General features: G+C 42.9%; 38 protein-coding genes, 4 long non-coding RNA genes and 4 pseudogenes across 55 annotated transcripts in view; 39 read left to right on the top strand and 7 right to left on the bottom strand.

Moving 5' to 3' along the window:
• Positions 1–1,705, bottom strand: part of LOC6740287 — a 9,374-nt gene extending 7,669 nt beyond the window's left edge. The window contains exon 1 of one of the 4 annotated variants that reach the window (XR_005544855.2): positions 1,632–1,705. The gene's annotated coding sequence lies outside the window, so the exon portion shown is untranslated. Of the gene's footprint in view, positions 572–671; positions 966–1,563 lie in introns of those variants that run through there. The other 3 variants (XR_005544854.1, XR_005544853.2, XR_005544858.1) reach the window with 3 other exon arrangements.
• On the top strand, positions 1,598–5,453 carry LOC27207928 (protein suppressor of forked). Its single transcript, XM_016183556.3, has 9 exons — positions 1,598–1,974; positions 2,036–2,358; positions 2,545–2,820; positions 2,879–3,182; positions 3,483–3,674; positions 3,740–4,153; positions 4,210–4,317; positions 4,767–5,067; positions 5,125–5,453. Exons 1-9 carry the CDS (start codon positions 1,939–1,941, stop codon positions 5,370–5,372), a joined length of 2,202 nt encoding a protein of 733 aa, XP_016026096.1. The 5' UTR covers positions 1,598–1,938; the 3' UTR covers positions 5,373–5,453.
• A 3,165-nt stretch (positions 5,454–8,618) lies between these two features.
• On the top strand, positions 8,619–10,107 carry LOC120285630. Its single transcript, XR_005544864.2, has 3 exons — positions 8,619–8,848; positions 8,980–9,744; positions 9,799–10,107. It is a non-coding gene; the product is annotated as an uncharacterized LOC120285630 (long non-coding RNA).
• Positions 10,108–10,621: 514 nt separating this feature from the next.
• LOC27207625 (AT-rich binding protein) lies at positions 10,622–12,230 on the top strand. Its single transcript, XM_016183306.3, has 2 exons — positions 10,622–10,948; positions 11,008–12,230. The coding sequence occupies exons 1-2, from the start codon at positions 10,769–10,771 to the stop codon at positions 11,986–11,988; spliced, it is 1,161 nt and encodes a 386-aa protein (XP_016022735.1). The 5' UTR covers positions 10,622–10,768; the 3' UTR covers positions 11,989–12,230.
• A 159-nt stretch (positions 12,231–12,389) lies between these two features.
• Positions 12,390–17,960, top strand: LOC120285626. 4 transcript variants are annotated; one of them, XR_005544849.2, is made up of 5 exons: positions 12,390–15,814; positions 15,884–16,058; positions 16,389–16,467; positions 16,548–16,724; positions 16,833–17,960. It is a non-coding gene; the product is annotated as an uncharacterized LOC120285626 (long non-coding RNA). The 4 variants fall into 4 exon arrangements; XR_005544847.2 differs by having other exon boundaries at positions 12,391–16,058; positions 16,838–17,960; XR_005544848.2 differs by having other exon boundaries at positions 12,392–15,948; positions 16,833–17,959.
• Positions 17,961–19,117: 1,157 nt separating this feature from the next.
• On the top strand, positions 19,118–23,703 carry LOC120285619. Of its 4 annotated transcripts, XR_005544841.2 has the most exons (5): positions 19,118–21,531; positions 21,601–21,775; positions 22,132–22,210; positions 22,291–22,467; positions 22,576–23,703. It is a non-coding gene; the product is annotated as an uncharacterized LOC120285619 (long non-coding RNA). The 4 variants fall into 4 exon arrangements; XR_005544839.2 differs by having other exon boundaries at positions 19,118–21,775; positions 22,581–23,703; XR_005544840.2 differs by having other exon boundaries at positions 19,118–21,665; positions 22,576–23,702.
• A 1,157-nt stretch (positions 23,704–24,860) lies between these two features.
• On the top strand, positions 24,861–29,267 carry LOC120285620. 4 transcript variants are annotated; one of them, XR_005544845.2, is made up of 5 exons: positions 24,861–27,274; positions 27,344–27,518; positions 27,875–27,953; positions 28,034–28,210; positions 28,319–29,267. It is a non-coding gene; the product is annotated as an uncharacterized LOC120285620 (long non-coding RNA). The 4 variants fall into 4 exon arrangements; XR_005544844.2 differs by having other exon boundaries at positions 24,861–27,408; positions 28,319–29,266; XR_005544843.2 differs by having other exon boundaries at positions 24,861–27,518; positions 28,324–29,266.
• A 15,616-nt stretch (positions 29,268–44,883) lies between these two features.
• LOC123327424 lies at positions 44,884–46,640 on the bottom strand (annotated as a pseudogene).
• On the bottom strand, positions 46,623–47,846 carry LOC123327425. Its single transcript, XM_044923836.1, has one exon. The coding sequence runs from the start codon at positions 47,494–47,496 to the stop codon at positions 47,017–47,019; it is 480 nt and encodes a 159-aa protein (XP_044779771.1). The 5' UTR covers positions 47,497–47,846; the 3' UTR covers positions 46,623–47,016.
• Positions 47,847–55,639: 7,793 nt separating this feature from the next.
• LOC120285614 (FACT complex subunit SSRP1-like) lies at positions 55,640–56,552 on the bottom strand (the record flags this gene model as incomplete). The annotated part of the gene is made up of 1 exon (XM_039298245.2): positions 55,640–56,552. A coding segment is annotated over one exon (219 nt), but the record flags the coding sequence as incomplete, so codon positions are not given.
• A 9-nt stretch (positions 56,553–56,561) lies between these two features.
• On the top strand, positions 56,562–56,866 carry LOC120285600 (annotated as a pseudogene).
• On the top strand, positions 56,624–59,215 carry LOC120285588. 2 transcript variants are annotated; one of them, XM_039298221.2, is made up of 2 exons: positions 56,624–56,764; positions 56,825–57,241. In XM_039298221.2, the coding sequence occupies exon 2, from the start codon at positions 56,899–56,901 to the stop codon at positions 57,166–57,168; it is 270 nt and encodes an 89-aa protein (XP_039154155.1). In that variant the 5' UTR covers positions 56,624–56,764; positions 56,825–56,898; the 3' UTR covers positions 57,169–57,241. The 2 variants fall into 2 exon arrangements, with proteins under 2 accessions (XP_039154155.1, XP_044779768.1); XM_044923833.1 differs by lacking the exon at positions 56,624–56,764 and adding an exon at positions 58,485–59,215 and having other exon boundaries at positions 56,779–57,042.
• Positions 59,121–61,621, top strand: LOC120285613 (FACT complex subunit SSRP1-like). The gene is made up of 4 exons (XM_039298244.2): positions 59,121–59,168; positions 59,583–59,640; positions 61,304–61,470; positions 61,531–61,621. Exons 1-4 carry the CDS (start codon positions 59,121–59,123, stop codon positions 61,570–61,572), a joined length of 315 nt encoding a protein of 104 aa, XP_039154178.2. The 3' UTR covers positions 61,573–61,621.
• On the top strand, positions 61,605–61,956 carry LOC120285595. Its single transcript, XM_039298228.2, has one exon. The coding sequence runs from the start codon at positions 61,605–61,607 to the stop codon at positions 61,872–61,874; it is 270 nt and encodes an 89-aa protein (XP_039154162.1). The 3' UTR covers positions 61,875–61,956.
• Positions 61,957–62,506: 550 nt separating this feature from the next.
• LOC120285604 (high mobility group protein D-like) lies at positions 62,507–63,218 on the top strand (the record flags this gene model as incomplete). The annotated part of the gene is made up of 2 exons (XM_039298235.2): positions 62,507–62,549; positions 62,833–63,218. Coding segments are annotated over 2 exons (339 nt in total), but the record flags the coding sequence as incomplete, so codon positions are not given.
• Positions 63,187–64,000, top strand: LOC120285598. The gene has a single exon (XM_039298230.2). It carries the CDS (start codon positions 63,202–63,204, stop codon positions 63,469–63,471), a length of 270 nt encoding a protein of 89 aa, XP_039154164.1. The 5' UTR covers positions 63,187–63,201; the 3' UTR covers positions 63,472–64,000.
• A 105-nt stretch (positions 64,001–64,105) lies between these two features.
• Positions 64,106–64,818, top strand: LOC120285606 (high mobility group protein D-like; the record flags this gene model as incomplete). Its single annotated transcript, XM_039298237.2, has 3 exons — positions 64,106–64,148; positions 64,432–64,667; positions 64,728–64,818. Coding segments are annotated over 3 exons (321 nt in total), but the record flags the coding sequence as incomplete, so codon positions are not given.
• On the top strand, positions 64,802–65,150 carry LOC120285591. Its single transcript, XM_039298224.2, has one exon. It carries the CDS (start codon positions 64,802–64,804, stop codon positions 65,069–65,071), a length of 270 nt encoding a protein of 89 aa, XP_039154158.1. The 3' UTR covers positions 65,072–65,150.
• Positions 65,151–65,581: 431 nt separating this feature from the next.
• On the top strand, positions 65,582–66,584 carry LOC123327428 (FACT complex subunit SSRP1-like). Its single transcript, XM_044923843.1, has 3 exons — positions 65,582–65,629; positions 66,041–66,265; positions 66,326–66,584. The coding sequence occupies exons 1-3, from the start codon at positions 65,582–65,584 to the stop codon at positions 66,362–66,364; spliced, it is 312 nt and encodes a 103-aa protein (XP_044779778.1). The 3' UTR covers positions 66,365–66,584.
• Positions 66,585–67,649: 1,065 nt separating this feature from the next.
• LOC120285624 (FACT complex subunit SSRP1-like) lies at positions 67,650–69,294 on the top strand. Its single transcript, XM_044923842.1, has 3 exons — positions 67,650–67,706; positions 68,919–69,143; positions 69,204–69,294. Exons 1-3 carry the CDS (start codon positions 67,650–67,652, stop codon positions 69,243–69,245), a joined length of 324 nt encoding a protein of 107 aa, XP_044779777.1. The 3' UTR covers positions 69,246–69,294.
• Positions 69,278–69,874, top strand: LOC123327422. The gene has a single exon (XM_044923834.1). It carries the CDS (start codon positions 69,278–69,280, stop codon positions 69,545–69,547), a length of 270 nt encoding a protein of 89 aa, XP_044779769.1. The 3' UTR covers positions 69,548–69,874.
• A 304-nt stretch (positions 69,875–70,178) lies between these two features.
• LOC120285607 (high mobility group protein D-like) lies at positions 70,179–70,908 on the top strand (the record flags this gene model as incomplete). Its single annotated transcript, XM_039298238.2, has 3 exons — positions 70,179–70,221; positions 70,522–70,757; positions 70,818–70,908. Coding segments are annotated over 3 exons (321 nt in total), but the record flags the coding sequence as incomplete, so codon positions are not given.
• LOC120285586 lies at positions 70,892–71,248 on the top strand. The gene has a single exon (XM_039298219.2). The coding sequence runs from the start codon at positions 70,892–70,894 to the stop codon at positions 71,159–71,161; it is 270 nt and encodes an 89-aa protein (XP_039154153.1). The 3' UTR covers positions 71,162–71,248.
• Positions 71,249–71,790: 542 nt separating this feature from the next.
• Positions 71,791–74,335, top strand: LOC120285611 (high mobility group protein D-like; the record flags this gene model as incomplete). The annotated part of the gene is made up of 3 exons (XM_039298242.2): positions 71,791–71,833; positions 72,133–72,368; positions 74,245–74,335. Coding segments are annotated over 3 exons (321 nt in total), but the record flags the coding sequence as incomplete, so codon positions are not given.
• On the top strand, positions 74,319–74,678 carry LOC120285597 (annotated as a pseudogene).
• Positions 74,679–75,737: 1,059 nt separating this feature from the next.
• Positions 75,738–79,038, top strand: LOC120285623 (FACT complex subunit SSRP1-like). The gene is made up of 4 exons (XM_039298251.2): positions 75,738–75,794; positions 77,001–77,058; positions 78,721–78,887; positions 78,948–79,038. Exons 1-4 carry the CDS (start codon positions 75,738–75,740, stop codon positions 78,987–78,989), a joined length of 324 nt encoding a protein of 107 aa, XP_039154185.1. The 3' UTR covers positions 78,990–79,038.
• Positions 79,022–79,373, top strand: LOC120285594. Its single transcript, XM_039298227.2, has one exon. The coding sequence runs from the start codon at positions 79,022–79,024 to the stop codon at positions 79,289–79,291; it is 270 nt and encodes an 89-aa protein (XP_039154161.1). The 3' UTR covers positions 79,292–79,373.
• Positions 79,374–79,924: 551 nt separating this feature from the next.
• Positions 79,925–80,639, top strand: LOC120285608 (high mobility group protein D-like; the record flags this gene model as incomplete). Its single annotated transcript, XM_039298239.2, has 3 exons — positions 79,925–79,967; positions 80,253–80,488; positions 80,549–80,639. Coding segments are annotated over 3 exons (321 nt in total), but the record flags the coding sequence as incomplete, so codon positions are not given.
• Positions 80,623–80,982, top strand: LOC120285592. The gene has a single exon (XM_039298225.2). It carries the CDS (start codon positions 80,623–80,625, stop codon positions 80,890–80,892), a length of 270 nt encoding a protein of 89 aa, XP_039154159.1. The 3' UTR covers positions 80,893–80,982.
• A 542-nt stretch (positions 80,983–81,524) lies between these two features.
• Positions 81,525–82,239, top strand: LOC120285605 (high mobility group protein D-like; the record flags this gene model as incomplete). Its single annotated transcript, XM_039298236.2, has 3 exons — positions 81,525–81,567; positions 81,853–82,088; positions 82,149–82,239. Coding segments are annotated over 3 exons (321 nt in total), but the record flags the coding sequence as incomplete, so codon positions are not given.
• Positions 82,223–82,571, top strand: LOC120285590. Its single transcript, XM_039298223.2, has one exon. It carries the CDS (start codon positions 82,223–82,225, stop codon positions 82,490–82,492), a length of 270 nt encoding a protein of 89 aa, XP_039154157.1. The 3' UTR covers positions 82,493–82,571.
• Positions 82,572–83,125: 554 nt separating this feature from the next.
• On the top strand, positions 83,126–86,720 carry LOC120285610 (high mobility group protein D-like; the record flags this gene model as incomplete). Its single annotated transcript, XM_039298241.2, has 3 exons — positions 83,126–83,168; positions 83,453–83,688; positions 86,630–86,720. Coding segments are annotated over 3 exons (321 nt in total), but the record flags the coding sequence as incomplete, so codon positions are not given.
• Positions 86,704–87,065, top strand: LOC123327420. Its single transcript, XM_044923832.1, has one exon. It carries the CDS (start codon positions 86,704–86,706, stop codon positions 86,971–86,973), a length of 270 nt encoding a protein of 89 aa, XP_044779767.1. The 3' UTR covers positions 86,974–87,065.
• A 541-nt stretch (positions 87,066–87,606) lies between these two features.
• LOC120285609 (high mobility group protein D-like) lies at positions 87,607–88,340 on the top strand (the record flags this gene model as incomplete). The annotated part of the gene is made up of 3 exons (XM_039298240.2): positions 87,607–87,649; positions 87,954–88,189; positions 88,250–88,340. Coding segments are annotated over 3 exons (321 nt in total), but the record flags the coding sequence as incomplete, so codon positions are not given.
• Positions 88,324–88,683, top strand: LOC123327419. The gene has a single exon (XM_044923831.1). It carries the CDS (start codon positions 88,324–88,326, stop codon positions 88,591–88,593), a length of 270 nt encoding a protein of 89 aa, XP_044779766.1. The 3' UTR covers positions 88,594–88,683.
• A 1,993-nt stretch (positions 88,684–90,676) lies between these two features.
• On the top strand, positions 90,677–91,796 carry LOC120285622 (high mobility group protein D-like; the record flags this gene model as incomplete). Its single annotated transcript, XM_039298250.2, has 3 exons — positions 90,677–90,719; positions 91,410–91,645; positions 91,706–91,796. Coding segments are annotated over 3 exons (321 nt in total), but the record flags the coding sequence as incomplete, so codon positions are not given.
• On the bottom strand, positions 90,687–91,311 carry LOC120285603 (FACT complex subunit SSRP1-like). The gene is made up of 2 exons (XM_039298234.2): positions 91,209–91,311; positions 90,687–91,148 (listed from the first exon to the last, which is right to left on the bottom strand). The coding sequence occupies exon 2, from the start codon at positions 91,016–91,018 to the stop codon at positions 90,821–90,823; it is 198 nt and encodes a 65-aa protein (XP_039154168.1). The 5' UTR covers positions 91,019–91,148; positions 91,209–91,311; the 3' UTR covers positions 90,687–90,820.
• A 2,771-nt stretch (positions 91,797–94,567) lies between the features above and the next one.
• LOC120285621 lies at positions 94,568–94,873 on the bottom strand (annotated as a pseudogene).
• Positions 94,874–94,882: 9 nt separating this feature from the next.
• LOC120285612 (FACT complex subunit SSRP1-like) lies at positions 94,883–95,257 on the top strand (the record flags this gene model as incomplete). Its single annotated transcript, XM_039298243.2, has 2 exons — positions 94,883–95,107; positions 95,167–95,257. Coding segments are annotated over 2 exons (267 nt in total), but the record flags the coding sequence as incomplete, so codon positions are not given.
• On the top strand, positions 95,241–95,946 carry LOC120285587. The gene has a single exon (XM_039298220.2). The coding sequence runs from the start codon at positions 95,241–95,243 to the stop codon at positions 95,508–95,510; it is 270 nt and encodes an 89-aa protein (XP_039154154.1). The 3' UTR covers positions 95,511–95,946.
• A 74-nt stretch (positions 95,947–96,020) lies between these two features.
• Positions 96,021–97,263, top strand: LOC120285589 (FACT complex subunit SSRP1-like). Its single transcript, XM_039298222.2, has 4 exons — positions 96,021–96,068; positions 96,132–96,186; positions 96,877–97,112; positions 97,173–97,263. The coding sequence occupies exons 1-4, from the start codon at positions 96,021–96,023 to the stop codon at positions 97,212–97,214; spliced, it is 381 nt and encodes a 126-aa protein (XP_039154156.2). The 3' UTR covers positions 97,215–97,263.
• On the top strand, positions 97,247–97,516 carry LOC123327029. Its single transcript, XM_044923828.1, has one exon. The coding sequence runs from the start codon at positions 97,247–97,249 to the stop codon at positions 97,514–97,516; it is 270 nt and encodes an 89-aa protein (XP_044779763.1).
• A 633-nt stretch (positions 97,517–98,149) lies between these two features.
• Positions 98,150–99,269, top strand: LOC120285593 (high mobility group protein D-like; the record flags this gene model as incomplete). The annotated part of the gene is made up of 3 exons (XM_039298226.2): positions 98,150–98,192; positions 98,883–99,118; positions 99,179–99,269. Coding segments are annotated over 3 exons (321 nt in total), but the record flags the coding sequence as incomplete, so codon positions are not given.
• On the top strand, positions 99,253–99,522 carry LOC123327027. The gene has a single exon (XM_044923830.1). The coding sequence runs from the start codon at positions 99,253–99,255 to the stop codon at positions 99,520–99,522; it is 270 nt and encodes an 89-aa protein (XP_044779765.1).
• Positions 99,523–100,537: 1,015 nt separating this feature from the next.
• On the bottom strand, positions 100,538–100,892 carry LOC120285602 (FACT complex subunit SSRP1-like). Its single transcript, XM_039298233.2, has 2 exons — positions 100,689–100,892; positions 100,538–100,628 (listed from the first exon to the last, which is right to left on the bottom strand). The coding sequence occupies exons 1-2, from the start codon at positions 100,890–100,892 to the stop codon at positions 100,587–100,589; spliced, it is 246 nt and encodes an 81-aa protein (XP_039154167.1). The 3' UTR covers positions 100,538–100,586.
• A 2,982-nt stretch (positions 100,893–103,874) lies between these two features.
• Positions 103,875–105,548, top strand: LOC120285618. The gene has a single exon (XM_044923837.1). The coding sequence runs from the start codon at positions 105,216–105,218 to the stop codon at positions 105,474–105,476; it is 261 nt and encodes an 86-aa protein (XP_044779772.1). The 5' UTR covers positions 103,875–105,215; the 3' UTR covers positions 105,477–105,548.
• Positions 105,549–133,672: the final 28,124 nt, after the last annotated feature.

The following is a 133,672-nucleotide window of genomic DNA, read 5'->3' as shown; positions in this document are numbered from 1 at the left end:
AAACTCAAATGTCGGGCTTATATACAGAGTTCACGAGATCTCTCCGTTAATTCAGACAGACCGACGTGGCAAGATCGACTCTGCTATTCCTGATTAAGAAAATTCATACTTTATACGGTCGGAAAGATTTCCTTATATTTCTTGCATACGTTTTAACGAATCTAGTATATCCTTTTTCTCTACGAGTAACGGTCATACCAACAACAGTGTGCGCTGCTCAAAAATAGGCAATACCGCAATGTGGGACAGAAGAATTTGGTAACGGAGAAGACGAATTCCGCTAAATTGAGCCTTAAGTCATGCACAATTAGAACAGAGGAAAACCTAATGCATAGGTAAGGTGTTCGTGCGTATGTGAAAGGAATACACACACACAGTGTTTGTTCCACTTTGAAATACAAAACCGCGTCAGTGTGACACACTTATTGCGCCTTATTACACACACACACACAGTCAATGGTATTAGGAAAGGGAGAGTGGCGCACGTACGCTAATATTTTTCACTAGCTTATCGATAATAAACGTTCTGAGGATTAATAAGGAGAACAAAAAACTAAGCAGTAACCAGCCACACGACCTGCAGCTTTTCGTATTCGCGATGCAAAATGTATTCTCCGTAGTGTCAAAAAAGAAAACTAGCAAAAGCGAGGGTATTCATTACAAATTCTTACTCCAAATATACCGCTAAGACATCAACAACATCTGTTGGCCTCTGCGTCTGCAATGATTGTGTTGCTCTCCTGGAACACGCACATGTGTGTGTGTATCTTTTTTACCTTGGCAGTTTAATCAATCAGTTTCAATGAATGACACTAATACTATCTCTCGGCTAATAAATGCACTTTGTTTTGTTTGATTGCCACTCTTGATTGTTTAACGTTTGTTTTAAAACTTTTTTTGACACTTCGCCAATGTGACCGTATACTGGTACTGAAGAAATACCGATAAATATGCCAATCTATTCCTAGGATTAGATTCTGGGTATTCCTTAAACTGTTAAATTGTTGGAATGTTGAACACTCAACATTATACAGGCTAACAACAACAAAAAATTTTAGCGCAACTATATTTCAATAACACATTTCTGTGTTTCTGTTTCTATTATTTATATTCAGCAAAAAATAGGTACCGTTTACCTTGTTGAATTTTGTTATCACTCGGACTGGTAATTAAAACATTCGAGAACAATTTATTGGCTTAAATTAAAATATTTTCGTATGTTTTCATAGTTCCTTTTGTTCGAATACCACAATACCAAGAATACCTTACGTCATTTTATGTAATATTATTTTAATGTATAATTTATAAGGTAAACAGGAACATTTTTTAACTAGTTAAGCTACTAGGCATACAATTTTAGGCTTCCTAAAAAAGCCTTTTAATTAAATATTACCTTGGACTTCAACTGTACAACTTAGACGTAGAAACGGGTCAAAGTATAGCATATAAGATCTGTTAACAACCTTCATCTTAGCAATGTACGCGTCAAGAAAAATGTATTAGTGGAAACCGGCTATAATATATATTGCTACTGCTTGAATTCATAATTTACAGATTTAGTACCTTTAACGGATTTTAAAACCGTATATCTTATTTTTGTTTATAATTAGTGACCGCTGTACTACACATACCTCGTAAATCTTCCGTTTCAATGGTAAGGCCCGCGATGTGATTGGCGATGACACTATCGCAGTTTCATCCAATCAGTCGTCGATATCCAAGCCGCCGCATTGCAACACTTCTAAAAGAATTCGGAAAAGCGGCATCCAAGCGTTGCTCCAGGTGATTGCGTAGCGAATCCACCAACAGGAAGTCCAACGGAAGGAAGGAACTTTCCCGAGCCAAGGAGCAGCGCAAGTAAGACACAGGCAAAAGGGCCAAAAGAGCGGAGGCAAATTGTCCAGGAAATACAACGACAACTTGCAAAGACTGTAAGCAATGTCTTCGGCCAGAGACCTTATCAAAGTCGACATAGTAAGTAAAACATGGGCTTTATTTGGATGATAACAACATAGTTTTACTTATCGATGACAAGGAATGGGGCATGGAGCGCCTGGTGCGAGCTCAGCAAGTGGTGGAGCTGCGGCCCTATGACATCGAGTCCTGGAGTGTCATGATCCGCGAGGCCCAAACGCGGCCAATCCACGAAGTACGCAGTCTTTACGAGTCGCTAGTTAATGTGTTCCCGACAACCGCTCGGTACTGGAAGCTATACATTGAGATGGAGATGCGCTGCCGGTACTACGAACGCGTAGAGAAACTTTTCCAACGCTGCCTAGTCAAGATTTTAAACATCGACCTATGGAAGCTCTATCTTACCTACGTGAAGGAAACCAAGTCGGGTCTAAGCACTCACAAGTAACTACCTTAGTTCTACCTTATTTAACATAATTTGAAATCTTAGAAACTATTATAATTTTTGTCAAAACTTGCAATGCAGCGAAAGAATAATTTTTTTTTGTTTAAAGCATATTGGTTTTTTCGATGCACAACATGTTTTTAATTCTGACACGCTTATTCTATTGGACTTAACTCTGTTCTCAGAGAAAAAATGGCCCAGGCTTATGATTTTGCACTGGAGAAAATCGGCATGGATCTACACTCGTTCAGCATCTGGCAGGATTACATATACTTTCTGCGGGGCGTTGAAGCAGTGGGCAACTATGCTGAGAACCAGAAGATCACAGCAGTGCGCCGCGTATATCAAAAGGCGGTAGTCACACCTATCGTGGGCATCGAGCAGTTGTGGAAGGACTATATCGCATTCGAGCAAAACATAAACCCTATTATATCAGAGAAGATGAGTCTGGAGCGATCTAAGTGAGTGTTACGCGCAGCGTTTGCTAAATGTTCTTTCTAAATTCCCACTTTAAACCAGGGATTACATGAACGCCCGTCGTGTTGCCAAAGAGTTGGAATACCACACAAAGGGTCTCAATCGCAACCTGCCAGCCGTCCCGCCCACACTCACAAAGGAGGAGGTGAAGCAAGTGGAGCTGTGGAAGCGCTTTATCACGTATGAGAAGTCTAATCCGTTGCGCACTGAAGATACGGCCCTAGTCACCCGTCGCGTCATGTTCGCCACAGAGCAATGTTTGCTGGTGCTCACCCACCACCCGGCAGTGTGGCACCAGGCTTCCCAATTCCTGGACACCAGTGCTCGCGTGCTCACCGAGAAAGGCGTGCGTACTAGTGTTGAAAACATTTCACCTATTCTCTGCGTTACTGTAGTGAATCAAATAGAGCGGGTTATGCCCTTTGCTTGGTGGTGGGCAAAGGTCAAAACCAAAAACGAATCAAATATAGTCTCTTGTTTGCTGAGAAGTGTCGCCCCTCGGGTAAGGGAGCACGCAGTGGCACAACACAGATGCCTTTCCGTGGCTTGCCCCGTTGCCCCTGGCCAGGCCGCACGCGTTTTACTCTTTATAACTAAGTCGAACTTTGTGTATTTACATGTTTAATTCCTTATTAAAACGTTGCAGGACGTCCAGGCGGCCAAGATTTTTGCGGACGAGTGCGCTAATATACTGGAGCGGTCTATAAACGGCGTGCTAAACCGAAATGCGTTGCTATATTTTGCCTATGCGGACTTTGAAGAAGGACGGCTAAAGTACGAGAAGGTGCACTCCATGTACAACAAGCTGTTACAGTTGCCAGACATTGATCCCACATTGGTAGGAACACACATATTGAATATGTTTCATCAAATATTTGTTACCATTGAAATGGAATACTCCAGGTCTATGTTCAGTACATGAAGTTCGCCCGTCGTGCTGAGGGGATCAAGTCGGCCCGTAGCATTTTTAAGAAAGCTCGAGAGGACGTAAGGTCGCGCTATCACATTTTCGTGGCCGCTGCTTTGATGGAGTACTATTGCTCCAAGGACAAAGAAATTGCGTTCCGCATCTTCGAGCTGGGATTGAAGCGTTTTGGTGGCAGTCCAGAGTATGTGATGTGCTACATTGACTACCTGTCCCATCTAAACGAGGACAATAATACGCGCGTCCTGTTTGAACGGGTACTTAGTTCAGGTGGTTTGTCGCCGCACAAGAGTGTTGAGGTCTGGAATCGCTTCCTCGAGTTCGAGTCTAATATTGGGGATCTCTCCAGCATCGTTAAGGTCGAACGTCGCCGTAGTGCCGTTTTCGAGAACGTACGTCTTTTACTACTTTTTTTTTTTTGAATATCTTATAATATTTTTGTCTAAAGCTTAAAGAGTATGAGGGCAAGGAGACCGCCCAGCTGGTTGACCGCTACAAATTTCTGGACCTTTACCCCTGCACCAGCACCGAGCTCAAGTCAATAGGATATGCTGAGGTGCGTAACCGCCGAATTTACTTATTTATAAAAACATAAACAAACAAAACAAGCTAGCATCCATAACCGCGAAATAATTGGAATTTCTTGTTATACTACAACAAACGATAACATGTGATCGTGTAGTAATCGCCATAACAGTTGAATGTCTGAAGACATTTCTTGAAAATTGATACATTCATTAAAATTTGTCCAATTTGAGACAGTTTGTAGGAACTCATTTGAAATGAAAGAGCACGACTATTTTATTTTATTTTATATGTGCGAACAAGAAAGGGATAGCCGAACTTTTTTACAATACTTTTTATAGGATCTTGTTTGGTCTATGCAAGTACGATTTTACCTATAAATCGCTCTGTGCAGTATAGTGCTCTTTTTTGTTGGCACATGCTTCACAAAATGTGTGTCCTTACTTACTTTTCTCGGTTCGATCACCTCCGTTCTTGCAGAATGTGGGCATTATACTGAACAAGGTGGGTGGTGGAGGTCAAAGCCAGAACACCGGAGAGGTCGAGACAGATAGCGAGGCAACGCCACCGTTGCCACGTCCAGATTTCTCCCAGATGATTCCATTTAAGCCGCGTCCATGTGCTCATCCTGGTGCCCATCCACTTGCAGGTGGTGTATTTCCGCAACCGCCAGCTCTGGCCGCTTTGTGCGCCACCCTGCCTCCACCGAACTCCTTCCGTGGACCGTTCGTTAGCGTAGAGCTACTGTTCGATATCTTCATGCGTCTCAATCTTCCGGACTGTGAGTGTACCTGATTGAAACTCCCTTCAATTTACTTTGAACAATTATCTTACTTAGCCGCACCGCAACCGAATGGAGACAACGAATTGTCGCCTAAGATCTTCGATCTGGCTAAGTCGGTTCACTGGATCGTGGACACAAGCACGTATACGGGGGTGCAGCACAGTGTTACGGCCATTCCACCGCGCCGGCGACGACTGCTGCCTGGGGGCGATGATAGTGACGACGAGCTGCAGACCGCTGTGCCGCCCTCCCACGATATATATCGCCTGCGGCAGCTAAAGCGTTTCGCCAAGTCTAATTAAGGAACGTTAAAAAAACATATTTTCACTTTTTTCTTTCAATTTATGTATTTACAAGAAATCCAATAAAGCAAACCACATTAATTAGGTTTCGTTTTGTTGGAAGGTGCTTCGGAATTTGCGTTCATGCCTTTGGCATCATTGTCCATTGTGGTACTTTCAAATTTTCCTTTAAGAAATCAACTGCGTGTTCGGTTGCCAACTTCTTCTCTTCATTTAGCCCTTCTTTTATGCGTTTTCCCATCTCCTGGTTTTTAGCATTACCCAATTTTTTCACTTCACAGTTGCTCTGCACATGGATTTGGTGACCTACTAGATTCTCAAAAATCTTTCTACGAACAGCACACACATAAGGGTCGATGTGCTTGTGCAGGCACTTCATTTCCGTGTAGTGTTCGAACCCGGATATAAATTCGGCCTGCTTTCCCTCCACCACACTTTGCAGATAGCTTATCTTTTCCAGTCGATATCGCTTGCGCAGCGGTTGCAACCGTCGCTGGATAACCACGGGCGACAGGCTAATCCCCGAAAGTCGTGATGCCATCTGGAGACCCAGGAGAGCGTCACATCGAACCCGTTTGTGTGCATTGTGCCATAGGACCGGATATTGTTCGTAAAGCTGTAGTAGACGGCTGTTCTCTCGGGCATAGTGACGATGCCGTTTTTATAAAGATTGCTGCTTGCACAGGAAGCTCAATTGTTCAAAGTGCGTAAACTTGGTAATATCATCCAATTCACAGTCCGCCTCCTAGCGCTTCCTTTGCTTGAGAAATCTTTGACACAGCGTCGAGACGCGGATCCGAACTTCCGTCACGCCGAAGCTTCGGCAGCAATAAGTACTCCAGGCATTCGTTATCCTACGCCAGGAGTCGCGGCACAGCTCCATGTTGAGGAATGCGACTGGTTCCAGAGACGATGCTCCGAGCGGTACAAATCGATCAGGCGGTGTAAATGGTGAGTCGTTAGACGTTGGCCCTCTAAAACGGGTGATACCTCCTGGGGAAGAAGATTGAATTGCGAAAGAATAAGTTTAATTTCATTTTATAACTGTGATATTCAACGCAGTGACGAAGGCGACTACTTTATGCACAGGGAGAAATATTCAAAAGTGAGGAAGCCACTAGTCATATACCAAAGGTATCAAAAACTAATACGGTAAAATTATTTTTCGCCTCAAATCATCACATGTTTTTCCTATAAAGGTAATATTTTGGGAAGCACTTGAACATGCATTGTAGAATCTGGAACTGGTTGGGCTTTTTAGCTTCTGTTCTAAATTTTCTGGCGTGCTGCAATCATTTTTGACAGGTTCTTCTGGTCCACCGCAACGAATAAAAATTCTCCAGAATCACGCAAATACTCCGAGTCCTCAACAAATTTAATTGCTGCACAAGCTGATGGTTAAGTTCATTATCCTCGCCATTTGAGCGCTGCTCAGCTAGCACATCATGCATGAGGTTATCCTCAGGATTGGCTCCGTCATTGCTATCAGCTTCAGGCGCCTGCCAGTCGGAGTGCCACACGTCCATGTGATCCGATTCGTGATTCGGAGAAAGCGCATAAGGGACGCTCCCCGCACAATGATCATTCAATGCCATACAGCTCCCCGGCGCAATACCAAGTGTAAACCCTGCCATATGCCTCCGCATCTCATCGATTCCTATCCGCGGGAGAGTGCAACCTAAAACCAGAAGAGGAAAGGATAGTGTTATTGGTGTTTACCCTTTCAATTGTAAGTTCTAGGTTTGGAGACAAGATGAAAAGTTGATAGATGCATTTTTGTTGTAAAAGTTGGATTTTTTATTAATCAATTTCGTGATTGAAAAATGTATTAAACGAGAAACTAATCTTGTTGTGGATTTAACTGGTTTCAAGGAAGGGAAATCGGCCACAGACAGTCTACTTCTAATAGACCACCTATTAGCTATCTTGAGCTATATCCAGGAGAAACCATATATCCATAATATAACTAGATTTCAAATAAAGACACAAGAATAATAATATTCTAGTAGATACGAGAATAATAATATTCTAGTCTCTTTGGATGCACTCTATCCTAGAGCAACTAGTAGCTTGGAAAACTGGACGTAAAATAACAAACTACATCAAAAGTTACATGACTAACAGAAAAATACTTGTGCACATCAACTCCGACCTCTCCTCCTACCAACCAATGCAAAACGGCATTCCACAAGGCTCCTACTTTTAGTAATTTTCTTCACAATAGCCTATTAAATTACGCATCACTCGACGACTTTACCATCATAATAAAATCTAAAAACAAAAAATTAATTAACCTTAACTTTAAACCTATTCTCTCTACAATACTCGACTGGGCTGTATATTCTGGGGCACTGCTCCTCTCACCAACAAAATGCAAATGCTATTTACTATCTGAGAGAATGCCAATACAGAACGTTACATCGCTAAGAATACTACGAATACACTTTATTAACAGAAATAGATGGAAAACACCCAATTTCATTTTTCTGGGATATCGTAGATATTGAGGAATAAAAGGAGAAAATATTTAAAAATTGTTCAAAAGTATGGGCGTGACCGGTTTGGCGGCTTTAGGGCGTTAGAGTGAGCATGGTAAAAAGTTGTTGGCAAATCAATAGACATTTAAAAGACTAATTAAATTATGAAAACATATACAAGAATTTTTCAATAATGTGGGCATGGCAGTTTTTAGGGCGTTAGAGTGGGCGTGGGAAAAAGTTTTCATTTCCTTTTGCAAATCTATAAAAATTTACAAGACAAATAAAAATATGAAAAAATATCAACAAATTTTTCAAAAGTGTGGGCGGGGCAGTTCCTTGAGGTTTGTTGAGGCTTGAATGGGTGTGGCAAAAACTATTTTTTTTGGAAATCGAAATTTATAAGGCTAATCAAAAAACTTTTTTCAAAGCCCATTTTAACGCCTTTAAGCCTCCAAACCGGTCACACTCATACTTTGGAACACTTTTTAAATCTTTACTCATTGTATTCCCCAATATCTATAGATATTCCAGAAAAATGATGAAACTTCGCGTTCTCACTAGCTGAATAATGGGTATCTGATAGTCGGGAATTCGATTATAGCATTTTTTTTTGTTTTAACGTTAGTTCAGCATTTAATTTTTAACTTAACGTATAACTACAACTTCCTTCTTTCTTCTCACTGACACGACTAAATTAACTCTAAATTAATTAACGACTAAATGAATACAAAAAGTTTACATATGATGTATGATGTATGTACGTACGTATGTATACTTTCTTCTTTATGCCTGTTACATTGCAGCCTTTTTATCAATTAAATATGCACGTATGCTTTTCTTTGACGATCGGACGAAGCCTAATGCAAAACAAAACTAGAAAGAAGCGATTTGCATTAACTTTTTCTTTTCTGAAACTCTTTTTACTCTGCCTGCACACTGATTGACAAGACAAAAGGTGAAAATATATCGCCCATACCTAAATACATATGTAGATATGTAAGTACACACATATATACATATGTATGTATATTGTGTAGCTACTCGTTTTCCACGCAAGAGCGACAATAAGTTCTATTCACCAAGCCTTGTGAGTATTAATTAATTAATCCCTTAATCCCCGTCCGCAGAAGGCAGGCCTAAGAAGAAACCCATACGCGATTAGTGGCTGCTCACCTGTAGACACTTGACGTAGTCACCTCCCAGGGGTGGTTTCACTTTTTAAGCTGCCCGAAATTGGACAGAACGTCGGCAAGTGCAGCGCAAGATGTTATCCCCCCAGCGTACAAACCAGCGACTGCGGTTGCGCAGCGTGAATTGGACTCAGTCGACTGGAGTTATTCAGGTTGTAAAAATGGAAATGCGAAAATAAAGAAGCAACTGCAAGAGCAGTGGAAACAAGCTGGCTTGAAATGGCGCATAAAAATAACAGTCACACATATGAACATGTATGCATTGGCATCTCGTTCAAGCCCTTCTTCGGTAATCCACGACCATCTTAGTCTCGATTCCATAATCGTACATATGTACATATTCATGTATATATTTTACATTTTACATATGAATGCACAAATGTGTATTGTAGGGGGGTATAATTTAAAAAGTGCCTCTCTTGTTTTATTTAAATTTTTCAATAACAAGTACTCAATACTTTTGCTTTTAGATTGTATTTAAATATTTTTCGGTATCGTTATAAATTCATACATATATTAATTTATTTACATAACTGCAAATTCAAAAACATCGATTATATAGTAATCAAAGCACATTAAATCAATGCTTAACAATAATCAAAACACTACAAATTTAATTCAGTAGTATGCAGTAACTTACTTAAAACAATATCTACATAATGCTTGTGTTCTAACTACATCAGCCGGTTGACCCTTTCAGGAGTAAGAGAGAACGCCGCATTCTGATACCGCGACTATTATACATTTCTTACTCAGATAATGAAAATGCGAGAATGATGGAGTTATTCAAACAGCAAAGCGAATGCTATAGAAGGCAGAATATGAGTGCTTTAGTATGAATATGCTAAGTAGTCCTTTTCGGCATTCATACGGAAACAGCCAGTTCGACTCTACTAGTTTTCCTGATCAAGAATATATATACTGTATATGGTTGGAAATGCTTCCTTCTGCTAATATACGCGTTCACTCTACGAGTAACGGGTATGAAAATTAGTTCGGGTACTTCACTACATTTTTAAAATGGTTTAAGGTATAAGTATTCCATACAAAAGTTATTTAATATCGCAAAAAAAACTCGCGATTCTGGGCTTTTATTTACATAATAGTTTAAGTTTTTAATTAATCGATATATCGATAAGAGATTTTTAAAATGCTATAAAAGTATTTTGGTTTTTTGAGTGTCCTATTGAGGAAACCAATGTTTTTTTTAAGGATTTACCCAAAGTTTCGCATGTTATGTACATGCGTTCTATCGCTCTATAATTGCTAATCATTGCATTGAAATTTAGTTGACAACAATTGCAAGAAGTAGCTTAGTTATATAACAAGCTGCAATTACTATTCTGATATTATTTAGCACGCATTTAATTTGTTGTTATATATATTTCGTCACAAAATTTCATTTATTTAGCAATAATTTTTCAAGCTGCATATGGCTCCGTTGGCATAAAATTAAAAGCTTTTTATGATTTCATATAACGGTGTATGCTGTAAAGTGTACACTTTAAATTAACGCGCGATATATAGAATTTCATGAAATATCTAATATCTGTTCTTTACCATCAAGGCGATAGTTGCGTTTAAGTTAGACATCGAAGAAGGATGATGATTAATCGATACTATCGAAAGTGCCCATTCGGCCGATAGCTAAACAAAAACAAAAAAAAATAAAAACATAAACATAAACAAACAACAGCACAAGGAGCTAGTCAAACACAACAACGCAATGGGTTTTCCGCGCATCCTCAGCAAGAACAACAAGATCTACACCAAGCTTGGCGAGTTCTGTTTGTCGGGGGATAGCTTCTGGATTGTTTGTCACACGTGCCAAGAGGAGCTTCAGACACAGGATCAGTTCTGGAAGCACATACAGGATGAGCATAATTTCCTGCACGGGGTGGCAAAGGTATGCTTTGTGTGTTTTTTTTTGGCAGAGGGCTTATAAACCTCGGTCTATTTGCACAGGAACACAGTCGTACATCCAGCTACTGCCTAACGGATGTGGAGGCTGCGGCGGCAGCAGCAACGCCAGGAAGCAGCTCCCAGCAAGGCGCGACAGCGATCAGTGTGCCACTGGCCCTTTACACCTGCTCAACCAAGTACTCTGAGGAGGAACAACGGGAGGTGGAACTGCACGAACAGCAGGTTCAAGTACAACAGCAGGTGCAACACCAAGTGCAACAACAGCAAGCGCAGCAGCAACAACAACAACAGTCTCAGCAGCACGGGCACCAGCAGCACCAGGTTCAACAACAACATGCCCACCAGCAGCTCCAACAGCAGCGGGATGTTGCCAAGGAGCTGGCTGAACTCCATGCCAATGCGGTAGCTGCCGCTGCAGCCGCCGCAACTGTGGTATCCACAGGCGAAGGAACTACACGTAGCAACAGCGCCATCGACATTAAGATAGAGCCTAGCAGTCTGACACTTACACCCGAAATGCAGGCTGCTGCTGCAGCTGGTGGGACCATTTACCATCTGCCACAGCTAGTTCCACCACCTGTACCGCCTCCACCGCCAGCGTCCGGATTTGTTAGCGTCAGCGCCAGTACCAGCACCTCCAATACGGTCAGCACCACGCCCCCTAATGCTCTACAGCAGCAGCAGCAACTAAACATGTCTGTCGTTCCTTCGGCCGCCGCAATGCTAGCCGCCAGTCAGGAACAGCTGCCTAAGGACTCTAACAGCACGACGGCCAGCGCCGGGAGTGCTGTGTCTTCAGATGACGGAGAACGGTGGTACGTCTGCGATTACGAGACTTGTGGTTTGAAGTTTAAGTATAAGTCTAGAATGGAGCTGCATCGTGTAGTTCACAGCAAGGAGCGGCGGTTCAATTGCGAACTGTGCAGTGCCTCCTTCAAGCAGTCGTGCAACCTGTCAACGCACCGAAAAAAAAAGCACGCACTGAGAGGCATCAAAAGCGAGATATTGCCGCAGCGCTTTTAGGCTATAGACTAAACAGACCCAGCTCAAAGATTCCCCAATTAATCACATAGCATCTCTAAAAAACCCTGTTTGAAAATGTTGATTTAAGTTCAAGAAAATTGCTTGCTTGCCACAAAAAACGTTCATTGTGCAAGGAGCCACAGAGATTTGTTGAATTGGTAAGGTGTGCACAAAAATATTGTACATTTTGTCTCTTGCATAATGTCTTTGGTTTTGCTAAGACTCAATAAAGTTATAGACTTTATATTGGGTAAATTAAATAATTCTGACTGTAAATTGAAATTTAGCACTTCGTCAACATTGTGGCAGGCAAGTGACATGCATATATATATATATATATATATATATATATATATATATATATATATATATATATATATATATATATCATATATATCGTGTATATGTATATATATATATGATCTACAAATGAATACACATATATTGTATATAATTATATAATATAAATATATATAACATGTATTCATAATTAATATAAAAATATTCAAATTTATAATGTAGGCTTAGGTTGTCTTGTATATGTAATGTAAATGTTTAAGCGGGGTTATGTTAACCCCCCGTTATCTTTTACGCTCTAAGTGTACATGCAATCACTTATACATACATAGGCATATGTGTATGTAAAGGAGACCAAAATTTTCGGGACGGAATTAAGCCCAACCAAAAAATATGTTGGTGTCCAGACCGTTGTGAGTTTTGTTTTAGAGTAAATTGGTTCACAATGTGTTAAAACCGATCAGTCGCCCTTGTGTAAGTCTTTTACTTTAAGTTTAAATGGATTCTAAGGACAGTGAGATTTCTGGGACATTTCTAGTGGTTGCTGAAATAGTGTCAGTTACAGTTACAGGTTAGACCTGTTATTTTGTTTACCTAGGTACACAATATGTATGTATATGTACATATATGGCCATATATACAGCTGCGAAAAATTAATTAGCACTTGCCCAATCAAGTTTTGAATAATTCCCAATTTTAGGGTTTTAAAAGAGCTAAAATACCCTTTTAGAAAGGTTAAATCATGCACTTATTAGAAAATAAAAAAAAAATTACAATTAAGTTCTTAACTTAATTATTAACTTAAATTTTTTATTTTAAACAACTGTTCAACGTTTTGGCACGGATTCATCCAGGTCCTGGCACGGTTTTAGGGATATTTTGGTCCCGGACTTCTTAAATACTGTCCAAAGTTATTCATTGTTTGTTGGTCGAGAAGCTACAACTGCCTTTTTAATATTCGTAGGAACATACATATTTATTTTGGAACTTATCCTTGGCTGGTGTGCTTGGGGTCACCCACTTTAGGGGCATATCGCATTCGGCAAAGAGTAGAGTATCAAATGTATTTGCCCTACGCAATAGTACGAGAAACGAGCCCATACCATTACACTGGGTCCTCCGGGTTTAAGTGTTTCCGACCATATAAAGTATATATATTCTTGTTCAGGATCAATGGCAGAGTCGATCTGGCCATGTCCGTCATAGTTTTGTCAATCTTGTAAACAAAACACTTTTTGCGACGTCCACTTTAATGCCCTAAAACCGCCGAAAACTGTCACGCCCACATTATTGAAAAATTGTTTGATATTTTTTCATAATTTTATTAGTCACAATTCTTTATTGAACAATTCTTACATTTTTTCTCATTCTATTCCCCAATATCTATAGATATCCCAGAAAAATTATGAAATTTCGCGTTTGCATTCACACTAACTGAACAAATGGTATCTGTTAGTCGGGGAACTCGACTTAGCATTTTCTCTTGTTTGCCTTATATTCGGTGTTTTTAGGGAGCCGTACGTACGATCAAGATCCATTGCCCACAAAAATAACAAGCTTAATCACATCTGACCATAAAATGTTCCTCAGTTTTTCGCATGGCACATTGAAATGTTCATTTGGAAACGTAATACGCTTTCTTTCCTTGGACTTCAGGCTTTTAAACCATGTTCCGTACATTTTTATGGTATTAAGGGGACAAATCGATTTTTTATTAGTTTTCACAGTCACAAACACATAAAACAGACCACACTGAATAAAACTCATTTTGCAGAATGAAAAAAAAAGAAAACGATGTGGTTCAAACAAAGACACTAGAACAACTAGTTAACTATAACTTGTAACTAGTTATTCTAGTGTCTTCGGTTCAACAGATATATAAATATTTGTATCAAGGGAAAAACTTATTAGTGCAGACAAATTTTTTTTGTGCGTGCAACAGTTGATTTCTTTGTTTATTTGTTTCTGGTATGCAGAAATAACAATTGGTCAATAATAAATGCAATTTAAAATTGTTACTCTTAAATTATTTAAAAAATAATTTTTATTTTGTTATAATTTAATATTTTATTGGTGATCATTTTCACTTATAGTATTACAAGATACACTTCTTATGAACACGATCTTGTCCCGATTCAGACTGATCTTCTAAATCTTAATCCTGATCCAATCAACCTCGGCCTCGGTTTTCTTTAGAATTTAGAAGAATTCTTGAACTTTCAAATATGTTTAGGATAAATAATATGTTTATACTGAAATTATTTCACAGCATTGTGAAATTGAAATTTGCTGACTGTTTTTTTTTCGACAAAAACGGACAAAAGAAATGCTGCTGAAATTTATCAACTGGGGCAAAATGCTATATTTACGGGTTGGATAATTGAGATGCTGCTGAGATTGGAGTTTAAAATTTGTTCTTCTAAAATGAAGCGCCCGCTTCATTATGTATTTCGGTTAAATGCTCTCTTAATTCTGTTAAAAATTCATTCTCAGTATTTGGTGTTTCTAGTTCTGGCCGTTTTTGTTTGGTTACAAATATAATATATCTGACTTTTATTATTAATGTAGTAATCAAATACAAAATGATTAAAATTAATAATATAAATGAAATTCCAATTCCAATATTTTCCAATTGTAAATTTCAATAAATGGGTTTAAAATATTAATGTTGTCAAGAGTAAGTTCTGAATCGTTGGATCTTATATAATCTGATATTTCCAGATTCTTAAAGTGGTTAGTGGTTATGTACTCAAGTATTTTGTTTTCTAAATTTGGTGTATGAAATATTATTTATTGTAGTTGTGCCGTTAAATGTTATTAAATATTACCCGTCTAAATGAGAATTATTTACAATATTATTTCCATTAATTAGAATGGCACCTTCTTGAATGATAACTATATTCTTAATTTGTACTCGTATTTATTTAGTAAGCAGGTAAAACAAGTTTTAGCTCTACTTAAAATGCCATAGTTATTAAAAAGTACGTTCTTAAAATTAGATATTTCATAAAAATAATTTTCGCATTCTGCGACCTGATTGTTTATTAGTAATTTTCCATCATTATGTGAAATGGATCTGGCATAATACATTTCGCACCAATTAAGTATTTCAGGGTATTTGATATAAATAATTATGAGTTCGTGATGTAGTACAATGTTGAGATATCCATTAGATCTGCAATAATTACAGGCTTTTGTTGGTGATTTAATATTTCTTTAATGTCTTCATTTTTTAACATTTTTGTGTTAAGTACATCGTTTTTTGCCAGTGTAATAGTATCAATAATGTTTTGCATGTCGAATGTTAGCAATCGTAATCGATGTTTTCTTAAAGTGATTGGAAAGTGATTTTATCTCATTAAACAATTGTGAATTAATAATAAATTGTTGGTTATTGTTTTCAATTATTTTATTCTGTACTGTAATGAAAACATCGTGATTCGGAGTTCCAGCTAAACATTTCCAAACAGTGCCTAACTCATTTAGTTGATATCAGCTGTGACAAAATTAATTCGATTAATTGCAGTTCGTAAGTTATTACCCACTGTGACCTTTTTTATAAGTAAGAAGTAAGAACATCCTTCTTGTCTTTGAACAGGAAAAATTCGTGATTGGAGTAACCAATTATTTCTAAAGTGGTTATCATTATGAATGGTGTTAAAAGTAATAACAAATGCATTTTCTGTAATTTTAAACGAAATATAATGTTTGGAAAAACTTTATATTCTCTTTGTGAATAATTCTGTTTCTACCATTAATTAGTATTTTGCTTGGTAAGTTTTCCTTAAAAACCTGTTTCTTATATCTTGTTTTCAGTTTATTTCTTTCTCCATGCTTCTTTTCATAGACTACTTGCACTACATGATATTCTGTTCCTAACGACCTTCATTATGTGTTTCTAACATTTTTTCTTGAGTGTTCTTCAATTCTATTATATAGAATATCAAAAGGTTTTTGATTTGTTGTAGAATGAATGGTCTGATTGAATTCTATTGCGGCTCTAATAACTATTTCTGAATAGTAATGAGATTAAATTCTTCCTTTATGCATTCTTCCTCTTAATGCTATAGCGTGAACAATATTTTTTGTTTGTCCATCTTTAGCTAACACAAACAAACTGGATGGTTTTCCCTCTCGAGAGCATGACAAATAAATTATTCGGTGGCATGCCTGGCAGATCCAGTGAGTTTGTTTTCGTCGCAAAATGTATCAATAGATTTATATGATACCAAGTTCCCTGGAAACAATATTTGTATCTTCAGATTTAAATTGTCAACTTCTACATTTTTGCCGCTTTTTTGGCTGTAATTTTTCAACATTACGCCACAATGGAGATGATTTTAAGCAAGCGATAATCTCATCAGCGTATGTTGAACATGGAATGACTGGAAGTGTTTGTCTGAAATCACCTGAAAGGACCAACAGAGTTCCGCCAAATGGTTTGTCACTGTTTTTATTATCATTCAATGTCCTGTTCAAAGCCTCAAGTGAATATTTGAGTGCCATAGTACCAATTCATCCCAAATAATAATTTTACACCGTTTCAGCACAGTGGCCATTGACGATTGTTTCTTAATGATGCATACTGCGTCATGGTTATTCTGACTATTTAGTGGCAGCTTAAATACTGAATGAGCTGTTCTACCTCCATCCAATCAAGTTGCTGCAATGCCCGATGATGCCAATGCGACGCCATCATTTGATCGTATTTCAGCAAGAATTAGCGAAATAACGAAAGTTTTGCCAGATCCACCCGGTGCCGATTTTGAATGTAGAATTGAATTGCTGATCATCAGCTGCCCACCCTGGCGACGCCCTTGCATCAGTATTTTGTTGCTGGATTTGTTCTTCTGTTCTTTCGGGTCTGATATTTCGCAAGTTTCGAGCTTTGCGTTTTCTCGGCATTGCTCACTGTACAAGACATATGTACATAAATATAATAAATGAAATTATTTAATGATGAAATAGGGGCCAGGATTTTTGCCGCAGTTTTGAAATAATTTGTTTTCATTTGTTTATATATAATTCATATCAAATATATAGGTTTTATTTGAATTATATTACACTTGATGCTTAAACAGTAATGGTGGCCGACAATTGTGTAGGGAGTGAGCAAGAAAGGAGACCGGCTTTGTTCTCATCCCTACTCCGCCAGGATTTTTGCCGCAGTTTTGAAATAATTTGTTTTCATTTGTTTATATATTTCATATCAAATATATAGGTTTTATTTGAATTATATTACACTTGATGCTTAAACAGTAATGGTGGCCGACAATTGTGTAGGGAGTGAGCAAGAAAGGAGACCGGCTTTGTTCTCATCCCTACTCCGTGCTGTTTACTGGGTCAGACACCTGTAGACATCTGGCGGAGATAACTAATTAAATGACGATTGATCAGTTTTTGACCGGAAAGAAAAATTGATTAATTTACTAAAATGGCTATTAAAAAATAAGGGTCAATCGTAGAAGGGTACAAATTGCGGATTTTATATATTGGTCTATGTTATATCATTAAAAGATAGAAATTAAAAAAAAAACTGTAACACGAGGTTTTTATATATTTAGATGATACTGAATGAAATACGAAAAATTCAGATTACTATTTCTTCACATACATTCAAAAAAGAACAACAAAAATGAATTAAATTTTACATAAATTAGGAACGCCAAAAATATACAATGATGGTGTTCACGCCAGAAGGGCGCAAACAGTTGAGCGGCAGTGTAAGCGGCCAATGCTTGTACTCGAAGCTCCTCCACGGCTCGCAAGCACCGCTGCTCGCGCTCTCCTTCTCTTCTCTCGCTCTCCTCCCTTCCCGCAAGGTATTCACCACTCCGCGGTCCCGCGGTATTTCTACTGTTAGTGTTAAGGTAGTCTTAATTTACAAGTGCGTGAATAAAGAACGAAAAGTTGAAGTCAACCCCGCGCGTTTTTAATTTCGGGGAAAATTCAGCAGCCGCCGCAGCAACCACAACCAAAGGAATCTTTCCGCCCACTCCATTTCATGGTCCTTCGAGCCGGATTTCCCGCACTCCGCCACCAGCCCCAGTCGCCAACAATCGCCCGCGTCAGCAGCAGCAGAAGGCTGTCCCCATACTGCCTACAGCCATCGTCGTGCTGGACACGGGCTCGAAGACCTTCGAAACCGGGCCATGATCGACCCATGCATGCCGGTGAGCAGCATCGACCGGTCGTTAGCGGCTGCGTTCCGGCTGCCCATCACTCGGCTGGGAGGCAACGAGGTCTGCTCGGTGACACTCCGGTCCCGAACAAGCACCTTCCGACTCAACGTCGTCCTGAAGATCGAACCCAGCCTAAGGATCCGGACACCCATCCGAGCTCTGAGCGATTGTTTGTCCAAGAATTAAATAAAAATGTATCATCAAATTTCTACAAAAAATTAATATCTCTTTCGTACATTTTTTTAGTTTTGTAATTCTATTAATAATTTCGAAGACAGAAGAGAACAGTATGGTTCTTCAACTATCCGATATCTGGAACTCTGATGGTGGCCAATTTTTGGCATATTGATAAAAATATATAATATATGCAATTAAAACATGTTTTAAAATACGACCGTTTCTACTTTTTACATACTTTTACCGATTCCAGTACGGGATTTTTTTTTTAAATTTCTTGTATGCAACACTAAAGTCTAATCTTATACTAATATAATGACGTAATCAAAACTTAGTATTTTGGTCACAAAAAGGTAATCTAGATCTTGAATCTTGTTACTATCAAGAATTTTTATGTATATGTCGGAGCACAATTATTATTATCCATTTCGCGCAGCGAGTTTCGAACGCACCGAAGATCTACACACACTGGGTCCTCCGGGTTTAAGTGTTTCCGACCATATAAAGTATATATATTCTTGTTCAGGATCAATGGCAGAGTCGATCTGGCCATGTCCGTCATAGTTTTGTCAATCTTGTAAACAAAACACTTTTTGCGACGTCCACTTTAATGCCCTAAAACCGCCGAAAACTGCCACGCCCACATTATTGAAAAATTGTTTGATATTTTTTCATAATTTTATTAGTCACAATTCTTTATTGAACAATTCTTACATTTTTTCTCATTCTATTCCCCAATATCTATAGATATCCCAGAAAAATTATGAAATTTCGCGTTTGCATTCACACTAACTGAACAAATGGTATCTGTTAGTCGGGGAACTCGACTTAGCATTTTCTCTTGTTTGCCTTATATTCGGTGTTTTTAGGGAGCCGTACGTACGATCAAGATCCATTGCCCACAAAAATAACAAGCTTAATCACATCTGACCATAAAATGTTCCTCAATTTTTCGCATGGCACATTGAAATGTTCATTTGGAAACGTAATACGCTTTCTTTCCTTGGACTTCAGGCTTTTAAACCATGTTCCGTACATTTTTATGGTATTAAGGGGACAAATCGATTTTTTATTAGTTTTCACAGTCACAAACACATAAAACAGACCACACTGAATAAAACTCATTTTGCAGAATGAAAAAAAAAGAAAACGATGTGGTTCAAACAAAGACACTAGAACAACTAGTTAACTATAACTTGTAACTAGTTATTCTAGTGTCTTCGGTTCAACAGATATATAAATATTTGTATCAAGGGAAAAACTTATTAGTGCAGACAAATTTTTTTTGTGCGTGCAACAGTTGATTTCTTTGTTTATTTGTTTCTGGTATGCAGAAATAACAATTGGTCAATAATAAATGCAATTTAAAATTGTTACTCTTAAATTATTTAAAAAATAATTTTTATTTTGTTATAATTTAATATTTTATTGGTGATCATTTTCACTTATAGTATTACAAGATACACTTCTTATGAACACGATCTTGTCCCGATTCAGACTGATCTTCTAAATCTTAATCCTGATCCAATCAACCTCGGCCTCGGTTTTCTTTAGAATTTAGAAGAATTCTTGAACTTTCAAATATGTTTAGGATAAATAATATGTTTATACTGAAATTATTTCACAGCATTGTGAAATTGAAATTTGCTGACTGTTTTTTTTTCGACAAAAACGGACAAAAGAAATGCTGCTGAAATTTATCAACTGGGGCAAAATGCTATATTTACGGGTTGGATAATTGAGATGCTGCTGAGATTGGAGTTTAAAATTTGTTCTTCTAAAATGAAGCGCCCGCTTCATTATGTATTTCGGTTAAATGCTCTCTTAATTCTGTTAAAAATTCATTCTCAGTATTTGGTGTTTCTAGTTCTGGCCGTTTTTGTTTGGTTACAAATATAATATATCTGACTTTTATTATTAATGTAGTAATCAAATACAAAATGATTAAAATTAATAATATAAATGAAATTCCAATTCCAATATTTTCCAATTGTAAATTTCAATAAATGGGTTTAAAATATTAATGTTGTCAAGAGTAAGTTCTGAATCGTTGGATCTTATATAATCTGATATTTCCAGATTCTTAAAGTGGTTAGTGGTTATGTACTCAAGTATTTTGTTTTCTAAATTTGGTGTATGAAATATTATTTATTGTAGTTGTGCCGTTAAATGTTATTAAATATTACCCGTCTAAATGAGAATTATTTACAATATTATTTCCATTAATTAGAATGGCACCTTCTTGAATGATAACTATATTCTTAATTTGTACTCGTATTTATTTAGTAAGCAGGTAAAACAAGTTTTAGCTCTACTTAAAATGCCATAGTTATTAAAAAGTACGTTCTTAAAATTAGATATTTCATAAAAATAATTTTCGCATTCTGCGACCTGATTGTTTATTAGTAATTTTCCATCATTATGTGAAATGGATCTGGCATAATACATTTCGCACCAATTAAGTATTTCAGGGTATTTGATATAAATAATTATGAGTTCGTGATGTAGTACAATGTTGAGATATCCATTAGATCTGCAATAATTACAGGCTTTTGTTGGTGATTTAATATTTCTTTAATGTCTTCATTTTTTAACATTTTTGTGTTAAGTACATCGTTTTTTGCCAGTGTAATAGTATCAATAATGTTTTGCATGTCGAATGTTAGCAATCGTAATCGATGTTTTCTTAAAGTGATTGGAAAGTGATTTTATCTCATTAAACAATTGTGAATTAATAATAAATTGTTGGTTATTGTTTTCAATTATTTTATTCTGTACTGTAATGAAATCATCGTGATTCGGAGTTCCAGCTAAACATTTCCAAACAGTGCCTAACTCATTTAGTTGATATCAGCTGTGACAAAATTAATTCGATTAATTGCAGTTCGTAAGTTATTACCCACTGTGACCTTTTTTATAAGTAAGAAGTAAGAACATCCTTCTTGTCTTTGAACAGGAAAAATTCGTGATTGGAGTAACCAATTATTTCTAAAGTGGTTATCATTATGAATGGTGTTAAAAGTAATAACAAATGCATTTTCTGTAATTTTAAACGAAATATAATGTTTGGAAAAACTTTATATTCTCTTTGTGAATAATTCTGTTTCTACCATTAATTAGTATTTTGCTTGGTAAGTTTTCCTTAAAAACCTGTTTCTTATATCTTGTTTTCAGTTTATTTCTTTCTCCATGCTTCTTTTCATAGACTACTTGCACTACATGATATTCTTTTCCTTACGACCTTCATTATGTGTTTTTAACATTTTTTCTTGAGTGTTTTTTAATATTTTTACTATGTTTTTGTGTACAATTTTATTATATAGAATATCAAAAGGTTTTTGATTTGTTGTAGAATGAATGCTCTGATTGAATTCTTTTGCGGCTCTAATAACTATTTCTGAATAGTAATGAGATTAAATTCTTCCTTTATGCATTCTTCCTCTTAATGCTATAGCGTGAACAATATTTTTTGTTTGTCCATCTTTAGCTAACACAAACAAACTGGATGGTTTTCCCTCTCGAGAGCATGACAAATAAATTATTCGGTGGCATGCCTGGCAGATCCAGTGAGTTTGTTTTCGTCGCAAAATGTATCAATAGATTTATATGATACCAAGTTCCCTGGAAACAATATTTGTATCTTCAGATTTAAATTGTCAACTTCTACATTTTTGCCGCTTTTTTGGCTGTAATTTTTCAACATTACGCCACAATGGAGATGATTTTAAGCAAGCGATAATCTCATCAGCGTATGTTGAACATGGAATGACTGGAAGTGTTTGTCTGAAATCACCTGAAAGGACCAACAGAGTTCCGCCAAATGGTTTGTCACTGTTTTTATTATCATTCAATGTCCTGTTCAAAGCCTCAAGTGAATATTTGAGTGCCATAGTACCAATTCATCCCAAATAATAATTTTACACCGTTTCAGCACAGTGGCCATTGACGATTGTTTCTTAATGATGCATACTGCGTCATGGTTATTCTGACTATTTAGTGGCAGCTTAAATACTGAATGAGCTGTTCTACCTCCATCCAATCAAGTTGCTGCAATGCCCGATGATGCCAATGCGACGCCATCATTTGATCGTATTTCAGCAAGAATTAGCGAAATAACGAAAGTTTTGCCAGATCCACCCGGTGCCGATTTTGAATGTAGAATTGAATTGCTGATCATCAGCTGCCCACCCTGGCGACGCCCTTGCATCAGTATTTTGTTGCTGGATTTGTTCTTCTGTTCTTTCGGGTCTGATATTTCGCAAGTTTCGAGCTTTGCGTTTTCTCGGCATTGCTCACTGTACAAGACATATGTACATAAATATAATAAATGAAATTATTTAATGATGAAATAGGGGCCAGGATTTTTGCCGCAGTTTTGAAATAATTTGTTTTCATTTGTTTATATATAATTCATATCAAATATATAGGTTTTATTTGAATTATATTACACTTGATGCTTAAACAGTAATGGTGGCCGACAATTGTGTAGGGAGTGAGCAAGAAAGGAGACCGGCTTTGTTCTCATCCCTACTCCGCCAGGATTTTTGCCGCAGTTTTGAAATAATTTGTTTTCATTTGTTTATATATTTCATATCAAATATATAGGTTTTATTTGAATTATATTACACTTGATGCTTAAACAGTAATGGTGGCCGACAATTGTGTAGGGAGTGAGCAAGAAAGGAGACCGGCTTTGTTCTCATCCCTACTCCGTGCTGTTTACTGGGTCAGACACCTGTAGACATCTGGCGGAGATAACTAATTAAATGACGATTGATCAGTTTTTGACCGGAAAGAAAAATTGATTAATTTACTAAAATGGCTATTAAAAAATAAGGGTCAATCGTAGAAGGGTACAAATTGCGGATTTTATATATTGGTCTATGTTATATCATTAAAAGATAGAAATTAAAAAAAAAACTGTAACACGAGGTTTTTATATATTTAGATGATACTGAATGAAATACGAAAAATTCAGATTACTATTTCTTCACATACATTCAAAAAAGAACAACAAAAATGAATTAAATTTTACATAAATTAGGAACGCCAAAAATATACAATGATGGTGTTCACGCCAGAAGGGCGCAAACAGTTGAGCGGCAGTGTAAGCGGCCAATGCTTGTACTCGAAGCTCCTCCACGGCTCGCAAGCACCGCTGCTCGCGCTCTCCTTCTCTTCTCTCGCTCTCCTCCCTTCCCGCAAGGTATTCACCACTCCGCGGTCCCGCGGTATTTCTACTGTTAGTGTTAAGGTAGTCTTAATTTACAAGTGCGTGAATAAAGAACGAAAAGTTGAAGTCAACCCCGCGCGTTTTTAATTTCGGGGAAAATTCAGCAGCCGCCGCAGCAACCACAACCAAAGGAATCTTTCCGCCCACTCCATTTCATGGTCCTTCGAGCCGGATTTCCCGCACTCCGCCACCAGCCCCAGTCGCCAACAATCGCCCGCGTCAGCAGCAGCAGAAGGCTGTCCCCATACTGCCTACAGCCATCGTCGTGCTGGACACGGGCTCGAAGACCTTCGAAACCGGGCCATGATCGACCCATGCATGCCGGTGAGCAGCATCGACCGGTCGTTAGCGGCTGCGTTCCGGCTGCCCATCACTCGGCTGGGAGGCAACGAGGTCTGCTCGGTGACACTCCGGTCCCGAACAAGCACCTTCCGACTCAACGTCGTCCTGAAGATCGAACCCAGCCTAAGGATCCGGACACCCATCCGAGCTCTGAGCGATTGTTTGTCCAAGAATTAAATAAAAATGTATCATCAAATTTCTACAAAAAATTAATATCTCTTTCGTACATTTTTTTAGTTTTGTAATTCTATTAATAATTTCGAAGACAGAAGAGAACAGTATGGTTCTTCAACTATCCGATATCTGGAACTCTGATGGTGGCCAATTTTTGGCATATTGATAAAAATATATAATATATGCAATTAAAACATGTTTTAAAATACGACCGTTTCTACTTTTTACATACTTTTACCGATTCCAGTACGGGATTTTTTTTTTAAATTTCTTGTATGCAACACTAAAGTCTAATCTTATACTAATATAATGACGTAATCAAAACTTAGTATTTTGGTCACAAAAAGGTAATCTAGATCTTGAATCTTGTTACTATCAAGAATTTTTATGTATATGTCGGAGCACAATTATTATTATCCATTTCGCGCAGCGAGTTTCGAACGCACCGAAGATCTACACACACTGGGTCCTCCGGGTTTAAGTGTTTCCGACCATATAAAGTATATATATTCTTGTTCAGGATCAATGGCAGAGTCGATCTGGCCATGTCCGTCATAGTTTTGTCAATCTTGTAAACAAAACACTTTTTGCGACGTCCACTTTAATGCCCTAAAACCGCCGAAAACTGCCACGCCCACATTATTGAAAAATTGTTTGATATTTTTTCATAATTTTATTAGTCACAATTCTTTATTGAACAATTCTTACATTTTTTCTCATTCTATTCCCCAATATCTATAGATATCCCAGAAAAATTATGAAATTTCGCGTTTGCATTCACACTAACTGAACAAATGGTATCTGTTAGTCGGGGAACTCGACTTAGCATTTTCTCTTGTTTGCCTTATATTCGGTGTTTTTAGGGAGCCGTACGTACGATCAAGATCCATTGCCCACAAAAATAACAAGCTTAATCACATCTGACCATAAAATGTTCCTCAATTTTTCGCATGGCACATTGAAATGTTCATTTGGAAACGTAATACGCTTTCTTTCCTTGGACTTCAGGCTTTTAAACCATGTTCCGTACATTTTTATGGTATTAAGGGGACAAATCGATTTTTTATTAGTTTTCACAGTCACAAACACATAAAACAGACCACACTGAATAAAACTCATTTTGCAGAATGAAAAAAAAAGAAAACGATGTGGTTCAAACAAAGACACTAGAACAACTAGTTAACTATAACTTGTAACTAGTTATTCTAGTGTCTTCGGTTCAACAGATATATAAATATTTGTATCAAGGGAAAAACTTATTAGTGCAGACAAATTTTTTTTGTGCGTGCAACAGTTGATTTCTTTGTTTATTTGTTTCTGGTATGCAGAAATAACAATTGGTCAATAATAAATGCAATTTAAAATTGTTACTCTTAAATTATTTAAAAAATAATTTTTATTTTGTTATAATTTAATATTTTATTGGTGATCATTTTCACTTATAGTATTACAAGATACACTTCTTATGAACACGATCTTGTCCCGATTCAGACTGATCTTCTAAATCTTAATCCTGATCCAATCAACCTCGGCCTCGGTTTTCTTTAGAATTTAGAAGAATTCTTGAACTTTCAAATATGTTTAGGATAAATAATATGTTTATACTGAAATTATTTCACAGCATTGTGAAATTGAAATTTGCTGACTGTTTTTTTTTCGACAAAAACGGACAAAAGAAATGCTGCTGAAATTTATCAACTGGGGCAAAATGCTATATTTACGGGTTGGATAATTGAGATGCTGCTGAGATTGGAGTTTAAAATTTGTTCTTCTAAAATGAAGCGCCCGCTTCATTATGTATTTCGGTTAAATGCTCTCTTAATTCTGTTAAAAATTCATTCTCAGTATTTGGTGTTTCTAGTTCTGGCCGTTTTTGTTTGGTTACAAATATAATATATCTGACTTTTATTATTAATGTAGTAATCAAATACAAAATGATTAAAATTAATAATATAAATGAAATTCCAATTCCAATATTTTCCAATTGTAAATTTCAATAAATGGGTTTAAAATATTAATGTTGTCAAGAGTAAGTTCTGAATCGTTGGATCTTATATAATCTGATATTTCCAGATTCTTAAAGTGGTTAGTGGTTATGTACTCAAGTATTTTGTTTTCTAAATTTGGTGTATGAAATATTATTTATTGTAGTTGTGCCGTTAAATGTTATTAAATATTACCCGTCTAAATGAGAATTATTTACAATATTATTTCCATTAATTAGAATGGCACCTTCTTGAATGATAACTATATTCTTAATTTGTACTCGTATTTATTTAGTAAGCAGGTAAAACAAGTTTTAGCTCTACTTAAAATGCCATAGTTATTAAAAAGTACGTTCTTAAAATTAGATATTTCATAAAAATAATTTTCGCATTCTGCGACCTGATTGTTTATTAGTAATTTTCCATCATTATGTGAAATGGATCTGGCATAATACATTTCGCACCAATTAAGTATTTCAGGGTATTTGATATAAATAATTATGAGTTCGTGATGTAGTACAATGTTGAGATATCCATTAGATCTGCAATAATTACAGGCTTTTGTTGGTGATTTAATATTTCTTTAATGTCTTCATTTTTTAACATTTTTGTGTTAAGTACATCGTTTTTTGCCAGTGTAATAGTATCAATAATGTTTTGCATGTCGAATGTTAGCAATCGTAATCGATGTTTTCTTAAAGTGATTGGAAAGTGATTTTATCTCATTAAACAATTGTGAATTAATAATAAATTGTTGGTTATTGTTTTCAATTATTTTATTCTGTACTGTAATGAAATCATCGTGATTCGGAGTTCCAGCTAAACATTTCCAAACAGTGCCTAACTCATTTAGTTGATATCAGCTGTGACAAAATTAATTCGATTAATTGCAGTTCGTAAGTTATTACCCACTGTGACCTTTTTTATAAGTAAGAAGTAAGAACATCCTTCTTGTCTTTGAACAGGAAAAATTCGTGATTGGAGTAACCAATTATTTCTAAAGTGGTTATCATTATGAATGGTGTTAAAAGTAATAACAAATGCATTTTCTGTAATTTTAAACGAAATATAATGTTTGGAAAAACTTTATATTCTCTTTGTGAATAATTCTGTTTCTACCATTAATTAGTATTTTGCTTGGTAAGTTTTCCTTAAAAACCTGTTTCTTATATCTTGTTTTCAGTTTATTTCTTTCTCCATGCTTCTTTTCATAGACTACTTGCACTACATGATATTCTTTTCCTTACGACCTTCATTATGTGTTTTTAACATTTTTTCTTGAGTGTTTTTTAATATTTTTACTATGTTTTTGTGTACAATTTTATTATATAGAATATCAAAAGGTTTTTGATTTGTTGTAGAATGAATGCTCTGATTGAATTCTTTTGCGGCTCTAATAACTATTTCTGAATAGTAATGAGATTAAATTCTTCCTTTATGCATTCTTCCTCTTAATGCTATAGCGTGAACAATATTTTTTGTTTGTCCATCTTTAGCTAACACAAACAAACTGGATGGTTTTCCCTCTCGAGAGCATGACAAATAAATTATTCGGTGGCATGCCTGGCAGATCCAGTGAGTTTGTTTTCGTCGCAAAATGTATCAATAGATTTATATGATACCAAGTTCCCTGGAAACAATATTTGTATCTTCAGATTTAAATTGTCAACTTCTACATTTTTGCCGCTTTTTTGGCTGTAATTTTTCAACATTACGCCACAATGGAGATGATTTTAAGCAAGCGATAATCTCATCAGCGTATGTTGAACATGGAATGACTGGAAGTGTTTGTCTGAAATCACCTGAAAGGACCAACAGAGTTCCGCCAAATGGTTTGTCACTGTTTTTATTATCATTCAATGTCCTGTTCAAAGCCTCAAGTGAATATTTGAGTGCCATAGTACCAATTCATCCCAAATAATAATTTTACACCGTTTCAGCACAGTGGCCATTGACGATTGTTTCTTAATGATGCATACTGCGTCATGGTTATTCTGACTATTTAGTGGCAGCTTAAATACTGAATGAGCTGTTCTACCTCCATCCAATCAAGTTGCTGCAATGCCCGATGATGCCAATGCGACGCCATCATTTGATCGTATTTCAGCAAGAATTAGCGAAATAACGAAAGTTTTGCCAGATCCACCCGGTGCCGATTTTGAATGTAGAATTGAATTGCTGATCATCAGCTGCCCACCCTGGCGACGCCCTTGCATCAGTATTTTGTTGCTGGATTTGTTCTTCTGTTCTTTCGGGTCTGATATTTCGCAAGTTTCGAGCTTTGCGTTTTCTCGGCATTGCTCACTGTACAAGACATATGTACATAAATATAATAAATGAAATTATTTAATGATGAAATAGGGGCCAGGATTTTTGCCGCAGTTTTGAAATAATTTGTTTTCATTTGTTTATATATAATTCATATCAAATATATAGGTTTTATTTGAATTATATTACACTTGATGCTTAAACAGTAATGGTGGCCGACAATTGTGTAGGGAGTGAGCAAGAAAGGAGACCGGCTTTGTTCTCATCCCTACTCCGTGCTGTTTACTGGGTCAGACACCTGTAGACATCTGGCGGAGATAACTAATTAAATGACGATTGATCAGTTTTTGACCGGAAAGAAAAATTGATTAATTTACTAAAATGGCTATTAAAAAATAAGGGTCAATCGTAGAAGGGTACAAATTGCGGATTTTATATATTGGTCTATGTTATATCATTAAAAGATAGAAATTAAAAAAAAAACTGTAACACGAGGTTTTTATATATTTAGATGATACTGAATGAAATACGAAAAATTCAGATTACTATTTCTTCACATACATTCAAAAAAGAACAACAAAAATGAATTAAATTTTACATAAATTAGGAACGCCAAAAATATACAATGATGGTGTTCACGCCAGAAGGGCGCAAACAGTTGAGCGGCAGTGTAAGCGGCCAATGCTTGTACTCGAAGCTCCTCCACGGCTCGCAAGCACCGCTGCTCGCGCTCTCCTTCTCTTCTCTCGCTCTCCTCCCTTCCCGCAAGGTATTCACCACTCCGCGGTCCCGCGGTATTTCTACTGTTAGTGTTAAGGTAGTCTTAATTTACAAGTGCGTGAATAAAGAACGAAAAGTTGAAGTCAACCCCGCGCGTTTTTAATTTCGGGGAAAATTCAGCAGCCGCCGCAGCAACCACAACCAAAGGAATCTTTCCGCCCACTCCATTTCATGGTCCTTCGAGCCGGATTTCCCGCACTCCGCCACCAGCCCCAGTCGCCAACAATCGCCCGCGTCAGCAGCAGCAGAAGGCTGTCCCCATACTGCCTACAGCCATCGTCGTGCTGGACACGGGCTCGAAGACCTTCGAAACCGGGCCATGATCGACCCATGCATGCCGGTGAGCAGCATCGACCGGTCGTTAGCGGCTGCGTTCCGGCTGCCCATCACTCGGCTGGGAGGCAACGAGGTCTGCTCGGTGACACTCCGGTCCCGAACAAGCACCTTCCGACTCAACGTCGTCCTGAAGATCGAACCCAGCCTAAGGATCCGGACACCCATCCGAGCTCTGAGCGATTGTTTGTCCAAGAATTTAATAAAAATGTATCATCAAATTTCTACTAAAAATTAATATCTCTTTCGTACATTTTTTTAGTTTTGTAATTCTATTAATAATTTCGAAGACAGAAGAGAACAGTATGGTTCTTCAACTATCCGATATCTGGAACTCTGATGGTGGCCAATTTTTGGCATATTGATAAAAATATATAATATATGCAATTAAAACATGTTTTAAAATACGACCGTTTCTACTTTTTACATACTTTTACCGATTCCAGTACGGGATTTTTTTTTTAAATTTCTTGTATGCAACACTAAAGTCTAATCTTATACTAATATAATGACGTAATCAAAACTTAGTATTTTGGTCACAAAAAGGTAATCTAGATCTTGAATCTTGTTACTATCAAGAATTTTTATGTATATGTATACCAAAGGCATTAGAATAAAATGCCTTGTGCCACGCTCACCGCTTCGTAGACAGCTGTCTGCCCTATCAGTCGCTTGCAGGTCGCTGCTCGATATCCGTAGCACAGACACTTGTAGCATCTCGTGGGCTTGACGTCCTGGGTTATGCGACACCTTGACCATCCAACGGTTAAAGTGCCCTATTTTAGGACCGCTGTCGCATAGTTTACGTTCATCAGCACTGAGGCTATCTGCGTCCCACCCTGAATCCAAAATTGCCAAAAAAACCTTTTTGCCACGCCCACATTTTTGAACCAATTTTCTATATTTTTGCATAATCTTATCAGTCCTGTAAGTGTCTATCAATTTGCCAAAAATGTTTTTGCCACGCCCACTCTAACGCCCCAAATCCGCCGAACAGGTCACGCCCACACTTTGGAACAATTTTTTAATTTTCTCTCATTTTATTCCCCAGTATCTATCAATATCCCAGAAAAATTCACCCCAGCTGAGTAACGGGTTTCTGATAGTCGGGGAACTCGACTATAGCATTCTCTCTTGTTTATATTTATAAGCTGGTCCTATCAGTAGTTACTTCTATTTCTATTCAACATGTATACCCGTTACTCGTAGAGTAAGACGTCTGAAACGCGCTGGAGAAGTGAGTCCATCATAAGGTTCCAAATAAATTGACCTCTGATGGATGCCTGAGGGCATCCTGGGGGCTCCTGCCAGAGAAGAAGCTTCTCCACAAGCTGGCTTCTCGGCAGCTGGAGTCGATGAGTCGTCTCATCACGACATTCCACTCCACGTCGAAAGATCCTTTGAAGTCCACGAAGATTCCGATAATATATTGTACCGGGCTGGCAGCAACAGTGCTCACGTGTTTCCAAGCATCCTCAACGCAGCGTCTTCCTGGGAATTCAAATTGTCATCTGTTTCCATCGGGAGAACGTCCTTCAATCGGTTCACCATGATCCCCTCTAACAATTTGCCGAAAACTGGCAACGCAGACTGCGACGTCTTACAAGTGCTGCAAGAATGAATAAAAGTCGAAGCCCTCGCAGCAGCGAGTCAGTTAGAATCAAACACCCGAATTGAACTCATTAAGTGTACGCACATGTTTATAGTGTGAACATATTGGTTCCCCCCACCAGTGATAAGAAACACAGAAGAAAAAACCAGCGCTTCAAAGTAAAAAGAGCAAGGTTATTCTATAACTATAAGGTGAAACATTGTGTTCTTGGTTTTCCTTTGCTGATCAATCAGCTGTGAGTCGAGGAACAGCCAGGTCAACTGGGCGTCCAATCAAAAAATCCTCCAACGGATCATGCCAAAGAATACAAGCAGAAAGCACAAAAAAGTCACAGTGATTGTTTTCCCAAGATGTTGTCGGTAAGATCTGTGAAATTGATGCAAGGAGAGCTGCAGAACCAAATACTGAAAGCCAATATATCAAGCGGATCAAAATTATCTGAAACCGCATCAGCTCGGAGCTCCAGTGAGAGATGAGCGTAATCTACGAAACCCTAGATAGTTCAAGTGAGATTGAACTAGTCAAGAAGCTGGCAATGATGAAAAGCCATTGGTCCATCGTGACGGTCACACTGAAACTGATTGAAAACAAGTATGACAGAACTGCCTTGGATCAAGATGAGGCAGACATTCTGCAATCTGAAGTTGCCGCACTAGAGATGGTACTTCAAATGAAGTTGGAACAGTTCAAAAGTTCCAACTACGTGCCAGAACTCCCAAAAGTGGACCTTCCAGCGTTCAATGGAAAAATTGCGGATTGTATATATTGGTGTATGTTAAAAGATCAAAAAAGATTTGTATCATAAAAAGATAGAAATAAAAAATGTTGTCTAAAGAATAAAAAAAAAAGTTAGGTGTGGAGTACCCCTAACATTTAGGGAGATGAAAAATGGATGTGGGCCGATTCTCATATATACTGGATAAGCACAACAAATTTCATCAAAATCGGTCAAGCCGTTTCGGAGGAGTATGGCCACGTAAACTGTGACACGAGAATTTTATATATATAGATAAAAAAATTAAGAATACTCGATATATCAATTTTTTCGGGTAATATAATATTTTTTAAAATTTTCGTTCAGCCGTTTATTATCGATAAGTCATTTCAGCCAAAACATGCAAGCTATTCAACCCGTAAATATAGCACTCTGCCCCAGTTGATAAACAAATTTCAAACTCCAATCTCACCAGCATTTCCTTTACCCTTGTTTTTGTCGCCAACACTTAGCCACCCGATAGATAACCAAACTTAAAGTAAACACAACTTCCACTTGGAGACCAAGCCATGATCAACTTATTGCGCTTCAATTAAACTGCATCGGTCAGCAAATTTCAATTTCCCAATACAATAAAATAATTTCAGCATAAAGCTTTTATCCTAAACATAATTGAAAGTTCAAAAAGTTTCGAACGAAAAGCTTCTGGCCGAGGTTGATTGGATCAGGATAAAGAATTATATGATCAGTCTAATTCGTGACGAGAACAGCTTCAAATCAAAGATAAGCTATTAAGAAAGTGTCTTGTAATAGTATAAGTGACAAGTCTATCACCGAATAAATATCAAATAATAATAAAATACAAATTATTTTTAAAAATAATTAAATAGTAGCAATTTTAATTTGCACGTTTTTTTAAAATAGTTAAAAAGAGATTTTTGGTAGGTAAGTTGAATTGTTAAAAAAAAAACAAGAACAATGAACAATCTTTTCCAGCAGTAACAATTTGATTAGATGATAAATAAAAAGTAAATAAAAATAAAAGCGCGCTGTTCAAAAAACTTACCCGAAAGCTCGCCTCGCAACACGTGCTGAGTAGAAAATTTGCAATGATTTATTGCTAATAACTTCCAAACCGCTTGTTTTAATCACACGAAAATTTGGACATGTGTCTGGATACGCCAGCCAAGCGTTCCGGACTAGAAACTATAGCTAGCAATTCGAGTACTTGCTTGCCGGGCAAGTAATCTACCTAAAATCTCTACTGATCTTTGGGTCGCAGCACCCGAGATTTGCGCAACCAGCACTGTAACTCAAACGTCGAACACGAAAGCTCTACCCGCGATATGGGTACCAACCACAGCCACCACGATACTCCCACCAGGGGGCCTACATCAATGTGCAATGTGTGTCTTGGATAGCTGCACAATCCGTGGTACCGAAAAAGAGGCTCCTACTTTGGCTCCGACAAGCATGGTTAGAGGAACATATCGCTGTATTAGTTGCCTCTTACGACAAGCAACAGCGGACTGTGGAAGTATTCTCGCCCGCTAACCACACGGCGAATATGTTGGGCTAAACACCCCTCTTCCTCTGGAACACTTCCTCCGCAAACACTGCCAGCCGTTCAGTCGTCTCTTGATCATTCAGGATTCTCTCGAAGGTCCAGTTTTCGCCAAAGCGCTGCACTCCAAGTCCATCAAGCTTCCGCAAATCTGCATATAGGGGGCAAGCGCACAATACGTGCCAGTCCAGTCCTCATATGGATCTCCACATGCGCAAGCGGTGGTATCGCTGAGGGCTCTCCCGTGCAAAAATGCATTGAACGACCCGCGCCCTGTCAGCAGGAAAGACTTCCTCATCGAGAATCCAAAACTTGGATCCCGATAGGCGAGAGTGACGTATGGGATAAATCTATGCGACACCCGTCCTGGTTCGCTGTCATCATACACGCAATGTCTTCGCCGCAAAGCCAGTCGTCCTTTTTATTTTTTTTTTCTTTTTTTTTAAAGCTAGTTGTTCTCCTCCCGTCTGTAGTTAGATTACCCCTCGGAATGACGAGAGAGCTTGCTAAGCCACATGGGGGACACTGCATTCGCGTCGAGGCCCAGGATTGCGGGGGTTATGCTGGCCTGCAGCAGGACCGCATCCATATATCGGAGGTACGGTTCCAGAGGTGCATCGAACTGGCAGTATGCGGCGCAAAGGAAGATTGAGCCAAAACTCCCTTTAACGACAAAAAATCTGTGGTGAGGGTTTCCAATGGCATACAGATGGCTTCCTGATGATCCACTAGGATGGCTGCCTTCCCTCGCCGGTCGGTGAGAACGCTCATTTCTTCAGGCAGCACATCCATTCCGTCCCCGCCGAGATACGGCTCCTGCACCAGCGCCAACATTAACTCCGATCTCCTCAGTCAGACTCCGAGCTCGATGGTCGCAGCTCGGCCTCGGCCACAGTTCGCTTGGATGAAGCTAAACATTAATGTCTAGCTTGCACCCTCGCTAGCAACGCCCCGTATATCGGGCAAACATTCGAGAGCATGTCATGCCCCATGTGACGGCAGTTCCGGCAGTCCGCCGGGTTTTGGCACTTTGCTGCGGTGTGGCCTTGTTGACCGCACTGGCGGCGTACATTATCCTTTTGCCGGCACTCGCTGACTTTGTGGTCGAAGCCCACGCATCTGTGGCAGGCGTAGGTGCGGACCTGTGATCGGCATCGGAAGGAAAACCATTTGATGTAAACACGGCCTACATCAAGCTTCGCCATCGCCCGGTCGTCTACCTCTAGCGTCACATTTACTGTGGCGCCGTCAGTTACCGACCACGCATTGGTCACCAGGTGCACGGACTTCTTGAATTGGGACAGAGTCATTTCGCTATCGAAGTTATTTTCATGGAGCTCCTGCATGAATTCCTCTGGGCCGATAGCTGTGTCGACGTCATAGACGACGACCTTCGGCTTCTCAGCCGCATTCCGTGCCACATTTAGCCCAACTTCAGCGAATCTTTTTGATGTTACCACCTTCTGCAGCTCTCCAACTGAAGGAGTACGAATGATCGCACCACCACCTCGACGGAGCTCACGTACCTCATGTACTCTGACTCCGAGGGAGGGTGCAACCATAGTCCGCACGTTTTCCGCTATAGCTTTCCCCGAAAGCGCAGGGTCGTCGCACTTCACCACCGCTGACCACGTCTCGCGAACCTTGGTGGTCCGCGGGGCAGCGATGGGTGCAACCTGAGGCATCTGGGGAGCATTGGTGGCAGTAGTCTTCAACGGATTGGACGACGCGTCCTGGGCCCAGGATTGCAGGGGTTCTGCTGGCCTGCAGCAGGACTTTTGGCACTTTGCTGCGGTGTGGCCTTGTTGCCCGCACTGGCGGCAAACATTTTCCTTTTGCCGGCATTCGCTGACTTTGTGGTCGAAGCCCACCCATCTGTGGCAGGCGTAGGTGCGGACCTGTGATCGGCATCGGAAGGAAAACCATTTGATGTAAACATGGCCTACATCAAGCTTTGCCATCGCCCGGTCGTCTACCTCTAGCGTCACATTTACTGTGGCGCCGTCAGATACCGACCACGCCTTGGTCACCAGATCCACGGACTTCTTGAATTGGGACAGAGTCATTTCGCTATCGAAGTTATTTTCATGGAGCTCCTGCATGAATTCCTCTGGGCCGATAGCTGTGTCGACGTCATAGACGGCGACCTTCGGCTTCTCAGCCGCATTCCGTGCCACATTTAGCCCAACTTCAGCGAATCTTTTTGATGTTACCACCTTCTGCAGCTCTCCAACTGAAGGAGTACGAATGATCGCACCACCACCTCGACGGAGCTCACGTACCTCATGTACTCTGATTCCGAGGGAGGGTGCAACCATCTTCCGCACCTTTTCCGCTATAGCTTCCCCGAAAGCGCAGGGTCGTCGCACTTCACGATGGCAGCATCGATGGCAGCGTTTGAAGTAGCCGCTCGGGCGTCCTCCAGCGACGAAAACGCCTCCTCCAGTACACCAACGGGTTATGGCACTCCATTCGATGCCAGGGCAACCAGTTTCGCCTGCGTTGGCGCCGAGCTCTTAGAGGCCAGATGGCTTCTACGCCTGCCTCGTCTGGATTTCCTCGAGGCACTGCTTCCGCTCAAGGCACTCGCGCCGCTGTCGCTCTCCATCGGCATTACTCCGATGGTGGCTCCTCCTTCCGTCGACTCCAGCAACCATATGCTCACTGACACGACTTAGTTGCTCTGGTGCTAGAGCTCCACCTATCGGTAGAGTGGCCCAAAACAGTCCACCGGTCTGGCAGCACTAAACTAAACTTCCAAGACACAGACCTTAGCAGTGACTACCACCAATAAGCTTTGTCACCGCTGTTCAACAAGTTTACCCGAAAGCTCACCTCGCAACACGTGCTGAGTGGAAAATTTGCAATAATTTATAATAATTTATTGCTAATAACTTCCAAGCCGCTCGTTTTTATCACACGAAACACAAAAGTTTTTTATCACACAAAAAAGGTAGCAAACTGGATGCAAGCAATTACAGAGGAATCTCAAAATTGTCGGCTATCCCAAAACTTTTCGAAAATGTTATCACTCCTCATTTGCAGCACCTTTGTAGATCAATCATATCACCGTGTCAACACGGTTTTATGAAACGCAGATCTACAACCACTAACCTCTTGGAGCTAACTTCTTTCGTAATACAGGGTTTCAAAAATAATCTTCAAACAGATGTCATCTACACTGACTTTAGTAAAGCATTTGACTCTGTTAATCATTACCTTCTAATAAGAAAACTTGATCTTATAGGTTTTCCTGCTGATCTTCTAAATTGGATTTCAAGCTATCTAAATGGCAGGACACAACAAGTCCTCTTTAAAAATTCGTTATCTTCTATTCTCCGAGTCACATCCGGTGTCCCACAAGGGAGCCATCTTGGTCCGCTTCTTTTTACCTTATTCATTAACGACCTCCCCTTAATAATAAAACATTCGCGTGTACTTATGTACGCAGACGATGTTAAATTATGCCTCCAGTACAAGGACACTTCTTGCCTTTTGGACTTACAATCCGATCTAGACCGATTTCAAATATGGTGCCGTGATAACATATTAGACTTAAATGACTCCAAGTGTAAAGTTATGACCTTTTGTCGTGCCAACCCAATACGCACGACTTACACTCTAAGTGGGTGCTCTCTGGACAGAATAACACGAGTTGATGATCTTGGTGTTCTTCTGGACCCAAAACTAAAATTTTCTGACCATATTTCGTCTATTGTCAATAAGGCCAGGGGTGTGCTTGGTTTTATAAAAAGGTGGTCCAAGGAATTTGATGACCCTTACTTGACTAAAACCTTATTTATTTCGTTAGTCCGTCCGATTCTCGAGTACGGATCACCTGTTTGGAGTCCACAATACGCAGTCCACTCGGACCGCATTGAATCGGTCCAAAAAAACTTCCTACTTTTTGCCTTTCGGCGCCTAAATTGGGATGCAAACCATATATTACCTCCTTATTCCAGTAGACTACTTTTAATTAATTTACCATCCCTAGCTAACCGTAGAACTATGCTTGGAACAGTCTTTATTTGCAAGCTTATTCGTGGGGATGTTGAGAGTCCCGACTTGATTAGTCGGCTTAACTTCTCGGTTCCAAGTAGAGTCACTAGAAACTATATACCCCTTATCTTAAATCATTGTAGATCTAATTATGAGTTGCATGACCCTTACAGAGTTTTATGTTCTGACTATAATAGACTTTATCCTATTATCTGTAATCTTGACTCTCTGCCGCTATTAAAGCAATCCATTTTATCTTTTCTATTACATAATTAGATCCTACTAACACTAATATTTAACATATTTATTAATTTCCTCGTTCCTATTCTATTTTTTATATCGCGTCTATATCTTCTCGCGAATCGAGCCGTACGATACACGGCAGCGCCCCTCGGTCGGTTGGGCGGGAGGTGTGGCCGTGGGACCCGTGCGATAAAAAAAAAAAAAAAAAAAAAAATTGGCACACCACTTCCGCGGAGCACTAAATCACCGATTTAATCACTTTCCAAACAAGGAAAACGTAGTTCTTCGCAATCTGTGGTACCCGTCGTACCGAAAAAGAGGCTTGGTTAGAGGATTAGTTGCCTCTTACGACAAGCAACAGCGGACTGTGGAAGTATTCTCGCCCGCTAACCATACGGCGAATATGTTGGGCTAAACACCCCTCTTCCTCTGGAACACTTCCTCCGCAAACACTGCCAGCCGTTCAGTCGTCTCTTGATCATTCAGGATTCTCTCGAAGGTCCATTTTTCGCGAAAGCGCTGCACTCCAAGTCCATCAAGCTTCCGCAAATCTGCATATAGGGGGCAAGCGCACAATACGTGCCAGTCCAGTCCTCATATGGATCTCCACATGCGCAAGCGGTGGTATCGCTGAGGGCTCTCCCGTGCAAAAATGCATTGAACGACCCGTGCCCTGTCAGCAGGAAAGACTTCCTCATCGAGAATCCAAAACTTGGATCCCGATAGGCGAGAGTGACGTATGGGATAAATCTATGCGACACCCGTCCTGGTTCGCTGTCATCATACACGCAATGTCTTCGCCGCAAAGCCAGTCGTCCTTTTTATTTTTTTTTTCTTTTTTTTTAAAGCTAGTTGTTCTCCTCCCGTCTGTAGTTAGATTACCCCTCGGAATGACGAGAGAGCTTGCTAAGCCACATGGGGGACACTGCATTCGCGTCGAGGCCCAGGATTGCGGGGGTTATGCTGGCCTGCAGCAGGACCGCATCCATATATCGGAGGTACGGTTCCAGAGGTGCATCGAACTGGCAGTATGCGGCGCAAAGGAAGATTGAGCCAAAACTCCCTTTAACGACAAAAAATCTGTGGTGAGGGTTTCCAATGGCATACAGATGGCTTCCTGATGATCCACTAGGATGGCTGCCTTCCCTCGCCGGTCGGTGAGAACGCTCATTTCTTCAGGCAGCACATCCATTCCGTCCCCGCCGAGATACGGCTCCTGCACCAGCGCCAACATTAACTCCGATCTCCTCAGTCAGACTCCGAGCTCGATGGTCGCAGCTCGGCCTCGGCCACAGTTCGCTTGGATGAAGCTAAACATTAATGTCTAGCTTGCACCCTCGCTAGCAACGCCCCGTATATCGGGCAAACATTCGAGAGCATGTCATGCCCCATGTGACGGCAGTTCCGGCAGTCCGCCGGGTTTTGGCACTTTGCTGCGGTGTGGCCTTGTTGACCGCACTGGCGGCGTACATTATCCTTTTGCCGGCACTCGCTGACTTTGTGGTCGAAGCCCACGCATCTGTGGCAGGCGTAGGTGCGGACCTGTGATCGGCATCGGAAGGAAAACCATTTGATGTAAACACGGCCTACATCAAGCTTCGCCATCGCCCGGTCGTCTACCTCTAGCGTCACATTTACTGTGGAGTTACCGACCACGCATTGGTCACCAGGTGCACGGACTTCTTGAATTGGGACAGAGTCATTTCGCTATCGAAGTTATTTTCATGGAGCTCCTGCATGAATTCCTCTGGGCCAATAGCTGTGTCGACGTCATAGACGACGACCTTCGGCTTCTCAGCCGCATTCCGTGCCACATTTAGCCCAACTTCAGCGAATCTTTTTGATGTTACCACCTTCTGCAGCTCTCCAACTGAAGGAGTACGAATGATCGCACCACCACCTCGACGGAGCTCACGTACCTCATGTACTCTGACTCCGAGGGAGGGTGCAACCATAGTCCGCACGTTTTCCGCTATAGCTTTCCCCGAAAGCGCAGGGTCGTCGCACTTCACCACCGCTGACCACGTCTCGCGAACCTTGGTGGTCCGCGGGGCAGCGATGGGTGCAACCTGAGGCATCTGGGGAGCATTGGTGGCAGTAGTCTTCAACGGATTGGACGACGCGTCCTGGGCCCAGGATTGCAGGGGTTCTGCTGGCCTGCAGCAGGACTTTTGGCACTTTGCTGCGGTGTGGCCTTGTTGCCCGCACTGGCGGCAAACATTTTCCTTTTGCCGGCATTCGCTGACTTTGTGGTCGAAGCCCACCCATCTGTGGCAGGCGTAGGTGCGGACCTGTGATCGGCATCGGAAGGAAAACCATTTGATGTAAACATGGCCTACATCAAGCTTTGCCATCGCCCGGTCGTCTACCTCTAGCGTCACATTTACTGTGGCGCCGTCAGATACCGACCACGCCTTGGTCACCAGATCCACGGACTTCTTGAATTGGGACAGAGTCATTTCGCTATCGAAGTTATTTTCATGGAGCTCCTGCATGAATTCCTCTGGGCCGATAGCTGTGTCGACGTCATAGACGGCGACCTTCGGCTTCTCAGCCGCATTCCGTGCCACATTTAGCCCAACTTCAGCGAATCTTTATGATGTTACCACCTTCTGCAGCTCTCCAACTGAAGGAGTACGAATGATCGCACCACCACCTCGACGGAGCTCACGTACCTCATGTACTCTGATTCCGAGGGAGGGTGCAACCATCTTCCGCACCTTTTCCGCTATAGCTTCCCCGAAAGCGCAGGGTCGTCGCACTTCACGATGGCAGCATCGATGGCAGCGTTTGAAGTAGCCGCTCGGGCGTCCTCCAGCGACGAAAACGCCTCCTCCAGTACACCAACGGGTTATGGCACTCCATTCGATGCCAGGGCAACCAGTTTCGCCTGCGTTGGCGCCGAGCTCTTAGAGGCCAGATGGCTTCTACGCCTGCCTCGTCTGGATTTCCTCGAGGCACTGCTTCCGCTCAAGGCACTCGCGCCGCTGTCGCTCTCCATCGGCATTACTCCGATGGTGGCTCCTCCTTCCGTCGACTCCAGCAACCATATGCTCACTGACACGACTTAGTTGCTCTGGTGCTAGAGCTCCACCTATCGGTAGAGTGGCCCAAAACAGTCCACCGGTCTGGCAGCACTAAACTAAACTTCCAAGACACAGACCTTAGCAGTGACTACCACCAATAAGCTTTGTCACCGCTGTTCAACAAGTTTACCCGAAAGCTCACCTCGCAACACGTGCTGAGTGGAAAATTTGCAATAATTTATAATAATTTATTGCTAATAACTTCCAAGCCGCTCGTTTTTATCACACGAAACACAAAAGTTTTTTATCACACAAAAAAGGTAGCAAACTGGATGCAAGCAATTACAGAGGAATCTCAAAATTGTCGGCTATCCCAAAACTTTTCGAAAATGTTATCACTCCTCATTTGCAGCACCTTTGTAGATCAATCATATCACCGTGTCAACACGGTTTTATGAAACGCAGATCTACAACCACTAACCTCTTGGAGCTAACTTCTTTCGTAATACAGGGTTTCAAAAATAATCTTCAAACAGATGTCATCTACACTGACTTTAGTAAAGCATTTGACTCTGTTAATCATTACCTTCTAATAAGAAAACTTGATCTTATAGGTTTTCCTGCTGATCTTCTAAATTGGATTTCAAGCTATCTAAATGGCAGGACACAACAAGTCCTCTTTAAAAATTCGTTATCTTCTATTCTCCGAGTCACATCCGGTGTCCCACAAGGGAGCCATCTTGGTCCGCTTCTTTTTACCTTATTCATTAACGACCTCCCCTTAATAATAAAACATTCGCGTGTACTTATGTACGCAGACGATGTTAAATTATGCCTCCAGTACAAGGACACTTCTTGCCTTTTGGACTTACAATCCGATCTAGACCGATTTCAAATATGGTGCCGTGATAACATATTAGACTTAAATAGCTCCAAGTGTAAAGTTATGACCTTTTGTCGTGCCAACCCAATACGCACGACTTACACTCTAAGTGGGTGCTCTCTGGACAGAATAACACGAGTTGATGATCTTGGTGTTCTTCTGGACCCAAAACTAAAATTTTCTGACCATATTTCGTCTATTGTCAATAAGGCCAGGGGTGTGCTTGGTTTTATAAAAAGGTGGTCCAAGGAATTTGATGACCCTTACTTGACTAAAACCTTATTTATTTCGTTAGTCCGTCCGATTCTCGAGTACGGATCACCTGTTTGGAGTCCACAATACGCAGTCCACTCGGACCGCATTGAATCGGTCCAAAAAAACTTCCTACTTTTTGCCTTTCGGCGCCTAAATTGGGATGCAAACCATATATTACCTCCTTATTCCAGTAGACTACTTTTAATTAATTTACCATCCCTAGCTAACCGTAGAACTATGCTTGGAACAGTCTTTATTTGCAAGCTTATTCGTGGGGATGTTGAGAGTCCCGACTTGATTAGTCGGCTTAACTTCTCGGTTCCAAGTAGAGTCACTAGAAACTATATACCCCTTATCTTAAATCATTGTAGATCTAATTATGAGTTGCATGACCCTTACAGAGTTTTATGTTCTGACTATAATAGACTTTATCCTATTATCTGTAATCTTGACTCTCTGCCGCTATTAAAGCAATCCATTTTATCTTTTCTATTACATAATTAGATCCTACTAACACTAATATTTACCATAGTTATTAATTTCCTCGTTCCTATTCTATTTTTTATATCGCGTCTATATCTTCTCGCGAATCGAGCCGTACGATACACGGCAGCGCCCCTCGGTCGGTTGGGCGGGAGGTGTGGCCGTGGGACCCGTGCGATAAAAAAAAAAAAAAAAAAAAATTGGCACACCACTTCCGCGGAGCACTAAATCACCGATTTAATCACTTTCCAAACAAGGAAAACGTAGTTCTTCGCAATCTGTGGTACCCGTCGTACCGAAAAAGAGGCTTGGTTAGAGGATTAGTTGCCTCTTACGACAAGCAACAGCGGACTGTGGAAGTATTCTCGCCCGCTAACCACACGGCGAATATGTTGGGCTAAACACCCCTCTTCCTCTGGAACACTTCCTCCGCAAACACTGCCAGCCGTTCAGTCGTCTCTTGATCATTCAGGATTCTCTCGAAGGTCCAGTTTTCGCGAAAGCGCTGCACTCCAAGTCCATCAAGCTTCCGCAAATCTGCATATAGGGGGCAAGCGCACAATACGTGCCAGTCCAGTCCTCATATGGATCTCCACATGCGCAAGCGGTGGTATCGCTGAGGGCTCTCCCGTGCAAAAATGCATTGAACGACCCGCGCCCTGTCAGCAGGAAAGACTTCCTCATCGAGAATCCAAAACTTGGATCCCGATAGGCGAGAGTGACGTATGGGATAAATCTATGCGTCACACGTCCTGGTTCGCTGTCATCATACCCGCTGTTGGGATGCTGGGGGTTGCTGGTCCTGGAAAATTCCTAGTTTGCTGAAAATAGAACACTCGAAGAAAAGCGAACACTTGACTTTTGTAAATGCGCGGGCGCGACCGGGCGTATCTTTATTGCTCGTAGTTAGTTTTTACACTAAAGCTTATTCTAATGAGTTGGGTTCTCCCAAGCGCAGCGGAGACTCTGTGGTGAAGAGCGGGAGAGCGTAAGAGGGAGCGGAGAGCGGGTGACAGTCCAAACCCCGTAACTTGAACATTCCGCCCCCCTTGCAATCACTGGGGTTGCAGCATGGCCATCCTACGGCAGGCTGCAGGCACCGGACACGATCCACCCAAACACGGTCTTTTGAGCGACCGGCATTCCCTCGTCGAAGGTCAGGAATCCGGATTGGATAACCTTAGGATAAATATCTGCTCCTAAGACCATGGATACGGTAGCAGGCCGATGGAACTGGTCATCAGCCAGCATGATGTCCCAGTACTTGGACACTACGGTGTCGCTCAATGCCCGGACAGGTGTACGGATCCGCACCCTGGGCTCGATCTTGAGCACGACCTCGAGCTTCGTGTTCGCGTCGATCCTGGAGCGAATCGTCGTCGTGCAGACCTTCTCGTCGCCAACATTGGTCATCGGAAGCTTAAAGGCTGACGCCAACGAAGCGTCGATTCAGCTCATGGGGCTGCACGGATCGATTAGTGCTGCGGTCTCGAAGGTCTTCGTCCCGGTCTCCAACTTGACCAGCGCTGTGGGAAGGATGTTCACGCTGTGGCGTTGCAGCAGCGACGAGAGCGATGGGTCTGGCGTCGTCGATTCCGGCGGATTGTGCCGGCGGGAACGTTGGGACGAGGCCGAAGCTGCTTGCCGGGTTGGCACCGGTTGGAGACGCGAGCGCGCTCCCGACCGCGACAACGAGCTAACCTGCTCGTGCATGTGGGGCAGCGTGTGGTGGGATCGGTCGCACTTCTTGCAACGATCACCGCTTCGGCAGTGTCCCGTGGAATGCTCGTGAGCGAGGCAATTGGCGCAGTATTTGTTAATGAGGACTGCTCGCAAACGCTTTTCAGCGCTGAGCTTTAGGAACCTCGCGCACTTCCGAAGAGGATGGATACCGCGGCAGACTCGGCATCGGTAGGATTGAATACCTCAGGTACGTCTGCTCTCCACGGCACGAGCACTGCGTGCGTTTTGTTGACGAGGAGCCATGCTGCGCGTAGTCGAATGTCGAAAGGAGATCGAAAACGAAATGAAAAATAACGGATGATTAGTGCTAGTGAACTACAACTAAGGACGAGAGGAGCGCCTATTATTGTGGAGATTCGGAAGACTCCGTCGGCAAAAGCACCACTTTTGCCACTGGACGTTTAATAACTCCACGTGCAGTACGGATGTTTACTACACGGACGTTGCCGTCGGCTCCTGGGAAAACAGACTCAATTCTGCCGAGCCGCCACTCATTAGAGGGCAAGTTGTCGTCCTTGATGACGACCATGTCATCGATGCGGAGATTTTTGGACGGGGCCTGCCATTTAGAACGCTTGTGGAGTTCTTTGAGGTACTCTTCTTTCCATCGCACACGGAACTGCTGATGGAGAGCCTTCAAATGCTGCCACCGATTAAGAAGGGATTTCGTTTCCCCCTTTACTTCGGGTTCCACCGTGGACATAAGGGGTCCCCCGACTGGAAATGCCCTGGCGTCAGAGCCAGCAAGTCTGTCGGATCTTCAGACATAGGAGAGAGCGGCCTGGAGTTAAGGCACGCTTCTATTTTTGCCAAGAGCGTGGAGAGCTCTTCGAAGGTGTATTTTCGTGTGGCAGTGCATTTGTAAAATAGCGTCTTGAAGCTTTTTACGCCTGCTTCCCAAAGGCCTCCCATATGGGGTGCCCCCGGAGGAATAAATTGCCATTGCATCTCTTGATGAATATAGGCATTCGTCACCGACTCTTTTACGGCTTGAAGGAAATCGCGGGAAAGCAGAGTGGCAGCGCCAACAAAGGTTTTGCCATTGTCTGACTGGACTTGACGGTGGACACCCTCTTCTGGATACAAAACGAGAGAAAGCGGCAAGAAACTTTTCGGTCATTAAGACAGATGTAGGCTCTAAGTGGATGGCCTTGGTGGAGATACAAACAAAAACTAACACATACCCCTTTGTAATAAGACATGCTCTTCCCGTATAGTTCTTTATATCGAACGGACCGGCGTAATCCATGCCAGTATACGTGAATGGTCGGGAGAACGATGCTCTTTCTTTGGGTAGGACACCCATCAGTTGGCTTTGCAACCGCTTTTTGTGGATCACACATACTTTGCACGAATTTACCACTGCTTTCATCAGGTTCTTAACTCACAGAATCCAGTATTTCGACAGGATGAGGCGCACCATTAACTGGTTACCACCATGGAGAGTTATGCGATGCGTGAAATTTGCAAGGAGGCGAGAAAGCAGGCAGTTATACGGAAGAATCACTGGATGGCGTTCATTGTATTGAAGGCTTTCGGAATCACCCTGATCAGTCCTTGCGGATCTAGAAACGGGTTCTTGCTTAGGATGGCAATTGAACTTGGCACTGGACGCTTTTCACTTAGGCAGTGATATTCCACAGGGAATTCTCTGCGCTGAGTGTTCGAGATTAGGAACCGCTCGGCGGCGGCGATTTCAGTGGCCAGCAAATGCACATCAGATGGAGATGTCTGCTTCCTGCACCGCTGAATGAAGCGATGAACATAAGCAAGGACTCGTAGAGCTTTCTCTAGCTTGGAGAAACGTGCCAACAACTCTTCAGAAGGAGCTTTTGCGGGATGGACTTTTAGAGCACGCTTCTCCAGGTCGGTCACCGGAGCGTTGTCGACCTGAGTTGGCCATTGGTTGCGTGGATTTTGCAACCAAGTCGGTCCGTGCCACCATAACTGGCTATCGGCTAGATCTTGGAGGGAAACTCCTCTACTTGCCAGGTCTGCTGGATTATGCTCAGATTGAAAATGAGACCAATTCTCTGTTTTTGTGGCCTGGGCGATCTTCGTCACCCTATTGGCTACAAATGTGGTCCACTGGCACGCTGGCTTGCTTAACCATGCAAGCACTGTCGTGGAGTCCGTCCAACAGTAAAGTTCGGAGTTAATCGTAGGCATCTGCGGAATGATGGCTGCAGCCATTTCGGAAAGCAATAACGCTCCGCACAGCTCCAGTCTTGGGAGCGAAACCGTTTTGACTGGTGCTACCCAGGTTTTCGCGGTTAGGAGTTGCACCATAATGGTGCTGCCCACTTCTACGCGGACGTATATGGCCGCCCCATAAGCCTTTTGCAGTACTTTCTGCATCGATCTCGAGAAAATCAGTATTTAAAAGATGGTTGCTCTGAATGGCCGCTAAAACTTCCTTTTGGTTGGAGGTCCATTTCCTCAATGGAAATCCAGCGAAATTCAGAGCGTCTCGGAGCTCTTGCACCATGAGCTGAGCTTCTTCCGTGGAGTCCGCTCCGGCTAGAACATCATCCACATACATGAAATTTCGAATGACATTGCTAGCTTTTGGATGGCTGAGTTCTACGTTAGCCGCTAGCTGCTGCAGTACTCGGATGGCCAGGAAAGGCGCGCAATTGACTCCAAAGGTTACTGTTTTCAATTCGAAATCTCTGATTTCCCCTCTATTGTTACGGAAAAGTATTCGCTGGAATGAAGTGTGTTTCGGATCTACTCAGATCTGCCGATACATTTTTTCGATATCGGCGCTGAACACGTATCGGAAATAGCGCCACTTCAGAATTTGAATGGTCAAGTCGGACTGTAAGACAGGGCCAGCATGAAGGATATCATTTAAACTGGTACCATTCGATGATGGGCTGGAGGCATTGAATACTACACGGAGTTTAGTAGTTACGCTTTCCGGTTTTAAGACGGCGTGATGTGGCATATAATAGGCGTTGCAGTCATGGGTAGGAAGAACTGGTCGCATGTGCCTTAAGTCGAGATATTCCTGGATCACCGAATCGTATCTCGCTTTCAAGGCCTCATCTCTTTTTAGACGCTGCTCATTTCTTAAGAACTGAGCCAACGCGAAAGACCTAGAATGCCCTAGCCCGGAACCGACATGTTCTGGGTCGCGAAAAGGCAGAGTAACGACATATTTGCCGCACTCGTCTCTCGTGGTCGTTTGAAGGAAATTCTTCTCGCACATGGAATCGGATTCTTTTACCAACTTTGTTGGTATATCCTCCACCTCCCAAAATTTTGTGAGGAGTTTGTCCAGTGAATTATCGTACGCGTGGGAGATCTGTGTCGAAAAAGAGGAAATTCTGCTTTGGGCTGAGGCTGACACTGGCCCAGTTAGTACCCAGCCGAAAATGGTCTCTTGCCCCAAGAGAGAGCCACAGATGTTGGTTTTTGTTCCACTCAGAAGCACCGAAGGCAGGATGTCGGCCCCGATAAGTACATCTATTTGTGCGCTCTCGTAGAATTTTGGATCCGCCAGTGGAAAATCGGGAAGATCCAGAAGGAAATTTTGCGGAATTGGGTAGGAAGGCAGATTTCCGGCTAGTTGAGGGAGGACATAGGCCGTCGTCTCCAACTGCAACGCGGGCCTAGTCGGAGATCGGATGGTGAAACTGCAGAGCTTCTTGGACTGAGCAGCTACTGTTTGGTTTAAGCCCGAGACTTGGGCTTGAACCACCTGGAATGGCAATCTAATTAGATTGAACAGTCGCTCGGTTATGAATGTCGCTTCTGATCCGGAGTCGATCAGGGCGCGTGCCTTAAAGTTAGTGCCAAGATGGGAGATATTGATTATGGCAGTGCCAAGAAGGATAGCTCTTGAGCCCGTGGCGAAATAATTTTGAACACCGGCCTTGCAGGATTTGAAGGGCTTGAATTGCTGGAACAGAGGTTGTTTCGGTGCAACAACGTGTGGTGCCGGCCACGGCAAGTAAAACAATTGTGAGTGCTTTTGCACTCACGAAGCTGATGTCCCCTTGTGAAGCAGTTTAAACATAACTGCTTCCGTTTAATGTAGGCTGACCGGTCGTCAACCGACATTTGGAGAAACCGCGGACATACACGGACAGGATGGTTCTCCTTGTTGCACAAGTCGCAACTTTTCGATTTTGGGGCCACTTTCGTCTCATAGGAATTTAATTTTCTAGAGGGCCCACTTGAGTTTATCGCTTTGGAATGCGACTGACTCGGTACGGACGGTCTCACATCATCGATTGCTTCTAGGGTTCGATGACGTTCTGTGAGGAAGGTGTTCAGCTCTCCCCATGTCGGGATGTCGGCTTTCTTATGTAGCGACTGCTCCCATAAGGAGAGAGTTATCTTCGGGAGCTTGGATGAGCACAGATATACCAGCAGGCAGTCCCAGTTCTCAGTGTTGATGCCTGACAGTTCTAAGGCAGTCAAGCAACCTTGAACAGTACTTTGCAGTACCTTCAAGGCCGCCCCAGATTCCTGTGGTATCGACTGCACATTAAACAGTATTTTCAATTGACTGTTTACCAACAATCGTTTATTTTCGAAACGCTCTATCAGGTTTTCCCACGCAGAGCGGAAACCCTCGTTGGTGAGAGGCGAAATCGAAACTATGGCATGCGCGTCGCCACTTGTTTTGGCATTTAAGTGTAATAACTTTTCAACCGGAGTCAGCCGTGGATTATTAATATAAATGGCTGTGAAAAGATCCCGGAAAGTCGGCCAGCGAAGATAGTCGCCTACGAAAACTTCTGTATCGCATGGAGGCAACCGACAGCCAGAGGAAATGCAGGCCTGGGACGCAGCGTTCGCGCTTGGGATGGACTGAGAAGTGCCCTGCTCGATTTTATCAACGAGCTGGGCAACACTCGTCTATAGCTCGTCAAAACTCGTCTATAGCTTTCAAAGCGAACGGTCGTGTTTTTTTTGCTCCCCGGTTTTTACTTTGTGTTTGTCAAACCAGCCGCGGTTTTTAAAAAATTTTCTTTAATTATCATATATATAAACATAATTTTTAATGATCCGTTCGCTTCGGGAGTGATTCTTTTGTGATTTGTGCAGTAGTTTAAGCAAATATACAAAGTAGTTTGCATTTTTCGTCGTTTTTGTGCGTTGTTCGCAGTGGTGTTTGGTGTTGTTTTTTGCATGCACATAAACTGCACTTTTCGCTCTCACTCTCTCTCTCTCTCTCCTTCGCTCTCCCACACAAAATCTAAATTTCTCAGCGTGCAGACTGCTCTCGTGCGGTTCTTTTAACAGCTGGCTTGAAAGTTTTGGTTTTGTGTTTTCGTGCACGCACAGTGGTCTGATTTCAGTTAAACATGAAAACCGTAAATGTTGTCTGCTTTTATAAAAATTGTTGCCAGGTTATAAAACCTGAGCAGCCAAAAATGACTTGTTGGCTATGTGATAGAATGGTGCATACTAAGTGCGCTGGTTTTAATGGCCGTACGAGTGATGACCTAGCAAAGGGTAAAAATCTAAATTACTGTTGTGATGCTTGCCTTGTGGTTGCGAACGAGATGAAATCGTTTATGCGCCAAACTAAAGGTGGCTTGAAAGAACTGATCAACAGTTTTGGCATAGCTAGAGATAGTTTTCGTCGAGCCGATGATCTTCTTTCCGCGCTTAATTCACAGTTTAATGGCCTTAAGCTATTAGATGAATCTCCAAAGCGCAAAAAAGCCGCTGGTGGTAGGCTGCCTAAGGCCCCGCAACCACGGGCAAATGATCAACAGGACTCCACAACTGATCAGCTGTCAATCGCAGCAAATCCACATATGCTGCTAAGATCGGCAGCTAAAAAAGATTCGGAGCAATCCGATCAATCAGCTGTGGATGGACCCCACCCTATGATTGCTAAAAATTCCGAATTGTCCGCATTGGTTTCTCAACCAGTGATTCCACCTGTCTCGATTAGTATACCAACACAAGGGAACATTGAGTCCGGACTACCGGCACAAGTTGGCGCTTCAGAAATACAATCTGCAGCGCCAAAACCCCTCGCGGTGGTTCCACTAAAGAAACAAATTTTTGTTTCTCGGCTTGCCCCTGATCAAACATCGTCGGATGTATTGTCTTATATACAAGACAAAACAAAAGCCGATAATATAAAAGTGGAAAAATTTAACTTCTCTTATGCTAGGCACATATCATCTTTCAAGATAACTGTCCCAAACGAGCTCTTTTCGACCATATGTTCGGGTGACTTTTGGCCGGATAGTATGGTGGTAAAAGAGTTTGAAGCTAAGATCAAAAATAAGAAAAAGGTGCCCGTGGGAATTAAACTTCCCTCACGTGGCCAGACTGCACCATCCGCCTCTTCATCTTCTTCCTCTTCAAAAAACTAACTACAAAACTTACTATCTCCTATCAAAATGTTAAAGGCTTGCGTAGCAAATTAATCAAATTGTATTGTGATAGTCTTTCATTTGCATCCCATATTATAGTGCTCACAGAGACTTGGTTAAAGCCGGAGATACTTAACTCCGAAGTCTTCCCAGGTATGTACACTATATATAGGTTTGACCGTCCCTCCAGACGGGGAGGTGGAGTCTTAATTGCGGTTAGATCTACCCTCGCGTTGGAGGAGTTACTTTTGGACGATTCCCGTAACTCGGAATTCGTATGTGTAAAGCTGTCTTTTTCCGACAGATCAGTTTATATTACGTGCTCCTATATTCCGCCATCTTCTGAATTCCCAGAATATCAGAATCATCTGTCCGCTATCCAGTCCATCTTAAATAAACTTTCTGACAGGGACCAATTGGTAGTTCTAGGTGATTTTAATATACCTGGCACAATGTGGTCCCCAGAAGAACAATCGAATATCCTTCTCCCCTTAGCACAACATGACTTTATTGACGGCTTGCTCGACTTATCCCTGTCGCAAGTTAATTATATTCCAAATTCTCTTGGTCGACTTTTGGATCTATGTTTTGTAACAAGTCCTGAAAGTGTGTTTCTGTCCAGGGTAGTACCTCTTACTCAACCTGAAGATCAATATCATCCTACCTTCGAGGTGGAAGTCGACTTAGGTACGGTATTAAAAGTAAATTCAGAGAAGTCAACAAATCGAATTCCCTGTTTTCGCAAGGCAAATTTTCGGAGGCTAAACAATTTTATAGCTGGCTTTAATTGGTCCGATCTTTACTCCTGCAACATAATGGCGGATGCGATTAATATGTTTTATACCGCAATTAAATCATTTTTTTACTCTTGTGTTCCGATGTACTATCCGTCAATCTCTAAACCTCCTTGGTTTAATAAAGAGTTGACACACATAAGAAATGTAAAGTCCAGACTCTATATGAAATTTAAAAATACCGGTTCTCAGTCCATCCTTTGTAAATATTTAAGCGTGCTTAATGCTCAGTGCTACAAAAATTATTTAAACCGTTGTAAGTTCCAGTTTGCACAGGATCCGAAACAGTTTTATAATTTCGTTAGCACTAAGCGAAAAACAAGTTCTTACCCTTCCTCGCTATGTTTTGAAAACACTACGGTTACATCGGATCAGGCAATAGCCGATCTATTCGCCAAGTTTTTTCAAACAACATATTCAACTTTACCTCATTCCGAACAGCCATACTCTTACGCGGTATCTAAGTCGAATCTAATATTTTGCCCCACTATAAACGAAAGCTCACTGCTTAACGATCTTCAGCGTGTTAAACCGGTCTATTCGCCAGGTCCCGATGGAATCCCTGGCTGTGTGCTCAGATTCTGTGCGGAAGCCTTGTGCAAGCCTCTACTGAAACTGTTTACCTTATCTTTGGAATCTTCACAATTCCCTCATATATGGAAGGAGTCATTTGTGATTCCTCTTCACAAAAAAGGTAGCAAACTGGATGCAAGCAATTACAGAGGAATCTCTAAATTGTCGGCTATCCCAAAACTTTTCGAAAATGTTATCACTCTTCATTTGCAGCACCTTTGTAGATCAATCATATCACCGTGTCAACACGGTTTTATGAAACGAGATCTACAACCACTAACCTCTTGGAGCTAACTTCTTTCGTAATACAGGTTTTCAAAAATAATCTTCAAACAGATGTCATCTACACTGACTTTAGTAAAGCATTTGACTCTGTTAATCATTACCTTCTAATAAGAAAACTTGATCTTATAGGTTTTCCTGCTGATCTTCTAAATTGGATTTCAAGCTATCTGAATGGCAGGACACAACAAGTCCTCTTTAAAAATTCGTTATCTTCTATTCTCCGAGTCACATCCGGTGTCCCACAAGGGAGCCATCTTGGTCCGCTTCTTTTTACCTTATTCATTAACGACCTCCCCTTAATAATAAAACATTCGCGTGTACTTATGTACGCAGACGATGTTAAATTATGCCTCCAGTACAAGGACACTTCTTGCCTTTTGGACTTACAATCCGATCTAGACCGATTTCAAATATGGTGCCGTGATAACATATTAGACTTAAATGACTCCAAGTGTAAAGTTATGACCTTTTGCCGTGCCAACCCAATACGCACGACTTACACTCTAAGTGGGTGCTCTTTGGACAGAATAACACGAGTTGATGATCTTGGTGTTCTTCTGGACCCAAAACTAAAATTTTCTGACCATATTTCGTCTATTGTCAATAAGGCCAGGGGTGTGCTTGGTTTTATAAAAAGGTGGTCTAAGGAATTTGATAATCCTTACTTGACTAAAACCTTATTTATTTCGTTAGTCCGTCCGATTCTCGAGTACGGATCACCTGTTTGGAGTCCACAATACGCAGTCCACTCGGACCGCATTGAATCGGTCCAAAAAAACTTCCTACTTTTTGCCTTTCGGCGCCTAAATTGGGATGCAATCCGTATATTACCTCCTTATTCCAGTAGACTACTTTTAATTAATTTACCGTCCCTAGCTAACCGTAGAACTATGCTTGGAACAGTCTTTATTTGCAAGCTTATTCGTGGGGATGTTGAGAGTCCCGACTTGATTAGTCGGCTTAACTTCTCGGTTCCAAGTAGAGTCACTAGAAACTATATACCCCTTATCTTAAATCATTGTAGATCTAATTATGAGTTGCATGACCCTTACAGAGTTTTATGTTCTGACTATAATAGACTTTATCCTATTATCTGTAATCTTGACTCTCTGCCGCTATTAAAGCAATCCATTTTATCTTTTCTATTACATAATTAGATCCTACTAACACTAATATTTACCATAGTTATTAATTTCCTCGTTCCTATTCTATTTTTTATATCGCGTCTATATCTTCTCGCGAATCGAGCCGTACGATACACGGCAGCGCCCCTCGGTCGGTTGGGCGGGAGGTGTGGCCGTGGGACCCGTGCGTTAAAAAAAAAAAAAAAAAAAAAAAACACACCTTTCATAGACTGAATAGCAATAACTGTATTTAGCCCTGAGAATAGGCATGTTGCTTGCTGCCGCTTCGCCTGCTGACACAAGGCACTCTGAGCAGAGATCGTATTCCTTCTCAACCTTGTCCCATAGGGTTCGGACTTAGTCGCGACGGACGCCAAGCATCGTGACGGTTGGAGCTGCGGATTCCGGAGTGTTGATCTGAGCCTCAAATTCGCTTAAGCGGTCAGAAATCGAAATGAATTTGGCTAGCGCTAGATCTGAAGCAGCCATATTTTTAGCTGTGCGCTGTACTGTGGCTTTGGATGGGGTAGCACAGTCGTCGGAAATCTGCGCAGGCGTTCTCACCGAAATGCTTGGGATTCTTGGACTCTTGCGCCCTTGTGGTGAAAAAATAGACCTGGGTTTGTCAGCGGACAATTTCTTCTTATCGTCCCCGATGGGCATAATCGAAGAAATACGAAATGGACGTAGTCCTCAGACTGCACTTAATAATTTAAGTGGTGTAAAACTTACGAAGTGGAAACGCCGTAGTTTAGACTAATCGGACAGGTGACTCGGAGTGAACAGCGAATTGTAAAAATGACCTGTGATTTATGGTAATTGGGTCCACCTTATTTACGGTTGGAACCCTTGGAATGCGGAACACGGTGATATAAAATGTTTATTAGAACGAAGAAAATTTTATTCCACAAACTAATATCCAAGCAATACGAAAAAGAAATATTTGTCGGGTGAACGACTTGTATATGGCGGTCGTATTATTTATTTATGGATACTTATTTTTTTTTTTGAAAGTTTTCAAAAAAAATTTAAAAAATAATTTAATAAATATTGAAAATGTTTAATTTAATTTAAAATTTATTTATTGTTCGGAAATTAATTTGGAAATTTACGGAAAAACATTGATGGAAAATAAAACGCCTTCTCCGCGTCGGCACTTGGAATAAATTTTATTGGTGGTTTGGATTTGCCGACGGGAAACAATCTAAACTTTGGTAAACTTTGGTTATACGCCTTTTCCGCTTCGGCACTTGGGACACAGGCGATTTAAACTTTGGTAAACTTTGGTTAAAGGGAATGCAGATAATCTGCGCAATGTATGTCGGTACAATATGTAATGTATATGTATGTATATGGAAATGTATATGTATGTATATGGAGATGTAATGCATGCAATGTATATGGGTAAATGGCGGGAAAATATTTAATTAATATTTTCCTTGGAATGGCCAGCGGGTATGTGTTGTTTGTTTGTTGTTTGTATGTATAGCAGAGCAAATTGTATTAAGCGGACTGCGGAGTTAAGGCAAAAAATGTGTTGAAAAGAATTTGGCTTGCGTTGGACACAGTGAAACGAGAACGGAATGTTTGCCACTTTTGGCAGAGCTTTGGACTTTAGAAATTTTAGAACGGTGGGTAATATGGCGGCGCCCGTGAAAATGGATAGGTAATTTCCTTTAATTGCCTTTTGTCGGAGAAATCCGTTAGATCTGACAATAAATCTGACAGCAAATTGAACGAAATTGGATGTTCGAACCTTTTGCTGCAGACCGGCAATTAAAAGGAATGGAGATTTCGTACTTATCTTATAAGTTGGTCGCTGAAGGACAAACTTGAAAAATCCATGATCTCCGGCTCGAAGGACCAAAATGTTAGGATGCTGGGGTTTGCTGGTCCTGGAAAACTCCTAGTTTGCTGAAAAAAGACCACTCGAAAAAACACTCGAAGACTTGTAGAAATAGCGCGGACGCGACCGGGCGTATGTTTTATTGTTCGTGGTTAGTTTTACACTAAAGCTTATTCTAATGAGTTGGATTCTCCCAAGCGCAGCGGAGACTCCTCGGAGACTCTGTGGTGAAGAGCGGGAGAGCGTAAGAGGGAGTGGAGAGCGTAAGAGGGAGCGGAGAGCGGGTGACAGTCCAAACCCCGGAACTTGAACATAAACCTTTAATAAATTGAACTAAAATCAAATAAAACCAACTTAAGCGAATATAATTACACATTAAGTGCTAGCCAGATTTCTCTTTGAGCTAAATCCATTTGCGACTATAAAGAACACAATAACGAGCGAATCAACTTCCTGTAGGTAATAATTCCTGCGAGAAATCCCCAATTCGTTTCGCAGATCCTTTGGCAAGTATACTAAGCCCACAAACGACTGCAGGATGGCCGCTTAGCCTGATGGCCTGATGGCCGGTGCGGTCCGCAAAGTCCACTCCTTCCATCTGATCGACGTGCGGCGAAGGCAATCCCTGAATCCCAGGCGACGTGTGTGTCAGCTGCATTGTGGGCCCACTGCCTCCTCTCGACCGGTTGCCAGCAGCTAAACGGGCTAATTGAAATGCAACTCGAAGGCAGAGTGCCCGATGTCCGATGTCCTAGACTCCACCCCACGACCCCTCAGAGGTGTGCACATTCAAGGCAGCCTTCAAAATATAGATGGTAATCGATAGCCGATTACTTAGGGAGCCCTGGTTGAAAATCGTGGTAACGCTTTTTTAAATACTGAAAATTGGTGATATAAAAATATCCTTTCTAATAAAGTAAAAGTATTTAGTAGGCATTGACTTTAATTTCGCATTACTTATCTTGTGCTCTTTTAGATATTTTTAGTTTTTCTCTAGATCTTAACGATATACAGTCCAATTCTACAACAAATTTTCCAAGTAAATTTCAAATAGAAATTTTTTTTTTTTTTTATTATTACTATAACGATGCCACACTGCGGACCGCGCCCTTCTTCTTGTAATCGGCCATTGCCGTGCGTGCCGCCTCCTGCCACACGAACTTCACCTCATCGACCATGGCTCCCCACATCTCACTGCCCTTCACAAACACTTCCTGGGGACTGATCCCGGGATGCATCGCTCTTATGTACTTGCGCCCGGCGGAATTTATCCACATTAAGAAGGCATTCACTGGTTTCTTGGGATAATGTGGATAAATTCCGCCGGGCGCAAGTACATAAGAGCGATGCATCCCGGGATCAGTCCCCAGGAAGTGTTTGTGAAGGGCAGTGAGATGTGGGAGCCATGGTCGATGAGGAGAAGTTCGTGTGGCAGGAGGCGGCACGCACGGCAATGGCCGATTACAAGAAGAAATTGGAGAAGTGGAATACACACAAAGAGCAGTCGGAGGTATGTCTTTCGCAGACGTATCCCCATAACTATGAAGCTCAGTTGTCCTCTCGATTCTAGAAAACTACCCAAACGGATGAGACGGTGGATCGATCTGCATGAAGTGCGTTTAAACGTAAACGTTTTGTTGGGTCATGCAGCCAAAACTGTGCAGTAGACTGCGAGTGAAGAACTATCTTTACTCGATTGTGCCCAGTCGCCTAGACCCGGACGAACATCGCGACCATAACGAGCCCAGTTCTTCCATTACCGCCGCCCCGGAACATAACCGGCTGCAGGAGAGGATCTCGAGTGGAACCAGTGCTGCCATGGATGACAACCAGGGGCGCGATGAAGAACTCACACCAAAAAGCACCCAACCACTAAAGAGGGTAAATGCTGAGCCGCAAGGGCAAACTAATTGATGGAGGAAAATTTGAAATGTAAACCTTTAATAAATTGAACTAAAATCAAATAAAACCAACTTAAGGGAATATAATTACACATTAAGTGCTAGCCAGATTTCTCTTTGAGCTAAATCCATTTGCGACTATAAAGAACACAATAACGAGCAAATCAACTTCCTGTAGGTAATAATTCCTGCGAGTAATCCCCAATTAGTTTCGCAGATCCTTTGGCAGGTAAACTAAGCCCACAAACGACTGCAGGATGGCCGCTTGGCCTGATGGCCGGTGCGGTCCGCAAAGTCCACTCCTTCCATCTGATCGACGTGCGGCGAAGGCAATCCCTGAATCCCAGGCGACGTGTGTGTCAGCTGCATTGTGGGCCCACTGCCTCCTCTCGACCAGTTGCCAGCAGCTAAACGGGCTAATTGAAATGCAACTCGAAGGCAGAGTGCCCGATGTCCGATGTCCTAGACTCCACCCCACGACCCCTCTGAGGTGTGCACATTCAAGGCGGCCTTCAAAATATAGATGGTAATCGATAGCCGATTACTTAGGGAGCCCTGGTTGAAAATCGTGGTAACGCTTTTTTAAATACTGAAAATTGGTGATATAAAAATATCCTTTCTAATAAAGTAAAAGTATTTAGTAGGCATTGACTTTGATTTCGCATTACTTATCATGTGCTCTTTTAGATATTTTTAGTTTTTCTCTAGATCTTAACGATATACAGTCCAATTCTACAACAAATTTTCCAAGTAAATTTCAAATAGAAATTTTTTTTTTTTTATTATTACTATAACGATGCCACACTGCGGACCGCGCCCTTCTTCTTGTAATCGGTCATTGCCGTGCGTGCCGCCTCCTGCCACACGAACTTCTCCTCATCGACCATGGCTCCCCACATCTCACTGCCCTTCACAAACACTTCCTGGGGACTGATCCCGGGATGCATCGCTCTTATGTACTTGCGCCCGGCGGAATTTATCCACATTATCCCAAGAAACCAGTGAATGCCTTCTTAATGTGGATAAATTCCGCCGGGCGCAAGTACATAAGAGCGATGCATCCCGGGATCAGTCCCCAGGAAGTGTTTGTGAAGGGCAGTGAGATGTGGGGAGCCATGGTCGATGAGGAGAAGTTCGTGTGGCAGGAGGCGGCACGCACGGCAATGGCCGAATACAAGAAAAAATTGGAGAAGTGGAATACACACAAAGAGCAGTCGGAGGTATGTCTTTCGCAGACGTATCCCCATAACTATGAAGCTCAGTTGTCCTCTCGATTCTAGAAAACTACCCAAACGGATGAGACGGTGGATCGATCATAACCGGCTGCAGGAGAGGATCTCGAGTGGAACCAGTGCTGCCATGGATGACAACCAGGGGCGCGATGAAGAACTCACACCAAAAAGCACCCAACCACTAAAGAGGGTAAATGCTGAGCCGCAAGGGCAAACTAATTGATGGAGGAAAATTTGAAATGTAAACCTTTAATAAATTGAACTAAAATCAAATAAAACCAACTTAAGGGAATATAATTACACATTAAGTGCTAGCCAGATTTCTCTTTGAGCTAAATCCATTTGCGACTATAAAGAACACAGTAACGAGCGAATCAACTTCCTGTAGGTAATAATTCCTGCGAGTAATCCCCAATTAGTTTCGCAGATCCTTTGGCAGGTAAACTAAGCCCACAAACGACTGCAGGATGGCCGCTTGGCCTGATGGCCGGTGCGGTCCGCAAAGTCCACTCCTTCCATCTGATCGACGTGCGGCGAAGGCAATCCCTGAATCCCAGGCGACGTGTGTGTCAGCTGCATTGTGGGCCCACTGTCTCCTCTCGACCGGTTGCCAGCAGCTAAACGGGCTAATTGAAATGCAACTCGAAGGCAGAGTGCCCGATGTCCGATGTCCTAGACTCCACCCCACGACCCCTCTGAGGTGTGCACATTCAAGGCGGCCTTCAAAATATAGATGGTAATCGATAGCCGATTACTTAGGGAGCCCTGGTTGAAAATCGTGGTAACGCTTTTTTAAATACTGAAAATTGGTGATATAAAAATATCCTTTCTAATAAAGTAAAAGTATTTAGTAGGCATTGACTTTGATTTCGCATTACTTATCATGTGCTCTTTTAGATATTTTTAGTTTTTCTCTAGATCTTAACGATATACAGTCCAATTCTACAACAAATTTTCCAAGTAAATTTAAAATAGAAATTTTTTTTTTTTTTATTATTACTATAACGATGCCACACTGCGGACCGCGCCCTTCTTCTTGTAATCGGTCATTGCCGTGCGTGCCGCCTCCTGCCACACGAACTTCTCCTCATCGACCATGGCTCCCCACATCTCACTGCCCTTCCCGGGGACTGATCCCGGGATGCATCGCTCTTATGTACTTGCGCCCGGCGGAATTTATCCACATTATCCCAAGAAACCAGTGAATGCCTTCTTAATGTGGATAAATTCCGCCGGGCGCAAGTACAGCTGCGGTTAAAATAATAGCACTACTGCAGGTGGAAAGTTGATTTCCTAAAAAAAGGTATTGAATGTTTATTTTTTTTAAAGTCTGATTGCATGAATAATAAGTACCATATGTTGTCTCTCTAAGCAAGAAATTTTGACTCTCTCAATGTAACGGTTCTTTTTGTTTTTGGGCACTTTCTGCAAAAGGTCGCTAAATGAGGCGGTAACAAAAATAGCACTGACCACGTTTTTGCTGAATAAAATTAATAGGAGTGATTGCTTTGGGTTTTTTTTCGACATATTTTGAAAAAAGGAGTTGCATTAAAGGTTTTAATTGAATTTTTTTCAAAAGAAGACCAAAAATTCTCTAGTTATGGGTCGGGGAAAGCATTTTACCGTCGAAATAAGGAATTTGATTAAAAACATGATCTGTGAAGGTAAAACCTACGCTAAAATGGGACGGTTTTTTTTGTTTTTCAAACAATATGATCCGCAACGCACTGCTGTTTGTCGAAAATAACGAAAAACGTGGAAGAAAGCCCTCTATGTCCAATGTGGAGATCAAGCGCTTGGTTCGGCAAAGCAAGAAGGAGCCTTTTAAGCCGGTGACGGAACTGAAGAAGGAGCTTCAGATATCTGCAAACGTAGAAAAAGTTCGCAAACACTTAAGACAAAACAACCATAATGTGTGCAGTCCCAGAAAAGTCCCGCTTTTGACTGTGAAGCATGTGGCAAAGCGAATCAAATATGCCAAGATACGCAAGGACTGGCCTGTGGAGAAGTGGCGCCACATTTTGTGGTCAGATGAGAGCAAAATTGGGTTTTTTGGTTGGAAAGGCTCTCGGTCTTATGTTCGGCGTCCACCACGAACTGAAAATAATCCTCGCTTCACCTTTAAGACGGTAAAGCACTGGGGATCAAACATCATGGTATGGGCGTGCTTTTCATACTATGGAGTAGATCCGATTCATATGATTCAAGGCATCATGGATCAGCACATTTACACAGATATCCTGGAAAATGTGATGGCGCTATATGCCGAGGATGAAATGCCGTTTTTTTGGACATTTCAACAGGATAACGACCCAAAACACACGAGGAAGAAGGCTCGAAAGTGGTTTGAGCAGAAATCAATCCGAGTAATGATCAGTCACCCGACTTGAATCCAATCGAAAAACTTTGTGCGGACGTGAAAAAAAGGTTTCTGAAGCCAAGCCCAACCATAACGAGAAACTTTGGATTCATGGGGGATCGAGGATCAAGGATTAATGGAGCAAAATTCCTCAAAAACGGTACCAGGACTTGGTGGACTCCATGCCAAGAGGATGCGCAGCTGTCATTGCCTACAATGGTCACGCAACCAAATATTAAGATTCTTTAAACATAGTTCTTAAGATATAATCCATTTGTTGAACTCTTATTTTATATTTTTAGTTGGTTTTAGCAAAATACGAGAAACAGTGCTATTTTTGTTACCGCCTAAATTTGGAGGTTTTTCTTTGTTTTACCAATTATTTTAAAAATATCCATTAGATCTGTTACCAATTTTATTATTTCAATTGAAAATCATTGTAGTATTTAAGATTAGTGGAAAAAATTTTGAAAAAATGTCAGAAAATAGAGAAACGAGGGGGCAAACACGAAATGTGCTTTTGGTGCTATTATTGTTACCGCAACTGTACATAAGAGCGATGCATCCCGGGATCAGTCCCCAGGAAGTGTTTGTGAAGGGCAGTGAGATGTGGGGAGCCATGGTCGATGAGGAGAAGTTCGTGTGGCAGGAGGCGGCACGCACGGCAATGGCCGATTACAAGAAGAAATTGGAGAAGTGGAATACACACAAAGAGCAGTCGGAGGTATGTCTTTCGCAGACGTATCCCCATAACTATGAAGCTCAGTTGTCCTCTCGATTCTAGAAAACTACCCAAACGGATGAGACGGTGGATCGATCTGCATGAAGTGCGTTTAAACGTAAACGTTTTGTTGGGTCATGCAGCCAAAACTGTGCAGTAGACTGCGAGTGAAGAACTATCTTTACTCGATTGTGCCCAGTCGCCTAGACCCGGACGAACATCGCGACCATAACGAGCCCAGTTCTTCCATTACCGCCGCCCCGGAACATAACCGGCTGCAGGAGAGGATCTCGAGTGGAACCAGTGCTGCCATGGATGACAACCAGGGGCGCGATGAAGAACTCACACCAAAAAGCACCCAACCACTAAAGAGGGTAAATGCTGAGCCGCAAGGGCAAACTAATTGATGGAGGAAAATTTGAAATGTAAACCTTTAATAAATTGAACTAAAATCAAATAAAACCAACTTAAGGGAATATAATTACACATTAAGTGCTAGCCAGATTTCTCTTTGAGCTAAATCCATTTGCGACTATAAAGAACACAGTAACGAGCGAATCAACTTCCTGTAGGTAATAATTCCTGCGAGTAATCCCCAATTAGTTTCGCAGATCCTTTGGCAGGTAAACTAAGCCCACAAACGACTGCAGGATGGCCGCTTGGCCTGATGGCCGGTGCGGTCCGCAAAGTCCACTCCTTCCATCTGATCGACGTGCGGCGAAGGCAATCCCTGAATCCCAGGCGACGTGTGTGTCAGCTGCATTGTGGCCCACTGTCTCCTCTCGACCGGTTGCCAGCAGCTAAACGGGCTAATTGAAATGCAACTCGAAGGCAGAGTGCCCGATGTCCGATGTCCTAGACTCCACCCCACGACCCCTCTGAGGTGTGCACATTCAAGGCGGCCTTCAAAATATAGATGGTAATCGATAGCCGATTACTTAGGGAGCCCTGGTTGAAAATCGTGGTAACGCTTTTTTAAATACTGAAAATTGGTGATATAAAAATATCCTTTCTAATAAAGTAAAAGTATTTAGTAGGCATTGACTTTGATTTCGCATTACTTATCATGTGCTCTTTTAGATATTTTTAGTTTTTCTCTAGATCTTAACGATATACAGTCCAATTCTACAACAAATTTTCCAAGTAAATTTAAAATAGAAATTTTTTTTTTTTTTATTATTACTATAACGATGCCACACTGCGGACCGCGCCCTTCTTCTTGTAATCGGTCATTGCCGTGCGTGCCGCCTCCTGCCACACGAACTTCTCCTCATCGACCATGCTCCCCACATCTCACTGCCCTTCCCGGGACTGATCCCGGGATGCATCGCTCTTATGTACTTGCGCCCGGCGGAATTTATCCACATTATCCCAAGAAACCAGTGAATGCCTTCTTAATGTGGATAAATTCCGCCGGGCGCAAGTACATAAGAGCGATGCATCCCGGGATCAGTCCCCAGGAAGTGTTTGTGAAGGGCAGTGAGATGTGGGGAGCCATGGTCGATGAGGAGAAGTTCGTGTGGCAGGAGGCGGCACGCACGGCAATGGCCGATTACAAGAAGAAATTGGAGAAGTGGAATACACACAAAGAGCAGTCGGAGGTATGTCTTTCGCAGACGTATCCCCATAACTATGAAGCTCAGTTGTCCTCTCGATTCTAGAAACTACCCAAACGGATGAGACGGTGGATCGATCTGCATGAAGTGCGTTTAAACGTAAACGTTTTGTTGGGTCATGCAGCCAAAACTGTGCAGTAGACTGCGAGTGAAGAATTATCTTTACTCGATTGTGCCCAGTCGCCTAGACCCGGACGAACATCGCGACCATAACGAGCCCAGTTCTTCCATTACCGCCGCCCCGGAACATAACCGGCTGCAGGAGAGGATCTCGAGTGGAACCAGTGCTGCCATGGATGACAACCAGGGGCGCGATGAAGAACTCACACCAAAAAGCACCCAACCACTAAAGAGGGTAAATGCTGAGCCGCAAGGGCAAACTAATTGATGGAGGAAAATTTGAAATGTAAACCTTTAATAAATTGAACTAAAATCAAATAAAACCAACTTAAGGGAATATAATTACACATTAAGTGCTAGCCAGATTTCTCTTTGAGCTAAATCCATTTGCGACTATAAAGAACACAGTAACGAGCGAATCAACTTCCTGTAGGTAATAATTCCTGCGAGTAATCCCCAATTAGTTTCGCAGATCCTTTGGCAGGTAAACTAAGCCCACAAACGACTGCAGGATGGCCGCTTGGCCTGATGGCCGGTGCGGTCCGCAAAGTCCACTCCTTCCATCTGATCGACGTGCGGCGAAGGCAATCCCTGAATCCCAGGCGACGTGTGTGTCAGCTGCATTGTGGGCCCACTGTCTCCTCTCGACCGGTTGCCAGCAGCTAAACGGGCTAATTGAAATGCAACTCGAAGGCAGAGTGCCCGATGTCCGATGTCCTAGACTCCACCCCACGACCCCTCTGAGGTGTGCACATTCAAGGCGGCCTTCAAAATATAGATGGTAATCGATAGCCGATTACTTAGGGAGCCCTGGTTGAAAATCGTGGGTAACGCTTTTTTAAATACTGAAAATTGGTGATATAAAAATATCCTTTCTAATAAAGTAAAAGTATTTAGTAGGCATTGACTTTGATTTCGCATTACTTATCATGTGCTCTTTTAGATATTTTTAGTTTTTCTCTAGATCTTAACGATATACAGTCCAATTCTACAACAAATTTTCCAAGTAAATTTAAAATAGAAATTTTTTTTTTTTTTATTATTACTATAACGATGCCACACTGCGGACCGCGCCCTTCTTCTTGTAATCGGTCATTGCCGTGCGTGCCGCCTCCTGCCACACGAACTTCTCCTCATCGACCATGGCTCCCCACATCTCACTGCCTTCCGGGGACTGATCCCGGGATGCATCGCTCTTATGTACTTGCGCCCGGCGGAATTTATCCACATTATCCCAAGAAACCAGTGAATGCCTTCTTAATGTGGATAAATTCCGCCGGGCGAAGGTACATAAGAGCGATGCATCCCGGGATCAGTCCCCAGGAAGTGTTTGTGAAGGGCAGTGAGATGTGGGGAGCCATGGTCGATGAGGAGAAGTTCGTGTGGCAGGAGGCGGCACGCACGGCAATGGCCGATTACAAGAAGAAATTGGAGAAGTGGAATACACACAAAGAGCAGTCGGAGGTATGTCTTTCGCAGACGTATCCCCATAACTATGAAGCTCAGTTGTCCTCTCGATTCTAGAAAACTACCCAAACGGATGAGACGGTGGATCGATCTGCATGAAGTGCGTTTAAACGTAAACGTTTTGTTGGGTCATGCAGCCAAAACTGTGCAGTAGACTGCGAGTGAAGAACTATCTTTACTCGATTGTGCCCAGTCGCCTAGACCCGGACGAACATCGCGACCATAACGAGCCCAGTTCTTCCATTACCGCCGCCCCGGAACATAACCGGCTGCAGGAGAGGATCTCGAGTGGAACCAGTGCTGCCATGGATGACAACCAGGGGCGCGATGAAGAACTCACACCAAAAAGCACCCAACCACTAAAGAGGGTAAATGCTGAGCCGCAAGGGCAAACTAATTGATGGAGGAAAATTTGAAATGTAAACCTTTAATAAATTGAACTAAAATCAAATAAAACCAACTTAAGGGAATATAATTACACATTAAGTGCTAGCCAGATTTCTCTTTGAGCTAAATCCATTTGCGACTATAAAGAACACAGTAACGAGCGAATCAACTTCCTGTAGGTAATAATTCCTGCGAGTAATCCCCAATTAGTTTCGCAGATCCTTTGGCAGGTAAACTAAGCCCACAAACGACTGCAGGATGGCCGCTTGGCCTGATGGCCGGTGCGGTCCGCAAAGTCCACTCCTTCCATCTGATCGACGTGCGGCGAAGGCAATCCCTGAATCCCAGGCGACGTGTGTGTCAGCTGCATTGTGGGCCCACTGTCTCCTCTCGACCGGTTGCCAGCAGCTAAACGGGCTAATTGAAATGCAACTCGAAGGCAGAGTGCCCGATGTCCGATGTCCTAGACTCCACCCCACGACCCCTCTGAGGTGTGCACATTCAAGGCGGCCTTCAAAATATAGATGGTAATCGATAGCCGATTACTTAGGGAGCCCTGGTTGAAAATCGTGGTAACGCTTTTTTAAATACTGAAAATTGGTGATATAAAAATATCCTTTCTAATAAAGTAAAAGTATTTAGTAGGCATTGACTTTGATTTCGCATTACTTATCATTGCTCTTTTAGATATTTTTAGTTTTTCTCTAGATCTTAACGATATACAGTCCAATTCTACAACAAATTTTCCAAGTAAATTTAAAATAGAAATTTTTTTTTTTTTATTATTACTATAACGATGCCACACTGCGGACCGCGCCCTTCTTCTTGTAATCGGTCATTGCCGTGCGTGCCGCCTCCTGCCACACGAACTTCTCCTCATCGACCATGGCTCCCCACATCTCACTGCCCTTCCCGGGGACTGATCCCGGATGCATCGCTCTTATGTACTTGCGCCCGGCGGAATTTATCCACATTATCCCAAGAAACCAGTGAATGCCTTCTTAATGTGGATAAATTCCGCCGGGCGCAAGTACATAAGAGCGATGCATCCCGGGATCAGTCCCCAGGAAGTGTTTGTGAAGGGCAGTGAGATGTGGGGAGCCATGGTCGATGAGGAGAAGTTCGTGTGGCAGGAGGCGGCACGCACGGTAATGGCCGATTACAAGAAGAAATTGGAGAAGTGGAATACACACAAAGAGCAGTCGGAGGTATGTCTTTCGCAGACGTATCCCCATAACTATGAAGCTCAGTTGTCCTCTCGATTCTAGAAAACTACCCAAACGGATGAGACGGTGGATCGATCATAACCGGCTGCAGGAGAGGATCTCGAGTGGAACCAGTGCTGCCATGGATGACAACCAGGGGCGCGATGAAGAACTCACACCAAAAAGCACCCAACCACTAAAGAGGGTAAATGCTGAGCCGCAAGGGCAAACTAATTGATGGAGGAAAATTTGAAATGTAAACCTTTAATAAATTGAACTAAAATCAAATAAAACCAACTTAAGGGAATATAATTACACATTAAGTGCTAGCCAGATTTCTCTTTGAGCTAAAGCCATTTGCGACTATAAAGAACACAGTAACGAGCGAATCAACTTCCTGTAGGTAATAATTTCTGCGAGTAATCCCCAATTAGTTTCGCAGATCCTTTGGCAGGTAAACTAAGCCCACAAACGACTGCAGGATGGCCGCTTGGCCTGATGGCCGGTGCGGTCCGCAAAGTCCACTCCTTCCATCTGATCGACGTGCGGCGAAGGCAATCCCTGAATCCCAGGCGACGTGTGTGTCAGCTGCATTGTGGGCCCACTGCCTCCTCTCGACCGGTTGCCAGCAGCTAAACGGGCTAATTGAAATGCAACTCGAAGGCAGAGTGCCCGATGTCCGATGTCCTAGACTCCACCCCACGACCCCTCTGAGGTGTGCACATTCAAGGCGGCCTTTAAAATATAGATGGTAATCGATAGCCGATTACTTAGGGAGCCCTGGTTGAAAATCGTGGTAACGCTTTTTTAAATACTGAAAAATTGGTGATATAAAAATATCCTTTCTAATAAAGTAAAAGTATTTAGTAAGGCATTGACTTTGATTTCGCATTACTTATCATGTGCTCTTTTAAATATTTTTAGTTTTTCTCTATATCTTAACGATATACAGTTCCAATTCTACCAACAAATTTTCCAAGTAAATTTCAAATAGAAATTTTTTTTTTATTATTACTATAACGATGCCACACTGCGGACCGCGCCCTTCTTCTTGTAATCGGCCATTGCCGTGCGTGCCGCCTCCTGCCACACGAACTTCACCTCATCGACCATGGCTCCCCACATCTCACTGCCCTTCACAAAACACTTCCTGGGGACTGATCCCGGAATGCATCGCTCTTATGTACTTGCGCCCGGCGGAATTTATCCACATTATCCCAAGAAACCAGTGAATGCCTTCTTAATGTGATAAATTCCGCGGGCGCAAGTACATAAGAGCGATGCATCCCGGGATCAGTCCCCAGGAAGTGTTTGTGAAGGCAGTGAGATGTGGGGAGCCATGGTCGATGAGGAGAAGTTCGTGTGGCAGGAGGCGGCACGCACGGCAATGGCCGATTACAAGAAGAAATTGGAGAAGTGGAATACACACAAAGAGCAGTCGGAGGTATGTCTTTCGCAGACGTATCCCCATAACTATGAAGCTCAGTTGTCCTCTCGATTCTAGAAAACTACCCCAAACGGATGAGACGGTGGATCGATCATAACCGGCTGCAGGAGAGGATCTCGAGTGGAAACCAGTGCTGCCATGGATGACAACCAGGGGCGCGATGAAAGAACTCACACCAAAAAGCACCCAACCACTAAAGAGGGTAAATGCTGAGCCGCAAGGGCAAACTAATTGATGGAGGAAAATTTCAAATGTAAACCTTTAATAAATTGAACTAAAATCAAATAAACCAACTTAAGGGAATATAATTACACATTAAGTGCTAGCCAGATTTCTCTTTGACTAAATCCATTTGCGACTATAAAGAACACAGTAACGAGCGAATCAACTTCCTGTAGGTAATAATTCCTGCGAGTAATCCCCAATTAGTTTCGCAGATCCTTTGGCAGGTAAACTAAGCCCACAAACGACTGCAGGATGGCCGCTTGGCCTGATGGCCGGTGCGGTCCGCAAAGTGCACTCCTTCCATCTGATCGACGTGCGGCGAAGCAATCCCTGAATCCCAGGCGACGTGTGTGTCAGCTGCATTGGGGCCACTGCCTCCTCTCGACCGGTTGCCAGCAGCTAAACGGGCTAATGAAATGCAACTCGAAGCCAGAGTGCCCGATGTCCGATGTCCTAGACTCCACCCCACGACCCCTCTGAGGTGTGCACATTCAAGGCGGCCTTCAAAATATAGATGGTAATCGATAGCCGATTACTTAGGGAGCCCTGGTTGAAAATCGTGGTAACGCTTTTTTAAATACTGAAAATTGGTGATATAAAAATATCCTTTCTAATAAAGTAAAAGTATTAAGTAGGCATTGACCTTTGATTTCGCATTACTTATCATGTGCTCTTTTAGATATTTTTAGTTTTTCTCTAGATCTTAACGATATACAGTCCAATTCTACAACAAATTTTCCAAGTAAATTTCAAATAGAAATTTTTTTTTTTTTTTATTACTATAACGATGCCACACTGCGGACCGCGCCTTCTTCTTGTAATCGGCCATTGCCGTGCGTGCCGCCTCCTGCCACACGAACTTCTCCTCATCGACCATGGCTCCCCACATCTCACTGCCCTTCACAAACACTTCCTGGGGACTGATCCCGGATGCATCGCTCTTATGTACTTGCGCCCGGCGGAATTTATCCACATTATCCCAAGAAACCAGTGAATGCCTTCTTAATGTGGATAAATTCCGCCGGGCGCAAGTACATAAGAGCGATGCATCCCGGGATCAGTCCCCAGGAAGTGTTTGTGAAGGGCAGTGAGATGTGGGGAGCCATGGTCGATGAGGAGAAGTTCGTGTGGCAGGAGGCGGCACGCACGGCAATGGCCGATTACAAGAAGAAATTGGAGACGTGGAATACACACAAAGAGCAGTCGGAGGTATGTCTTTCGCAGACGTATCCCCATAACTATGAAGCTCAGTTGTCCTCTCGATTCTAGAAAACTACCCAAACGGATGAGACGGTGGATCGATCTGCATGAAGTGCGTTTAAACGTAAACGTTTTGTTGGGTCATGCAGCCAAAACTGTGCAGTAGACTGCGAGTGAAGAACTATCTTTACTCGATTGTGCCCAGTCGCCTAGACCCGGACGAACATCGCGACCATAACGAGCCCAGTTCTTTCATTACCGCCGCCCCGGAACATAACCGGCTGCAGGAGAGGATCTCGAGTGGAACCAGTGCTGCCATGGATGACAACCAGGGGCGCGATGAAGAACTCACACCAAAAAGCACCCAACCACTAAAGAGGGTAAATGCTGAGCCGCAAGGGCAAACTAATTGATGGAGGAAAATTTCAAATGTAAACCTTTAATAAATTGAACTAAAATCAAATAAAACCAACTTAAGGGAATATAATTACACATTAAGTGCTAGCCAGATTTCTCTTTGAGCTAAATCCATTTGCGACTATAAAGAACACAGTAACGAGCGAATCAACTTCCTGTAGGTAATAATTCCTGCGAGTAATCCCCAATTAGTTTCGCAGATCCTTTGGCAGGTAAACTAAGCCCACAAACGACTGCAGGATGGCCGCTTGGCCTGATGGCCGGTGCGGTCCGCAAAGTCCACTCCTTCCATCTGATCGACGTGCGGCGAAGGCAATCCCTGAATCCCAGGCGACGTGTGTGTCAGCTGCATTGGGGCCCACTGCCTCCTCTCGACCGTTGCCAGCAGCTAAACGGGCTAATTGAAATGCAACTCGAAGGCAGAGTGCCCGATGTCCGATGTCCTAGACTCCACCCCACGACCCCTCTGAGGTGTGCACATTCAAGGCGGCCTTCAAAATATAGATGGTAATCGATAGCCGATTACTTAGGGAGCCCTGGTTGAAAATCGTGGTAACGCTTTTTTAAATACTGAAAATTGGTGATATAAAAATATCCTTTCTAATAAAGTAAAAGTATTTAGTAGGCATTGACTTTGATTTCGCATTACTTATCATGTGCTCTTTTAGATATTTTTAGTTTTTCTCTAGATCTTAACGATATACAGTCCAATTCTACAACAAATTTTCCAAGTAAATTTCAAATAGAAATTTTTTTTTTTTTTTATTATTACTATAACGATGCCACACTGCGGACCGCGCCCTTCTTCTTGTAATCGGCCATTGCCGTGCGTGCCGCCTCCTGCCACACGAACTTCACCTCATCGACCATGGCTCCCCACATCTCACTGCCCTTCACAAACACTTCCTGGGGACTGATCCCGGGATGCATCGCTCTTATTATGTACTTGCGCCCGGCGGAATTTATCCACATTATCCCAAGAAACCAGTGAATGCCTTCTTAATGTGGATAAATTCCGCCGGGCGCAAGTACATAAGAGCGATGCATCCCGGGATCAGTCCCCAGGAAGTGTTTGTGAAGGGCAGTGAGATGTGGGGAGCCATGGTCGATGAGGAGAAGTTCGTGTGGCAGGAGGCGGCACGCACGGCAATGGCCGATTACAAGAAGAAATTGGAGAAGTGGAATACACACAAAGAGCAGTCGGAGGTATGTCTTTCGCAGACGTATCCCCATAACTATGAAGCTCAGTTGTCCTCTCGATTCTAGAAAACTACCCAAACGGATGAGACGGTGGATCGATCTGCATGAAGTGCGTTTAAACGTAAACGTTTTGTTGGGTCATGCAGCCAAAACTGTGCAGTAGACTGCGAGTGAAGAACTATCTTTACTCGATTGTGCCCAGTCGCCTAGACCCGGACGAACATCGCGACCATAACGAGCCCAGTTCTTCCATTACCGCCGCCCCGGAACATAACCGGCTGCAGGAGAGGATCTCGAGTGGAACCAGTGCTGCCATGGATGACAACCAGGGGCGCGATGAAGAACTCACACCAAAAAGCACCCAACCACTAAAGAGGGTAAATGCTGAGCCGCAAGGGCAAACTAATTGATGGAGGAAAATTTCAAATGTAAACCTTTAATAAATTGAACTAAAATCAAATAAAACCAACTTAAGGGAATATAATTACACATTAAGTGCTAGCCAGATTTCTCTTTGAGCTAAATCCATTTGCGACTATAAAGAACACAGTAACGAGCGAATCAACTTCCTGTAGGTAATAATTCCTGCGAGTAATCCCCAATTAGTTTCGCAGATCCTTTGGCAGGTAAACTAAGCCCACAAACGACTGCAGGATGGCCGCTTGGCCTGATGGCCGGTGCGGTCCGCAAAGTCCACTCCTTCCATCTGATCGACGTGCGGCGAAGGCAATCCCTGAATCCCAGGCGACGTGTGTGTCAGCTGCATTGGGCCCACTGCCTCCTCTCGACCGTTGCCAGCAGCTAAACGGGCTAATTGAAATGCAACTCGAAGGCAGAGTGCCCGATGTCCGATGTCCTAGACTCCACCCACGACCCCTCTGAGGTGTGCACATTCAAGGCGGCCTTCAAAATATAGATGGTAATCGATAGCCGATTACTTAGGGAGCCCTGGTTGAAAATCGTGGTAACGCTTTTTTAAATACTGAAAATTGGTGATATAAAAATATCCTTTCTAATAAAGTAAAAGTATTTAGTAGGCATTGACTTTGATTTCGCATTACTTATCATGTGCTCTTTTAGATATTTTTAGTTTTTCTCTAGATCTTAACGATATACAGTCCAATTCTACAACAAATTTTCCAAGTAAATTTCAAATAGAAATTTTTTTTTTTTTTTATTATTACTATAACGATGCCACACTGCGGACCGCGCCCTTCTTCTTGTAATCGGCCATTGCCGTGCGTGCCGCCTCCTGCCACACGAACTTCACCTCATCGACCATGGCTCCCCACATCTCACTGCCCTTCACAAACACTTCCTGGGGACTGATCCCGGGATGCATCGCTTATGTATGTACTTGCGCCCGGCGGAATTTATCCACATTATCCCAAGAAACCAGTGAATGCCTTCTTAATGTGGATAAATTCCGCCGGGCGCAAGTACATAAGAGCGATGCATCCCGGGATCAGTCCCCAGGAAGTGTTTGTGAAGGGCAGTGAGATGTGGGGAGCCATGGTCGATGAGGAGAAGTTCGTGTGGCAGGAGGCGGCACGCACGGCAATGGCCGATTACAAGAAGAAATTGGAGAAGTGGAATACACACAAAGAGCAGTCGGAGGTATGTCTTTCGCAGACGTATCCCCATAACTATGAAGCTCAGTTGTCCTCTCGATTCTAGAAAACTACCCAAACGGATGAGACGGTGGATCGATCATAACCGGCTGCAGGAGAGGATCTCGAGTGGAACCAGTGCTGCCATGGATGACAACCAGGGGCGCGATGAAGAACTCACACCAAAAAGCACCCAACCACTAAAGAGGGTAAATGCTGAGCCGCAAGGGCAAACTAATTGATGGAGGAAAATTTGAAATGTAAACCTTTAATAAATTGAACTAAAATCAAATAAAACCAACTTAAGGAATATAATTACACATTAAGTGCTAGGCCAGATTTCTCTTTGAGCTAAATCCATTGCGACTATAAAGAACACAATAACGAGGCGAATCAACTTCCTGTAGGTAATAATTCCTGCGAGAATCCCCAATTCTTTTCGCAGATCCTTTTGGCAGTTAACTAAGCCCACAAACGACTGCAGGATGGCCGCTTGGCCTGATGGCCGGTGCGGTCCGCAAAGTCCACTCCTTCCATCTGATCGACGTGCGGCGGAAGGCAATCCCTGAATCCCAGGCGACGTGGTGTGTCAGCTGCATTGGGGCCCACTGCCTCCTCTCGACCGATTGCCAGCAGCTAAACGGGCTAATTGAAATGCAACTCGAAGGCAGAGTGCCCGTGTCCGATGTCCTAGACTCCACCCCACGACCCCTCTGAGGTGTGCACATTCAAGGCGGCCTTCAAAATATAGATGGTAATCGATAGCCGATTACTTAGGGAGCCCTGGTTGAAAATCGTGGTAACGCTTTTTAAATACTGAAAATTGATATATAAAAATATCCTTTCTAATAAAGTAAAAGTATTAAGTAGGCATTGACTTTGAATTTCGCATTACTTATCTTGTGCTCTTTTAGATATTTTTAGTTTTTCTCTAGATCTTTAACGATATACAGTCCAATTCTACAACAAATTTTCCAAGTAAATTTCCAAATAGAAATTTTTTTTTATTTTTTATTATTACTATAAACGATGCCACACTGCGGACCGCGCCCTTCTTCTTGTAATCGGCCATTGCCGTGCGTGCCGCCTCCTGCCACACGAACTTCACCTCATCGCCATGCTCCCCCACATCTCACTGCCCTTCACAAACACTTCCTGGGACTATCCCGGATGCATCGCTCTTATGTACTTGCCCCCGGCGGAATTTATCCACATTATCCCCAAGAAACCAGTGAACCAGACCCGCAGTCTACTGCACATTTGCTGCATGACCCAACAAAACGTTTACGTTTAAACGCACTTCATGCAGATCGATCCACCGTCTCATCCGTTGGGTATTTTCTAAATCGAGAGGACAACGAGCTTCATAGTTATGGGGATACGTCTGCGAAAGACATACCTCACTGCTCTGTGTGTATCCACTTCTCCAATTTCTTCTTGTAATCGGCCATTGCCGTGCGTGCCGCCTCCTGCCACACGAACTTCACCTCATCGACCATGGCTCCCCACATCTCACTGCCCTTCACAAACACTTCCTGGGGACTGATCCCGGGATGCATCGCTCTTATTTACTTGCGCCCGGCGGAATTTATCCACATTAAGAAACCATTCACTGTTCTTAAATGGGATAAATTCCGCCGGGCGCAAGTACATAAGAGCGATGCATCCCGGATCAGTCCCCAGGAAGTGTTTGTGAAGGGCAGTGAGATGTGGGAGCCATGGTCGATGAGGAGAAGTTCGTGTGGCAGGAGGCGGCACGCACGGCAATGGCCGATTACAAGAAGAAATTGGAGAAGTGGAATACACACAAAGAGCAGTCGGAGGTATGTCTTTCGCAGACGTATCCCCATAACTATGAAGCTCAGTTGTCCTCTCGATTCTAGAAAACTACCCAAACGGATGAGACGGTGGATCGATCTGCATGAAGTGCGTTTAAACGTAAACGTTTTGTTGGGTCATGCAGCCAAAACTGTGCAGTAGACTGCGAGTGAAGAACTATCTTTACTCGATTGTGCCCAGTCGCCTAGACCCGGCGAAACATCGCGACCATAACGAGCCCAGTTCTTCCATTACCGCCGCCCCGGAACATAACCGGCGCAGGAGAGGATCTCGAGTGGAACCAGTGCTGCCATGGATGACAACCAGGGGCGCGATGAAGAACTCACACCAAAAAGCACCCAACCACTAAAGAGGGTAAATGCTGAGCCGCAAGGGCAAACTAATTGATGGAGGAAAATTTGAAATGTAAACCTTTAATAAATTGAACTAAAATCAAATAAAACCAACTTAAGGGAATATAATTACACATTAAGTGCTAGCCAGATTTCTCTTTGAGCTAAATCCATTTGCGACTATAAAGAACACAATAACGAGCAAATCAACTTCCTGTAGGTAATAATTCCTGCGAGTAATCCCCAATTAGTTTCGCAGATCCTTTGGCAGGTAAACTAAGCCCACAAACGACTGCAGGATGGCCGCTTGGCCTGATGGCCGGTGCGGTCCGCAAAGTCCACTCCTTCCATCTGATCGACGTGCGGCGAAGGCAATCCCTGAATCCCAGGCGACGTGTGTGTCAGCTGCATTGTGGGCCCACTGCCTCCTCTCGACCAGTTGCCAGCAGCTAAACGGGCTAATTGAAATGCAACTCGAAGGCAGAGTGCCCGATGTCCGATGTCCTAGACTCCACCCCACGACCCCTCTGAGGTGTGCACATTCAAGGCGGCCTTCAAAATATAGATGGTAATCGATAGCCGATTACTTAGGGAGCCCTGGTTGAAAATCGTGGTAACGCTTTTTTAAATACTGAAAATTGGTGATATAAAAATATCCTTTCTAATAAAGTAAAAGTATTTAGTAGGCATTGACTTTGATTTCGCATTACTTATCATGTGCTCTTTTAGATATTTTTAGTTTTTCTCTAGATCTTAACGATATACAGTCCAATTCTACAACAAATTTTCCAAGTAAATTTCAAATAGAAATTTTTTTTTTTTTTATTATTACTATAACGATGCCACACTGCGGACCGCGCCCTTCTTCTTGTAATCGGTCATTGCCGTGCGTGCCGCCTCCTGCCACACGAACTTCTCCTCATCGACCATGGCTCCCCACATCTCACTGCCCTTCACAAACACTTCCTGGGGACTGATCCCGGATGCATCGCTCTTATGTACTTGCGCCCGGCGGAATTTATCCACATTATCCCAAGAAACCAGTGAATGCCTTCTTAATGTGGATAAATTCCGCCGGGCGCAAGTACATAAGAGCGATGCATCCCGGGATCAGTCCCCAGGAAGTGTTTGTGAAGGGCAGTGAGATGTGGGGAGCCATGGTCGATGAGGAGAAGTTCGTGTGGCAGGAGGCGGCACGCACGGCAATGGCCGAATACAAGAAAAAATTGGAGAAGTGGAATACACACAAAGAGCAGTCGGAGGTATGTCTTTCGCAGACGTATCCCCATAACTATGAAGCTCAGTTGTCCTCTCGATTCTAGAAAACTACCCAAACGGATGAGACGGTGGATCGATCATAACCGGCTGCAGGAGAGGATCTCGAGTGGAACCAGTGCTGCCATGGATGACAACCAGGGGCGCGATGAAGAACTCACACCAAAAAGCACCCAACCACTAAGAGGGTAAATGCTGAGCCGCAAGGGCAAACTAATTGATGGAGGAAAATTTGAAATGTAAACCTTTAATAAATTGAACTAAAATCAAATAAAACCAACTTAAGGGAATATAATTACACATTAAGTGCTAGCCAGATTTCTCTTTGAGCTAAATCCATTTGCGACTATAAAGAACACAGTAACGAGCGAATCAACTTCCTGTAGGTAATAATTCCTGCGAGTAATCCCCAATTAGTTTCGCAGATCCTTTGGCAGGTAAACTAAGCCCACAAACGACTGCAGGATGGCCGCTTGGCCTGATGGCCGGTGCGGTCCGCAAAGTCCACTCCTTCCATCTGATCGACGTGCGGCGAAGGCAATCCCTGAATCCCAGGCGACGTGTGTGTCAGCTGCATTGTGGGCCCACTGTCTCCTCTCGACCGGTTGCCAGCAGCTAAACGGGCTAATTGAAATGCAACTCGAAGGCAGAGTGCCCGATGTCCGATGTCCTAGACTCCACCCCACGACCCCTCTGAGGTGTGCACATTCAAGGCGGCCTTCAAAATATAGATGGTAATCGATAGCCGATTACTTAGGGAGCCCTGGTTGAAAATCGTGGTAACGCTTTTTTAAATACTGAAAATTGGTGATATAAAAATATCCTTTCTAATAAAGTAAAAGTATTTAGTAGGCATTGACTTTGATTTCGCATTACTTATCATGTGCTCTTTTAGATATTTTTAGTTTTTCTCTAGATCTTAACGATATACAGTCCAATTCTACAACAAATTTTCCAAGTAAATTTAAAATAGAAATTTTTTTTTTTTTTATTATTACTATAACGATGCCACACTGCGGACCGCGCCCTTCTTCTTGTAATCGGTCATTGCCGTGCGTGCCGCCTCCTGCCACACGAACTTCTCCTCATCGACCATGGCTCCCCACATCTCACTGCCCTTCCCGGGGACTGATCCCGGGATGCATCGCTCTTATGTACTTGCGCCCGGCGGAATTTATCCACATTATCCCAAGAAACCAGTGAATGCCTTCTTAATGTGGATAAATTCCGCCGGGCGCAAGTACAGCTGCGGTTAAAATAATAGCACTACTGCAGGTGGAAAGTTGATTTCCTAAAAAAAGGTATTGAATGTTTATTTTTTTTAAAGTCTGATTGCATGAATAATAAGTACCATATGTTGTCTCTCTAAGCAAGAAATTTTGACTCTCTCAATGTAACGGTTCTTTTTGTTTTTGGGCACTTTCTGCAAAAGGTCGCTAAATGAGGCGGTAACAAAAATAGCACTGACCACGTTTTTGCTGAATAAAATTAATAGGAGTGATTGCTTTGGGTTTTTTTTCGACATATTTTGAAAAAAGGAGTTGCATTAAAGGTTTTAATTGAATTTTTTTCAAAAGAAGACCAAAAATTCTCTAGTTATGGGTCGGGGAAAGCATTTTACCGTCGAAATAAGGAATTTGATTAAAAACATGATCTGTGAAGGTAAAACCTACGCTAAAATGGGACGGTTTTTTTTGTTTTTTCAAACAATATGATCCGCAACGCACTGCTGTTTGTCGAAAATAACGAAAAACGTGGAAGAAAGCCCTCTATGTCCAATGTGGAGATCAAGCGCTTGGTTCGGCAAAGCAAGAAGGAGCCTTTTAAGCCGGTGACGGAACTGAAGAAGGAGCTTCAGATATCTGCAAACGTAGAAAAAGTTCGCAAACACTTAAGACAAAACAACCATAATGTGTGCAGTCCCAGAAAAGTCCCGCTTTTGACTGTGAAGCATGTGGCAAAGCGAATCAAATATGCCAAGATACGCAAGGACTGGCCTGTGGAGAAGTGGCGCCACATTTTGTGGTCAGATGAGAGCAAAATTGGGTTTTTTGGTTGGAAAGGCTCTCGGTCTTATGTTCGGCGTCCACCACGAACTGAAAATAATCCTCGCTTCACCTTTAAGACGGTAAAGCACTGGGGATCAAACATCATGGTATGGGCGTGCTTTTCATACTATGGAGTAGATCCGATTCATATGATTCAAGGCATCATGGATCAGCACATTTACACAGATATCCTGGAAAATGTGATGGCGCTATATGCCGAGGATGAAATGCCGTTTTTTGGACATTTCAACAGGATAACGACCCAAAACACACGAGGAAGAAGGCTCGAAAGTGGTTTGAGCAGAAATCAATCCGAGTAATGATCAGTCACCCGACTTGAATCCAATCGAAAAACTTTGTGCGGACGTGAAAAAAGGTTTCTGAAGCCAAGCCCAACCATAACGAGAAACTTTGGATTCATGGGGGATCGAGGATCAAGGATTAATGGAGCAAAATTCCTCAAAAACGGTACCAGGACTTGGTGGACTCCATGCCAAGAGGATGCGCAGCTGTCATTGCCTACAATGGTCACGCAACCAAATATTAAGATTCTTTAAACATAGTTCTTAAGATATAATCCATTTGTTGAACTCTTATTTTATATTTTTAGTTGGTTTTAGCAAAATACGAGAAACAGTGCTATTTTTGTTACCGCCTAAATTTGGAGGTTTTTCTTTGTTTTACCAATTATTTTAAAAATATCCATTAGATCTGTTACCAATTTTATTATTTCAATTGAAAATCATTGTAGTATTTAAGATTAGTGGAAAAAATTTTGAAAAAATGTCAGAAAATAGAGAAACGAGGGGGCAAACACGAAATGTGCTTTTGGTGCTATTATTGTTACCGCAACTGTACATAAGAGCGATGCATCCCGGGATCAGTCCCCAGGAAGTGTTTGTGAAGGGCAGTGAGATGTGGGGAGCCATGGTCGATGAGGAGAAGTTCGTGTGGCAGGAGGCGGCACGCACGGCAATGGCCGATTACAAGAAGAAATTGGAGAAGTGGAATACACACAAAGAGCAGTCGGAGGTATGTCTTTCGCAGACGTATCCCCATAACTATGAAGCTCAGTTGTCCTCTCGATTCTAGAAAACTACCCAAACGGATGAGACGGTGGATCGATCTGCATGAAGTGCGTTTAAACGTAAACGTTTTGTTGGGTCATGCAGCCAAAACTGTGCAGTAGACTGCGAGTGAAGAACTATCTTTACTCGATTGTGCCCAGTCGCCTAGACCCGGACGAACATCGCGACCATAACGAGCCCAGTTCTTCCATTACCGCCGCCCCGGAACATAACCGGCTGCAGGAGAGGATCTCGAGTGGAACCAGTGCTGCCATGGATGACAACCAGGGGCGCGATGAAGAACTCACACCAAAAAGCACCCAACCACTAAAGAGGGTAAATGCTGAGCCGCAAGGGCAAACTAATTGATGGAGGAAAATTTGAAATGTAAACCTTTAATAAATTGAACTAAAATCAAATAAAACCAACTTAAGGGAATATAATTACACATTAAGTGCTAGCCAGATTTCTCTTTGAGCTAAATCCATTTGCGACTATAAAGAACACAGTAACGAGCGAATCAACTTCCTGTAGGTAATAATTCCTGCGAGTAATCCCCAATTAGTTTCGCAGATCCTTTGGCAGGTAAACTAAGCCCACAAACGACTGCAGGATGGCCGCTTGGCCTGATGGCCGGTGCGGTCCGCAAAGTCCACTCCTTCCATCTGATCGACGTGCGGCGAAGGCAATCCCTGAATCCCAGGCGACGTGTGTGTCAGCTGCATTGTGGGCCCACTGTCTCCTCTCGACCGGTTGCCAGCAGCTAAACGGGCTAATTGAAATGCAACTCGAAGGCAGAGTGCCCGATGTCCGATGTCCTAGACTCCACCCCACGACCCCTCTGAGGTGTGCACATTCAAGGCGGCCTTCAAAATATAGATGGTAATCGATAGCCGATTACTTAGGGAGCCCTGGTTGAAAATCGTGGTAACGCTTTTTTAAATACTGAAAATTGGTGATATAAAAATATCCTTTCTAATAAAGTAAAAGTATTTAGTAGGCATTGACTTTGATTTCGCATTACTTATCATGTGCTCTTTTAGATATTTTTAGTTTTTCTCTAGATCTTAACGATATACAGTCCAATTCTACAACAAATTTTCCAAGTAAATTTAAAATAGAAATTTTTTTTTTTTTTATTATTACTATAACGATGCCACACTGCGGACCGCGCCCTTCTTCTTGTAATCGGTCATTGCCGTGCGTGCCGCCTCCTGCCACACGAACTTCTCCTCATCGACCATGGCTCCCCACATCTCACTGCCCTTCCCGGGGACTGATCCCGGGATGCATCGCTCTTATGTACTTGCGCCCGGCGGAATTTATCCACATTATCCCAAGAAACCAGTGAATGCCTTCTTAATGTGGATAAATTCCGCCGGGCGCAAGTACATAAGAGCGATGCATCCCGGGATCAGTCCCCAGGAAGTGTTTGTGAAGGGCAGTGAGATGTGGGGAGCCATGGTCGATGAGGAGAAGTTCGTGTGGCAGGAGGCGGCACGCACGGCAATGGCCGATTACAAGAAGAAATTGGAGAAGTGGAATACACACAAAGAGCAGTCGGAGGTATGTCTTTCGCAGACGTATCCCCATAACTATGAAGCTCAGTTGTCCTCTCGATTCTAGAAAACTACCCAAACGGATGAGACGGTGGATCGATCTGCATGAAGTGCGTTTAAACGTAAACGTTTTGTTGGGTCATGCAGCCAAAACTGTGCAGTAGACTGCGAGTGAAGAATTATCTTTACTCGATTGTGCCCAGTCGCCTAGACCCGGACGAACATCGCGACCATAACGAGCCCAGTTCTTCCATTACCGCCGCCCCGGAACATAACCGGCTGCAGGAGAGGATCTCGAGTGGAACCAGTGCTGCCATGGATGACAACCAGGGGCGCGATGAAGAACTCACACCAAAAAGCACCCAACCACTAAAGAGGGTAAATGCTGAGCCGCAAGGGCAAACTAATTGATGGAGGAAAATTTGAAATGTAAACCTTTAATAAATTGAACTAAAATCAAATAAAACCAACTTAAGGGAATATAATTACACATTAAGTGCTAGCCAGATTTCTCTTTGAGCTAAATCCATTTGCGACTATAAAGAACACAGTAACGAGCGAATCAACTTCCTGTAGGTAATAATTCCTGCGAGTAATCCCAATTAGTTTCGCAGATCCTTTGGCAGGTAAACTAAGCCCACAAACGACTGCAGGATGGCCGCTTGGCCTGATGGCCGGTGCGGTCCGCAAAGTCCACTCCTTCCATCTGATCGACGTGCGGCGAAGGCAATCCCTGAATCCCAGGCGACGTGTGTGTCAGCTGCATTGTGGGCCCACTGTCTCCTCTCGACCGGTTGCCAGCAGCTAAACGGGCTAATTGAAATGCAACTCGAAGGCAGAGTGCCCGATGTCCGATGTCCTAGACTCCACCCCACGACCCCTCTGAGGTGTGCACATTCAAGGCGGCCTTCAAAATATAGATGGTAATCGATAGCCGATTACTTAGGGAGCCCTGGTTGAAAATCGTGGTAACGCTTTTTTAAATACTGAAAATTGGTGATATAAAAATATCCTTTCTAATAAAGTAAAAGTATTTAGTAGGCATTGACTTTGATTTCGCATTACTTATCATGTGCTCTTTTAGATATTTTTAGTTTTTCTCTAGATCTTAACGATATACAGTCCAATTCTACAACAAATTTTCCAAGTAAATTTAAAATAGAAATTTTTTTTTTTTTTATTATTACTATAACGATGCCACACTGCGGACCGCGCCCTTCTTCTTGTAATCGGTCATTGCCGTGCGTGCCGCCTCCTGCCACACGAACTTCTCCTCATCGACCATGGCTCCCCACATCTCACTGCCCTTCCCGGGGACTGATCCCGGGATGCATCGCTCTTATGTACTTGCGCCCGGCGGAATTTATCCACATTATCCCAAGAAACCAGTGAATGCCTTCTTAATGTGGATAAATTCCGCCGGGCGAAGGTACATAAGAGCGATGCATCCCGGGATCAGTCCCCAGGAAGTGTTTGTGAAGGGCAGTGAGATGTGGGGAGCCATGGTCGATGAGGAGAAGTTCGTGTGGCAGGAGGCGGCACGCACGGCAATGGCCGATTACAAGAAGAAATTGGAGAAGTGGAATACACACAAAGAGCAGTCGGAGGTATGTCTTTCGCAGACGTATCCCCATAACTATGAAGCTCAGTTGTCCTCTCGATTCTAGAAAACTACCCAAACGGATGAGACGGTGGATCGATCTGCATGAAGTGCGTTTAAACGTAAACGTTTTGTTGGGTCATGCAGCCAAAACTGTGCAGTAGACTGCGAGTGAAGAACTATCTTTACTCGATTGTGCCCAGTCGCCTAGACCCGGACGAACATCGCGACCATAACGAGCCCAGTTCTTCCATTACCGCCGCCCCGGAACATAACCGGCTGCAGGAGAGGATCTCGAGTGGAACCAGTGCTGCCATGGATGACAACCAGGGGCGCGATGAAGAACTCACACCAAAAAGCACCCAACCACTAAAGAGGGTAAATGCTGAGCCGCAAGGGCAAACTAATTGATGGAGGAAAATTTGAAATGTAAACCTTTAATAAATTGAACTAAAATCAAATAAAACCAACTTAAGGGAATATAATTACACATTAAGTGCTAGCCAGATTTCTCTTTGAGCTAAATCCATTTGCGACTATAAAGAACACAGTAACGAGCGAATCAACTTCCTGTAGGTAATAATTCCTGCGAGTAATCCCCAATTAGTTTCGCAGATCCTTTGGCAGGTAAACTAAGCCCACAAACGACTGCAGGATGGCCGCTTGGCCTGATGGCCGGTGCGGTCCGCAAAGTCCACTCCTTCCATCTGATCGACGTGCGGCGAAGGCAATCCCTGAATCCCAGGCGACGTGTGTGTCAGCTGCATTGTGGGCCCACTGTCTCCTCTCGACCGGTTGCCAGCAGCTAAACGGGCTAATTGAAATGCAACTCGAAGGCAGAGTGCCCGATGTCCGATGTCCTAGACTCCACCCCACGACCCCTCTGAGGTGTGCACATTCAAGGCGGCCTTCAAAATATAGATGGTAATCGATAGCCGATTACTTAGGGAGCCCTGGTTGAAAATCGTGGTAACGCTTTTTTAAATACTGAAAATTGGTGATATAAAAATATCCTTTCTAATAAAGTAAAAGTATTTAGTAGGCATTGACTTTGATTTCGCATTACTTATCATGTGCTCTTTTAGATATTTTTAGTTTTTCTCTAGATCTTAACGATATACAGTCCAATTCTACAACAAATTTTCCAAGTAAATTTAAAATAGAAATTTTTTTTTTTTTATTATTACTATAACGATGCCACACTGCGGACCGCGCCCTTCTTCTTGTAATCGGTCATTGCCGTGCGTGCCGCCTCCTGCCACACGAACTTCTCCTCATCGACCATGGCTCCCCACATCTCACTGCCCTTCCCGGGGACTGATCCCGGGATGCATCGCTCTTATGTACTTGCGCCCGGCGGAATTTATCCACATTATCCCAAGAAACCAGTGAATGCCTTCTTAATGTGGATAAATTCCGCCGGGCGCAAGTACATAAGAGCGATGCATCCCGGGATCAGTCCCCAGGAAGTGTTTGTGAAGGGCAGTGAGATGTGGGGAGCCATGGTCGATGAGGAGAAGTTCGTGTGGCAGGAGGCGGCACGCACGGTAATGGCCGATTACAAGAAGAAATTGGAGAAGTGGAATACACACAAAGAGCAGTCGGAGGTATGTCTTTCGCAGACGTATCCCCATAACTATGAAGCTCAGTTGTCCTCTCGATTCTAGAAAACTACCCAAACGGATGAGACGGTGGATCGATCATAACCGGCTGCAGGAGAGGATCTCGAGTGGAACCAGTGCTGCCATGGATGACAACCAGGGGCGCGATGAAGAACTCACACCAAAAAGCACCCAACCACTAAAGAGGGTAAATGCTGAGCCGCAAGGGCAAACTAATTGATGGAGGAAAATTTGAAATGTAAACCTTTAATAAATTGAACTAAAATCAAATAAAACCAACTTAAGGGAATATAATTACACATTAAGTGCTAGCCAGATTTCTCTTTGAGCTAAAGCCATTTGCGACTATAAAGAACACAGTAACGAGCGAATCAACTTCCTGTAGGTAATAATTTCTGCGAGTAATCCCCAATTAGTTTCGCAGATCCTTTGGCAGGTAAACTAAGCCCACAAACGACTGCAGGATGGCCGCTTGGCCTGATGGCCGGTGCGGTCCGCAAAGTCCACTCCTTCCATCTGATCGACGTGCGGCGAAGGCAATCCCTGAATCCCAGGCGACGTGTGTGTCAGCTGCATTGTGGGCCCACTGCCTCCTCTCGACCGGTTGCCAGCAGCTAAACGGGCTAATTGAAATGCAACTCGAAGGCAGAGTGCCCGATGTCCGATGTCCTAGACTCCACCCCACGACCCCTCTGAGGTGTGCACATTCAAGGCGGCCTTTAAAATATAGATGGTAATCGATAGCCGATTACTTAGGGAGCCCTGGTTGAAAATCGTGGTAACGCTTTTTTAAATACTGAAAATTGGTGATATAAAAATATCCTTTCTAATAAAGTAAAAGTATTTAGTAGGCATTGACTTTGATTTCGCATTACTTATCATGTGCTCTTTTAAATATTTTTAGTTTTTCTCTATATCTTAACGATATACAGTCCAATTCTACAACAAATTTTCCAAGTAAATTTCAAATAGAAATTTTTTTTTATTATTACTATAACGATGCCACACTGCGGACCGCGCCCTTCTTCTTGTAATCGGCCATTGCCGTGCGTGCCGCCTCCTGCCACACGAACTTCACCTCATCGACCATGGCTCCCCACATCTCACTGCCCTTCACAAACACTTCCTGGGGACTGATCCCGGGATGCATCGCTCTTATGTACTTGCGCCCGGCGGAATTTATCCACATTATCCCAAGAAACCAGTGAATGCCTTCTTAATGTGGATAAATTCCGCCGGGCGCAAGTACATAAGAGCGATGCATCCCGGGATCAGTCCCCAGGAAGTGTTTGTGAAGGGCAGTGAGATGTGGGGAGCCATGGTCGATGAGGAGAAGTTCGTGTGGCAGGAGGCGGCACGCACGGCAATGGCCGATTACAAGAAGAAATTGGAGAAGTGGAATACACACAAAGAGCAGTCGGAGGTATGTCTTTCGCAGACGTATCCCCATAACTATGAAGCTCAGTTGTCCTCTCGATTCTAGAAAACTACCCAAACGGATGAGACGGTGGATCGATCATAACCGGCTGCAGGAGAGGATCTCGAGTGGAACCAGTGCTGCCATGGATGACAACCAGGGGCGCGATGAAGAACTCACACCAAAAAGCACCCAACCACTAAAGAGGGTAAATGCTGAGCCGCAAGGGCAAACTAATTGATGGAGGAAAATTTCAAATGTAAACCTTTAATAAATTGAACTAAAATCAAATAAAACCAACTTAAGGGAATATAATTACACATTAAGTGCTAGCCAGATTTCTCTTTGAGCTAAATCCATTTGCGACTATAAAGAACACAGTAACGAGCGAATCAACTTCCTGTAGGTAATAATTCCTGCGAGTAATCCCCAATTAGTTTCGCAGATCCTTTGGCAGGTAAACTAAGCCCACAAACGACTGCAGGATGGCCGCTTGGCCTGATGGCCGGTGCGGTCCGCAAAGTGCACTCCTTCCATCTGATCGACGTGCGGCGAAGGCAATCCCTGAATCCCAGGCGACGTGTGTGTCAGCTGCATTGGGGGCCCACTGCCTCCTCTCGACCGGTTGCCAGCAGCTAAACGGGCTAATTGAAATGCAACTCGAAGCCAGAGTGCCCGATGTCCGATGTCCTAGACTCCACCCCACGACCCCTCTGAGGTGTGCACATTCAAGGCGGCCTTCAAAATATAGATGGTAATCGATAGCCGATTACTTAGGGAGCCCTGGTTGAAAATCGTGGTAACGCTTTTTTAAATACTGAAAATTGGTGATATAAAAATATCCTTTCTAATAAAGTAAAAGTATTAAGTAGGCATTGACCTTGATTTCGCATTACTTATCATGTGCTCTTTTAGATATTTTTAGTTTTTCTCTAGATCTTAACGATATACAGTCCAATTCTACAACAAATTTTCCAAGTAAATTTCAAATAGAAATTTTTTTTTTTTTTTATTATTACTATAACGATGCCACACTGCGGACCGCGCCTTCTTCTTGTAATCGGCCATTGCCGTGCGTGCCGCCTCCTGCCACACGAACTTCTCCTCATCGACCATGGCTCCCCACATCTCACTGCCCTTCACAAACACTTCCTGGGGACTGATCCCGGGATGCATCGCTCTTATGTACTTGCGCCCGGCGGAATTTATCCACATTATCCCAAGAAACCAGTGAATGCCTTCTTAATGTGGATAAATTCCGCCGGGCGCAAGTACATAAGAGCGATGCATCCCGGGATCAGTCCCCAGGAAGTGTTTGTGAAGGGCAGTGAGATGTGGGGAGCCATGGTCGATGAGGAGAAGTTCGTGTGGCAGGAGGCGGCACGCACGGCAATGGCCGATTACAAGAAGAAATTGGAGACGTGGAATACACACAAAGAGCAGTCGGAGGTATGTCTTTCGCAGACGTATCCCCATAACTATGAAGCTCAGTTGTCCTCTCGATTCTAGAAAACTACCCAAACGGATGAGACGGTGGATCGATCTGCATGAAGTGCGTTTAAACGTAAACGTTTTGTTGGGTCATGCAGCCAAAACTGTGCAGTAGACTGCGAGTGAAGAACTATCTTTACTCGATTGTGCCCAGTCGCCTAGACCCGGACGAACATCGCGACCATAACGAGCCCAGTTCTTTCATTACCGCCGCCCCGGAACATAACCGGCTGCAGGAGAGGATCTCGAGTGGAACCAGTGCTGCCATGGATGACAACCAGGGGCGCGATGAAGAACTCACACCAAAAAGCACCCAACCACTAAAGAGGGTAAATGCTGAGCCGCAAGGGCAAACTAATTGATGGAGGAAAATTTCAAATGTAAACCTTTAATAAATTGAACTAAAATCAAATAAAACCAACTTAAGGGAATATAATTACACATTAAGTGCTAGCCAGATTTCTCTTTGAGCTAAATCCATTTGCGACTATAAAGAACACAGTAACGAGCGAATCAACTTCCTGTAGGTAATAATTCCGGCGAGTAATCCCCAATTAGGTTCGCAGATCCTTTGGCAGGTAAACTAAGCCCACAAACGACTGCAGGATGGCCGCTTGGCCTGATGGCCGGTGCGGTCCGCAAAGTCCACTCCTTCCATCTGATCGACGTGCGGCGAAGGCAATCCCTGAATCCCAGGCGACGTGTGTGTCAGCTGCATTGGGGGCCCACTGCCTCCTCTCGACCGATTGCCAGCAGCTAAACGGGCTAATTGAAATGCAACTCGAAGGCAGAGTGCCCGATGTCCGATGTCCTAGACTCCACCCCACGACCCCTCTGAGGTGTGCACATTCAAGGCGGCCTTCAAAATATAGATGGTAATCGATAGCCGATTACTTAGGGAGCCCTGGTTGAAAATCGTGGTAACGCTTTTTTAAATACTGAAAATTGGTGATATAAAAATATCCTTTCTAATAAAGTAAAAGTATTTAGTAGGCATTGACTTTGATTTCGCATTACTTATCATGTGCTCTTTTAAATATTTTTAGTTTTTCTCTAGATCTTAACGATATACAGTCCAATTCTACAACAAATTTTCCAAGTAAATTTCAAATAGAAATTTTTTTTTTTTTTTTTATTATTACTATAACGATGCCACACTGCGGACCGCGCCCTTCTTCTTGTAATCGGCCATTGCCGTGCGTGCCGCCTCCTGCCACACGAACTTCACCTCATCGACCATGGCTCCCCACATCTCACTGCCCTTCACAAACACTTCCTGGGGACTGATCCCGGGATGCATCGCTCTTATGGTATGTACTTGCGCCCGGCGGAATTTATCCACATTATCCCAAGAAACCAGTGAATGCCTTCTTAATGTGGATAAATTCCGCCGGGCGCAAGTACATAAGAGCGATGCATCCCGGGATCAGTCCCCAGGAAGTGTTTGTGAAGGGCAGTGAGATGTGGGGAGCCATGGTCGATGAGGAGAAGTTCGTGTGGCAGGAGGCGGCACGCACGGCAATGGCCGATTACAAGAAGAAATTGGAGACGTGGAATACACACAAAGAGCAGTCGGAGGTATGTCTTTCGCAGACGTATCCCCATAACTATGAAGCTCAGTTGTCCTCTCGATTCTAGAAAACTACCCAAACGGATGAGACGGTGGATCGATCTGCATGAAGTGCGTTTAAACGTAAACGTTTTGTTGGGTCATGCAGCCAAAACTGTGCAGTAGACTGCGAGTGAAGAACTATCTTTACTCGATTGTGCCCAGTCGCCTAGACCCGGACGAACATCGCGACCATAACGAGCCCAGTTCTTTCATTACCGCCGCCCCGGAACATAACCGGCTGCAGGAGAGGATCTCGAGTGGAACCAGTGCTGCCATGGATGACAACCAGGGGCGCGATGAAGAACTCACACCAAAAAGCACCCAACCACTAAAGAGGGTAAATGCTGAGCCGCAAGGGCAAACTAATTGATGGAGGAAAATTTCAAATGTAAACCTTTAATAAATTGAACTAAAATCAAATAAAACCAACTTAAGGGAATATAATTACACATTAAGTGCTAGCCAGATTTCTCTTTGAGCTAAATCCATTTGCGACTATAAAGAACACAGTAACGAGCGAATCAACTTCCTGTAGGTAATAATTCCGGCGAGTAATCCCCAATTAGGTTCGCAGATCCTTTGGCAGGTAAACTAAGCCCACAAACGACTGCAGGATGGCCGCTTGGCCTGATGGCCGGTGCGGTCCGCAAAGTCCACTCCTTCCATCTGATCGACGTGCGGCGAAGGCAATCCCTGAATCCCAGGCGACGTGTGTGTCAGCTGCATTGGGGGCCCACTGCCTCCTCTCGACCGATTGCCAGCAGCTAAACGGGCTAATTGAAATGCAACTCGAAGGCAGAGTGCCCGATGTCCGATGTCCTAGACTCCACCCCACGACCCCTCTGAGGTGTGCACATTCAAGGCGGCCTTCAAAATATAGATGGTAATCGATAGCCGATTACTTAGGGAGCCCTGGTTGAAAATCGTGGTAACGCTTTTTTAAATACTGAAAATTGGTGATATAAAAATATCCTTTCTAATAAAGTAAAAGTATTTAGTAGGCATTGACTTTGATTTCGCATTACTTATCATGTGCTCTTTTAAATATTTTTAGTTTTTCTCTAGATCTTAACGATATACAGTCCAATTCTACAACAAATTTTCCAAGTAAATTTCAAATAGAAATTTTTTTTTTTTTTTTATTATTACTATAACGATGCCACACTGCGGACCGCGCCCTTCTTCTTGTAATCGGCCATTGCCGTGCGTGCCGCCTCCTGCCACACGAACTTCACCTCATCGACCATGGCTCCCCACATCTCACTGCCCTTCACAAACACTTCCTGGGGACTGATCCCGGGATGCATCGCTCTTATGGTATGTACTTGCGCCCGGCGGAATTTATCCACATTATCCCAAGAAACCAGTGAATGCCTTCTTAATGTGGATAAATTCCGCCGGGCGCAAGTACATAAGAGCGATGCATCCCGGGATCAGTCCCCAGGAAGTGTTTGTGAAGGGCAGTGAGATGTGGGGAGCCATGGTCGATGAGGAGAAGTTCGTGTGGCAGGAGGCGGCACGCACGGCAATGGCCGATTACAAGAAGAAATTGGAGAAGTGGAATACACACAAAGAGCAGTCGGAGGTATGTCTTTCGCAGACGTATCCCCATAACTATGAAGCTCAGTTGTCCTCTCGATTCTAGAAAACTACCCAAACGGATGAGACGGTGGATCGATCATAACCGGCTGCAGGAGAGGATCTCGAGTGGAACCAGTGCTGCCATGGATGACAACCAGGGGCGCGATGAAGAACTCACACCAAAAAGCACCCAACCACTAAAGAGGGTAAATGCTGAGCCGCAAGGGCAAACTAATTGATGGAGGAAAATTTGAAATGTAAACCTTTAATAAATTGAACTAAAATCAAATAAAACCAACTTAAGGGAATATAATTACACATTAAGTGCTAGCCAGATTTCTCTTTGAGCTAAATCCATTTGCGACTATAAAGAACACAGTAACGAGCGAATCAACTTCCTGTAGGTAATAATTCCTGCGAGTAATCCCCAATTAGTTTCGCAGATCCTTTGGCAGGTAAACTAAGCCCACAAACGACTGCAGGATGGCCGCTTGGCCTGATGGCCGGTGCGGTCCGCAAAGTCCACTCCTTCCATCTGATCGACGTGCGGCGAAGGCAATCCCTGAATCCCAGGCGACGTGTGTGTCAGCTGCATTGGGGGCCCACTGCCTCCTCTCGACCGATTGCCAGCAGCTAAACGGGCTAATTGAAATGCAACTCGAAGGCAGAGTGCCCGGTGTCCGATGTCCTAGACTCCACCCCACGACCCCTCTGAGGTGTGCACATTCAAGGCGGCCTTCAAAATATAGATGGTAATCGATAGCCGATTACTTAGGGAGCCCTGGTTGAAAATCGTGGTAACGCTTTTTTAAATACTGAAAATTGGTGATATAAAAATATCCTTTCTAATAAAGTAAAAGTATTAAGTAGGCATTGACTTTGATTTCGCATTACTTATCATGTGCTCTTTTAGATATTTTTAGTTTTTCTCTAGATCTTAACGATATACAGTCCAATTCTACAACAAATTTTCCAAGTAAATTTCAAATAGAAATTTTTTTTTTTTTTTATTATTACTATAACGATGCCACACTGCGGACCGCGCCCTTCTTCTTGTAATCGGCCATTGCCGTGCGTGCCGCCTCCTGCCACACGAACTTCACCTCATCGACCATGGCTCCCCACATCTCACTGCCCTTCACAAACACTTCCTGGGGACTGATCCCGGGATGCATCGCTCTTATGTACTTGCGCCCGGCGGAATTTATCCACATTATCCCAAGAAACCAGTGAACCAGACTCGCAGTCTACTGCACAGTTTTGGCTGCATGACCCAACAAAACGTTTACGTTTAAACGCACTTCATGCAGATCGATCCACCGTCTCATCCGTTTGGGTAGTTTTCTAGAATCGAGAGGACAACTGAGCTTCATAGTTATGGGGATACGTCTGCGAAAGACATACCTCCGACTGCTCTTTGTGTGTATTCCACTTCTCCAATTTCTTCTTGTAATCGGCCATTGCCGTGCGTGCCGCCTCCTGCCACACGAACTTCACCTCATCGACCATGGCTCCCACATCTCACTGCCCTTCACAAACACTTCCTGGGGACTGATCCCGGGATGCATCGCTCTTATGTACTTGCGCCCGGCGGAATTTATCCACATTATCCCAAGAAACCAGTGAATGCCTTCTTAATGTGGATAAATTCCGCCGGGCGCAAGTACATAAGAGCGATGCATCCCGGGATCAGTCCCCAGGAAGTGTTTGTGAAGGGCAGTGAGATGTGGGGAGCCATGGTCGATGAGGAGAAGTTCGTGTGGCAGGAGGCGGCACGCACGGCAATGGCCGATTACAAGAAGAAATTGGAGAAGTGGAATACACACAAAGAGCAGTCGGAGGTATGTCTTTCGCAGACGTATCCCCATAACTATGAAGCTCAGTTGTCCTCTCGATTCTAGAAAACTACCCAAACGGATGAGACGGTGGATCGATCTGCATGAAGTGCGTTTAAACGTAAACGTTTTGTTGGGTCATGCAGCCAAAACTGTGCAGTAGACTGCGAGTGAAGAACTATCTTTACTCGATTGTGCCCAGTCGCCTAGACCCGGACGAACATCGCGACCATAACGAGCCCAGTTCTTCCATTACCGCCGCCCCGGAACATAACCGGCTGCAGGAGAGGATCTCGAGTGGAACCAGTGCTGCCATGGATGACAACCAGGGGCGCGATGAAGAACTCACACCAAAAAGCACCCAACCACTAAAGAGGGTAAATGCTGAGCCGCAAGGGCAAACTAATTGATGGAGGAAAATTTCAAATGTAAACCTTTAATAAATTGAACTAAAATCAAATAAAACCAACTTAAGGGAATATAATTACACATTAAGTGCTAGCCAGATTTCTCTTTGAGCTAAATCCATTTGCGACTATAAAGAACACAGTAACGAGCGAATCAACTTCCTGTAGGTAATAATTCCTGCGAGTAATCCCCAATTAGTTTCGCAGATCCTTTGGCAGGTAAACTAAGCCCACAAACGACTGCAGGATGGCCGCTTGGCCTGATGGCCGGTGCGGTCCGCAAAGTCCACTCCTTCCATCTGATCGACGTGCGGCGAAGGCAATCCCTGAATCCCAGGCGACGTGTGTGTCAGCTGCATTGGGGGCCCACTGCCTCCTCTCGACCGGTTGCCAGCAGCTAAACGGGCTAATTGAAATGCAACTCGAAGGCAGAGTGCCCGATGTCCGATGTCCTAGACTCCACCCCACGACCCCTCTGAGGTGTGCACATTCAAGGCGGCCTTCAAAATATAGATGGTAATCGATAGCCGATTACTTAGGGAGCCCTGGTTGAAAATCGTGGTAACGCTTTTTTAAATACTGAAAATTGGTGATATAAAATATCCTTTCTAATAAAGTAAAAGTATTTAGTAGGCATTGACTTTGATTTCGCATTACTTATCATGTGCTCTTTTAGATATTTTTAGTTTTTCTCTAGATCTTAACGATATACAGTCCAATTCTACAACAAATTTTCCAAGTAAATTTCAAATAGAATTTTTTTTTTTTTTTTTATTATTACTATAACGATGCCACACTGCGGACCACGCCCTTCTTCTTGTAATCGGCCATTGCCGTGCGTGCCGCCTCCTGCCACACGAACTTCACCTCATCGACCATGGCTCCCCACATCTCACTGCCCTTCACAAACACTTCCTGGGGACTGATCCCGGGATGCATCGCTCTTATGGTATGTACTTGCACCCGGCGGAATTTATCCACATTATCCCAAGAAACCAGTGAATGCCTTCTTAATGTGGATAAATTCCGCCGGGCGCAAGTACATAAGAGCGATGCATCCCGGGATCAGTCCCCAGGAAGTGTTTGTGAAGGGCAGTGAGATGTGGGGAGCCATGGTCGATGAGGAGAAGTTCGTGTGGCAGGAGGCGGCACGCACGGCAATGGCCGATTACAAGAAGAAATTGGAGAAGTGGAATACACACAAAGAGCAGTCGGAGGTATGTCTTTCGCAGACGTATCCCCATAACTATGAAGCTCAGTTGTCCTCTCGATTCTAGAAAACTACCCAAACGGATGAGACGGTGGATCGATCATAACCGGCTGCAGGAGAGGATCTCGAGTGGAACCAGTGCTGCCATGGATGACAACCAGGGGCGCGATGAAGAACTCACACCAAAAAGCACCCAACCACTAAAGAGGGTAAATGCTGAGCCGCAAGGGCAAACTAATTGATGGAGGAAAATTTCAAATGTAAACCTTTAATAAATTGAACTAAAATCAAATAAAACCAACTTAAGGGAATATAATTACACATTAAGTGCTAGCCAGATTTCTCTTTGAGCTAAATCCATTTGCGACTATAAAGAACACAGTAACGAGCGAATCAACTTCCTGTAGGTAATAATTCCTGCGAGTAATCCCCAATTAGTTTCGCAGATCCTTTGGCAGGTAAACTAAGCCCACAAACGACTGCAGGATGGCCGCTTGGCCTGATGGCCGGTGCGGTCCGCAAAGTCCACTCCTTCCATCTGATCGACGTGCGGCGAAGGCAATCCCTGAATCCCAGGCGACGTGTGTGTCAGCTGCATTGGGGGCCCACTGCCTCCTCTCGACCGGTTGCCAGCAGCTAAACGGGCTAATTGAAATGCAACTCGAAGGCAGAGTGCCCGATGTCCGATGTCCGATGTCCTAGACTCCACCCCACGACCCCTCTGAGGTGTGCACATTCAAGGCGGCCTTCAAAATATAGATGGTAATCGATAGCCGATTACTTAGGGAGCCCTGGTTGAAAATCGTGGTAACGCTTTTTTAAATACTGAAAATTGGTGATATAAAAATATCCTTTCTAATAAAGTAAAAGTATTTAGTAGGCATTGACTTTGATTTCGCATTACTTATCATGTGCTCTTTTAAATATTTTTAGTTTTTCTCTAGATCTTAACGATATACAGTCCAATTCTACAACAAATTATCCAAGTAAATTTCAAATATAAATTTTTTTTTTTTTTATTATTACTATAACGATGCCACACTGCGGACCGCGCCCTTCTTCTTGTAATCGGCCATTGCCGTGCGTGCCGCCTCCTGCCACACGAACTTCACCTCATCGACCATGGCTCCCCACATCTCACTGCCCTTCACAAACACTTCCTGGGGACTGATCCCGGGATGCATCGCTCTTATGTACTTGCGCCCGGCGGAATTTATCCACATTATCCCAAGAAACCAGTGAACCAGACTCGCAGTCTACTGCACAGTTTTGGCTGCATGACCCAACAAAACGTTTACGTTTAAACGCACTTCATGCAGATCGATCCACCGTCTCGTCCGTTTGGGTAGTTTTCTAGAATCGAGAGGACAACTGAGCTTCATAGTTATGGGGATACGTCTGCGAAAGACATACCTCCGACTGCTCTTTGTGTGTATTCCACTTCTCCAATTTCTTCTTGTAATCGGCCATTGCCGTGCGTGCCGCCTCCTGCCACACGAACTTCTCCTCATCGACCATGGCTCCCCACATCTCACTGCCCTTCACAAACACTTCCTGGGGACTGATCCCGGGATGCATCGCTCTTATGTACTTGCGCCCGGCGGAATTTATCCACATTATCCCAAGAAACCAGTGAATGCCTTCTTAATGTGGATAAATTCCGCCGGGCGCAAGTACATAAGAGCGATGCATCCCGGGATCAGTCCCCAGGAAGTGTTTGTGAAGGGCAGTGAGATGTGGGGAGCCATGGTCGATGAGGAGAAGTTCGTGTGGCAGGAGGCGGCACGCACGGCAATGGCCGATTACAAGAAGAAATTGGAGAAGTGGAATACACACAAAGAGCAGTCGGAGGTATGTCTTTCGCAGACGTATCCCATAACTATGAAGCTCAGTTGTCCTCTCGATTCTAGAAAACTACCCAAACGGATGAGACGGTGGATCGATCTGCATGAAGTGCGTTTAAACGTAAACGTTTTGTTGGGTCATGCAGCCAAAACTGTGCAGTAGACTGCGAGTGAAGAACTATCTTTACTCGATTGTGCCCAGTCGCCTAGACCCAGACGAACATCGCGACCATAACGAGCCCAGTTCTTCCATTACCGCCGCCCCGGAACATAACCGGCTGCAGGAGAGGATCTCGAGTGGAACCAGTGCTGCCATGGATGACAACCAGGGGCGCGATGAAGAACTCACACCAAAAAGCACCCAACCACTAAAGAGGGTAAATGCTGAGCCGCAAGGGCAAACTAATTGATGGAGGAAAATTTGAAATGTAAACCTTTAATAAATTGAACTAAAATCAAATAAAACCAACTTAAGGGAATATAATTACACATTAAGTGCTAGCCAGATTTCTCTTTGAGCTAAATCCATTTGCGACTATAAAGAACACAGTAACGAGCGAATCAACTTCCTGTAGGTAATAATTCCTGCGAGTAATCCCCAATTAGTTTCGCAGATCCTTTGGCAGGTAAACTAAGCCCACAAACGACTGCAGGATGGCCGCTTGGCCTGATGGCCGGTGCGGTCCGCAAAGTCCACTCCTTCCATCTGATCGACGTGCGGCGAAGGCAATCCCTGAATCCCAGGCGACGTGTGTGTCAGCTGCATTGGGGGCCCACTGCCTCCTCTCGACCGGTTGCCAGCAGCTAAACGGGCTAATTGAAATGCAACTCGAAGGCAGAGTGCCCGATGTCCGATGTCCTAGACTCCACCCCACGACCCCTCTAAGGTGTGCACATTCAAGGCGGCCTTCAAAATATAGATGGTAATCGATAGCCGATTACTTAGGGAGCCCTGGTTGAAAATCGTGGTAACGCTTTTTTAAATACTGAAAATTGGTGATATAAAAGTATCCTTTCTAATAAAGTAAAAGTATTTAGTAGGCATTGACCTTGATTTCGCATTACTTATCATGTGCTCTTTTAGATATTTTTAGTTTTTCTCTAGATCTTAACGATATACAGTCCAATTCTACAACAAATTTTCCAAGTAAATTTCAAATAGAAATTTTTTTTTTTTTTATTATTACTATAACGATGCCACACTGCGGACCGCGCCCTTCTTCTTGTAATCGGCCATTGCCGTGCGTGCCGCCTCCTGCCACACGAACTTCACCTCATCGACCATGGCTCCCCACATCTCACTGCCCTTCACAAACACTTCCTGGGGACTGATCCCGGGATGCATCGCTCTTATGTACTTGCGCCCGGCGGAATTTATCCACATTATCCCAAGAAACCAGTGAACCAGACTCGCAGTCTACTGCACAGTTTTGGCTGCATGACCCAACAAAACGTTTACGTTTAAACGCACTTCATGCAGATCGATCCACCGTCTCATCCGTTTGGGTAGTTTTCTAGAATCGAGAGGACAACTGAGCTTCATAGTTATGGGGATACGTCTGCGAAAGACATACCTCCGACTGCTCTTTGTGTGTATTCCACTTCTCCAATTTCTTCTTGTAATCGGCCATTGCCGTGCGTGCCGCCTCCTGCCACACGAACTTCACCTCATCGACCATGGCTCCCCACATCTCACTGCCCTTCACAAACACTTCCTGGGGACTGATCCCGGGATGCATCGCTCTTATGTACTTGCGCCCGGCGGAATTTATCCACATTATCCCAAGAAACCAGTGAATGCCTTCTTAATGTGGATAAATTCCGCCGGGCGCAAGTACATAAGAGCGATGCATCCCGGGATCAGTCCCCAGGAAGTGTTTGTGAAGGGCAGTGAGATGTGGGGAGCCATGGTCGATGAGGAGAAGTTCGTGTGGCAGGAGGCGGCACGCACGGCAATGGCCGATTACAAGAAGAAATTGGAGAAGTGGAATACACACAAAGAGCAGTCGGAGGTATGTCTTTCGCAGACGTATCCCCATAACTATGAAGCTCAGTTGTCCTCTCGATTCTAGAAAACTACCCAAACGGATGAGACGGTGGATCGATCTGCATGAAGTGCGTTTAAACGTAAACGTTTTGTTGGGTCATGCAGCCAAAACTGTGCAGTAGACTGCGAGTGAAGAACTATCTTTACTCGATTGTGCCCAGTCGCCTAGACCCGGACGAACATCGCGACCATAACGAGCCCAGTTCTTCCATTACCGCCGCCCCGGAACATAACCGGCTGCAGGAGAGGATCTCGAGTGGAACCAGTGCTGCCATGGATGACAACCAGGGGCGCGATGAAGAACTCACACCAAAAAGCACCCAACCACTAAAGAGGGTAAATGCTGAGCCGCAAGGGCAAACTAATTGATGGAGGAAAATTTCAAATGTAAACCTTTAATAAATTGAACTAAAATCAAATAAAACCAACTTAAGGGAATATAATTACACATTAAGTGCTAGCCAGATTTCTCTTTGAGCTAAATCCATTTGCGACTATAAAGAACACAGTAACGAGCGAATCAACTTCCTGTAGGTAATAATTCCTGCGAGTAATCCCCAATTAGTTTCGCAGATCCTTTGGCAGGTAAACTAAGCCCACAAACGACTGCAGGATGGCCGCTTGGCCTGATGGCCGGTGCGGTCCGCAAAGTCCACTCCTTCCATCTGATCGACGTGCGGCGAAGGCAATCCCTGAATCCCAGGCGACGTGTGTGTCAGCTGCATTGGGGGCCCACTGCCTCCTCTCGACCGGTTGCCAGCAGCTAAACGGGCTAATTGAAATGCAACTCGAAGGCAGAGTGCCCGATGTCCGATGTCCTAGACTCCACCCCACGACCCCTCTGAGGTGTGCACATTCAAGGCGGCCTTCAAAATATAGATGGTAATCGATAGCCGATTACTTAGGGAGCCCTGGTTGAAAATCGTGGTAACGCTTTTTTAAATACTGAAAATTGGTGATATAAAAATATCCTTTCTAATAAAGTAAAAGTATTTAGTAGGCATTGACTTTGATTTCGCATTACTTATCATGTGCTCTTTTAGATATTTTTAGTTTTTCTCTAGATCTTAACGATATACAGTCCAATTCTACAACAAATTTTCCAAGTAAATTTCAAATAGAAATTTTTTTTTTTTTTATTATTACTATAACGATGCCACACTGCGGACCGCGCCCTTCTTCTTGTAATCGGCCATTGCCGTGCGTGCCGCCTCCTGCCACACGAACTTCACCTCATCGACCATGGCTCCCCACATCTCACTGCCCTTCACAAACACTTCCTGGGGACTGATCCCGGGATGCATCGCTCTTATGTACTTGCGCCCGGCGGAATTTATCCACATTATCCCAAGAAACCAGTGAACCAGACTCGCAGTCTACTGCACAGTTTTGGCTGCATGACCCAACAAAACGTTTACGTTTAAACGCACTTCATGCAGATCGATCCACCGTCTCATCCGTTTGGGTAGTTTTCTAGAATCGAGAGGACAACTGAGCTTCATAGTTATGGGGATACGTCTGCGAAAGACATACCTCCGACTGCTCTTTGTGTGTATTCCACTTCTCCAATTTCTTCTTGTAATCGGCCATTGCCGTGCGTGCCGCCTCCTGCCACACGAACTTCACCTCATCGACCATGGCTCCCCACATCTCACTGCCCTTCACAAACACTTCCTGGGGACTGATCCCGGTATGCATCGCTCTTATGTACTTGCGCCCGGCGGAATTTATCCACATTATCCCAAGAAACCAGTGAATGCCTTCTTAATGTGGATAAATTCCGCCGGGCGCAAGTACATAAGAGCGATGCATCCCGGGATCAGTCCCCAGGAAGTGTTTGTGAAGGGCAGTGAGATGTGGGGAGCCATGGTCGATGAGGAGAAGTTCGTGTGGCAGGAGGCGGCACGCACGGCAATGGCCGATTACAAGAAGAAATTGGAGAAGTGGAATACACACAAAGAGCAGTCGGAGGTATGTCTTTCGCAGACGTATCCCCATAACTATGAAGCTCAGTTGTCCTCTCGATTCTAGAAAACTACCCAAACGGATGAGACGGTGGATCGATCTGCATGAAGTGCGTTTAAACGTAAACGTTTTGTTGGGTCATGCAGCCAAAACTGTGCAGTAGACTGCGAGTGAAGAACTATCTTTACTCGATTGTGCCCAGTCGCCTAGACCCGGACGAACATCGCGACCATAACGAGCCCAGTTCTTCCATTACCGCCGCCCCGGAACATAACCGGCTGCAGGAGAGGATCTCGAGTGGAACCAGTGCTGCCATGGATGACAACCAGGGGCGCGATGAAGAACTCACACCAAAAAGCACCCAACCACTAAAGAGGGTAAATGCTGAGCCGCAAGGGCAAACTAATTGATGGAGGAAAATTTCAAATGTAAACCTTTAATAAATTGAACTAAAATCAAATAAAACCAACTTAAGGGAATATAATTACACATTAAGTGCTAGCCAGATTTCTCTTTGAGCTAAATCCATTTGCGACTATAAAGAACACAGTAACGAGCGAATCAACTTCCTGTAGGTAATAATTCCTGCGAGTAATCCCCAATTAGTTTCGCAGATCCTTTGGCAGGTAAACTAAGCCCACAAACGACTGCAGGATGGCCGCTTGGCCTGATGGCCGGTGCGGTCCGCAAAGTCCACTCCTTCCATCTGATCGACGTGCGGCGAAGGCAATCCCTGAATCCCAGGCGACGTGTGTGTCAGCTGCATTGGGGGCCCACTGCCTCCTCTCGACCGGTTGCCAGCAGCTAAACGGGCTAATTGAAATGCAACTCGAAGGCAGAGTGCCCGATGTCCGATGTCCTAGACTCCACCCCACGACCCCTCTGAGGTGTGCACATTCAAGGCGGCCTTCAAAATATAGATGGTAATCGATAGCCGATTACTTAGGGAGCCCTGGTTGAAAATCGTGGTAACGCTTTTTTAAATACTGAAAATTGGTGATATAAAAATATCCTTTCTAATAAAGTAAAAGTATTTAGTAGGCATTGACTTTGATTTCGCATTACTTATCATGTGCTCTTTTAGATATTTTTAGTTTTTCTCTAGATCTTAACGATATACAGTCCAATTCTACAACAAATTTTCCAAGTAAATTTCAAATAGAAATTTTTTTTTTTTTTTTATTATTACTATAACGATGCCACACTGCGGACCGCGCCCTTCTTCTTGTAATCGGCCATTGCCGTGCGTGCCGCCTCCTGCCACACGAACTTCACCTCATCGACCATGGCTCCCCACATCTCACTGCCCTTCACAAACACTTCCTGGGGACTGATCCCGGGATGCATCGCTCTTATGTACTTGCGCCCGGCGGAATTTATCCACATTATCCCAAGAAACCAGTGAACCAGACTCGCAGTCTACTGCACAGTTTTGGCTGCATGACCCAACAAAACGTTTACGTTTAAACGCACTTCATGCAGATCGATCCACCGTCTCATCCGTTTGGGTAGTTTTCTAGAATCGAGAGGACAACTGAGCTTCATAGTTATGGGGATACGTCTGCGAAAGACATGCCTCCGACTGCTCTTTGTGCGTATTCCACTTCTCCAATTTCTTCTTGTAATCGGCCATTGCCGTGCGTGCCGCCTCCTGCCACACGAACTTCTCCTCATCGACCATGGCTCCCCACATCTCACTGCCCTTCACAAACACTTCCTGGGGACTGATCCCGGGATGCATCGCTCTTATGTACTTGCGCCCGGCGGAATTTATCCACATTATCCCAAGAAACCAGTGAATGCCTTCTTAATGTGGATAAATTCCGCCGGGATAAATTTAGCACGGTATTGTAGAGGAGTACTTTGTATTCCAGACTAAGGGGAGAGTTGTAATTAATAAGCCAGTGAAGATTGGCTGCTTTAAGCTTCATATGAGTCCTCTTAGATTCTATATGTCGCCGCCAGGTGAGGCTTCTATCTAGGTGAACGCCGAGATATGTTACAACGTCTGCTTGTGGGATAAATGTGTTGTTCAGGGTACAGGGTGGGCAGGTTTGTCTGTTCAGTGTGAAGGTTACATGTCTGCTTTTGGTCTCGTTTATCTTAATGCGCCAGTCCGCAAACCATCTTTCCACTATTTTAAGATGGCAGGCAAGTTGCTCTGTTGCCTTTGCTGGGCATCTATCGTCAGTATCGTCAGCAAACGTAGAGGTTGTGAGCTGATAGTTTGTAGGCATGTCTGCTGTGAATAGGGTGTAAAGAACCGGGCCCAGTACACTACCTTGGGGGACTCCAGCATTGATAACGCGGTCGTGTGAAGTCGAACTGTTACACCTGGTTGAGAACACTCTTTTGAAGAGATAAGATTCGAACACTTTGTGCGTGTTCTGGGGAAGCAGTTTTGTTATCTTGTAAATTAGTCCTTCCAGCCAGACTCGGTCAAATGCTTGTGCAACATTTAAGAATATAGCTGAACAGTATTCCCGGTGCTCAAAAGCGGTACGAATTTCGTTTGTGATGCGATTGACCTGTTCGATCGTTCCGTGATTTTTGCGAAAGCCAAACTGATGCGATGGTATTGTATTTCGCCTTCTTAAGTAGGGAGTTAGTTGTTTTAAAAATGCCTTTTCAAACAGTTTCGAGAGACACGTTAGGAGACTGATTGGTCTGTAGGATGAGGGTTGTGTTTTGTCTTTGCGTGGCTTGGGAATCATTACTATAACCGCCTTTTTCCACCTTTGGGGATAGTATCCAAGTTTCGTAATAGCGTTGAAGAGATGGCATAAGGTCAGAACCGCACACGGTGGGAGTTCTATGATGATTTTTGGTGCCACCAAGTCATGTCCAGGGGATTTTTTGGGATTAAGATCTTTTATGATAGATGCTATCTCACTTTGGCTGAATGTTACTGGATTTATAGGGGGCAAGCTTTTAGTTACTACAGGGAGGACAAATGATTTGCTAGCAGGATTTGGCTGGAATACTTTCTGAAGGTGATCGGCGAACGCATTAGCTCTATCTTCGTCGCTGCGTATCCAGCTTCCAGAGGGACCTCGCAGTGGAACGACTGTTTCTGCCGGTGGCTGTATGCTTTTGTGTGCTTTCCACAAAGGGTTCCTTTTGCTGGAGGGCGATAGTTGTTTGATATATAGATGCTGGGCGTTGGCTTCCTCAAGCTTAAGTGCCCTGGCTAGTTTACGTGTTGCTATTTTTAGATGTTCTTTAGCCGTTGGGGATCTATGATTCTGCCATTCTCTTCTTAGTCTTCGTTTTTTAAGTACTAGCTGTTCGATTTCACGATTTCATTTGTCTTGCTATGATTTGTCATTTTGTGTGTGTCTGGAGGTGTAGAGGCCTTGGCTGCAGCAACAAGTGTTTCCTCTATCGATTTGACCAGGCGATCAACATCCTCGTCGGTGAATACTGTTTGAGTTGGTTCCATGTGAGTACAAACATATTTCGCGTACCTTGCCCAGTTGGTCCTGTTGCCTGTCAGCCTGTAGGGCCGCTCAGTTATATGTGGTCGGTGCCAGAGAGTAAGTAGAACTGGAGAGTGATCAGATGATAGTTCTGCAAGTGACTCGGCCTTAATATTATTTCTTGGAATCTTTCTTGTTATTGCGAAGTCAATGAGATCCGGTAGCTTAGTTGGATCTGCTGGCCAGTATGTAGGCCTACCCGGAGTCACATGATCGAGCTTGTTTCGCGGCTTAATGAGCGCGTTGTAAAGTTGTTTGCCCTTTGGGGTCAGAAGACGTGATCCCCAGTGCGTATGCTTGGCATTGTAGTCACCGGCCGCTATGAATCGCTCACCGAGTGAGTTGAAAAATTCCGAGAATTGGTCCTCAGAAACTACAAAACGAGGTGGGCAGTAAACTGCGGCCAGAGTGACGGGGCCGCTGCTGGATTGCATGCTTATGGAAGTGGATTGCAGGTAGTCCATTTCAGTTCTGTTATAAAGGTGGTGTTTGATGCGACTTCTGATAAGTATACCAGTGCCCCCATGGGCTTTGCCGTCCGGATGGTTTATGGCGTAGAATAAGTATCCTGGGATATGGAAGTTGTGCTTGTCTGTTAGATGTGTCTCGGAGAGGAGCATGACGTCAATATTTTTTTCGAATAAGAACTGGGCAAGTTCGTTTTTATGCCGTGAAACGCCATTCGCGTTCCACATAGATATTTGAAGTGGAGACATTATATTGATTTGGATGACAGAAGAAGCTGTATCAGCATATTTTGGTTTCGCATAAGTTCTTGCATTGTGGTTTGCATGAATGTCATAAACTCTTTTAGGGTTTGCTGGAGTGAGATCATCATCGTTTCAATGCCAGTTGATATATGCTGCGTTTGTTCGTTCAAGGTAGTTATTTTCTGTTCTTCCCGAGTAGAAGTCGTTAGCGGATTCACGGATTTAATTCCGAATTTTAAGGCACTAGCGAAGGAAACGCTAGGACTGGTACGATGTGTAGGGGGGTGCAGTGTAGGACGGGCCCGATTGTGGCGGGGTGTGAGCGATGTGGGTGGTCTGAGCGCGTATTGATTCTCCGCGTTTGTTAAGGCGGTTCCTTAGTTCCTTGTATACTACACAGCCACGCCAGTTCGCTGTGTGACTTTCACCGCAGTTGCTGCACATTTTAACAGAGATGTCTTCCTTGTTCTTATGGCAGTTCGCTGTGCTATGAGCTTCACTACAGACTACGCAAATGGATTTCAGCGTACAGTACGCCTTAGTGTGGCCATATTCTTGGCAGTTAGTGCACTGCACCGGGCGATTGCGCTTGTGTGGCTCTTCCACTGTGATACGCCGATGCAGTAGGAGCTGTAACTTGTAGATTGGATGAACTTCATTTTTTTTCAGTGTCTGGCGCTCTGGCTCCAACTCGATTTTGAACATTGGTTGTGGTTCCTTATTTTTGTTTAATATGTTCATGACCATTTTTGCACTAAAGTTCTTTTCCTTGAGCGCTTCTACGATTTCAGTGGTCGAAACAGTTGCCTCAATCCCTTTGAGAACAACCTGTAGGCCCCTTGCGCTTTTTAGTTGGTATGTATAAAAGTTTTTTCCTGCTTCATCCAAGAATTTGGTTAGTAGACGATGGCTATCTTCGGTTTCAGTTTGAACCTTTGTTTCATTTATGTTCCCTTTTCTTAAGGGTATTACGTAAAATGAGTTTTCTCCTATAAGTGTGGCTATTTTGTTCACTAATGCACTTGAGCTTTTTTCGCGAATGTATATTGGAGGAGGCTTGACCTTCTTAGGTGACTTTGCCGGTTGTATACTTTCATCAGTAGAATTTGCCAGCAGCTCAAATCTGTTGGTGTTTTCTGGCCTTATGTTAGTGAGCATATTAGCATTGTCGCGTGTAATATTTGATTTGTTTTCTGTTTGTTGACTTTTGTAATTTTGAGGGCTAAGTTTTCTTTTTATCGTTATGTAGCGATCCATTCCAGTCTGTATGGTGGACCCGGCGTTCTTGTTTACGTTTTGGCTTGCGGATAGCGCAGCAGAACCGTTAAATTGTGTTTTTGTTTTGATCGCTGGCTCAGTAGGAGCAAATGCTTGCGTCGACGAAATTGAGCGAGCTGACGATACCGTTCCAGTTGTTGTTGTGATTGCAGTTGCAGTGGTTGTTGTTGTCACAGTACTAGTCACCGTAGGTAAGCGTAAAGAAATTTCGCAAGTGTTTGAAAATTGGGGGTTTTGTGACAGTAGTGAGGGAGAGCAAGAACGCGCTCTTTCTTGAGTTGTTGGCAATGGTAAACTTGTCGGGTTATGGGTAATTGACCGCTCGCTGTCTGCAGAAGTCGCGGAGACGTAAGAGAAGTACGGGTTGTTTCGTTGCAATGAGAGCCGGCGATCGTCTTGCTCGCGTTGTCGCTGAACGCGAGTGTCGTTCTGGCTCATAGTGTAAAACTACTTGCTTATACTATTTCAAACACAGAATATGTATTCGAGCGATGGTGCATCGCACAGAGCGTCTCTTTCGCTTTCGATTTATTTGTTTGTATTATATTAATAACCATTCACTTCACTAAAAACAACCGATTTTATACGGAGCTCGATGACGCGAAGTGCGTTTAAACGTAAACGTTTTGTTAGATCATGCAGCCGCCAAAACTGTGCAGTATTCTGCGAGTGAAGAACTATTGTTACTCGATTGTGCCCAGTCGCCTAGACCCGGACGAACATTGCGAGCCCAGTTCTTCCATTACCGCCGCCCCGGAACATAACCGGCTGCAGGAGAGGATCTCGAGTGGAACCAGTGCTGCCATGGACAACCAGGGGCGCGATGAAGAACTCACACCAAAAAGCACCCAACCACTAAAGAGGGTAAATGCTGAGCCGCAAGGGCAAACTAATTGATGGAGGAAAATTTCAAATGTAAACCTTTAATAAATTGAACTAAAATCAAATAAAACCAATTTAAGGGAATATAATTACACATTAAGTGCTAGCCAGATTTGTCTTTGAGCTAAATCCATTTGCGACTATAAAGAACACAGTAACGAGCGAATCAACTTCCTGTAGGTAATAATTCCTGCGAGTAATCCCCAATTAGTTTCGCAGATCCTTTGACAGGTAAACTAAGCCCACAAACGACTGCAGGATGGCCGCTTGGCCTGATGGCCGGTGCGGTCCGCAAAGTCCACTCCTTCCATCTGATCGACGTGCGGCGAAGGCAATCCCTGAATCCCAGGCGACGTGTGTGTCAGCTGCATTGGGGGCCCACTGCCTCCTCTCGACCGGTTGCCAGCAGCTAAACGGGCTAATTGAAATGCAACTCGAAGGCAGAGTGCCCGATGTCCGATGTCCTAGACTCCACCCCGCGACCCCTCTGAGGTGTGCACATTCAAGGCGGACTTCAAAATATAAATGGTAATCGATAGCCGATTACTTAGGGAGCCCTGGTTGAAAATCGTGGTAACGCTTTTTTCAATACTGAAAATTGGTGATATAAAAATATCCTTTCTAATAAAGTAAAAGTATTTAGTAGGCATTGACTTTGATTTCGCATTACTTATCATGTGCTCTTTTAGATATTTTTAGTTTTTCTCTAGATCTTAACGATATACAGTCCAATTCTACAAATTTTCCAAGTAAATTTCAAATAGAAATTTTTTATTTTTTTTTATTATTACTATAACGATGCCACACTGCGGACCGCGCCCTTCTTCTTTTAATCGGCCATTGCCGTGCGTGCCGCCTCCTGCCACACGAACTTCACCTCATCGACCATGGCTCCCCACATCTCACTGCCCTTCACAAACACTTCCTGGGGACTGATCCCGGGATGCATCGCTCTTATGTACTTGCGCCCGGCGGAATTTATCCACATTATCCCAAGAAACCAGTGAATGCCAGACGGCAATAGAAAACCGTATGTCCGGGTTTTTTGTAAACAACACAGGCACAGTTACAGTCAAAAAAATGGGTACGGGTATCATCCGCAGCAGCCGTGATATCGCGCGAGGGGGTGACGCGGGGCCAGGCACGCGGGCCAGCATACGACGCGGGGCTGCTGCAGGCGCGGGACGAGGAGGCACTCGCAGACGCAAGCGGGCCTCAGTTGGAAACGCAGGCAGGCCTCCAGGGGCGCGCGGGGCCAGGGGCAGCCGCCCCGGAGCATGAAGGGGCATACATGTGTTGGTGGAGCTGGAAGCAAGAGAGGATTCGTTAATATGGCGATACGCAAGAAAACTTACCTTTCATTGAGCTGCTACACCGAAGCACGTGAGAAAAGAATTGGGATGGGAGCGCCCCGATAGCGACAATCGGTCGATAGTATGATCAATAGGATGCTCATATGCGGCCACACTGGAGTTAGCGATATACACGAGGTGGCAACGCCGGAATATCAATAGTGTCAACGACGCGTACCGATATCGATAACAAGAGTTCGGCGATGTGGCCAGGCGGAAAAATGGATGAGCGGTGAATGGAAGGCGGGAAAATTTGAATGTCGAACGGATGGAGCAGAATAGACAGCAGCACCGGATGGAAGGAACAAGGAAGCTGCCGGGGCGGAGGACCGCCGGGATCATCAGTTTTTAAAAACTTCCGTAGGAAGGGGGAGATGTGAGGAGTCTTAAAACTCCCCACAAATCTCGTGTAGGGGAGCGGCCTAGCAACAGACGCGATGAAGGGCAAAGCGGAAAGACCGTGAACTAACGGTACCGCTTTGGACCTTAGACTCCAGCGAGTCAAGGGCAGACAGGTCAAACGGTAACGGTGCGTGCACAAAGAGGACGCACCGTGAACTAACTGTACCGCTTTGGACCTTGGACTCCAGCGAGTCAAGGGCAGACAAGTCAAACGGTAACGGTGCGTGAGCAAAGAGGACGCACCGTGAATCAACGGCACAATACGTGGACCTTGTACCCGAGCGGGCCGTGCGCAAAAAGGGAAATAACAGGATCCCTGCGGCCTATAAAGGGTAGGCGAGAGCACGAATGCGAGACAGTTAGTGAGACAGCGAAATCGCGTACGGAAGAAGGCCGAGCGTCGGAGTGTTAACGGAAGGATCTCGGAAGTGTGAACGCGAGGTCAAGCTAGAAGGAAAGGAGCAGTGCAAGCATCGGGCGGCAAGAAGCCCGAAGGACTCAGAAGGTCGAATCACCACAAGCAAGTGGAGATCCTGGGAGTGGAGGAGAAGGATCTGACGTGTCGTAAGGACCAGCAAAGGTGGTCCCAGGACGAGCGTTGCCTCGCCCAAGGACGATACACCGTGCACCATAACATCCTGAATCCGTTCCGGACGGCAGAAGGACCTTCAGAAGGGAAGGCAAGAACCTGACGTGTCCGTAAGGGTCAGCGGAGTCAGTGGTCGGTACAGGTGGTCCCAGGACGAGCATTGCCTCGCCCCAGGACGATACACCCTACCCCATAACATCCTAGTCCCGGCAATCACACAAATCATAAATTTGGTGGGACGAACGCACAAACTCTCTGAGCTAGCCGCTGCAATCCGTAGCGAGCGAAATAAGAAAATCAGTTCGTTACAATACATAGAAGACTTAGAGATGGGCATGCAACTCTTACGCTTAGGACTTTTCAACCCAAAACTACTTGCTTACGACAAATTAAATAACGTTAACAGCCAAAACATATTACTGATTAAAACATCAACTTGGATGAATTTCAAAGACAACGAACTACTAATCATATCACGCATACCCATTAACCAAACACTGATCAACACAATTAAAATTATCCCTTATCCTGATCAAAACGGATACCAGTTGGATTACTCAGACCATGAGTCTTACTTTGAAAATAAAAATATAATCTTTAATCAAAAAAATGAAGAAATAAATAATGATTGCATCATAAACATAATTAAGCGTAAAAATCCAATTTGCAATTTTATTCAAATCCCCACAAAAGAAATGATTAAATATGTTGAGCCAAATATAATTTTAACATGGAATTTAACCGAAACTAGCATAGTAGAAAACTGTCAAAAATTGAACAACAATGTCAAGATAAAGGGTTGCACATAAGCATAAGCAAGAAGCGCTCTCGCGCAGATCAAGTAAACAACCCACTAACCCAGTACATCTAAGATTTTCTCACACCAACTGTTTCAGTCTTAAGCTGATATTCAATTAATAAAAACGCAAAGCGGATTCATTCTGAGTTTTTATTTATTTCGGCGTTGATCTTAGTTCAAATACGGATCATTTATTCGACTCAAAACAAAAACTATTTTACTATATATATATGCAAACCACCAAAACAAATACATATGCACATACAAAGACTCTAAATACGAATAATGTTATATGAACGGTGAAGTGTATGGTTTCTAAGGCTGGATACAAAACCACAAAATCACATATAAATTGCACACATTAATAAGAAGAAAAGAAAAGAACAAAAATAATAATAAACAAAAGGAAAATTTTTTTTTAAACATGCACCCATAATCTCACTCTTTCAACACGAATAAAGTATTGAAATTATACATACATACACTAATACCACTATATTACAGAAATTAACGCACAAGAAAACACACACTATCCAACAACAAACATATATTTAAGAGTCATTAAGTACATTGTAAACTGTATATATTTTTTTTCTTAAATGTCAAAGAAATTAACACAAACTATAAAACAAAACAACTCGTTCCGTGTTGTTCCGTCACGATCAGTTTCTAAAACAAACACCCTCCCCGTAATTAGAAAAATTATCCCCTTATCGCCCCCTTATCAACCTATAAATATGGATTCGGGCAACGCCTCCGTGGGTAATTCCGTCCCCCGTAACACCTACTGTCAGTGGCTTTAGCAGTATTGCTACGGCACTTAGTGCCACCGATATTTTAGCCTTCGTCAAGGAACTTCCGACTTTCGACGGTACTCCAGGCCAACTCGACAAATATATAACTAGCGCCGAGGAAATAATCATGCTCATTAGGGTTACCGACCAAACACCGTACGGACTTCTGACACTCAGGGCAATTAGGAATAAAATAGTTGGATGAGCAGACGAAGCTCTAAACCTAGCCAACAACGCTCGTGAACCGAAAATTCTAAGATGCTTTACAGAAGCTTTCCGTTTGTTTCAGTATTCGAATGGTGTGCGGTCATCTAAGGTTCTTGAAGGACACCTGTTCCTTATATAGGTGGCAGTGTGCACGGCTTCAGCCCATAAAAATTCATCCAAACCAGCATGTATTAAAAGACTTTTGGCCATTTCCACAATTGTGCGGTTTGCACGTTCAGCAATTCCGTTTTGCTGAGGGGTATACGGGACACTTAACTGTCTCTTTATCCCGCATTGGCTTAAATAATCGTTAAATTGTTTGTTGATATATTCAGTGCCATTATCACTGCGTAACGATTTAATTCTTTTTCCGGTTTGCCGTTCAACTAATTCTTTGAATATTTTGAACTTTTCGAATGCTTCATTTTTTGCTTTCAAAAAATACACGTGAATTTTTCTTGTGAAGTCGTCTATGAACGTAATAAAATACCTATTACCTACCAACGATTTTACGTTCATTGGGCCACATGCATCGGTATGTATCAATTCGAGAACGCATTTTGTAACTGTTTCTGCCTTCTTTGGGAAAGGCAATGCACATAGCTTTGCTTTGTTACACGTATCACAATTTATATTTCTGCCCGTTATTTTACTGTCTATTCCGACTACCAAATCGTTAAGTTTCTTTAAACTTTTAAAATTCAGATGACCGTATCGTTCGTGCCATTTAATTTCATTCTTGTTTACAGAATTTACCGCGTTTATTTGATTACTGTCAACTTTGAACAAGTTTAAATTATTTTCAATTGACGCGCGCAACATTATTTGTCCTTGTTTGTTTTTTACTTGTGCCTCATTTTTTCCAAAAATAATGCTGTGTTCAAACTCAGCCGCTTTACTTACTGACAAAAAATTCATATTGAGTGCTGGCACATACAAAACATTTTGCAATTTCAAGTTTATGCCGTTTACTTTCATGCTCACCGTACCAATACCGGGTGACTCTACATATTTTTCAGCTGCTAATTTTACTGAAGCAGTTTCTTCTTTAAGTTCATTGTTGCAGGCGATTGGAACGCGTCCCACTGGCTCTGGGGTGCGGGAAGGAGCAACCAAAGAGGCATTGCATTAGCGAATCTCGTCCTAAATTCGGAGGTGGACTCGCTAGCAACAGGAGGACCAACAAGATACCCGTACGGCAGTAGAGGCTCACCAGGGTACATCGATTTTGCACTGACAATGGGTGTGCTGGGCATCCACGCTAACATAAGTGCGGTTGTTGAGCTTAGCTCCGACCACCTGCCTCTGGTAATTACGCTGGATGCGGGGGCAATATCCTACCCTAAGATGGAGCGGCTTATCACTAGGCGTACTAACCTGGAGGTATTCCAATCGCAACTGGAGTCCACACTGCCCCTCAACACTGCCTTAAACTCTGGACAGGACGTTGATGATGCTATCGAACTGCTCACCAACAATATCAAGTCAGCAGCTAGACTGGCAACTCGCAGAATATCTCGGCAGCCCGCGGCAGATCGAATCCCAATACCCAGGGAGATCCTGCTGCTTATAGCTGAGAAGAGACGCTTACGCACTAGGTGGATGAGGTCCCGGCACCCGTTGGACAAAACGGAATGGAATCGAGCGCTGAGCAGGCTCCGATGCGCGTTGGTGCTGCACAAAGCTGCATGGTTCGACGAAAGGCTTGCCAACACTGGAGTCGAAAGCGAAGCGACGCATTCGCTGTGGAAGGCCACGCGCGCAATCAAAAGGCGTTGCACGAGGAAGGCGCCTCTTGTAGATAGCAACGGGACATGGTGTCGGACCGACTTGGGACAAGCGGAGGTATTCGCTGCGCACCTCGCCGAGCGATTCCAACCATTCAAGCTTGCCAGCCTGCAACAGGTTGAAGAAACTCAGGACCAGCTGAACCAAGCGCTTCAAATGGGTATGCCAATCACGCCGTTTGAACCCTGCGAGGTAGCCGAAGTCATTGTGCGCCAGAGTAACAACAAAGCACCTGGACATGACGTCATCTGCAACGCCACATTGAAGGCCCTGCCCAGACAAGCGATCCTCTACATAACGTTGGTTTTCAACGCTATTGTGAGGTTGCAATACTTCCCTTATCAGTGGAAGCTCGGGATAATCTCCATGATCCACAAACCTGGCAAGCCGGAAAGGGAGCCCGCCTCCTACCGGCCGATCAGTCTCCTCCCTTCAATTTCGAAGGTGTTTGAGAGACTGATTGCTGTCCGGATTGTAAGGATTATGGAAGCCCAGGGGATTACCCCTGAGCACCAGTTCGGTTTCCGTGCTGGCCACTGTACTGTCGAGCAGCTCCATCGAGTCGTCGAGCAAATTCTGACTGCCTACGACAGTAAGGAATATTGTAACAGCCTCTTCTTGGACATTCGAGAAGCGTTTGATCGAGTGTGGCACATTGGACTCCAACTGAAAATCAAGCAGACGCTGCCTGCTCCATATTTTGGGTTGCTAAAATCGTACCTGGAAGGAAGGAGGTTCGCTGTGCGCTTTCATTCAGCAATTTCCACCGAGCACAACGTGGCAGCTGGTGTTCCACAAGGTAGTGTCCTCGGCCCCCTGCTCTACTGTCTGTATAGCCACGACATGCCGCAGCCAGATGTAAGCCTTTACGAGAAATCTATGCTGGCCACATTTGCCGAAGACGTGTGCGTCACCTACAGGTCCCGATGCGAGCACGACGCAGCCGATGGTATCCAGGACTTTGCATACCGGTTCTCGGAATGGGCAAGACGTTGGAACATTGGCATCAATAGCAGTAAGTCCAACAACGTCTGCTTTACTTTAAAGCGGAGAACGCCACCGCCCGTCTACATCGAGGAAGCCCCCGTACCACAGCCGAACGCAGCAAAGTACCTTGGAGTGCTTCTGGATCGCAGACTCACATTTTCCAAGCATGTGACCGACATCAGAACGCGCCTACGTGCTAAGGTGGCGAAGCACTACTGGCTACTTTCTTCGCGCAGTAAATTGTCGCTATCCAACAAGCTGACAATTTACAAACAGATCTTAGCACCAAACTGGAAGTATGGGTGCCAAATCTGGGGCTTAGCATGCGACAGCCACATCAAAAGGATCCAGGCTATTCAAAATAAGGTAGCAAGACTCATCACCGGCTGCGAGTGGTTTGTTCGTAACACCACCCTGCACAGAGACCTGAAACTCGCAACGGTATTTGACGAAATAAACCAGCACTCGAGCAGATACCATGACAGGCTGGAGCGCCACAGAAATCGGCTGGCCAGCGTTCTAAACAGATCTCGCCCACCAAGGAGGCTCAATAGAAGGCAACCGAGGGATCTAATTACCCGATCTCCTTTGACAAGGGTCCGCAGAAGCTGACGCTTATCTTAAATTCTAAATCCTATTTGTTATATGTGATTGTTATGTAATTGTAGTTAAATTACTGTAAATTTGAAAAAGCTAACTATAGTTAGCCGGCGAGCCCAAATGGGTTGAATTAATAGATAAGAAGGGCACAAAGGGGCTTCTAGACTTCCCCGTATGCCTTAATAAATAAATTAAAATGAAAAAAAAAAAGTTTCTTCTTTGAACGAAATGAACATACCCTTTACACAACACATGTGCGAAGTTGCGCCACTGTCAAGACACCATGTATTTTTGTCTTCCTTGCTGGGTCCGCAATCGGTATGCATTAAACAGTTGTTTGTCTCGTCGTCTTTGGCGACTTCGTTATTTTGCTTATTTCGGCAGTCATGGGCTCGGTGCCCATACTTTTTGCAAATGTAACAATTCCCTTCAAACGAATTTTTGTTTTTGTCTTTTCTAACGAATTTCTTTTTGTTTTTGGAATTAACATTGGAATTGGTGTCGCGGTTCTCACTTTGTGTTTTGCTGTTATAACTGTTCACTTTGGAATGTGTATACACAGCTTGGGACTGATCACGCTCATCAGCTACTTCTTCTAGAAGCTTGATTTTCAATTGTTCTAATGATGGCAAGCTATCACGGGTTTTGATTGCCACTACAAAATTTTCATAATTTTCTGGTAAGCCCGTGAGCAACATAATCACTTGTAACTCTTCGTTAATCTTTATGTCCAACTCCGACAATTTTCCAATTATTTCCACGAAAGAGTTAACATACACATCTACTTTATCATTGCTTTGCATTTTAAAGTTCACGAGTTTTTGATAAAGGTAACACTTTCTTTCTGGGCTCGATGGCATGTGCACTTCTTTGAGTTTTTGCCACGCCTCGTAGGCCGTTACACACAATTTTATGTGTATCAACTGTGATGGTTTCACGTGCAAGATCAAACATGATAATGCCTTTTCATTTACAACGTCCCACTTTAAGGCTTCTGCCGGTGTCACTGGCCTTACTTTGTTGCCACTAGTAACATCTCATAAGTCTGTGGTGACTAGCACGCTACGCATAGACATACCCAAACATCGAAATTGTCCTCACTTAACTTTTCGATCTGCAGGGATATACTCATTTTGCCTTAATTAGTTTTTTTTTTTTTTTTATTAATTAGACAAAGATAGACGCGAGTTCTTTTCTCTTAACTTTGTTTTATTTTTGATTACTTCACTTTAATCACTTCACGAATACTTTGTAAACGAATCAATACATTTCATTACGCGTAGGGCCTGGGCCCATAACCAAATGTTTGCATAAGAGTGCCGCCGCGGTAAAATGAATGAGACAATAAGATGTGATTAGGGTGAATGCTTTACTAGAACTGAACTGTGTACATAACTTCGTATACATGCTTCACTACTTTGAGTGGCAAATGAGAGCAAGAGAAGCTTGCTCTCTGAGAGAGTAATAAAGTTGCCAGACAGATGATATGCAATCTTACATTTCCAACATATTTCAATGGCCTCATAGGAATGGACCTATTATCACACCTAGAAGCAAAAATAGACCTAGTAAATTTACGACTAGTAACTTCGCGTTAGGAATCGTACTATCTCAAGGCTCCTTACAAAACGATAGACCTGAATGTTTTGCCAGCAGGACCCCCTCCGACACCGAAGTCAACTATTCAACCATAGAAAAAGATATGTTGGCAATAATATGGGCAGTAAAATATTTCAGACCATATATTTATGGAGTAAAATTTACTATTGTTACAGATCACAAACCACTAATATGTCTTATGAATTTCAAAGAACCCAACTCGAAAATAATTCGTTGGAGACTCCAACTCATGGAATACGATTTCGAAATAATTCACAAGAAAGGTTCACAAAATGTAATTGCAGACGCCTTAAGTAGAGCGGACCCAAATTTAAACCACAACCAAACACTGACTGTTAAGCCTTGCCCCACATCCGAAAAACCTATTAACGAATTTAACACGCAACCCATACTAGAAATAGATACAAATACGTCTTGCCAAACTACAACACCATTCAAACAAAAGCTTAGGAAAAAATATTCACAGCCTTCCTTCGAATTCGATAATATTGCTAAAATCTTGAAAGGAACCCTAGAACCTAACAGGATTTGCGCATTCTTGGCGGGCGATAATAATTCCACATTAATCGAAAAAGCATTCTTAACGTATTTTGCACACAAAAAACACTTAAAAATTATCAGATGCAAATCACTTCTCCACGAAATCGTAGGAAACCCCGAACAAAACAAATTCATTTATGAATATCACACTAATAGCAATCACAGAGGCATAGACGAAACATTCCTTCACATCAAACGAGAAACCTACTTCCCCAATATGAAAAACAAAATCTTTGATTTCATTAGGAATTGCGAAACCTGTCTAAAGCTCAAATACGACAGACAACCACAAAATATCAAAATATCGTATTTGAAACCCCAGAAAAATACAAAAACACACTACAGACCACGAAGAAATAATGTCAGAAACTGTAATAACATATAAAACCGCAATCCACTCCACCACTAAACACACCCCTTTTGAACTTTTTAATGGTAGGACCCATTTATTTTAGAAAACAATATTACCCAATAATGAGCATGACTATTTATGTAAACTAAATGCGTTCCAAGACAAACTATACTCCGAAATAAAAGAAAAATTGTCCACAAACGCCCAACAAAGGACAGAAAAGCTAAACACAAGCAGAGTAGAACCAACATCAGGACAACCTAACAGCACAATTTTTAGAAAAGAAAACAGGAGTTTCCTTTCCTTACGCAGAACAGCAAAAGACAAAGGAAAAACTCTAGTAACGACAAGAAATCAAAAAATCCACAAATCAAAAATTAGGAAAATATCCAAACCTCCAAATGACTTAAGCCTTTTCACCTGCATTTCAGATCTTGCCATGGGGCATACCAATCTATCTTCATCCACAACTTCAATAGCACCAACCTCTTAGCAAAAGTGCCGCTAAACTATAAAAAAATCAGCCACATAATCGATCTGTCCGAATACACCAACTGTATTGAAAAATTATACCACACCATCGATACCCTAAGACACGATGAAACACTCACCGACTCTATGTCAATACTAAATGCTAAACTTGCCCAAACTCAAAGTAAAATAGACGCACTAACACCCTTTTCACGCCACAAAAGGGGTCTTATTAACGGGTTAGGTAGTTTAGTCAAAGTCGTCACTGGCAACATGGACGCCAATGATGCAAAAAAAATATAGAAACAGAAATTAACCACTTAAAAAGCCAGTCCACCACCATCTCAGATAACTTTGAAATACAGAACGCGTTCAATGATGAAGTGCAACTACGGTTCAAAAACTTAACAAGACACATTAACAATGAACACAATTTGATTAAAAACTTCTTCGAAAACACTCAAAATAATCCCAAAACTACACAATAAAATCCGAGCAACACATTTTTAACCTGTTAAAAATGAACACACTCAATCACCAAGACAAAATAATTTTCAGTATCAAAATACCTATTTTTCTAAATTTTAACTACGAAATGGCAAGATTAATTCCACTTCCAATAAATTCCACACAATTTGTAATAGCACTTAAGTACTAAATATATAATAAAAAAAGTAATAGTATGTTTTCAACTATGTATAAATGCCCTGTAATAGAAGAACAATTCGTCTGTGAAATCGATTCTATCAATAATCTTAAATATAATACTTGCCTGGGACACCTTATCCAGAATAAGACCAGCTACTGCGACATAAAGGAAACGGGACTCACGACCGATGTGTTCGAGCCGGAAAAAGGCTTCATATTTGTATTTAACGGGAACAACCTCTCAATCATCTCCTCCAACCAGACCATAACTAATATCAATGGATCAGCTATAATAAAGTATAACAATTGCACATTACAAATCAATGAAATAAACTACGACAACACAGCGGTATCAACAGAAGAGCACCCCGACTTCTTCCTACCACCAATACGGAAATTAATGAAAAATGCCACTATCAACTCATACTTTCTGCTGTGTCAGATACCTTATTTCTAAGAACTTTAACATTGTAACACACACATACATATTCACTGTTAGCTTACTTAAGACCAAGAATAAAGACGACGAGCAGTCGATGTTGAGCAGCAAGCACTTGTGGACGTATCTACTATTTAATCTCACAATTCTCTGGAGACAGCCGTGGCTACTTTCTGAACAACGCGACCATGAATGCAGTGGACAGCACTGGACACAGACAGATAATCGCGGGAACCTTCGTCGACGATTACGTCCCACTAACTGGCACCCGTTACGTAAACCACCGAGGCATTCTGAAGAAGAAACCTGCTGTATCCGCGTCAGCCGTGGTCAACGTCACCCTTTTCAGAGAACATCTGAGCCTCCCATTTCTACATGACCTAACCATGAAGAATCTCCGACATATCGGGGATCTTAGAACAGGGTTATCTTCACGATCATATGGCGGCTTGGCACTCATCGCCCTATTCTTACTCCTCCTGGGCACCTGGAAATTGTACCAGTGCAGAATGGGAAGGAAGAAACCCGAGGACGCGTTTCAAACTAGTAGGGGAGGAATTAACACGCGCAAGCTTAAGTTTGCTGACAACGCTGCTACGCCGCATGCCGTCGCGACAGAGTTGCAGCCGAAACCAGAAACCCGCACGCGCAAGCTGCCTGACCGCCCGTTGCAGACGCTGACGCAACATTCAGCCGACTTTCCAGCGGCTGCGGCGGCTTCGTGGTCCGGCGGAGCTTGCCCTAAGTTTCAGTTTTAATTTGTTCTCCAATTGTCACGTACAATGAATAAAAACAAATAAAGACACTTTAATAAAATAACCAGTCTTATTCTAATTTACATAAGCCGATCGCGGAGCGTGGGAATGCTGAGCATGCACTTTGCAGCTCAAGTGGTCAAGCTACACATAACATATGCATGCCTCCTGCATACATATGTATATGTTAACTAAAGTCAACGTCGGCAAAGTAAGCGTAATGCTCGACGTCGCTGCATAGCCGGCAAACACAGCATATTTGCGAGGCCGCTATGAACACAAATCCGCCACGATATGTGTTGCGGTTTCACTGGTAGCTTTAGTCTTTATTCTGCATTCAACAGCGGCAGCCTTTCGCTCCGCAAATAAAATTATAACGAAATAATCGCTCCGTCTTTCATTGGGACCTTAAACGGCAACTATAGTTAATCTATTACACTTGTTTAGCTATTGAGCTTTTTCAATAGCTGTTGCGAATATTAAAAAGCCGAAGAAAGTTTGTTTATTTTACGACACTGTTTATTTTGCGAATTGTTTACGGCAGCTAGGGCCGACAAAGAGCTATATAGAATGCACAAGTTTAGTCTTTTCCGAAACACGAAGAAGTGGCAATTGGCGGGACAGACAGCCGAAATGCAGCGCCCAAGCTTAACGTAGCAACAACACCAATAACTAATTAATCGGCACCCAACTCGTTGTGACTACCCACACAAAAGTGATACATATTTGTAAAACTTCAACTAGTTACAAGTGGTGATCTTAGTTAACACGGGCACCAGTGACAGTGCAAGAACGAATACCTCACAAGTAAACACATTTACAATAAGCATATTGGCAGAGGCGCACGAAAGTGCAAAAATAAAAAAATAATTAAACACCGATGCCGCGGGAGCTCTTCGGGCAGCGGCGTGTCGCCAGACGAACGTGCTAGTTAGCTGGACGGCGGAGACTGCAGCGCGGCAAGCGGAACCAGTTCAGCATCAACAACAATTAACACACTCAACATTAAAAATGTAATTACTCAAACTGTGTTTTATGTCAGCTATAATTTCAATATAACTAAATATAATTGATCGGGGTATAAGGGGTGAATCTCCTTCGAACCGAGAAGTTAAGCCGACTAATCAAGCCGGGACTCTCAACATCCCCACGAATAAGCTTGCAAATAAAGACTGTTCCAAGCATAGTTCTACGGTTAGCTAGGGACGGTAAATTAATTAAAAGTAGTCTACTGGAATAAGGAGGTAATATACGGATTGCATCCCAATTTAGGCGCCGAAAGGCAAAAAGTAGGAAGTTTTTTTGGACGGATTCAATGCGGTCCGAGTGGAGTGCGTATTGTGGACTCCAAACAGGTGATCCGTACTCGAGAATCGGACGGACTAAAGAAATAAATAAGGTTTTAGTCAAGTAAGGATCATCAAATTCCTTAGACCACCTTTTTATAAAACCAAGCACACCCCTGGACAATAGACGAAATATGGTCAGAAAATTTTAGTTTTGGGTCCAGAAGAACACCAAGAGTGTGTAAGTCCACTTAGAGTGTAAGTCGTGCGTATTGGGTTGGCACGGCAAAAGGTCATAACTTTACACTTGGAGTCATTTAAGTCTAATATGTTATCACGGCACCATATTTGAAATCGGTCTAGATCGGATTGTAAGTCCAAAAGGCAAGAAGTGTCCTTGTACTGGAGGCATAATTTAACATCGTCTGCGTACATAAGTACACGCGAATGTTTTATTATTAAGGGGAGGTCGTTAATGAATAAGGTAAAAAGAAGCGGACCAAGATGGCTCCCTTGTGGGACACCGGATGTGACTCGGAGAATAGAAGATAACGAATTTTTAAAGAGGACTTGTTGTGTCCTGCCATTCAGATAGCTTGAAATCCAATTTAGAAGATCAGCAGGAAAACCTATAAGATCAAGTTTTCTTATTAGAAGGTAATGATTAACAGAGTCAAATGCTTTACTAAAGTCAGTGTAGATGACATCTGTTTGAAGATTATTTTTGAAACCCTGTATTACGAAAGAAGTTAGCTCCAAGAGGTTAGTTGTTGTAGATCTGCGTTTCATAAAACCGTGTTGACACGGTGATATGATTGATCTACAAAGGTGCTGCAAATGAGGAGTGATAACATTTTCGAAAAGTTTTGGGATAGCCGACAATTTAGAGATTCCTCTGTAATTGCTTGCATCCAGTTTGCTACCTTTTTTGTGAAGAGGAATCACAAAGGACTCCTTCCATATATGAGGGAATTGTGAAGATTCCAAAGTTAGGTAAACAGTTTCAGTAGAGGCTTGCACAAGGCTTCCGCACAGAATCTGAGCACACAGCCAGGGATTCCATCGGGACCTGGCGAATAGACCGGTTTAACACGCTGAAGATCGTTAAGCAGTGAGCTTTCGTTTATAGTGGGGCAAAATATTAGATTCGACTTAGATACCGCGTAAGAGTATGGCTGTTCGGAATGAGGTAAAGTTGAATATGTTGTTTGAAAAAACTTGGCGAATAGATCGGCTATTGCCTGATCCGATGTAACCGTAGTGTTTTCAAAACATAGCGAGGAAGGGTAAGAACTTGTTTTTCGCTTAGTGCTAACGAAATTATAAAACTGTTTCGGATCCTGTGCAAACTGGAACTTACAACGGTTTAAATATTTTTTGTAGCACTGAGCATTAAGCACGCTTAAATATTTACAAAGGATGGACTGAGAACCGGTATTTTTAAATTTCATATAGAGTCTGGACTTTACATTTCTTAGGTGTGTCAACTCTTTATTAAACCAAGGAGGTTTAGAAATTGACGGATAGTACATCGGAACACAAGAGTCAAAAAATGATTTAATTGCGGTATAAAACATATTAATCGCATCCGCCATTATGTTGCAGGAGTAAAGATCGGACCAATTAAAGCCAGCTATAAAATTATTTAGCCTAGAACTACCAATTGGTCCCTGTCAGAAAGTTTATTCACGATGGACTGGATAGCGGACAGATGATTCTGATATTCTGGGAATTCAGAAGATGGCGAAATATAGGAGCACGTAATATAAACTGATCTGTCGGAAAAAGACAGCTTTACACATAAGAATTCCGAGTTACGGGAATCGTCCAAAAGTAGCTCCTCCGACGCGAGGGTAGATCTAACCGCAATTAAGACTCCACCTCCCCGTCTGGAGGGACGGTCAATCCTATATATAGTGTACATACCTGGGAAGACTTCGGAGTTAAGTATCTCCTTTAACCAAGTCTCTGTGAACACTATAATATGGGATGCAAATGAAAGACTATCACAAAACAGTTTAATTAATTTGCTACGCAAGCCTCTAACATTTTGATAGGAGATAGTAAGTTTTGTAGTTAGTTTTTTGAAGAGGAAGAAGATGAAGAGGCGGATGGTGCAGTGGTCTGGCCACGTGAGGGAAGTTTAATTCCCACGGTCCCATTTTTCGTATTTTTTGTCTTAGTTTCGAACTCTTTCACCACCTACTATCCGGCCAAAAATCACCCGAAAATATGGTCGAAAAAAAGCTTATTAGGGATAGTTATCTTGAAAGATGATATGTCCCTAGTGTAAGAAAACTTAACTTTTTCCACTTTTATACAATAAAGCAATACATCAGATGATGTTTGATCAGGGGAAAGCCGAGAAACGAAAATTTGTTTCTTCAGTGGAACCAACGCGAGGGGTTTTGGCCCTGCAGATTGTATTTCTGAAGTGCCAACTTGTACCGGTAGTCCGAACTCAATGTTATCAATAAATGATGAATGTTTTTGCATATGTACTTATTTTCCATCGTCATTTAATAAATAAATATGAAGCAAGCTTGTATACTACTAAACGTGCGTCTAACCAAGCAGTGTATATTCTAGATCAGTCCGTCCGTCTTTCTACTTCGTATATAAGTCGTAACGGACCGGATCGGACCACTATATAATAAGGCTTCCGTAAGAATAATTGGAAAAAATGGAGCAACAAATTTACCTCGTTCTTTTTGATCATAGTGTGCTTTAATTCGGTACGTACCAGTCTTATGGCAATATTTAATTTATGTTGCAAACTGATCAAAACCGAACGACCTTATCAAAGCTGTCATTAGTTTAGTTGGCAAATAATTAATCAATATTAAATAGAATTCATAGTTTGTAGTATCACTAAATCATGAATCCCGACAACATTACGCACTAAAACTACTAAACAAAACGTTGGAAACCAAAGTAAAATTCAGCTCCTCCATGTTTCGTCCTCGGAAGATGTACTATAACGCAACGGCCCAGGCATCCTGAGATTTCCCCGGCGAAACTTAACCAGGCTTGTGGGGGATACCAAGTTGGGGAAAGTGGGAACAGAGTTTCAGTTTATTTGTCAGTTGAAATTCGTCCGCTGAATGATTGCTATTTAGTCTGCTACTTGCGACTAATTTGAGTTCGCTGAGAGCTGCAGACAGATTTCATTATTAATGCACTTGTGTCTGTGTGCTGGAAAATGGTGAAAATCGTGAGTGGCTGCCGACAATTAACTTTGTTTTTCGTTTACATTTTCACGCTATTTTTTGGGCCAACTTCCGCCGCTCACTTTAGTGCTTTTATGTTTTTATTTATTTTCAAGTTTCAGTTAAAGTGGAAGTCAGGGGAATGAGGAGGCAGAGGGTGGTATTTCCCCCTTTTCTCGGCGTTTAGTTTGCTTTTTGTTAGTTGTTTGCTCCCGGTGCTCCTCGGTCCATGTCCTTTTTATATCCTGCCGCTGGTCTTCACACCTTGCTGCACTTCTTTATCAGCGCGCCCGCTTTCAGCGAAAAGTTTGCAATCGAAGAAACGAAGTTAGCACCAGGTGAAAAAGCCCCATTGGGGCACCAACGGCTGGCAAGGAAACTCTGACAGCTCTAATTGAGTTATTTGTGTAGCTTGGCCTGCAGCAAGTAAGCAGGAATTAACTTGCCACGCCCACTCGCCAGCGTTATTAATTCGTATACTATATAATTGAGTATTTTCATGATTTAAAGGAGCCCAAAATGGTCTGCACATTTTTCAACTAACCACTACATCGATTTGGCTTGCTTTCATTGTAGGTGGAAATATAAAATAAGAGCCCTAAAAATATATTAAAAATCTCTATTATCATCCTGATGCATTTCGTTTAAGCGGGACCTAAATTTTTGTTTACCTCTTTTTATAGAGAAGTTGACAAGATATTATGAGGCATTAATAATTGTGCTACAGTTTAAAAACAATTAATTCGAATTACTGAATTTTCGTTTGCTTTGAACACATTTATTGTTTACCAAAAACTATCTTACTGCAAATATACGACCAACAAATTAGGGCCACATAATCCAGGTAACAAGACTTGCATGCCACCGAAAAAAACCTGCTTTAACCTGATTAGACAATTAAAAGTTATAATAATTGAGGGGTGGTCGGAGGCCGGAGGCCGGAGATCGGAGCAACGACGCGCTATTTCCGCTTCCGGTGCAGCATTCAACACTCGCATCGAGCCGCATTGAGTGATGAAGTTTCAGAGGTTTTTGCATCTTTTCCCACTTTTTGCACCCTGTTGTGTCGGGCGAAGTGATAAAATGTTTTATGTGCTCGAGTGTCTGATAACAATGTCTGATATGTCTGATAACGCCATCAGGACGAAAACGACCGAAGGGGGTGTCGGTTGGCATGTAAACAAATTGTTGTTGACGGCATTTAGCCCTTTGTTGGGCTCAGCTCCAGTTGGCCAGTTCGTTTGTTTAGGCCACGCTGCTCGACCCCATCGGTTGATGAATTGTAATCAGCCTTAAATTGGCAGCTAGGCCAAGGACAGATGGCCAAAAGGGGCTCTCGTATTAATCATCGAAGTTTGAATTACCCGAATCTGATTTGATAAGTTCGCAAAATATGTATGTTTAAGCAGCCAACGCAACAGTTTGGGCCTTAAATCGATTTTTATATGATTAAAACTAGTAAACGAACAAAGTTCTCATTAATGTCATTCATGATATCTATATAAATTTGTAAAAAGCTGTAAGTAATTGTATAAGATAAATTTTTCGTTAGATTAAGCTGCTTAGATGGTAGTATTACGCTTTTCCTATAAATATATATTTCCATCTAAAGATAAAGATATTTAAAGATTACTTTCTGTATTAACGAGAATCGAGAAATTAAAATGGACTTAAATATTCATAGAACGCCGCTGGGTTCCCAATTTAATCTCACCAAAAAATGTGGCATGTCTAATGTCTGTACATAATTAAAACGGAAGATCAAAGTAATAATTTCATCTTAATTTATTAGCATGTTTATTAGGGTCGCAATTAAATTAGTTTAATTATTCAATTTTTTTCGCCACTCCGAATTCAATAAGCGCATAATTAAATAATTATGAAAATGACAGGGCGTGAATTACACAGGAGACTGGTGATTTACATTTGGAACCGTAAGGATGAGTTATCAGTGGATTGTAATATTGCGGACCTAATATGCGTTTGACCATCTACGGCTAGGGATTTTTAAGACAAAAATCCGAAAAAACAATAAAAGCTTGCACACGCGCATTTTTTAATTCGGTTTCGTATCGCTTCTTGTCCGCTTTTCGAAACGTGAAAATGGGAAAACGAGAAAATGCACACAAATGAACGTGCGGGAAAGGGCGGGGAAACACACACCGAACGCTTTTAATTATGTTGATATTTCGCTGATTTAATTTTTACCTGTGTTTTTTAAATTTGCGTCCCAGACCAAATGGAATTTAATTTAATCTTTTCGCCAAAAAACACCACTTTTTTTTTGTTTAAACTGGCCGCTAAAGGCAACCGCCGAATGGCAAACGAGGGGAAAGGCAAGGCAAATTATAAAAGCGCTTTGGCCAACGAATTTTTCCAGCTCTCTCGGAAAAATACTTCAAAAGCGTCTATTCAAATGCCAAACGCTGATAACGAGGACGGCAAGGGTTTTTTTTGGTGCACGTTTTGGTTAATGTTTCACCATTTTGGTTTAATTACTTTTTGGCTCTTAAACCAAGACCAGCACTCCTCTTTGCTCAATTCGGCGGTCATTTTCAAACAGCTTAATTAAATACGGCGAACAAGATGGCTCTCAACATTCACGATTATGTCCGATTGCCGCATTTGCCGATGATTTAATAATGGCCTTGGGCTAATTATCCGATTCAGTTGCATTTTGCAGCTTTAACAGTAATTGGGCACATTATGTTCGTAGCGAATTTAATTTTAATTATATTTTAGGCATCTGCATAATTCGCATAATAAAAAAAAGGGGTTTTCTGTCATTATGAACGCAGAGATCTTGGGAACCATTTAAGCTAGAGATGTCTCTTGAAGGATCACTATTAACAGCCGGTCAGCATAGCTGAAACTTTTTCGAAAGATAAGATGAACGAAATGTTCAGAGCTAGAAATACTTAGGAACATTGGCTGTTTTCATTGGCATATCATTCTTTCAAACACATGCGTCTTTTTATAATTACATATGACAAGATTTGTGCATATAAATTGATTTATATGATTTCTTTCTGAGTATTAACTCAACAACAGCTAACAATTGAAGCTGCATAGAAACCAAGTAGCTTTACATAGATTTGCTGTCACGACAGAATTGGGTTCAGCGCTCCGCTTAGTCTCACGAATTGTCAGCTTCTAGCTTTAGTTCGCACTTAAGCGCACTCGAAATAAGACTTACATACATACATATAATAAATTGCAGCTCCGACTTGTGTAGTAAATATCATATGTTTCATTCGTTGTCAAAGTCCAAGAGTAGCAATAGAAAGTCAGTCAGCTCTCCAACCTTATCTTCAGACGAACCACCTGAAGACCGCTATCAAGTGAAAGAGAGATAAGGAAGAACCAGCTACCGCCACTGGAGTAACGGACCAGTAAACTTCAGAGGAGTAGTTAACTATTGGCAAAGCTATTGTTTATACATCATAATCTCTATTAGTTTTCAAATTGCAATACAAAACTTCAGACAGATCCTATCTGGATTCCGCCATGACATATGTATACATAAAGTGACGATCCACATCCGCTTAATACAATTAATATCCCAAGCGGACGATCTCGCTCCAGAAATAATGTAAACAAAAGGGCAATATAAGAACGATTTTTGTCAATACAATTTAGTCTTAAGCTTAGATCAAAAGAATAAAGACGTTGAAGCTATTTCTGTGTCTTTCCAATTGTGTGCGCTTTGCTTATCGCGAAATTACCATCGCCCAGCTTATCGCCGTTACATTGATCTTCTTCGTCTTATCTTCTTGATCTTCTTTTCAACGCTCTCGTTCAAATACAAAAACACATTTTCAATATCAATAAATTTGTTAACCATGGCCCGCGGTCCACTCAATTTGGGGGATAATATCTTTGCCAGTCTCAGCTTTAGCCCCAAAGCTAAGAAAAAAAAGACCCTTTCAGAATTTAACAGTTAATTGCCCTGACCTCCCTAAAACACAGTCCAAGAATCCGAGATTTTGAGTTGTTGATTTTTTATGATTTTTAGTTGATTTAGTGTATCCGACTATAACTGCTTTGCCGTCCATAGAGCCCTTAAGTATATCAGCGAAGACATCATATCCATCTCTAATCTTCGCGATGGTAACCTTCTCTTCTCACGATTACAAACACCGACTTGCCCACCAGCTCGGCAAAAGTTCCAACTCCTCTCTCACCGACGTATCTCTACGGCCTGCAGGTATACGGCATTGCTGCGAAGAGTCACCTTAATAAGATCCGGATCTTACAGGCGAAGACCTTAAGAAGAATTTCGGGGGCTCCTTGGTATATGAGAACAAGAGACATCGAACGCGACCTCAAGGTGCCCAAATTAGGAGACAAGCTCCAGAACATCGCCCAAAAATATATGGAAAGGCTTAATGTACACCCCAACAGCCTAGCAAGGAAGCTAGGAACTGCAGCTGTGGTCAATGCTGACCCTCGGACTAGAGTCAAAAGAAGACTCAAGCGAAACCACCCTCATGACCTCCCTGACCTGGTTTTGACCTAGAAAGTCTTAGTTTTAAAATTCATTAGAATAATCAAATAAATAATAATTATTATGTTATATCAACTATTATAATTCTCCCTATCATTTTTAGGATTAAAAATCTGTTAGTCTTAAGTAACCAAGACATATTGTAAAATAAAATAATTTAAGCAGATCAAATTAAGTTGCCGCATGGGTAACAGTGCGTTGATCAAATAATAAAAACATCATCGTTCAATAAAGAAAAAAAAAAAACAAAAAAAAAAAAACCAACGTATCACACTTCTCGGGCCAACTCTTTCAATCTCGAAGAGAACCTCTGCCAAAACTGATTTCTCTTACTTAAGCCCAACAAGTAAACTGAAAACATGTATGGAACGATCTCGCTCCCTTAGGTCGGAAGCAAATGCTCTAATAGGACAAACCTACAACGCCGACAACAACACATTAATGACCCAAGATCCAACTCAAACGAATCAATCAATTGCCTCACACACCTCAAACCTACAAACAATAATCAACACAACAGACTCAGATGACACTATGGATGATCCCGACTCTTAGTCCTGATCGTCTCACCCTTACTTTCATATGCACAAACTCATACACACACACACCACAAATTAATAATAATACAACAAAATTTAATCATGACAATTACTATATTACAATGAAACATCCACGGTATTTTTAATAATTACAACGAACTGACACTACTTATAAAAGACCACGCACCCGATATTGTATTTTTGCTGGAAACCAACCTTCCAAGTAATTCTACAAATTTTATTTGCCCCAAATTTTTGGTTACTTCCACAATTTTTCTTATAACACCCCAGCCAAACAAGGCATTGGTGTTCTTATTAAAAGGAATGTCCCACATACAAATCGTAACATTAACTCCAGCATACTCTGCTACGCATTGCAGCTTAAATTTGAACAGGCTATTAATATTATATCCCACCAAGTGAAACCTTTTCATTCTCAGATATATCAGAAATTCTACAAAATCTTAGTGGATACACAATACTCCTGGGTGCCCTAAACTCATGGAGTCCTTTATGGGGTTTGCCGCCCACAAATACAAGGGGTAAAAAAAATTGAAAGCGTAATTCTTGAAAACAGCCTAATCCTTAACGACGGTTCCCCGACTCACCTTTCAACTCACAACACTTTCACTCACATCGATATCTCACTGATATCTCCACAGATAGCCCATATGTGCAGCAGGTCTATATCAGATAATCTCCATGGAAGTGACCACTTTCCCATAACCATCCACATAAACACACTTACCCGTCCCGATAATACTTTACCCCTGCCTAAATACAAGACAGACCAACCAAACTGGAAACGCTTTAATGAAAGTTTCAGCAAGTCGCACAAATGACGAAAGTCTTACGAGCAGCTGCAAACTGCAGCATTCCCCAAACGAAAAGAGTGATCCACAAAGCCAAAGTGCCATGGTGGATTGCTAACCTTTAACAGCTTAGGTACCAAAAGCATCGCTTGTTCTCGTCCTACAAGGCCAATATAAATGATACAAGCCTTATCAGATACAAAAAAGCAAACGCCCTTTTTAATAAAGCCGTACTTGAAAAATGTACTTCCAAAATCTCCTCAGTATCCTCCCCCAAAAAAGTCGGGTCCGATATGAAACGCCTAGCCGACATCCCTCCCACACCGTTCAAATATATCAAATCCAACTCAGGTACTCTAACAAAAATTTTAAAAAATCGGTATCTTTTCTTTTGTTTAAACTGGCCGCTAAAGGCAACCGCCGAATGGCAAACGAGGGGAAAGGCAAGGCAAATTATAAAAGCGCTTTGGCCAACGAATTTTTCCAGCTCTCTCGGAAAAATACTTCAAAAGCGTCTATTCAAATGCCAAACGCTGATAACGAGGACGGCAAGGGTTTTTTTTGGTGCACGTTTTGGTTAATGTTTCACCATTTTGGTTTAATTACTTTTTGGCTCTTAAACCAAGACCAGCACTCCTCTTTGCTCAATTCGGCGGTCATTTTCAAACAGCTTAATTAAATACGGCGAACAAGATGGCTCTCAACATTCACGATTATGTCCGATTGCCGCATTTGCCGATGATTTAATAATGGCCTTGGGCTAATTATCCGATTCAGTTGCATTTTGCAGCTTTAACAGTAATTGGGCACATTATGTTCGTAGCGAATTTAATTTTAATTATATTTTAGGCATCTGCATAATTCGCATAATAAAAAAAAGGGGTTTTCTGTCATTATGAACGCAGAGATCTTGGGAACCATTTAAGCTAGAGATGTCTCTTGAAGGATCACTATTAACAGCCGGTCAGCATAGCTGAAACTTTTTCGAAAGATAAGATGAACGAAATGTTCAGAGCTAGAAATACTTAGGAACATTGGCTGTTTTCATTGGCATATCATTCTTTCAAACACATGCGTCTTTTTATAATTACATATGACAAGATTTGTGCATATAAATTGATTTATATGATTTCTTTCTGAGTATTAACTCAACAACAGCTAACAATTGAAGCTGCATAGAAACCAAGTAGCTTTACATAGATTTGCTGTCACGACAGAATTGGGTTCAGCGCTCCGCTTAGTCTCACGAATTGTCAGCTTCTAGCTTTAGTTCGCACTTAAGCGCACTCGAAATAAGACTTACATACATACATATAATAAATTGCAGCTCCGACTTGTGTAGTAAATATCATATGTTTCATTCGTTGTCAAAGTCCAAGAGTAGCAACAGAAAGTCAGTCAGCTCTCCAACCTTATCTTCAGACGAACCACCTGAAGACCGCTATCAAGTGAAAGAGAGATAAGGAAGAACCAGCTACCGCCACTGGAGTAACGGACCAGTAAACTTCAGAGGAGTAGTTAACTATTGGCAAAGCTATTGTTTATACATCATAATCTCTATTAGTTTTCAAATTGCAATACAAAACTTCAGACAGATCCTATCTGGATTCCGCCATGACATATGTATACATAAAGTGACGATCCACATCCGCTTAATACAATTAATATCCCAAGCGGACGATCTCGCTCCAGAAATAATGTAAACAAAAGGGCAATATAAGAACGATTTTTGTCAATACAATTTAGTCTTAAGCTTAGATCAAAAGAATAAAGACGTTGAAGCTATTTCTGTGTCTTTCCAATTGTGTGCGCTTTGCTTATCGCGAAATTACCATCGCCCAGCTTATCGCCGTTACATTGATCTTCTTCGTCTTATCTTCTTGATCTTCTTTTCAACGCTCTCGTTCAAATACAAAAACACATTTTCAATATCAATAAATTTGTTAACCATGGCCCGCGGTCCACTCAATTTGGGGGATAATATCTTTGCCAGTCTCAGCTTTAGCCCCAAAGCTAAGAAAAAAAAGACCCTTTCAGAATTTAACAGTTAATTGCCCTGACCTCCCTAAAACACAGTCCAAGAATCCGAGATTTTGAGTTGTTGATTTTTTATGATTTTTAGTTGATTTAGTGTATCCGACTATAACTGCTTTGCCGTCCATAGAGCCCTTAAGTATATCAGCGAAGACATCATATCCATCTCTAATCTTCGCGATGGTAACCTTCTCTTCTCACGATTACAAACACCGACTTGCCCACCAGCTCGGCAAAAGTTCCAACTCCTCTCTCACCGACGTATCTCTACGGCCTGCAGGTATACGGCATTGCTGCGAAGAGTCACCTTAATAAGATCCGGATCTTACAGGCGAAGACCTTAAGAAGAATTTCGGGGGCTCCTTGGTATATGAGAACAAGAGACATCGAACGCGACCTCAAGGTGCCCAAATTAGGAGACAAGCTCCAGAACATCGCCCAAAAATATATGGAAAGGCTTAATGTACACCCCAACAGCCTAGCAAGGAAGCTAGGAACTGCAGCTGTGGTCAATGCTGACCCTCGGACTAGAGTCAAAAGAAGACTCAAGCGAAACCACCCTCATGACCTCCCTGACCTGGTTTTGACCTAGAAAGTCTTAGTTTTAAAATTCATTAGAATAATCAAATAAATAATAATTATTATGTTATATCAACTATTATAATTCTCCCTATCATTTTTAGGATTAAAAATCTGTTAGTCTTAAGTAACCAAGACATATTGTAAAATAAAATAATTTAAGCAGATCAAATTAAGTTGCCGCATGGGTAACAGTGCGTTGATCAAATAATAAAAACATCATCGTTCAATAAAGAAAAAAAAAAAACAAAAAAAAAAAAACCAACGTATCACACTTCTCGGGCCAACTCTTTCAATCTCGAAGAGAACCTCTGCCAAAACTGATTTCTCTTACTTAAGCCCAACAAGTAAACTGAAAACATGTATGGAACGATCTCGCTCCCTTAGGTCGGAAGCAAATGCTCTAATAGGACAAACCTACAACGCCGACAACAACACATTAATGACCCAAGATCCAACTCAAACGAATCAATCAATTGCCTCACACACCTCAAACCTACAAACAATAATCAACACAACAGACTCAGATGACACTATGGATGATCCCGACTCTTAGTCCTGATCGTCTCACCCTTACTTTCATATGCACAAACTCATACACACACACACCACAAATTAATAATAATACAACAAAATTTAATCATGACAATTACTATATTACAATGAAACATCCACGGTATTTTTAATAATTACAACGAACTGACACTACTTATAAAAGACCACGCACCCGATATTGTATTTTTGCTGGAAACCAACCTTCCAAGTAATTCTACAAATTTTATTTGCCCCAAATTTTTGGTTACTTCCACAATTTTTCTTATAACACCCCAGCCAAACAAGGCATTGGTGTTCTTATTAAAAGGAATGTCCCACATACAAATCGTAACATTAACTCCAGCATACTCTGCTACGCATTGCAGCTTAAATTTGAACAGGCTATTAATATTATATCCCACCAAGTGAAACCTTTTCATTCTCAGATATATCAGAAATTCTACAAAATCTTAGTGGATACACAATACTCCTGGGTGCCCTAAACTCATGGAGTCCTTTATGGGGTTTGCCGCCCACAAATACAAGGGGTAAAAAAAATTGAAAGCGTAATTCTTGAAAACAGCCTAATCCTTAACGACGGTTCCCCGACTCACCTTTCAACTCACAACACTTTCACTCACATCGATATCTCACTGATATCTCCACAGATAGCCCATATGTGCAGCAGGTCTATATCAGATAATCTCCATGGAAGTGACCACTTTCCCATAACCATCCACATAAACACACTTACCCGTCCCGATAATACTTTACCCCTGCCTAAATACAAGACAGACCAACCAAACTGGAAACGCTTTAATGAAAGTTTCAGCAAGTCGCACAAATGACGAAAGTCTTACGAGCAGCTGCAAACTGCAGCATTCCCCAAACGAAAAGAGTGATCCACAAAGCCAAAGTGCCATGGTGGATTGCTAACCTTTAACAGCTTAGGTACCAAAAGCATCGCTTGTTCTCGTCCTACAAGGCCAATATAAATGATACAAGCCTTATCAGATACAAAAAAGCAAACGCCCTTTTTAATAAAGCCGTACTTGAAAAATGTACTTCCAAAATCTCCTCAGTATCCTCCCCCAAAAAAGTCGGGTCCGATATGAAACGCCTAGCCGACATCCCTCCCACACCGTTCAAATATATCAAATCCAACTCAGGTACTCTAACAAAAATTTTAAAAAATCGGTATCTTTTCGATACCCTATCTCATCGACTCACTTTCCCCACCCCGGCTACATGCTTAGATTCCAAATTCACCTCGCCTGAAATAGAAAATTCAGTAGCAAATGCAAAAGGAAAAAGCCTTGGTTCCGACAGATTATCCTACCCTATTCTCAAAAACCAATCTCCCCACCTAAAAAAAAAACTTTTGGATATCTTTAATCAAATACTGAACACTGGAAAATACCCACATACATGGAGATCGGCTACCATTATCCCTATCTCAAAACCAAACAAACCTCCTTCCGATATTAGCAGCTATTGTCCAATTTCTCTGTTATCCTGTATAGGAAAAACACTAGAATAATAGCACAAATACTTATCTGGTTTATTAATCGCCACAACCTAATTTCCCATAATCAAGTTGATTTCAAAAGAAATCAAAGCATTTGAAATGCTTTCCAACACTCATCATCACAGTATCCAACACTTCGCGTCGAACGCTCCTTTGACCAAAAAATCATCTCTCCATCTTGGCGACGGACTTTGAAAGAGCCTACGATCGCGTGGGGATTCACGCCGTACTTTGCAGACTCGAGCGCTGGGGCATTGGTCCAAGGCTATATAATCTAATTAAAGCCTTCATGACCAATCGGTCTTTCAGGGTTCGATTAAACAATGTCACATCGAACTCCCACATTTCATACAATGGAATTCCGCAGGGTTCGCCACTTTCTTTGGTTTTATTTATGTTAGTTATTGAAGATATAAATGACATTGTAACTCGGCATAAAGATATTTACATCTCACTATACGCAGACGACGCAATAATCTTTACAAAAATAAAAAATATTAACACAGTCAGAACAAAATTTTTAGAAATATTGCAAAAAATGACTTGTGGGGAGCAACCTCTGGGGCCTCTCTTGCCGTTGAAAAATGCCAACTGTTACATATTTGTCGGAAACAACTTTGCAACCTTTCCGACATTGACTTTAACGTTTTCGCGTTTGACCGCCGAAGTGTGAAGACGTTTTTTATCGAGCTCCGCACAAAATCGGTTGTTTTGAGTGAAGTGAACGCCAAATAAAGTAAACTAAATAAAAAATCCGAAAGCGAAACAGACGCTCTATGCGATGCAAGATCGCTTAAATATATAGTGATTTGTTATCTTAAATTATAAAACTATGAGTCA

This window comes from Drosophila simulans, unplaced genomic scaffold, assembly GCF_016746395.2.
Source record: "Drosophila simulans strain w501 unplaced genomic scaffold, Prin_Dsim_3.1 Segkk5_quiver_pilon, whole genome shotgun sequence".
NCBI classification, from domain to species: domain Eukaryota; kingdom Metazoa; phylum Arthropoda; class Insecta; order Diptera; family Drosophilidae; genus Drosophila; species Drosophila simulans.
The sequence above is the reverse complement of the archived record's forward strand: the minus strand, read 5'-3'. Positions and strand labels throughout refer to the sequence as shown.

What these genes read in the sequence shown, in the direction of transcription:
- LOC123327419 (XM_044923831.1), top strand. Translation starts at nt 88,324, where the DNA reads ATGCAGCCAAAACTGTGCAGTAGACTGCGAGTGAAGAACTATCTTTAC.
- LOC120285588 (XM_044923833.1), top strand. Translation starts at nt 56,899, where the DNA reads ATGCAGCCAAAACTGTGCAGTAGACTGCGAGTGAAGAACTATCTTTAC. An exon ending in CGGAACATAACCGGCTGCAG is followed by an intron (nt 57,043 to 58,484) that starts GAGAGGATCTCG and finishes AACCGGCTGCAG; the next exon opens with GAGAGGATCTCGAGTGGAAC.
- LOC123327428 (XM_044923843.1), top strand. Translation starts at nt 65,582, where the DNA reads ATGGTAATCGATAGCCGATTACTTAGGGAGCCCTGGTTGAAAATCGTG. An exon ending in AGCCCTGGTTGAAAATCGTG is followed by an intron (nt 65,630 to 66,040) that starts GTAACGCTTTTT and finishes CATTATCCCAAG; the next exon opens with AAACCAGTGAATGCCTTCTT. An exon ending in CACACAAAGAGCAGTCGGAG is followed by an intron (nt 66,266 to 66,325) that starts GTATGTCTTTCG and finishes TCTCGATTCTAG; the next exon opens with AAAACTACCCAAACGGATGA.
- LOC120285595 (XM_039298228.2), top strand. Translation starts at nt 61,605, where the DNA reads ATGCAGCCAAAACTGTGCAGTAGACTGCGAGTGAAGAACTATCTTTAC.
- LOC120285591 (XM_039298224.2), top strand. Translation starts at nt 64,802, where the DNA reads ATGCAGCCAAAACTGTGCAGTAGACTGCGAGTGAAGAACTATCTTTAC.
- LOC120285613 (XM_039298244.2), top strand. Translation starts at nt 59,121, where the DNA reads ATGGTAATCGATAGCCGATTACTTAGGGAGCCCTGGTTGAAAATCGTG. An exon ending in CGGGCGCAAGTACAGCTGCG is followed by an intron (nt 59,641 to 61,303) that starts GTTAAAATAATA and finishes TGTACATAAGAG; the next exon opens with CGATGCATCCCGGGATCAGT. An exon ending in CACACAAAGAGCAGTCGGAG is followed by an intron (nt 61,471 to 61,530) that starts GTATGTCTTTCG and finishes TCTCGATTCTAG; the next exon opens with AAAACTACCCAAACGGATGA.
- LOC27207625 (XM_016183306.3), top strand. Translation starts at nt 10,769, where the DNA reads ATGGGTTTTCCGCGCATCCTCAGCAAGAACAACAAGATCTACACCAAG. An exon ending in TCCTGCACGGGGTGGCAAAG is followed by an intron (nt 10,949 to 11,007) that starts GTATGCTTTGTG and finishes CTATTTGCACAG; the next exon opens with GAACACAGTCGTACATCCAG.
- LOC120285594 (XM_039298227.2), top strand. Translation starts at nt 79,022, where the DNA reads ATGCAGCCAAAACTGTGCAGTAGACTGCGAGTGAAGAACTATCTTTAC.
- LOC123327420 (XM_044923832.1), top strand. Translation starts at nt 86,704, where the DNA reads ATGCAGCCAAAACTGTGCAGTAGACTGCGAGTGAAGAACTATCTTTAC.
- LOC123327422 (XM_044923834.1), top strand. Translation starts at nt 69,278, where the DNA reads ATGCAGCCAAAACTGTGCAGTAGACTGCGAGTGAAGAACTATCTTTAC.
- LOC123327027 (XM_044923830.1), top strand. Translation starts at nt 99,253, where the DNA reads ATGCAGCCAAAACTGTGCAGTAGACTGCGAGTGAAGAACTATCTTTAC.
- LOC27207928 (XM_016183556.3), top strand. Translation starts at nt 1,939, where the DNA reads ATGTCTTCGGCCAGAGACCTTATCAAAGTCGACATA. An exon ending in CAGACATTGATCCCACATTG is followed by an intron (nt 3,675 to 3,739) that starts GTAGGAACACAC and finishes GGAATACTCCAG; the next exon opens with GTCTATGTTCAGTACATGAA. An exon ending in GTAGTGCCGTTTTCGAGAAC is followed by an intron (nt 4,154 to 4,209) that starts GTACGTCTTTTA and finishes TTTTGTCTAAAG; the next exon opens with CTTAAAGAGTATGAGGGCAA.
- LOC120285590 (XM_039298223.2), top strand. Translation starts at nt 82,223, where the DNA reads ATGCAGCCAAAACTGTGCAGTAGACTGCGAGTGAAGAACTATCTTTAC.
- LOC120285587 (XM_039298220.2), top strand. Translation starts at nt 95,241, where the DNA reads ATGCAGCCAAAACTGTGCAGTAGACTGCGAGTGAAGAACTATCTTTAC.
- LOC120285603 (XM_039298234.2), bottom strand. Translation starts at nt 91,018, where the DNA reads ATGTGGATAAATTCCGCCGGGCGCAAGTACATAAGAGCGATGCATCCC.
- LOC123327029 (XM_044923828.1), top strand. Translation starts at nt 97,247, where the DNA reads ATGCAGCCAAAACTGTGCAGTAGACTGCGAGTGAAGAACTATCTTTAC.
- LOC120285592 (XM_039298225.2), top strand. Translation starts at nt 80,623, where the DNA reads ATGCAGCCAAAACTGTGCAGTAGACTGCGAGTGAAGAATTATCTTTAC.
- LOC120285602 (XM_039298233.2), bottom strand. Translation starts at nt 100,892, where the DNA reads ATGTGGATAAATTCCGCCGGGCGCAAGTACATAAGAGCGATGCATCCC. An exon ending in CGCACAAAGAGCAGTCGGAG is followed by an intron (nt 100,629 to 100,688) that starts GCATGTCTTTCG and finishes TCTCGATTCTAG; the next exon opens with AAAACTACCCAAACGGATGA.
- LOC120285586 (XM_039298219.2), top strand. Translation starts at nt 70,892, where the DNA reads ATGCAGCCAAAACTGTGCAGTAGACTGCGAGTGAAGAACTATCTTTAC.
- LOC120285623 (XM_039298251.2), top strand. Translation starts at nt 75,738, where the DNA reads ATGGCCGAATACAAGAAAAAATTGGAGAAGTGGAATACACACAAAGAG. An exon ending in CGGGCGCAAGTACAGCTGCG is followed by an intron (nt 77,059 to 78,720) that starts GTTAAAATAATA and finishes TGTACATAAGAG; the next exon opens with CGATGCATCCCGGGATCAGT. An exon ending in CACACAAAGAGCAGTCGGAG is followed by an intron (nt 78,888 to 78,947) that starts GTATGTCTTTCG and finishes TCTCGATTCTAG; the next exon opens with AAAACTACCCAAACGGATGA.
- LOC123327425 (XM_044923836.1), bottom strand. Translation starts at nt 47,496, where the DNA reads ATGTGCGAGAAGAATTTCCTTCAAACGACCACGAGAGACGAGTGCGGC.
- LOC120285618 (XM_044923837.1), top strand. Translation starts at nt 105,216, where the DNA reads ATGCAGCCGCCAAAACTGTGCAGTATTCTGCGAGTGAAGAACTATTGT.
- LOC120285589 (XM_039298222.2), top strand. Translation starts at nt 96,021, where the DNA reads ATGGTAATCGATAGCCGATTACTTAGGGAGCCCTGGTTGAAAATCGTG. An exon ending in AGCCCTGGTTGAAAATCGTG is followed by an intron (nt 96,069 to 96,131) that starts GTAACGCTTTTT and finishes ATAAAGTAAAAG; the next exon opens with TATTTAGTAGGCATTGACCT. An exon ending in CACACAAAGAGCAGTCGGAG is followed by an intron (nt 97,113 to 97,172) that starts GTATGTCTTTCG and finishes TCTCGATTCTAG; the next exon opens with AAAACTACCCAAACGGATGA.
- LOC120285624 (XM_044923842.1), top strand. Translation starts at nt 67,650, where the DNA reads ATGGCCGATTACAAGAAGAAATTGGAGAAGTGGAATACACACAAAGAG. An exon ending in CACACAAAGAGCAGTCGGAG is followed by an intron (nt 67,707 to 68,918) that starts GTATGTCTTTCG and finishes CATTATCCCAAG; the next exon opens with AAACCAGTGAATGCCTTCTT. An exon ending in CACACAAAGAGCAGTCGGAG is followed by an intron (nt 69,144 to 69,203) that starts GTATGTCTTTCG and finishes TCTCGATTCTAG; the next exon opens with AAAACTACCCAAACGGATGA.
- LOC120285598 (XM_039298230.2), top strand. Translation starts at nt 63,202, where the DNA reads ATGCAGCCAAAACTGTGCAGTAGACTGCGAGTGAAGAATTATCTTTAC.